This window comes from Gossypium raimondii, chromosome 11 (assembly GCF_025698545.1).
Source record: "Gossypium raimondii isolate GPD5lz chromosome 11, ASM2569854v1, whole genome shotgun sequence".
Lineage (NCBI taxonomy): Eukaryota > Viridiplantae > Streptophyta > Magnoliopsida > Malvales > Malvaceae > Gossypium > Gossypium raimondii.
In genome coordinates, this window is record NC_068575.1 from 62,167,131 (window position 1) to 62,281,523 (window position 114,393).

Consider the following 114,393-nt stretch of genomic DNA (forward strand, 5'->3'; position numbering starts at 1 on the left):
ATAGGAAATAATTTGACAAAAATAGAAATTTTGACTTATGTCAACAAAATCTATTTAGGAAGTATATTACGATATATTAATTTAAGAAAGGACTAAATCAAAAAAGTGAAAAAAATTTGTGGCCCAAGAGTAAATACTCAAAATCGGAGGGGTTGAAGTGTAAATATGGAAACATTGAAGGACCAATAGTGTAAATATTTTAAGAGTGGAAGGGTCTAGAAACTAAGGAAAAATGATGAATTAGGACCAAATTGAATAAGTGGAAAAGTGTGAGGGTTAAATCACAAGTGATGATTCAATGGAGGAATTTTGAAGGATCATAAGGGGCAAAATGATTATTTAGCAAGGAAGATAATTTTGAAGAGTAATGATGATGTTGGTGATATTTAGATTAATTAAATAAATAAATATTAGGTTATTAATATTTTGATTTGACATTTAATTATATATATTTTTATTTTATTTAGTATATAAGGAAAGAAAGATGAAGAATTCTCTTCATCTTTCCATGGTTCCAATGTGAGAAGAATAAAAGAAAGAAAAAAATTTATTTTCTTTACAATTTGGTCATTTTACCAAAAATCCACCATTTTCACTTAGAAATCAAATGAATTTCCATAGCCATCAAGAGAGAAAAATAATAAGGAGTCTTTGGGGAGCTAGAATATCAAGTTAGATTCAAGAAAATAGAAGTTGGAGGAGATAAAAAGTCAAGTTAAAGTTTGGTTTCAAGAGAATAAGGAATGGATGTTAAGGTTTTATGTTATTTTTAAGTTTAGTAGTGATAGAAAAGCATAAAAATGGTGTTGAAGTAAAGATTTCTCATGAGGAGATATTGTGTTTTTGACATGCTAATGAAGAGAGAAGTTGAGTAAGTGAATCAAGTGGTAGGAGAAGAGAAAAACAAGAGATTTCGATAGAAAAGAGGAAAGTACTCATGAACTTTCTTGTTATTTAAGGATTAAAATGTGATTTTTCGTAAAGTAAGTGGTAATTAAGTAAATAATATAAATATAGTGTGAAATAATTTCTTAAGTGAAGGAGGAAATTATAATAAAAGTATAATAGCTGGGTTATGTGTTAGCAAAAATATACAAAGTATTAGATAAGTGAAATTTTGGGAAAATGTGAAATTTTATGGAAACAATGACTAAATTGAAAGACTTGAGAAATATATGTGGTGGAAATAATACAAGTGAAATACATAGAAATTTGATATGGAAAATGAGATAGTGAAATTAATTATGTGAATTAAGTGAGATGTGAAAGAAAATTTATTTAATAATGAATAGAGAACTTTTATGATAAAAGGTGATTAAATTGGAAATTTATAAAGGTTTACAAGAAAATGTTGATAATAAAGTACATAGTGAAATAATAATAATATATGAATTTGTAATCCAAACTACAATTATTTCCTAAGTTGTGGAAATTAATGGTTAAATCGTAAATTTGAGAAAATTTATATTAGAAATAGAGAAGTGAAGTGCATAACACTTAGAATTAGAAACATTGATGTTGTAGTGAATTTTGGAATATTAATGACTAATGAATTATGTTATATGTGTTATTAAAAGTAAAATACACTGCTACATGAAATTTTGTGCTAATGACTAAATTACAAAATATATCAAAGTGATATGTGAAATTCATGATAAGGATTATTAGTGAATTATGGATGAATAATGAATTTAGAAATATATTACATGTATTAAAGATAGTGGAGATATAAGTATATGGATTATTGGTACAAGGATTAAATTGTAAAGTATGTAAAAGCATTACGCGAAAAGTGTAAAAGTGATATGTGTGCATTATATGTAGACGAGATTAGAACTATTAGGATATTAGTGGCATGCCATTAAGGAACCTTAGCGCGCTCTCTGATTATTAGCACGTTAGTGCTCTATGATTATTAGCACATTTGTGCTCTCTGTATAGAACTTTAGTGCTATCTGCTTAATAGTGCATAATAATGCACCTCTGTATCAGTTTCGTATATCCCAAGTGTTCTGTTTAGTCTACTGGGCCTCTGCTAAAAAGGTAAATAATTTTCGTTACAAGGTAAAAGGTTATTTCTGATTCATGTTTGAAATATTGAATTAAAAATAAATTGTGAAATAAATAGTGAGAAAATCATGAAAATTTACACTAAATGGTGAAATATGAGACATGTATAAAAAGTTATAAGTTGATTTGAGGACTTAAGGACTAAATCATGAAGTAAGTAAAAAGTTACAAATGAATATGATAAATAAACAAAGAAACGAGGTATCAGAAATTAAGGATTTTAATAGAATTTAAATATCATGGGTACTTACTAAGTCTTCACCGACTTAACGCATTTATTTTCAATAAAGTGATTTTGAAGAGTCGTAGTTGAGGTCGTGGACATCCATCTCATCTCCAATAGGGTATGTTTCAAATTTTTGAATAAAATGGCATGTACTTAGGAAGATTAAGTGTGTTCCAACTTCCAAGTAGTAGGGACTAAAATATAAGTTATGACAACTTTAATTTTTTTATGTTGAAATATATTAGTGATTAGCTAAAATCACTTTGGCGCCAAATGTAATATTCCTATATCAGGTTCCTTGGGTTGAATCGGATATAGAGGTGTTACAAACTAAAAATCAAATACAACAAAAATAAATTAGTTTAAGTAAATTATGTTTAAAATATCTTAGTAAACATATAAATTTTCTAATAAATATAAGATTGTTATTAAACTTTTATAGTTTTTTGGAGTTAAGTTATTAAATGATACGCCAAATTTTATATAACTAAATTCAAATAAAAATAGAATGCCATTGCATAAATTTTCAAAGTAAAAATTAAAAATAAAGTAAAGTTGAAAAAATCAACGGATGACAAAGCTTTTGTAAAAATTTCAAAACCTTTAAAACTAATATTAAAAAATATATATATGTTTTTACAAAATTCATTTTTTTAATTAGTTCATTTTAAACTATGTCACATATTTAACAGTTAAATTAATGATTTTAGTAAAAAAATGACCTAATTAATATAACGTCAATAGTTTGGAGTAGAGGTGCTCATGGACCGAGTTCTGGCTAGGCCTAAGTATGATATTAACATACTTCATGCTTGCCCAAGTCCGGCTTGACCCAAATTATGGGCTTAAAATTTTGCTCAAACCCACCAATATTTGTAAAAGACTAATCAAATCTCATTTTAGGCTCACCCATATTATTTTTAATTTATATTATTTTAATATTTAATAAATTTATACAATTTTAATTTATTAAAAGTTTTTATATAGTCATCTTAACATTATTTTGATGTTTACATTAGAGTGGTGTTATATATTTAGTGTAAGTTTGTTTTTTAATGTGTTCTAAATAACATAATATGAAGTATTATAAACTTAAAACCTAATATTTTTATGCAAACCCTCCTAAATTTCGGGCGGGTAGCCTGGCCCATGAATAGGTCTAGTTTGTAGATGTAATTAGAATGTTTTAAAGATGAGTCAATTTAAAATGAGGATTATAATTTAAGGACGTTTAGTGAAATTAACTCTTTTTATAATTCAATAAGATTAAGATAAACTACACTTGTGGTCACCCAATTATTAGTGAATTTCTTTTTTTGGTCAACCAAATTATGAAAAGTTACAAAATGGTCACGTAATTATTCAACTTTTTTCTTTTTTGTCACCAATTGGGTTTCTGGGTGTTTCTATTTTTGGTATTTTTAATCAAAATTAGCTAATAATGTTCTTTAGCTTTATAGGTAAAAGGATCATAAAGAAAAACAAAACTACAAAAAAAAAGAAAGAAAAAAAAACCCAAATGACATGATGTGTAAATGTTAATGGTTAAGTTTTTTTAGAATCAATATTAAATTGACATAATGCAAAAATGTTGAATATTAAAGTTACTATTATGTCAACTTTAAAAGTTGCCACATCATTTTCCGGTTAACCATTCAGTGGATGGCAACAAAAAAATTTTGAATAATTGAATAATCATTTTTTAAGTGAGAAATTTAGAAGGAGACGAGCACTATGGTGGAATCTAGTATCCACAGTCACGACCATATAGCTACCGATTGGAGTATTCCTTTTCGATGTGGGAGATGAGAATTCAATGCAAAAGCATTTGATTGGAACTTAAAAGTAATAAAAATTGTGTGAACTTAGATTCAAAACCTTATTTTTCGTACGATCAGATTTATTTCATTTAGACGACAGCATGTGATTCTTTTCCAAAGAATTACGGACATCATTATATTCACATATTTGTATTTTATTTAATTATAATTTCAAAATTTTACAAAATACTTTTCCCTCTAGATAATTCAACGTGAGTGTGCAATACAAACCAATTGACGTGTATAATTACATGCTCTTATTATTGGTCCATAGGCTAAGTAGAGGTGACCCCTACTCATAGCTAAGCCTCCCTCACAACATGTGGTTGTGTATACGCATGACGTTTTTGCATTTAACATGAGTAAAAATATTATAGAGGTTTATATATTAAGAGTTTGATTATATTTTATTTAATTTATTTAAAAATATATAAAATAATTCATGTACATTAGATTAAAGAGTAAATTAGTTATTCTGTTAAAAAATAATAATCTATTTCTATCGTTAAAAAACTTGTTATTGTACATCAATATGAGGTACACGTGACAGCTATTCTAGCAGTCATGTCAATTTTTAACATTGAAATTTGATGAAATTTTTAACAAAAAGAAATAATTTTTTATTTGATCCAACATACAATAACTACTTTACCTTTTTTTTTTTAGTAAAAAAAGTAAAATGTAATCATAAAGTTTCCATAATACTTTTACCCCATAACATGCGTCTTATAAAAAAAAGCAATCATGGTACTCGATGTAGCTGTTACAAGTGCAACTCAAACCCAAACTCTAGCGCTTACACACATTACGATCTCTAGTGCACATACTTAGTTGATCGATAGATGAATTTGAACCCACAACTCGATCATAATGTACATGCTGCAATGCAGTGCATATATGACGCCCTACTTACCCCATCATGATAGTGGAATTAAAAATATGTTTATGAATAGAATTGCGAAAAACCAATTTTTAATGTCAGTTAGGTTGGGGTGCTATGTTGTCTAACATATAGAGTACTTATGATTAAATTGATAAATGCAAAAAGAAAATTTAGAAGTGGACTACCCCATATTTATCTAACTTATAATAGAACATATTTTTGGAATTTTATAGTAGGATTAGATGTTTTAAAAGTAAGTTAACGTGACTCAAAAGGTTCCTTGCTTTGAATTTAACTCATATGGGCAAAGATGATAACCCTTTTGACTAAATTCCCTTGATTTATTACTCTCAATTGTGTTTTGATTTAGATTGATTGAGAAAACCCTATAAACATATTTTATATAAAATTAATCTTATCTAAATTTAGGTGAGAATCATATATATGTACACGAGAATATATACATAAATACCTCTTATTTTAAATTATAATTAATATTATTTTAATAATATTTTATATCATCTTTAAATAAAATATTTAAAACTTATTGAACAAATGTTCAACAGCATTAAAATACAAATTTATTATCAACCACCTATATTAGTTATTAAAAAATTAAAATTTTTAACATATATTTAATACTTTTTAATTTTTAATTTAATAGCATAAAACATTTTCTTTAAATTATTTTTAATTACAACGGTTTAAATACAAACTATTTTTAACAATTAATTAACTCATCTCTAACTAACTAATTAATCACCTAGATTTAGATGAAAATTTACACATTTATATAAAATAAAATTCGAATTTAAAATTTTAAAAATTTATCATTAAACTTAAATTTTATGGACAATAACATTTTATATGTCTATACATTCAAAGTTATATCCAAATAACATAAATCGCAAAAGAAAATGGATAGAAATGTTGCTGACGTGGGTTTGGCAGATGATTATAGCCAGTGACAGGAAAATTAATTGGAAGGAAAAATGGGTTTGGCAGGAAGATTTTTATATTGTCACTATAAAAGATCATAATCTGTATGCAACTCATCCCCCCACTATCACCAGTTTTATATTTTATCCTTTTACTGCTCCCATAATACTTTTTACGCAAAGGATTATATTTATATGATAAAAGTATTATATTAAGAGTTTAATTGTATTTTATTTTAAAATGAGTAAATTAGTTTATATATATTAAATTAAAAAGTAAATTAGTTATTCTGTTCAAAATTTCATCAATCTTTACGGTTAAAATTTTATTTTTATACATTAGCATCTTGTACACGTGATACTTAAAATTGAGTAAATTAATCATTATATTTTAGATCAAAAAGTAAATTGGTCAGTCCTTTAAAAATTTTATTCATTTTTATTGTTAAAAGTTGATCATTGTACTTGAAATGTGATACATGTTGCTTGCAACGTGTAATTATTTGGTTATCCTATCATTTATACTAATTTTTAACAGTAAAATGGATAAATTTTTAAAAGAAATGGTCAATTTGTTTTTATCTAAAACTAATTTATCTATTAATTTTTTGAGTAAAAAATAAAATACAATCTAATTTCTAATACAAAACCTCTATAATATTTTTCTAATTTGATATTTATATAAAACGTATTTAATTTAATTTTTAAAAAATATAAAAAACTTAAAAATGAAATAAAAGTATATCAAAATAGATATAAAATATTATTATCTGAAACTTGATTTTGACATATAGAGCGGAGGGGGGTACCCAAAAAACAAGGAGAAGCCAACAATTTCACCTTGTCCACGTTGTTATCTTTTCTTTTTCTTCTTGACTATGATTACATAACTTTCTGACAAGTTGCTCGATTTCCTTCAACAGGTTGAGCACTATGTTTTTTTTTTGTTTTTTTCTTCTTTAAAGTTTTTTCAAGTGGAAGTTTGAAAAGATGTAGTCACAAATTATATGAATTAATTAAAATAAATTAGAATTTATGTGTTGTATGTTTTAAAATTATATTTTTTAAAATAGCAATTGCAATATATTATAATATAGAACTCGTTTCCGATTTATAAATAAAATGATAATGCACTTTATCAATTAAAAATTTCCATTGAAGAATCACTGCAAAAGCAATTGAAAATGAAGTAAAAATCAAAAGAGAAAAGTTGGGAGAAAAATATGTGAATATATTTTTTTAACCTAAAAAAATTTTTTTTGAACAATTTCATTATAGATTTTGATCTGTTCTTTTTGACATAATATTTAAAACTGTCGATAACTCCTCCTTAACCCATAAATAGGAGAATAATACGCTTCAATGCACACAAACCCATATTTTCCTGCATTGAAAATAATATCCGTACCAATCGAGCAAGACTCAATTGACCCAAAAAATAGGGTTTTAAGTGAATTATTATGTTTGAAATTGTTAATACCGATTAATCTAGATATTATTAAGAATGTAATGATTCTCATTAAAGATATTTATAAGTCGAATTGAATTATAGATAGTTTTTTTTTAAGAATTGATTGTTTTATAGTTTAAATTTTTATTTAATTGATGAATTTTAAAAATTGAATGAAACATTTTTGGCCCTTGTTTGTGCTTTGACCATCATTAAATATAATGGGGGCTTATTTTTTTACTAGAAATGGAATGGCATTACCACTTTGTGGTCACTATGCCTCTCACATCATGTAACCAGAACTTATCTCTCATACTCAGTCAGTACATAATTTTAAAAAATAAAAGCCTATCCATGAAGTAATAATCAAACTTGTTTTAAATAAAATGTATAATAATATTTTAACCTTTTATTTAATTTTTCGTTTTCTTTAACATTTAAATTTATAATTTTATCAAATTACATTAAAATAGATAAAAAATTAATATTTATTAATTTTATTGACGTGACATACACGTGGATTACCACATGATAGCATGGAAGAATTTAATTAGTTTTTTATTTTAATTGTATTAAAATAAATTTTATAAATTTTAATGTTTTTAAGTTTTAAAATAAATTTTATAATTTTTAAACGTTTTAAATTTAAAAATTGAAAAAATCTTGATGTGCCATTTATATGATAATTCATGTGTATGTCATGTTAGTAAAGTTAAAAATGTAAACTTTACATCCATTTTGAGGTGATTTAATAAAAATATAAATTTAAAAATTATAAAAAAGATTAAATAGATGGTTAAAATATTTTTTATAAAATTAAAAGGATAAATAAATTATTATATTTAATTTAATTTATTACAAATATATATTTATATATATACATACTCTACATATATATTTAAATAGAGATTTTAGGTCCCGGGTTTGTGGGCTTTTTATTTTATTTATTTTCCTATTTTTGGATGCTTTGGTGAAATATATATAAATCTGGTTGGGATATCATAATTTCATACTCAGTTTATCTAACATTTCGATAAATGGTAATGTTGTTTGACCCGAATTAGATTGTCGAGATATTTATTTAGAGTATAATATTAAATCAATTGAATAAAAAAATAATACGAAACAATTGAATTTAATTTTTAATATATTTATTTTTAATAATTTAATAATCAAACCAATTAAACTGATAACTTCACCGATACATTTCTAAAACATTGCTTTACCTTATAATTGCTTATTGGTTTACTTTGATGGGTTCGTGACCCATAATATGCTTCACTCTTTGTATAGTACAATAATGGTATAGTTTTATGGAATTTCTACTGAGGGTGATATTTGTAGGTAAAAAATATATAGACGCATTTATATTAGGAGTTAGATCTGTATTTTATTTTTTATTTAATAAATAGATAAATTAGTTAATATACATTAGATTGAAAGGTAAATTATTATTATTTTGTTAAAGAAAAATATTTATTTTATTGTTAAAAACTAGTCCTTATACGTAAACATGAAGCACTCTAGCACATCATGAGTATTAATTTGATTATTCCGTCGATTACACTAATTTTTAGTAATAGAAATGGATGAAGTAATTAATAGAAATGATTAGATTACTCTCGATCTAATATATATGGACTAATTTACTAATTTCTTGAGTAGAGAAAACAAAATATAAAGACCTCCATGATAGTTTTGCCGATATTTATATGATTTTTAATGATTTCTGCATTTTATTTTACTTTGTATGGAGTTTTTTAATGAAGAAAAAGCGCAAGCATTACATAGCAGTTTGAGAAAAAAAATTGTATTAGGGTGTAAAATGAATACATTTTTTGGGAGAATTGCAATTTGACTACTAGAATAATAAATATTGAGGCAGAAAACATGAAAACATTGTCAAATATATATTTTAATAATTTTTAATTTAGTTCTTATATTCCAATTTAGTCGATTTTACTCCCATACTTCTCAATTTTTAAAATTTAATCTTAACACAAGTGATAACAGTTAAATATGTTAGGTCAAATTTTGCTATTACTCTATAATATGCGTATAAGTTGCAAAGTTAGTCCCTGTATCTAAATTGGTCATTTTAGTACATACTCTTTTTTTTTTTTTTTTTGATGTGGGGGGTTTTTAGTACATACTATTTAAATACAAAAATTCCAATTCTAACTCAAACGTAATCTGTTAAATTAATTAACTAAAGTGACGTGGTTTTTTCTTTTTGTGAGTGTTATGTGAAAAATATCAAAGCTAACATGACATGACATTGCACATATGATAAAATATTTGTTGCATAAGATGTTTGAAAAAGCAGAATTTAACTCAAGAGATTCAACGACAATAGCTTGGGTCAGGATTGAAATTTTAAAATTTGAAAAGTACATGAATTCACTGCTTTTAAAATCAGACCAACTGGTTGGACCGAGACCATGATACTGATCTAGAATAAAAAATTGAACCCATATGAGTATAATGTTCAATTTGTGTCACTTTTAGGAGATTTTTCTTTTTTGGTATAACAATAATATGATCTCAGATTATGCTCCTAAAATATGAACGCTCGATCAATAAATTACAACTTAAAGATTTTTTTAAGAGGCTAATATGAAAACCACACATCAAAAGTTAACAATTGAGATTAAAAAGCATATGTACACGTGAAATCCAATTTTAATTGTTTGCAATTGGATCCATGTTAAGTAAATGGGTTCAAACTTGTTTTGGGCTTCCTCATGAAATATACTAGGATCTGTTTTCAGTTTCAATATCAGATTCATGTGCAGGTGCTTTTCTTGAATTTCATCACACTTTCCTTCCATGTACCAATATTCCCATTTCGGAGGAGAATAATTCATTCTATTGAAATATGCTTCAAATACATTTAAATTTTTAATTTTTATTTTTAAGAATTTAAATTTTTTATATTTCAGATTTGAAAATTTTCATCTTGACACCATTATAATTATTTTATTAAATTCACTAGTTTAACATTTTGAAATTATAATAAGAATTTATTTCAGAACTTTATAATAAAAATGACATTGTAATTAACTTAAATTTAACGAGATAATTGCATCAAATATCCAAAATTATGACCTCATTCTATATTGCTCTATAAACTTCAAATCATTATAACTACACCTCTAAACTTTCAATGTTATATCAATCGGGCCTTTTCGTTATTAAATTCGCTAATTTAACTAGTAAATGACACGTTAGATCTTTTGTGACATGATATTTAAAAAAAAGAAAAGAAAGTAGGAATATTGAAAAATAGATGTTTTAAAAATCTTAGTTTGAGGTTTTCAAAACATTTACAAATATTTTATATCATTCACTCTTTTCTTTTCTAGCTTTACTTTATTTTTAGTTTTACTTTTAAAAGTTATATGATAACGTTCTATTTATTTTTTTCATTTAAAAATAAGCTATATAAGATTTGATATATCATTATCGATTGAGTTTTAGTTCGATTTGCATGAGTATTATTGCCAGTACAAGTCTACAGGAGGAGGTGTGTTTGAGTGCGTTTCAACGTGCATTATCTTCCTATTTAAGAGTTAGAGAGGGGCTATGAATAATTCTAGACATTGTGCTAAAAAGAGCAAATATGATCAGAACCTATAATAAGATTATTCAAAAATATTTTGACATATCATTTAACAGTTAAATTAATGGTTTTAATAATAAAAAGACATGATTGATATAACATCAATAGTTTAAGAACGATTTTAAAATAACGATCATAATTTGAGGGTGTTTGATGCAATTAACTAAAATTTGATAAAATTTAAAGAATTAGATTTATATTTTAAATATTAAAAATGAAAAATAAAATAAATTAGAACATAAATTCTAAATATACCGAACTTAAAAGATATTTTAACCTAATTTATCATACTTTGTCCAACATGCCCACCTAAAGTTTATATTGAAACTGATAGATGCTTAAAACAAGCGTCCATTACACAATAGTGAAATTAAATATTTTCTTTTCAGCCTAAACATTAAATGAGATATTTATTTTCATGTAGAAGAAAAAAACAAAACGAAATTAAAAAAACAACACACGAGAGAAAACGAAAAACAATAAAACAAAAGTGAAGCAAAAATATATCTGACCACAAGAAAATGAAAAAGGCACCTAAATTAGTGGGGCAATTTACCAATAAAAGTCCCTTTTTTTTCAAAAATTACTGAAATGGGCTCATTTTTAATTATTTACCTGAATGGTCCTTTTTCCGGAAAATCGCGTCCACGTCATAGCGATGTCAGGATACGAGTCAGGAAATTGCGTCCACATCAATGCGAGATGCTGATGTGGACGCGATTTCGGCCCGCGCGTGAACAGTACCCAACGGTCAAAAAAATAAAATACCGGGCCCATTTCGATAAATTTTAAAAATATAGGGCTTTTTTGGTATTTTGAAAAAATAAATTTTGAATCTTTTTGTACTTGTATTTATTTTTTTAATCAATTAACTCTTCAATATTACATCAATAGCAACAAATACAAAAAAGATTCAAAATTGTTAGCAACAAGATACTAAGGGAAAAGAGCAAGCATCTTAACCAACTAAGCTAAACTAATTAATTGACATATTATAGAAATACTGTTATTATCTTAATTATATTACTTACGTTCTAACGATTTATTGGACCTATTCCATACACGTGTCAAATCAAAAAAATAATACAACAATTCTGTAAAAAAAATCCGGTGTTTACTTCAAATAAATAAGGAAAATAATGATTTGAATGTTTCAAAATTTAATTTTAAACCGAAAAAATCAAAATTTAGGGGCAAAAAAGGATCTTTTTCGATAAAACTGCGGCAAACCGCCTTTGGCTGTTTGTCAGCGCGTACATCTCGAAAAGTTATTCGAAGTCAAAAAAAAATCGTCTCAATCGAACAACCGAGCCAAAAGTTATGGTCTTTCAAAGTTTTTCAAGCTAAAAAACATAAACCGTTCATCCACGTTAACAAATCGCGTCCTCGTAGGTGCGATTTGTGTCCACGTAAGCAAAGCGCGCTGATGTGGACGTGATGTTCTGACACGTCCCCTGACATCGCACTGACGTGGACGCAATTTCGGGGAAAATGGCCCATTCTGATAAATAATAAAATATCAGGTCTATTTCGGTAAATTTTAAAAAAATAAAGCTTTTTTTGATATTTTGCCCAAATTAGTGGACAACTCAAGTAGGGCCCGGTGTTAAATATCTGCTTCATATCATGTGGCTGTAGTTCTGACAACTCAGCACATAACAGTTCATCTAAACCATACATTACCGGTACCTGTTATTCTTTTTCTAGCACGTGTCGTTTTGTGAAATACCTATCCTGTCTCATCACTTGTCCCTTTAACCTTTTGACCGACCCTTTAGGTTCCCCCAACTAGGATTATAAATAGATTAATAAATTTATTATAATATTGTTTAAGTAAAAAAAGAAGAAGTTAGTGTTTGTTTCTTTCAATATTATTATATTTTACGATAATTTATATAATATATAATGTTGATACAAATATGGATGGTTACAAATAATTTGCGTGACAATTCATGCATATTTTATGTTGATGTGATATTATTTTTATTAAAAACAGTAATTTGATTCGTTTTGAAAATATAAATGGTTAAATTCGCTATTTTTAAAAATTGATGGTCAAATTTAATTAAAAATATAATAACTAAATTGATAAAAATATAAACATTGTGAGCTAAATTTATCATTATACTTTATTTGTGGTATTATAAATTTACGATTAGATGTTTTGGATATAAAAACTTGTGATAGGAATGAAGCTATGAGTTCAGTATTAAAAGTCAAAATAAAATTATAAAATTTAGAAAACTAAAAAACAAACTCTGGACATATTTTAACATTTACACAATTGGAACTAAGTTTAAATTGAAATGTTTGTAATAAATTTATTCGTCATCATATTTAAAAAATATAAATATATAAAGATTAATGTGCTTTAACATGAAATTAGTTATCTTTGTAACAAGATTTTAATTTGAAATTTTAATTTTTAATTTAACTCAGATAATTTTACTTGATTCAACTCTACTCAATTTCATTTGACTTGACTAAATTTAAAAAAATTAAAACCAAGTTAGAATGATAAAATAAGACTAACCAACTTGATTAAATTAAAATTTTTACTTAATTTAACCGAATGCTGACGGCTAATAAATTTCTTTACGTATATAAATAAATTAAACAAATTAATAATTAACAACAATCAATTTAACTTCTAAGAAGAAGAATAACCTATTTGAATCTTAAAATATTGTAAAATTTGCTTGTTTAACAAGGGAATGTAAATGTAAAATTAATTGTATTCACTAACTATTTTCGTATTCAATTATTTTGATTTGATGTCGGAACGTTTAGAAAAAAAAAAATTAAGCCATTTAAATGTATTTTATTTAAGAACAAATAAAAAATAGTTTTAAAATAAATTTGACTTCGACCAAACATTTTGTAGACGTGGCAGATTCTTATTCGCTATTTCTAAATCTCAAATGAAAACCACGCAACAGCCAATCCAAATTGCGAGCCCTTTATGTACAAACTCAACCGCCCCTCGGAACGCTATTTTCTTGGTTCTTTAAAAGCTTACCCCCGAAAATAATATCTCCCAAAAAATCTTACATCGTATAAAAAAGGAGTCTGAACCCGGTTCCGTGATTTTACCCGGATCCGACTGTAATGGCGTTACCTGGCCTGGGACCGCTTTCCACGGCGGAAACGGCGGCGTCCACGGTTTCATCTTCCGAGGATCCGAATAAGAAAATCCGAAAGCCCTACACTATAAGCAAGTCTAGAGAGAGCTGGACTGAACCTGAACACGACAAGTTCCTCGAAGCTCTTCAACTGTAACAAGCGTTTTTTTTTTATCTCTATATTCTACGAATTTGCTTTGCTTCCATTTCTAATTAGGGTTTTTAATGACTTTTTTAGGAATTATGTCTTTTATTTTTTTGGCAACTCAGTTTCAAGGTTTTTGAATTGAGTTTGATGTTTAAGATCGTAATTCATATTTCACTAGTAACTAACTGAAACTTCTAGATTGCTTATGTTAAATTTGTGTATTTCCTTCTTATATTCAGTTAGCTGTAGACTTCATATCTAAACACTGTTTGTATATTTGAATATATTGAGAGATTTTAAATAGCGGCGACGACTCGATGTTACGGTCTCTCTCTATATGTATGTATGTCTGTATGGATGGATGTATGTGCGTGTGTGCGAGAGAGAGAAGACTCTGAACACTGTTCATATATTTGAAGACATTGAAAGATTTTAAACAGCGGCAACGACTTGATGTTACGGTCTCTATATGTATGTGTGTGTGTATGTATATGAGAAGACCCTGAACACTGTTTGTATATTTGAAGACATTGAAAGATTTTAAATAGCGGCAACTCAATGTTATGTTCTTCCTCTATATGTGTGTGCGTGTGTGATTATGTTTGCCAAAATGGTTTTCCTGGTCTCACTGTTTTTTGTTGTTTACATTTCTTTGGTTCTATTCAGATTTGACCGTGACTGGAAAAAGATTGAAGCATATGTCGGGTCTAAGACTGTTATTCAGGTAAAACTAAAATGTACCTATATTTTTTCCTTAGCAAATTCTGGCTCTGTATTTTGAAAGGAAAGAGCCTAGAAATCATGATGACGTAAAAGCCTCTGTTCTGTCTATATTTGAGCTTGCTTTTAATGATTCGAATTGAAGTGTGCCTTCTGTTTTTTTCGTAGATTCGTAGCCATGCCCAGAAATACTTTTTAAAGGTTCAAAAGAGTGGAACAAGTGAACATTTACCTCCGCCTCGACCTAAAAGAAAAGCCGCTCATCCATATCCTCAGAAAGCCTCCAAAAATGGTGAGGATATTTGATCTCAAGTATGATTGTAAAATCACGGAACAGACTTGAGTTAATAACCTTGTCACTCTGTTTCACATTTAGCAGTTCTTGGGCAACCACAAGTATCTGAGCCTTTGCAGTCACCTGCTGCTTTACTCGACACTGGATATGTTCTTAGATCCGATCCCTCGTTGATGCTCGCGGACCCTGTTACTAGAGCTGCTGCTTCTCCCCAAACAAACAACGCACAAACCATCAGTTTTGCACAAGATAAAAAAGGTTTCTAACATTGAAATCATCTATGATATATAGCTTTATTCCCTTAAAAGTTTTAAGATTTTGAATATTTGTTGTATATTATTTTTGTAGGTCCTGGGATGGCCAATAACTCATGTAGTAGCACTGAAAGTACCCGAAAGGGGACAGAAGTTGGGGATACAACTGATCAGGGAAATCATGGTCATGCATTGAGAGGTTTTATCTTAAATCTGCTCGAAATTTATAATCTTTTCTGCTAGCTAATATCCTCACTTCCTTTAAACCAGTTTCTTGCTTGGTGCAGTATTGCCCGATTTTGCTCAAGTATACAGTTTTATTGGCAGTGTCTTCGATCCAAACACTAAGGGTCATATGCAGAAACTTAAGAAGATGGATCCGATAGATGTTGAAACAGTACGCACATTTTACAATGACAATTTATAGGAACTTGTTTATCTTGCCTTGTACGTGATTACTTATATATTTTTTCTTCTCCTATTTAGGTTTTGTTGCTGATGAGAAACCTCTCCATCAATCTGACAAGTCCCGATTTTGAGGATCATGTGAGTTTCTGTTAGCTCTTTCTAATGTTTACTTCTTCCTTCCCGGTATATGTGATGCGATTCAACTGCTATTGCTAAAAGTAGATTTTTGTTGGTGGATGAATGCTGAGAAAATTTATGTTCGCAGATTTTGTTCGAATTGCAACATAAATCGGATCTAATCATCCATGTATTTATTTTGTATATTTATAAGATATTGTTTTGTGATGCAGAGAAGGTTGCTTTCTTCCTACGAGATTGACACCGAGACAAATAATATTAACAGTGGTGCCTGTAAAGCTGTTGATAACAGCCAATCTAAACGAATCACTTAATATTGTAGGTAATGAGATTCTTTTCTAATTCCAGCTTGCGCATAGTCTCTTTTATTCTTGTATAATTTGTACGTACTCTATTTCATTCCAGGAAAAAAGGGCTAACATCAAATGAGTTCGGAACCACGATATTCCATCAGTATATATACACTGCTGGTCAGAACGAAAGTAGTAAAGTTGAAAAGAGTGTACAGTGCTACCCTTATCTTTGTTTTGAAGTTGGTATCTATCTTGTACATGCTAGGTTCTTGGCTTCTTGCCTTGTGTATTCAAGTTTTGGTTGCATATTTTTATTGTGATATTATGCCTATTTTCTTATATAAACACAGTATTCTCTATGCTGCTACTATGGAGGTAAATACAAATTTCAGTGTCGGTTTTTTTCCTATGTTGCTCCCGACATTTTTTGTCGGAGAACTTTGTGTTAGATGCGTATACGTACGGAGGACAAGATATTTCAAATGGTTAAATATGCCAAAGTCCTTGTGCTTTTGTAAATTTAGAATTTAGTCCCTATGTTTTTTTTAGGAATTTAATTATTTTACTTTTTAGATTTCAAAATTGAGTTCTAACTCTTAACACTATTAAAAATTATTATTTTTAATTTAAATTTATTATAAAGTCATTTTAGTTACATGACTCACAAGTATTCTTTTAATTTTAAAATATCACAATAACAAATTTAACAACAAAAATTAATAATATTAACAGTTTAATTTGAATTTGAAAATTTTTGAAAATTTTTAAATTTAAAAATAAATTTTAAATCTAATAAAGTATAAAAACTTGTGACATTTTAACCAACACATCATAAGCTTAGCTTAGAATAGTTACGACATTTGACACTCACACATATATTAGCCTAAATTCGATTATTTACGAGTAAATGTAGGGGTTTTTTCGCAAGTTTTTAGTAATATAACTTCCTTTTCATCCTTGTTTACAAAAGCCAAATATCAAATGCTATATCCGTTTTTATCGATCTGTATTTAAACCTACCTAGCGGTTTTTGAGAAGATTGAACAAAAGATGAATCTGGCTAAACAATTGCAAAGTTGAGCAAAAAGCTGAAAATTTGTAGCTGAATACCTCTGCCAAAGGCCTGTTTTCAATTTGTTTTCCAAACTGATTCCACAGTTGGCCAGCCGAAGTACGAAGATCCATCGGCTTCGCTCTCGATTACAATCTCGGAAGGCCTGTAAAAGTTTACCCTGATTAGTATTTCCATTGATAAACTCATCAATTAGTCAAAGTGCGGTTAGAGACTATACAAAATCTGCAACTCATTAGAAAAGTTATGAAGCTGAAGCCTTACCTGGAACTGGCATTTTGAAGAGAGTTATAAAATTGTCGATTAAAATTCAGGGACGAATTAAAAGTTGCGTCTTGGTCGTGTTCATAACAAGCCATTTGATCTGAAGTGTGTTGAGGAAATGCAGCTATTGGCAGCCCATACATTTGTTGGCAAGGGAGATGATAGCCCATACAATGATCAAATCCTGTTGCAGCAGCTCGAAAATATTGGGAGGGTGTGTGATGCACATTTGTATGGAAGTGCTGAAGAGCTTGTAGATTGTAGGCATAGCTTTTTAAATCTCTAGGCTTGATTATGGAACTCCTTCGGCTTGTTTCGTACTCGGAACAACTTACTCGTTCCTTCGTTGATTTCAGCTGAGAATGGCGGAGTTGTGGGTTAGATTGTTGCATGTACGGATTGTTAAAATAAGTTTCCGAGCTTGTAAGATCATGAGAACGGTGAACGAAAGCAGAACTTTCGAAACCGGTTAGATCGAATCTGTTCTCATCGGCTGCCACAAACAAGGACTCTTGTGGAAGTATGTAGTCATCTACGGTTATCAAGCTATCTTCATCTGGCAAACAAATCTCAAGCTCATCATAACTGCACAGAGAACTGTTCTTTGATTCTAGCGCATCTTGAAGATCACTGCTTCTTTTACTTGCACTAGTTTGCACAAGAAAGCTCGAGAATTCGATGCTTTCGACATTTCCAATTGGCCGAGACTTCACTGAATCATCCCATTTGAACCTGCTTGTCAAGTCTTTTTTGGTGCTTGTTGATCTAGAGATAGGTCCATGAAGATTCTTCTTAAATTTGTTTAGCTGGTAGTTGTCAATTTCAGTTTCAGAAACATAGGATTTATCCAAGGACCATGTATTATTTAGCTTTGAGGATTCTACCAGGTCTGTCAAGCCTGCTTCTTTCCGTAACAATGAAAGTATGTTCTGAGATTCTTCATCGTAACAGGAACAATTTGATCTCTGAGTTGAACAATGTCCATTGATCTCTGACAGAATTGGTTCTTCCAAGCTTTCACAAGAAATAACTCCTGGATTACAAGGTCCGTACAATTCCGTAGAGGTTCGCTTTGTGACAGGAATGGGAACAGATTTCATTAGATTGTGACCAGATCCATTTGCTCCAAAAGAAGATTTTGTTGAGTCATGCTCAATGGCCTTTTGATCAACAGCAGTCATTTTCTCTAGAGAATTTCCACCACCCCCCCCCCCAAAAAAAAGCCAATTGATTAAGGAAGCAAGGATATGAAACATAATTTATGGTTAAAGTACCTAGGAGGTCCTTGTATTATAGGGATTGGATCAAATTAGTCCATTATTATTAAATGGATCAATTTAGTTCTTATACTATTAAAAAAAATCTAAATTGTAATACAACATTTACTATGAAAAATTATCTTGAAAATTAATTTTTTTCAATTGCAGTTCAATTTCAAACAAAAATTTCATTTACAGAATCATAAAAGCTTTAAAAATATTGTCTTTGTTAAATAGTAAATACTAAATCTATTCAAGTTTGGCCTTATCTGATTCTTTTCAATAGTATAGTGACTAAATTGATCCATTCAATAGTAGAGGAAATAATTTGATCAAGTCCCTATAATATAGGGACCTCTAAGGGACATTCACCCATAATCTAAAATCCCACTTTTAAGAAAGTTTTGAAGAGCTGAAGGAACATGAATAATATTTTTGTTGTGTTTCTTTCTTTTTTTAGTATACCTCCTTCAGCAAGCAGATGAGTTAAGTCAGAGGAACAGACCAAAGGGTTCTCAGATTGACCTTCTTTAACATCACGAGACTGGTCAAACAATAAAAAAATGTTATCAGAGGTTATACCTAATCAACAATCATTAACCACAGATAGGAATTTCTTAAAAATAGAAATTTGAAATACCTCAGATCCCTTGGACTCAAAATCACCTTCAGAATCCTCCAATGCTATAGCAATATATGGTTTCAAATTCTCTGTATGATCATCACAGATGAACTTTTGCTTTTCTTGAGTAACCATTTCTTGTTCCTTCCTCATCAATTCAAATGAATCTAAGCATACAAGGTTGTTCAACGAACACAGGGAAAGTTACATATCTTTAAGCTTTACCTGGTTGAAACCTTGAAATTCATAAGCAATAACAACATAAACCACCAGAAAACTGGATTCTACCTCTTCTTATTTTTTCCTCCTCTGCTCTGTCTTGACTCAGATTATCAGGGGAACCAAAGGTTTCATCATTGTAATGGTCCTTACTTTCTCTTTCTGAATAATATTTTGCCTGAAATAAGCACAAAATGTGATATGAAACTAAATATAATGTTTGCTGATAGAATACAAGTACCACAGACAGAGATTAAAGACACAAAGAGAATCAATTGAAAATCCTTGATACTAGCACTAGATGAATCAGATAGTATTATCTGCATGTACCTTGCATAGATGTGGAGGCCGATAAGGTTCAATACTCCTGTTGAGTAGGTGGAAGCCACTGCCTTGAACTACTGGAATAATAGTCTCTGCTATATCTCTATGAACTCTTGCACCACTTCCCAAAATTCCTTGCTCAGGATTTCGCCTTGAACAATGAGATAGACTGCTTTGAAATCTGCTAGCATCTATACAGTAACACATATGGTTCAACAAGCAAGAAATTGAAGAGCAGCTTCAACTATATGAGTACCTCAAACTCTGGTTTTTAAAAGGAACTGAAGACAAATTTTCATCACTAATTTTAAAAAATTGTAATTAGATAGCTTTTTTACTCAATTAAACAAAATTAAATGATCGTTATGATGTCTCTGTCATGCTCAATTGAAATCACATACTGTAATGTATGTCGAAGTCTATATAAGAACAATGATAAACAGGCACAGTAATAATGGGGTTGAAACAACATAAAACAGCTCATATCATAATGACTCAACCCACTACTGCCATCTCTAACTTGATTTTTAAAATGGCTCACACAATCAATCAATACCATTTTTACCATAGGACTAGGAATTGCTAATCATCTTTAAATTGAAGTACGAGTGGGGGAAAACAAGGAGAAACTTCTAACCTGAATCATGATACGAGTGCAACACACTAGTTGATTGATCATTAAGTTCTCTGTTAAAAAACACAAAAACACAAAAATTATCTTGAGAACATTGATGCAACAAAATGCAAAAGATAAAATGTGATATATTACCTTAGTGTTGAACTGTCAAATCCAGTAGGTAACTTTTTACATGTATCAAGTTTAGCAAAGGAAAAGAGAAATTCTCTAGAATATGAACGTTTTGATTTTCTGCGCCAAAAAGAAAAAGTGAAAAAGAAATAAATTATAAGTACCGAGTATCCATGCTTTACTTGTTTGCTGAATAGTAATAAAATCGTTGGTTTTTTGCACTACTACGGTCCGCTGTTTGCACCATTGGAATTTAAAAACGAAATCCTCTTGAAACTTTTCCATCAAGTAAAATAGGGAAATAGTTGCATGGAGTTCATAAACATATCACTCATTCACTCCATTTCTTTTTCTCCTTACGTTTTTCTCGCAACCAAACAACGTTCTTCACCGTATTGCTACTAACATTTTCTAAACGTATATAACGAAAAAAAGTCAGACAAATCATTACTGCTTATAGACTTTACGGTCCTCTGTTTGCACCATTGGAATTTAAAAACGAAATCCTCTAAAACCTTGCCATCAAGTAAAACAGGGAAGTAGTTGCATGGAGTTCATAAACATCACTCATTCACTCATTTTCTTTTTCTCCTTACGTTTTTCTCGGCAACCAAACAACGTTCTTAACCGTATTGCTACTAACATTTTCAAATCGTATATAACTAAAAAAAGTGCAAAAAAAAAGAGTCAGACAAATCATTACTGTATATAGACATTAAACAAGAGCTGAGAGATCGAGATTAAAAATTACTTGTGAAAATCACGAGTTGTATCCTCCGATTTTGATCGTAGCACTAAACATTGATCTTCATTTTCCGATCTCATCTTCATCTCTAAAAGAAAAAAAGTGTACGGTTCAATAATCCTATGTCAAAATTTTGAAATAATATACCAAAAGAACGCAGTTATAGTGTTATACACACTTACAAGTTTGTATAATTTCTAATCCTATACGATGAAAACAAAAACAGATACGAAAATTTGAGTCAAGAGAGGACAAACTGCATTTTTGCATGAGAATTTTTGTTTCCTGGAGAAAGTTGGCGAGAAAATTATGTTCGTACGTGGAATGTGTGCTGTTTGGAAGCAAAGAAAACATGAAGAAATTGATAACAAATTTGGAAATAAAAAAAAATTGGTGTTTTTTTTAAAAATTTATATATAGCTAGTGCCTAGAAGAGAGTATAGAGTACAGGGCGAGTGAGAACTTGCGTGCAAGGACCTTTTTGTTTTATGCGTCACATGATTATGGAGACTAACAGTATCAGTACGAGGCCGAAATTGGCAGGCAGGCAGCCCATTTGGAGGGAGGTACGGTACTAAAAATTAGGGAAAATTATACCAATGTCACTAAACTATTAGTAAGTTTACATTTTGGCCACTCAACTTCGAAAAGTGACAAAATGGTCATTGATCTATTCGAAAGTTGTCATTTAAGTCATTGGGCTGTTAAAATCATTGATATATGGCATTTTTTATTCACACTGCCTGCATCAATTGAAAGCTCTCCTTCCCCGTCTCTTTTATGGTTAAGTTTTTTTCTTTTATGAAATAATTTTGAATGTCATGAATTTAATAATCAAAATTCAAACAACCTTCTTTTTTGATTTTCGACATTGATCGTCAAATTGACTTAGATCTAAGGTATGTTCTTCTACTCGTTGATGGGTATTGATTTATGATATTGATCATCGAATCGTCGCTTAGATCTCATTAGCCAGACTTAAAAAAATAACTTTCAAATAGTTCAGTGACCATTTTGTAACTTTTTGAAGTTGAGTGATAAAAATGTAAAGTTACCAATAGTTTAATTACCTTAGGTATAGTTTACCCTAAAAATTTTATAAGGGTTAATGTAATATTTGAGTAAAAGTAGCATAAAAGCTATTGTACTAGGAGTCAGATTACATTTTACTCTCTCTACTGGAATAATGTGCAAATTAGTCATTGTATTTTAGATAAAAGAGCAAATTGGTTCTCTTGTTAAAATTTTATCCATTTTTATTGTTAAAAACTGCTCCATGTACATCAACATGAGGTAACGTCTACTTATTCCATCAATCACGTTTAGTTTTAACAGTAAAAATGGATGAAATCTTTAATAGAAAGGGCTAATTTGATTTTTGATGTAATGTACAAATTTTCAGTAAAAAGGTAAAATGTAATTTGACTCATATCACAAGAGCCTCTGTGATACTTTTACCATAACATTTAGTATCTAAGTTTGCCTCAAAGGATAAAATTGGTAACTAAAGATTTTTTTTTCCCAATTTAGTACTTGAGTTTGCCTTCAAGATTCAACTTAATACCTAGACTAAATTACATCACGTGGCCTAATGAATGTTTGACATGTATGCTTTAGTAAAAAAAAAAAGGTACTTAATTGGGATAAAGAAAAAAAAAAGGTACCAAATTGGAACAAAAAAAACCTCAAGTATCAAATTAAAATTTTAAGTACCAAAGTGAGCATCGAAGCTAAACTCATGTACCAAACTGGGACAAAAAAGAAACTAAAATACCAAATTAAATATTGAAGCCAAAATTAAATATCAAATAATATATTAACCTAAATTATAATGGAATCCACTATATACAGCAGGAAAATTCGATATTTTTGGATTTTTATTTTTGTTTTTCTAATTTTTTTACTTTATGAATTTGGATTAGGTTTTTGTTGAGGGGATCGACTTTCTGGCCGATCTCACATCCTCAATGGAGGTACCAGCGAAGTGGTAGTGTTTTCTTAAATTTTTACTTTATGATTTTGGGTTACATTATTGTTGAGGGGATTAATTATTTGACCGATTTTGGACCCTCAACGGAAGTACTAATGAAGTGATAGTATTTTTATTCACTAATGTCATTGAAGAGCACGGGTTTAAACCCCGTTAAGATAAAAAAATGTTAAAAATGTTTCTTAGTGGATTAAGTGTTTTTGTCAAATTCTGTACATCTATTTGAATTCTTTTTAAAGTAGAGAGACAAAATTCGAGAATAAAATTGAGTTTAAATACTCTAACAACAATATCTCCATTAAAGTTATGAGATGGGCCCAAAAAGTTTATGCCCAATTTGCGAATAGTTGCAAGTGAAACCCTAAAATAAGGATTTAACCCAAGAAAAAGTGAAAAGAGGAAAAATTGAAAAGGAAACGGGATATGCTACGGGCGAAGATTGGCAACACCTGGTTGTTGGCAGGACATAACTGTTCATCCACAAAAGGATCTTAGTCAACGAACCTTTGTTGACCAAACAGCCAATTCTGCGGACCACAATGCGCAACTTTAACCATGTTCCCCCCATAGCTAAGGTGTAGCCTCCGTCGTATGCCGCCTACAAGAAATTCCTCCGCCACCCTATTTATCAAATTCCAAAACCCGCGATATTCGGATTTCAAAGGCTCGCGCCAATGAGCTTTCATGGCGTCCAAATCGTCTAAGAAGAAGCCTAACAGCAAGCGGTCAAGCTCCAAGCCCGCCTCCTCCCCGATGGCATCTCCGAAGCATTTTCATCTCAAAAGATTCTTCATTTTAATTTCGATTTTGTTGCCTGTTTGTGTAATTGTTGTTTTGGGAGTTTCGTCAAACACGTCGTATAAGATATCGTCGGATCATTACTCCGTTAAGATTTACGGATTTGAATTAGTCAATGAATTCCCCCACGATCCCCGTGCTTTCACTCAGGTAAATCCCTAAAGCAATGGGTAGATGAAATTTTAAGGGTTTTTTTTTCCGGTGTCACTGTTTTCCTTAATTCGCTTTTGCCTATATTTTTGAATTGAAATTGTTTGGTTTTTTTTGCTTCTTTCAGGGCCTTGTTTATGCTGGAAATGAATCCTTGTATGAGTCAACTGGACTTTACAAGCAGGTTAGTTGTTTGCTATCTCATTGTAGGTCGAGTTGATCTATTTGCAGTTCCAAAATTAGGTTGCATTGTCTTGTGTCTTTATCAGTTCTGTTTAGGGTTGAATTTTAATGATACGTAACCATTTCTTAACCTCCTAATTTATCTTTGGTTTCAGTCAACTGTTCGCAGAGTAGCTATTCAGACGGGAAAGGTACACAGTTCCTGTCTTTTGATTTCCATTCGAGCTTGTTGGTTCTTGGTTGTCATCCATTTGTATGATAGGATCAACACATATTAGTATTATTTAGAAGTACAATTTTGTCTACACGTAACACTAAGATTTATTGAGATTTCTTAATGAATTAATGAAAACATAGTTAAATTTACTTGAAAGTTAGCTAGTAGGAATGCAGTATGCTACTATGGGATCAGTATATGTGCTATATTCTGTTAACTAAGGTTGGTTAAGAACTTAAAATCGCTTTTGATTTAATCCAAGTGACAAATCAGTTAATAGGTCCTTGGTTGTAAACTGAAGCAAACTATTTTTTGGAATTCTAAGTTTGTTTACTGATGGTTTTCTATACATACAGGTTGAGGTTCTTCACAAGATGCCTGATTCATTTTTTGGAGAGGGTTTAACCCTTCTCGGTGAAAGGTTAGTTAGAAGTAATTCAGCTGTTAGAATTTGGCTCCTGTGTTTCTCTAAAACAGTGATCTCCTTTCTTCTTTTTCTTCCTCTTCTTCCTGCCATGGTTTCTCCCCTTTCTACTTCCATCAAGGCCTTTGAAATGTGCTGCTTTTTTGGATTTTTTGAAGTTTAAACAGGGGACAAAGCCAAAAAAATTTTTAGCGAGGGTCGGAATAAATTTTCGAGAGATCAAAATATAAGTTTATCATGTATTCGTTTACGATCTCATCATTTTTGAAATGACCAACATGAAAATTTTCATTTATAGGGGGGCAAAGTGCAATTTTACCATACATTAATTTATAATTTCTTTATTTATAAGGAGATTGAAATGAAATTTTTTCATTTGGGTGGGGCCTGCCTGCCACCCCTCAGATTTGCCTCTGAGTTTAAAGTACTTAGAGAGATCATTTTTCAGTCGGTGGAAATTCTATTCATATTTGGTAAATTGCTTTGTATTTATATGCTTTCAATTGATGTTTATGCTCTTCATCTACTTCGGTTTTCTGCTTTGTCATTTGGATGGCTTCTGTTAATAAGGTTCTGTATTTGTGAATTTTACATGGCATGACCTTTTGCGTGCTATTAAGACTAATGTAATAGTTCTTATGTTCTTTTGTAGGCTGTTCCAAGTAACTTGGTTGACGAAAATTGGTTTCATATATGACACAAAAAATTTGCAGAAAGTTTGTGCTTCCAGTCTCTACATTATTATACCATTTGGCTGTTTAATTTGCATTACCATTTTGTATATTCATTTATTGAGCATTCTGAGCATGCATGGTTGAGTTTAATATAAACTTTTGATAAATTTCCATTATTCTATTTCTGTACAATTTCATTGCTGGGAAGCTAGTCAGCTCAATGCTATACTGATATTGCAGAGTTCTTAACCTATTTGATTCATGCTGTCATGAGCTTAATCTGGCTCACTGGCTTCCCCATCCACCCGCACTGACTAAAATTATCATCATGTTTATATCTCACTACAAAATCTTACTGCTTTCTTAAACATCTAATTGTCAAATCACGTTTTACTTCTTTTCAATTGAAGTGTATTCAATGCTTGTTGTATGGATTTGTGTGTGTCCATGATGGTTTTACTTTGTCATATTCACTGCAGTTAGATCGATTTACACATCAGATGGAAGATGGTTGGGGCCTAGCAACTGATGGCAAAATCTTATATGGAAGTGATGGGACTTCGACACTGTATCAGATAGATCCTCAAACATTAAAAGGTTGCCCTTGCACAAACGTTCTGATGATTATATGTTCCCCCTTCATTTAGGGGTTTCAACTTTGTTATTGCTCCCAACTTTATTCATGGTGCATTTCACTGTGTAATTGAGTGTCGTTTACTAGTACTAAATATATCCTCCGTTTTCACCATCCTTTTTCTAATTATACTCTCTTTTACAACATCTTACAGCCACAAGAAAGCAAGTCATCCAATTTAATGGCCGTGAAGTACGCTATCTGAATGAATTGGAATATATAAATGGTGAAATATGGGCAAATGTTTGGCAGGTATGCCTTTGTACCTCTAGAATTTTATTTTTGTGGTTCTTGTGGCATGGTTATTGTGATTCATTGCTTAAAACTCGAAACTGGCTTTATAACAACTTGTCCACTTTATGGAATGAATGCAATGTTCTGTTCTTTGATGACAGCATAGCATAAAGAAAATAAGAAGGCAACTATTTGACTGGCTTGCAGTTCTTTACATTCTAAACAAAGTCTTCTGACAAAGGTTATTATATTAATGTCTTGCACAGAAAGCTATTTCCTAATGATCCTTCCATCCAAATATATATTATATATGTATGAACTTTAAATCCTTTTCCCTTGCACTTGCATGTGGTGCAACGTATCAACTTGTTGTTCTAGACGTGTCTTATCTCAAAGTTGTCTTCATGAGAACCAATTTGTTTTATCATATGTCCTATTTCCTCGGTATAAAATTTATTTAATTTTATGATGATTCATAAAATTACTTCCTGAAGTCTACTTTCTTTCTGTGTAGACTGACTGCATTGCTAGAATCTCACCTAAGGATGGTAGAATGCTTGGATGGATTCTTCTCCCGACTTTAAGGTTTATTTTTTTATGCTTATTTGGAAATCCTGATCAATGTCTCCATTTAAGGTATACTTGAAGTTTGTTGATGATTTAACAATTAAATCCATCGTGCTGTTCGTTTTGTTTTACAGACAAGGACTCATAGCAGCTGGATATAACGTAAGAACTTAATTAGAAATTGCATGATGATAGATACTCTTTAGGTTGCTTTTACTTATCTTAATCTCATTGCTAAATACTTGCATCAATTCATCAATGTTTACGCCGAGTGGCCAGCCTAACTCATGAATGCCAAAATTTCACTATGTTTCAGGGAATTGATGTTTTAAATGGCATTGCTTGGGATAGCAACAAAAATCGCATTTTTGGTAAGTTCTAAGATCGATTTGGCTTTCAGAATCATCATTTACTTCCCTATTTTTATAGTGTCAGACATGAGTACAGGGTATAATATTTCAAATATATCAAAAAATAATTAAAAAAATTGAGTATACCCATTTCCTGTACATACCTGCATTTGAAATTTACACCGATTCCGAGTAACATTGGCGTGGATAAAATGACCAAAATATATTGAGTTCTTTTTTTTTGGTTTCCTTCTAGTTACTGGAAAACTCTGGCCAAAGCTTTATGAGATCAAGCTACATCCAGTAAGGAGACAAATCGACAATAAAGACATTGAGCAGCTTTGCGTGCCATGAAAAGCTATATCCTTATGTACCCACGAAGGTCTGTATGCTGCATATAAGGCTTTATTAATTTGTATACGAATTCAGGAATGAAAATTTTCCATTGGAGATTTTTAATTTAGATACCTGATTCCTAGTCTTTACTGAATCTTTTAAAATTTGTTTGTACTATCGGGTGTCATTACATTGGGTTTCTGCATTCTCTACCATTATTAACATGAATAGATGAATGTGTAGTAAAGATGGTAGGATATAAAGGGCATTATATTATATATAAAAAACTTATATAAAATGTAACATTAATCAGGTGCTAAACATAGATGACATAAGTTGACAAAACATCTCTCTTTTTATTTTCTCTCAGATGCTAAAGTAGGTGTGGTACTGTGGTTCATTATAAGCAGTAGTATAATTTAACATCAGAAGTTGCCGCTGATCGAACAAGTCTTCAACTTGACATTGTCGATAGGCAGCCTGTCCTCAGGGAAGGGGCAATCAATCTCCTTCTCAGGCAACAAGTTGCATGGTTCCGGTGTCACTTGGTTAGTAACTCCCTGAATATGAGTGCAGTTCCATTGCAACTCCTTTGGCTTTGAAGTTAGTTTGATATTGACATTAGAAATGCAAATATCCGTAAAAGGATCGTTTTCGATCCCATCCAGTCTTGCTGAATATGTAACATTATCAGCCACAACGTCTCTGTAATTGATCCCTTTGATTACCGGTAATGCTTTTGGGTCAAAACCGGGGTCTGGATGTGAGCCATAAGAGCCAGTCATCCAGAACACATACTTCATTGTATTCAATGTGATCCTCCTAACATAAATGTCTTTCACATAAGCTCCTCTTCCCACAGCTGTTTTAATCCTCACACCAGATTGAGTGTTGATTGCCGTGATGTCTTCGGCTCTTACATCTTCGATCCCACCTGACATCTCGCTCCCGAGAGCAATGGTGGCACTGTCAGGAGATATGCAGGTGAATCTTCTAATCACTAAGTTCTTGGTTGGCATGTTGAACTTGATTCCATATTGATCCCAACCACTTTTGACTGCTATGCAGTCATCCCCCGAGACTACAAAACTGTCCTCAATTTTAGTGTTTGTGCATGAATCTGGAAAATAAAAAGGTAATAAATTAATAAATTAGTAATTAAATGAGTTAAAAAAAACTTCAAACTATGAAAGCAAGCAAACCTGGATCTATTCCATCTGTATTAGGAGAATCAACTGGTGCAAGAATGGTCAAGTGTTGGATAATTATATCACTGCAATTACGATTTCGAGTCAAAAAATGGTCAATTAAAATTTAAAATTGTCGATAAACCGGATTAACCTGCTGTATATGGGATGAACGTTCCATGATGGAGAGTTAACCAATGTGAGATTCGAAATTTGCACCTGACTAGAATACATTATCTCGATCAAGTAAGGCCTGGTTACATTTAATTTCTCCTCTTTGAACTTTTTCCACCAGTAAGCTCCTTGGCCATCGATGGTACCGTTGTTACCTTAAGTTACAAACCACCACATATGTTCAATAAATACGTTAGGTCCGGCTCATAAACACCATAAATTTACCCTTGCATTTAATTGTTATAAGATTGTATTTGATAGGTATTAGTGTTGAATTTACCTGTAATGACGACATCTGTGAGGTTGGTGCCAAAAATAAGACTGCTGAACCTTCCATTAGGGGCGTCTCTTCCCCTCCCGTAAGATGGCAGAACAGGAAGATGAGGCCACTCTGATTCATCCTGTTTGTTTTTTTCCAAAGATTTAGTTTAACATTAACCTCCAACAATATTAATGGTACATTCTGGTTCTAATGTATTCGATAGTTGGTCAAAAAAGTTAGTTCTCCCACTCCACACTATTGTTTACAATGTTAGGTAACAATGGCTTATATTTTTTTGGAATAAAAGCTTGGTCTAGGTTTTTGTTGGTCAAATCAATTTATTTTCCTTTTTTTTTACTAAAAAAAGTAAATCAGTTTTTTATGTTATATTAAATAGTAAATTGGTTCTTACTGTTAAAAATTTAATTCATTTTACAGTTAAAAATTAGTATAGTTGATGAAATAACTAAATAGTTACATGGCGTGTCACATGTATCTTATCTTGACATATATAAGTCATTTTTAACAGTAAAATTAGATAGAATTTTTAACAAAATATCAATTTACTCTTAAATAGATAAAATGCTATCCTATTCATAACATAAACTTCCATAATACTTTTATAACTATAAAACAAATTGAAAATTATTAATATTCCAAACAACACATAATAAAACATGATTTTGATATTATAAAATCAATTGATAATAAATAAACATGTGAATTTGATTTGAACATAAAAATACCACATGCATGAACCTAAACAAATTGGTCTTACATTCAAAAGGTAGATATTCTAGTACCTGAAACATCCAAACTTTTCAAAGTGGGTTGAAAACTCAGTCAATAAAAAGGAAAGTTAGGGAGTGAAATGTCAGCTATTGGTGATCTAAATTATACTGAAACAAATGTTTATATATATATATATATATATATATATATTTATTATTTAAAGAATTGAATGAGTGTATGATTTAATTGTAAAATTCATTATTTTATTAAATATCAAGTAATTTTGTTGAGAAAATTTTATATAATAAAATTTAAATTTAAAATATTACAGTGTAATTTTATTATTTTAACTAAAATTTATTTATTTTTTGTTGATTAAGTTTTAATTCTATTAGCATGAACGTTATTGTCAATATATGAAAACGTAGGTTTGAGTGTGTTAAAGTGCATTATCCTCCTTTAATGAGATTGTTAAAAAATTATATTTTTACGTTAATTTTCTAAAATATATTTGTTCTATAATCGTTTTTATAATTAATAAGATTTATATCTATTCAGCGACTGAAAATCAACCGTCTTTATTTTTTCTGTCATCGGTTTCAACTAAAACTTATTTATTTCTTACGTTAATTTTTTATAAATATATTTATTAAATAAAAGTATCCATAATTTTTTTATAAATAACAAGATTTATATCTATTCATCAACCAAAATCAATTTTTCTATTACCAACCAAAAACTCATTTATTTCTTGAAATTTTTATGAATATATTTATTAAATAAAAATTTATTCATAATTTTTAATAATTAATAAGATTTACATCTATTTATCCACCGAAAATCAACAGTAATGTGGTTTTATTTTTTCTATCATCGATATGGAATTGAAGTGTAAAAATATAGTAGTACCTGAGTTCCAAGAATAACAGCATCTTTATGGATAAAAAGAGTAAAATGACTGGTGAGATTAAAACTCCCAGTTAACCATTTCCCCGGCGGGACAACAAGTTGTGCACCACCACCATCTGCCGCGAGCTGGCTGAGATTTGCTATCGCAGCTTTAAACGCCTCCGTGTTGGATGTTTTGCCGTCACCAACACCACCAAATTCCGTCAGAACCGCACTGTGTTTCCGACAGTTTAACGCCGGAAACTCGATCGTCGTACTCGTCGTCGCATGTCCGGCGACTCGAAACTCCGCTACACTCCAACTCGATAATCCCAATAGAAATATTGCTGAGATCAACGTCTTGATCACCTAAAAAAAGAAACAATCAAGCTTAGCTTCTCGTCACATTTTTTACTCCCATTTTCATCGATAAAAAAAAAAAGAAAAGAAATACGACATGGGATTTTTTCGAGAAACAACAAGAATAGAAAAGAAAAGAAAAACTGAAATAGAAGGGATGTGCAAATGGCATGGAGATAGATTACAAGGGATTTTCTCGAGAACTCCATAAGTGAAAACTAGTGAGGTACACCTGTGTTTTCTTTGCCAAAGAGAAACTTACATATAGAGAATGGTTTAATGTGCAACAATTTATATATAGTAACTATAATTATGAGCAAATCCTTGATCAGGTGGCGTTACAGTAAAAATTAATTAAATAAAATAAAGCAAGATTTAAAGCTTTCTAAATATAACCCAATTGGATGTTGTTTTGTTTATTTATTCTTAAATAATTTTAAAATATATCTGTTTTTTATACAATGTTTAGAGTTAGTCATAGTACCTCTTTAATTCATAAATAAAAAGATAATGCGATTTAACACATTCGAACACACATATTTCTATATTGACAACAATACTATGTCAATAGAACTATGATTCAATTGAAAAGTGATTTTTTTAGTGCATGTTATCGGAAAATATAATTAAATTTTTATGAAAAATAGCATACGCTTGAAGAGAATACATGGAAAAGTATCTTGCAAGTTTTAGTATTAGGAGCTGCATTTCATTTTGTTTTCTATTAAAAAATGAATAAATTAATTATTATATGTTAGATCAAATAGCAAATTGGTCCTTTCTGCTTAAAACTTTATCAATTTATACTATTAAAAATTAGTGTGGTTGATGAAATAATAAGATGGTGACACGTGATGTGTCATGTATATTGCATGTTGACAAACAAACATTAGTTTTTAACAATAGGATTAAATGAAATTTTTAACCGAAGAATCAATTTGCTTTTAAATCTAATATATATACAAAAATCTTTGTATATTAAATCTGAATTTGAATTATATTAAACTTTTAAAAAGAACAAACTCTTTTAAATTTTAATATTATTTTTTTATTCGCAAAATTTAAACTAAAACCTAATTAAAGCATACAGAGCTATTGGCATAAATTATTTTACGTAGACGGAAACTACAATATGGCGTAATTTGCATTTTTTCTGATCAACGGTGATATCATGCTCGTATGGCTAAAAGGTTCCACTTTTTCGTCCTCTTCACACCGTTTGATCTAAAAGCATTCTGACGTGGCATGCATCAACTGACTAGCTGATTAACCAATAACTTTGTCTGGGAACCACCGAATCTATTCGGTCCGAAATTCAAAAAAGTAAGGGAAATTTTTTTTGTCATAATTCGTAAAAAGTAAAAGGATAAAATATCCTTAAAAAAAGTTAAAATATGACATAATTCATTTTTCTCAAAATACTTTTAAAATTTTAATTTTTCTATTTTATATTTTAAAATTAAATTAAAATTTTAATATTGTTAAAATTTTCTCGTTAAATTTATTAGTTCGACATTTTAAAATAAAAAGGTAAACTCACTCAATAACAATGCATCTAAAAGTTAAAATTATATTAAGCTTAACTTTAATAAAATAATTTAATATTTTTAACAATTAAACTTAAATTTTAAAATTTTAAAAATAAAACATTGAATTATAGGGGCTAAAATGACTTATGTCATGTGTTTAACCATTTATTTGCAATTTATTTAAAGTAATGTATGTTACTTGTATGCATATAAATGTCTGAAATAGACATATGCCAAATAATTATTTTCTTAATAATTTGAATAATTTATTTCGTATAAATAGAATATATAAAGTCAGTTGAAGCTAAAATATGAATAAATATCTGAAATCAAATTCAAACTTAAATTGAATATTAATTTTCAACATTTTAATAAATTCAACTTTATTACATCTAAATTCAACCTTATTCGATTACAGCCTCGTTGATATATATAATTATAATGACTACCACGTAACTCAAACCTCTGTTCTGCCCACTGGAATTCAATTCCCATAACCAATTTCTTTTCCTAAATTTTCACTTTAAATCAATTAGTTTCATCACTTCCATTCTTTCGTGCATTGTAGAGCCGTGTAAGTTAGGCAAAATATGTACTACAAGTTTCCATCATCTATAATTGTTCAAATTTAATTCAATCTAAAATATAAATTTTAAATTTCTTTAATTTTTTTTAAAAGGTTTATATAAAAGATTAGTGAGGATCGAGATTAGGTTATTAATAAAAGAATAAATATTAATTTTATATATGAGTTTTAGTTCAATGTGTAATTTGAAATATTAACTTTGATTTGTGATTTATGGATATATACATGAATTTTTTTTTTTTTTTGTGAAATACAAGAGGAGGCAAAGCCCTAACAGCAATGCGGCTAGTGCGACTCAAACCCAAACCACACCTAAGACAATAAACACATTGGCCATCAAATCAACACACGGGGTTTTGATTTTGATTCATTGTACATATTTAAAGAAATAAATACATACATTTATTTTCGTATCGGATTAATATAATTATTTGTGTATGCAATATATCAACGTAAATGGTCCTAATTCGATAATGTTGTTAATATTTTGTGAAAATTGAATCAAATAAAATTTTATTTATAAAATCATACAAAATCATAATTCATGTATAACACTGAATATTGAATTAAAGTTTATGTATAGTTTTAATATTTTTATTAATACAATTAAATTTTATCATAATAAAAACTAAAATACTAATAAAAAGTTTCTTCAAATATATATAAAATATTCAAAATAAATTTTCAACATGATAAAAGTATCATGAAAGCCCTCAGATTAGGAGTTAGATTGAATTTTGTCTTATTTACTAAAATAATACGTAAATTAGTCATTGTACATTAGATTAAAAAGTAAATATTTCTTTTCTTTTAAAATTTTCATCATTAGAAGATGAAACATGACATACTACGTGTATCTCATCCCGGTGTACAATAACTTTTTATTAACAATAAAAATAGATGAAACTTTTAATAAAATGATTAGCTTATTCATCGACATAACTAATATTTTAAAAACCAAATCGATAATCAAACCGATAATTTTCAATCTATCTGATTCATCCAGTTGAAAATCAGTTCAACAATATATATTAATTTTTATATTTTTTTTCCATTTTTCGGCCTGAAATATTATGGATTAGGTTTAGAAAATATAGAGCTTGGGCCATGATTTGGGTCAAAAGTGTTTCTTTCTTTTGGGTCAGGATATTTGGCCCCAATGTTATGAATACCGGTTGAACTGGTTTATTCGGTTTAAGATTCGTGTTCAACCATAATTTAACCATTCACGAGTTAATCATTTTTTTCTTTTATTTTGGATCAGTGTAGTAGCTGATTTACGATCTAATGAGTCAATCCGGCCCAATTTCAATAACATTGGATATAACTAATTTACTTTTTTTTTCATTTTTTTCATTTTTATCGTAGAGGCGAAACGCATCCAAGGCTTCAATGACACTTTTAGCTATCAAGTACACCGAATTTAAACCATTTCCCTCATCCGCCACTTTCACGGCAGAAAATCAATGCAGTACTAAAAACATGAGCACATCTCCCTCGACGTCGGTGTCCGATTCGCGCTATTTTCAGCCGAATTTTCTCGAGAAAGTCAAAATAAAAGTCCACTTAACTGGTTTACGCTACAAAAACACAGTGTTGGAGAAATGCATCTTAGCTTCGAAAAAGAATCGTCGTATCTCACTTCTAAAAACTCGTGCAACCAAAAGGGAACAACACTGCAACATAGAACATCTAAAGGATCGAAATCAACAAAACTGGGTTCATTTCGTAGGTGTTGGAGGTTGTGGGCTGTCGGCTTTAGCTTTGATTGCTGTTAAACAAGTAAGCTTTTGCAGAGTTCTTGAACTAACAGTGTGATGTTCACGAGAAAGAAAAAATGATTTTTTTTTGTTTGATTTGGTCTTTAGGGTTTTGAGGTTAGTGGTTCAGATATACAATGGAGCAGTTTCATGGATGGGCTTCAACAAGCTGGTGTACGCTTGCACATCGGTCATTCTACGTTAAATATTCAAAGCGAAAATGGGTCCAGATTCCCCAATTGCATTGTTGTTTCTAGTGCTATCAGTGAAGATAATGCTGAGGTTTTACATGCCAAATCAATTGGAATACCTGTGTGAGTATTAAGCTTTATTTAGCTCACTTTAATTCCCTAAATTCTTCCAATTTACAATTACTGGTTCGTTTTGATTGATGGCGGAGAGTATTTGGTGCTTATTGTGTTCTTTATATCTCAGTTACAAACGAGATTATTGGTTGGCAAAGCTCACCGAGAATCACACATTGATTGCTGTCTCTGGAACTCATGGTATAAAGGCTTGCATTATTATGCTATTGCAATGCTATGCTTCATCTTTATATTGGGTAAAAGTATGGTGTATGCCCTTGCACTGGAAGTTAGATTGCATTTTGCCCTTCTTCTAAAAAATGTGTAAATTGATCCCCGTATGTAGAAATGGATAGAATTTTTAATAGAAAGGGCCAGCTTGCTCTTTTAATCTAATGTACATGGATTAATTTTCCCATTTTTTGAATAAAGGGGTCAAAATGCTCTTTGTTCAGGAGCCTCCACGGCACTTTTACCCTATATACTGCCTAACATTCAATTTTCATTGTAGCTTAGATTTTACATTTGAAATTTCATTAGATGTATAATGGATATGTTTTGGAAGCATAGTGAAGATAGCTTTATTTAATTCATATTCATCCTTTTTTCCATAAACATATAGTTTCTGTTACACGTTTCAGGGAAGAGTACAACTTCTGCTTTACTTGCTTATGTTTTGAAAGCAATGGGAGATGATCTCATGGCTGTAGTAGGCGCTTCCATGCCGCAGGCAAACATTTCGAAACTGCAACTTGTACAAAAGCTAGCTTAGCTATGCATTTTGCCTCATCTTTAACATTATTCCGAATGGATTCCTTTTTGCAGTTTCCTGGTGGAAATGTAATCTGGGGTGATGGTCCGCACTTTGTGCTTGAGGTATACTTTGATTGGTTGTCGTTTCTATGACCGATTAAACCTGTGTTATGAACATGATGAACATTTGCAGTACATATAAGGATGGTTTTGCTTCCAATTAATAGTTGATTTCATTATAAAAACTTTGTAAAATCGAGGTAGTAATTCAGTACTTGAATATCTTTCTTGTGGAATAATGGTTATTTTGATTTTCTTTCAAATTGATCAAAATGATTGATGTTTGTTCATATAACTTTTTCCTCGTCCTTTTCTCTGGGCTATAAGGCATTAGGATGTCGGGTTTCCTTGGATATGTGATTAAACTTGTATGGTAACATTTCCATTTAATGTATGAGGCAGGCTGATGAATATGATGGCTGCTTCTTAGGGTTGTCACCTTACATAGCTGTTGTAACAAATGTGGAGTGGGAGCATGTGGATTTTTTTCAAGACGAGGTTTGTCCTTCATTGTCAAATAGTTATGGCTATCAATAATTTTGCTGTAAAACCTTTGGCAACTCGGGTTAGTTTGAGCTGAAATTATCTTTTCTTGTCTTTTAGGAAGCAGTTAAAACATTTTTCAGGAGGTTCCTCAAAAGAATCAGAGTGGGTGGACATCTCATCATATGTGGGGATGAGTATGCTTTGCTGAACTATGTTGTCGCATATCCCATTCTGTGACATCTTTGAATGTTCTTTTTAAAACCCTGAAGTTCGGTAAAAGTACCATGGAGGCACTTGTACGAGGAGTTGAATTGCATTTTACCCCTTTTACTAAAAAATTGGTAAATGAGTCCTTATATGTTAGATCAAAGAGTAAATTGCTCATTTTGTTAAAAATTCCATCCATTTTTACAGTTAAAAATTAGTCCATGTACATTAGAATGAGGTAACTGTTTGGTTATTCTGTCAATTACACCAATTTTTAATAATAAAAATAGATAAAAATTTCAACAGGAAGATCTAGTTTGCTTTTTTATCTAAAGTAAAAGGACTAATTTGTCCCTTTTTTGAGTAAAAGTGATAAAATGCAATCTGACTCCTAATACAGGGGTTTCCATGGTACTTTTACCTCCAAAGTTCCTTTCAGCATATTGTCATTGACCGGTGATTACATATCGGTCTCTTTTATTAGTAAGGGTGTTTGAAACTCATGCTAAGTCTGCTGACATATCCTAAAAGAATTTCCGCATGCATTTGCATAGCACATCCAGAAGTCAATAAAATTTGTTATTCTAATAGAGGGAGTTCCTTTGGAGGGGAACCGACAGTGTTGGTGCACGTTCCTTGTTAGATTACACAAGTGAAGGAAGTAAACCAGAGCGTGCAAGTGGAACTATGTCGGTTACAAGTTCAGATGTAGATGGTTATAACATAATAACTTACGGAATTTCAAGTACTAACGAATGGCATGCTTCATCAATTTGTCCCAACTCAAAGGGTGGCACTGACTATGTACTTGTAAGTGCCCTAAATTTCTTTGTTCTCGCTGTTTTATTGCTTTGACAACCTAATCGGAGAAAGCTATCAAATTTTATTCGATTGCTTTTTGAGATGATGTAAAACGTATGTAACAGGATTTTTAAAATATCTACAAGTCCTTTAAGAAACATTGATTGCATATGTTTTTTGAGCCGTGGTTCTTCTAGAACTTGAACTGGTTTGTTTTACCTAGTAAGATAAGCACTTCAGGAACCAAGTACAAAACTAGGTCATTTTATTCAGCATTTTGTAGTTTGCTACTTATCCGTATTGTTCTAGAATATAGTGAATATAGAGAGGTACTTATCATCTCACATAGTTTTAAACTTATGTTTCCTGGCTTACAAATGCAAATTAGCTGTGACCCTCCATGTGTGTAATTATGTCTTTTTACTTTTTAAATTGTTTTTCACTCTATGGAATTCTTTTTATAACTTTCAGTATCATAAAGGACAGCCACTGGCAAATATTAGCTTACAGATTCCAGGAGCTCATAATGTCCTCAACTCTCTAGCTGTGAGTAAAAAGGCGCTGATTTTAAATTTAGTTTCTTCTAGTGATCATGTTCTCTGTGTTGTCAGAAGGATTATATAAGCTTGTATGTTTATATCGGTGTATTTTTCAACCTGTATCTTGAGCTTTTCATCTCTGGCTGAAATTTGAGAGGTTTATTGACTAGTTTTAGTATAATTTACCATTACATATTGTGCAGGTTATTGCCACAGTGACGGTACTCTTACAAGGCCGAAGACAAGTACATGAACTAATAAACTCTTTAAAGTTACATTTGCTCGATTTCATTGGTCTTTCTAGACGCTTTGAGAGGATTGGAAAAATACACGGATGTGATATATATGATGATTATGCACACCATCCAACCGAAGTATATTTTGTTCTTCAAGCAGCACGACAGAGATTCCCATCAATGAGACTAGTGGTGGTATTCCAGCCTCATACATACAGGCATTCACTTAAAACAATACATGAATTGTTGACATAATAATATTTGTACAATTTAGATGACTTAAAGTTTTGGGTCGGTTTTGCAGTCGGTTAGCTGTTTTAAAGGATGATTTTGCTGTTGCATTAAGTCACGCAGATCACGTTGTGGTTACAGCGGTACAAATACATCAGTCACCTTGGTTGAACTTTCTATCTCCGGGAACAGTACTCACATTACCGGTTTGTGATGTCAGGTTTATTCGGTCCGAGAAGCAGGTCCACGGAATGTTTGTGGAAAGGATTTAGCTACTTCAATCATCAGTTCTACATCCGAATACATCCCCTCTCTGGTAGTACCAAACTTTAAGCCTTTACGGATGACCTTAAATTTGGTCCTTATTCGTACGTGTTCAATTTTTATTTTTATAAGTTCTGATTCTCAAGTCCCTCACCGTTTCCAGGATGACGTGGTTGATAAACTAGCACTTGAGATATGCAAGGACCCTCTTCGTGAAATCGTTATATTGACCCTTGGTGCAGGTGAGGTGATCGATCGTTAAGATGATAGATCTCATTATGATAGGTTTTAAACGGAAAATTAATCTGATCGAGCCGCTTTTTTGTTATTGAAACGAACAGGTGATATCAATACAGTGGGTCCTAAATTGCTGCACGAATTGCAAAAGAGATTATGCATTGCATAATGTAAAGCACAAGCAGCCATTACTGGCATAAAGCAAAGAGAGATTCTCTAGTAGGACAAAAGCAAATAAAAAATTGTACTCTGCTTCTTAAGAGGGCAGTATTGGAACATAGCATTTTAATTTCTTAATTTTTTTTGTTATTTTTCATAGTTAAATTTGAAAGATAAAAGATGATGATTAAATTATAAATAAATATATGAAAAAGATATTGATAAACTATAAATTGTATTTTTAATTTGAGTCACTCACCATGTAATTGAAATAATTTTTTGAATAAAATTTTAAGTAAAAATAGAAATTAATTAGATGTTAGTTTAAAGAGCGGTAGTTTTGAAAATAAAAACTTAAAGTCAAATCACTTAAATAAAAATAAACTTTTGTCTCATTGTTTTTTTCTCTCACGTTTTTCAGTTTCTTTTTTATTTTTCTCGAGAACCAAACACACACCTTTAGTACCCAGTCACTTACTTTTGGCTTTTAACTTTTGTTAACACTAAAAGGAGTGGCGGAGACATTGTCACAGCTTGACTGTGAAATTTTAATGGAGATTGATGATTGAAAGATTAAGAAGAGAATAGAGATGGAGAGAGAGATTGAGAAAAAGAGAAGTTCCGATTTTTCATTCATGAAGAAGAAACAAGCCGTTATATTCAAATATAAATATATATATTTGTTTGTTACAAGTACTGTCTAATTATTTATGAATACCTATCAGCAGCTCATAGCAGGCTGTGCTGTAAATTCCTTGGTTAGATTCTCTGTTTTTACTCAGCTGATTCACCCTCTCCTCTTGGGCTCGTCATCTTCATATCTCTGTCTGGCCCATCAACCTTGTTTACTGTTCCTTCATCGTTGTAGAGCCCGTTCTCTATCACTCCTGTAAGCCCATCTTTCATTTTTGTTCCTTCCTTAGTTGATTCCTAATTATTATTGTATGCTAAAGACTAGAAGGCTAAAGCAGTGAGAGGAGGCGCAGCAATCGATAGTCAAATAGAACATTGCAGAGAAGAACAGAGAGGAAAGAGAAGGAAATGGCTTTAAATGGAAATGGTTGCTGTTGGGTTCAGGAGCGTATCTTAAGTGGAAATGGATGTGGCGTGTTCCTCACTCCAAGGAGTAGGTCCTCTACTGCCATTTTGCCCCTTAAGTCAACGGCTCTCTCCTTTTCCTCTTCCTTTCAATTCCAAGGTTATCTTTCTTTATTATTTTCTTGAATCTCATGTCCTACTGGTGCTTCAATTAAAACTTGAATCTCAGCTTTGTTTAAGATTGTTTTGGAAATTTATAAGGTTGTCATCCTTCGATTCGATTCACGAGGCTGGGAATTGCTCTTGGGTTGTTTTCGCTTTCATCCTGGGAATTCATAGAATTCGTTTTCAAACATCTGCAGTTTTAATTGAGATTAAAACTTCAATTAAAGCAAGACACTTATTTTCACGTTTTCAAACATCTTCAGTTTTGTTTTCGTGGACTTGCAATTGGTATTTGAATTTACAGGAAACGGTGTAAATAATTGGCTCCAAAATTTATTAATTATCTTCTCTGGAACTCGTTATATTACAGCGAAAAGTGAAGAGAACATTTGCTTTGGATTATTGGATATAATTACTAATATATATTGATAAAATCAGGATTTGTGGTGGATAGGAAGCAGAGCTCCTCCTCTATACAAACGGCTGCAGTCCGCCATTTGGTGGGATCTGTTACCAAAACTCAAGGCCTTCGCTTTGCTGTGGTCAGTTTTTTCTTTAATCGTCATTTGCAACTACAATGTCAAAGATCGACTTTGCCTTCTTTTTTTTGTGTGTTCGATTGTTTTCATACTATTATGTTATTACTATGGTAATTGTTTTCTTCAATTTTTTATTACATTGTCAAAGGTTGTCGCCCGTTTCAATGAGATTGTGACAAAGCCGCTCTTGGAGGGAGCTCTGGACACTTTCAGAAAGTATTCAGTTAATGAAGAAGACATCGATGTGTGTAACAACCACTAACCACCCTTCTACTTAATTTACTAAAATAAAAGTCTTCTTTAATATCATGCTATCTCATATCTCTATCTCGGGTTAGATCTCTGCTTTTTCTTTGTATCTATCTACACGTCTGAGCTTTCTCTGCTACTATGGCTGCAAATGCTAAGATTATTTAGACAATTGCAGTTCAAAAGACTGGGATATAGGAGCAGGGTATCTCTGCCTCTCTCATTTGATGGCAATGCTACCAGAGACTTTTTCTTCTATGATTCATGATTTGCTATGTATATCATCTTATTTATTACAAGCCCTTTTTCAGCATATGAATCTTTCGACCAAATCTTTCAATTAATATTTAGACAATTTTTAGCCAACTTTTTGGATGGCTTGATCGATTCTTCACTTTCTTATCAGGTTGTTTGGGTCCCGGGTAGTTTTGAAATAGGTATTGTTGCAGAAAGACTGGGCAAGTCTCGAAATTATCATGCAATTTTATGCATTGGAGCTGTGGTATGGTTTCTTTCGTATTTGTTGGAGATCTTCTCATATTACTTTTTATCTGCTCATGGTGGGTCCCTTTCTGAGTACATTTTGCTGAAATCTGTTAATTCTGCCAACAGATAAGAGGAGATACTACTCACTATGACGCCGTGGCTAGTTCTGTAGCATCTGGGGTGCTTTCAGCTGGCCTAAACTCAGGTCAGTCTTCATGCTTAATGTTATTTTGTATTAACCCATTTCGTGTAAAATGCTACCATGGCTTCAAGAGTAAATTGCTGTTGGCATCTCAACTATAAATTAAGACAATATTTGGATTTCCATTAATCAAAGGCATATGCAGTTAAATGTTTTTCATGCCGTTAATATTCTAAGCTTTGTTGAAGTTATAAAGAACTTTGTTTGATATGCTTACAGTTCGTTTTTAGACTGAAGAATACCATCTTCAGTATGTGCACTTTTCAAGGTGACTCCCTACTTTTCACCCTATATTCATAATGTTTGAGAATTTTAATCTTGCAAATTTTGTTTATTTTCTCCTAATTGTTTCAATTAGAAAGCGCAAGAGACCACATTGCAAGATACTTTTCTTTTTAAAAGTTGAAAATTACCCTCCTTTCAAACTGGGAGGACAAATTTTCATGTGGCAGTTGTTAATTAAGATCTGTATCAATCTCATGCCCTAAAGATTAAAAAATAATATTCTGTAGGAAATGGTTTTATGGAAGTTTTCATGTATTAAAATGGAGTTGCCCATTGATTACTTGGCTATTGGTCTCTTCCCTCTATTTTTCATTTTTTATTATTCCTTGTGATTTGAACCTGCAATTTATCAACTTTGCAGGTGTTCCTTGCATATTTGGGGTTTTGACTTGCGAGAACATGGACCAGGTATGATACAGGAGTTGGATAAAAGATCATTTTACACTAAGAACTATAGGTTTTTTTGTTAAGTGAGATAGGTTGTTCACTGAAGCTACACAAACAGCTATAGTGGGGTACCCTCTCTAGTTTCCTTCACATTGAATTTTGGAATGTCAGAGGGAGGGGAAATCTGGTCAACTTGTAGGTTGTGTGCATACCAACAAGTGACTGTGAGGGCAGTCTGATGTTATCTGATGTGTCATTTCCTTTACAGTAGTTTTGAGATGATATATTTGAATGTAAGAGGGGTTGACGTCTTTTATTCTTGGATGCAATTGAAGAAAAAAAATGATTTCAAGAGTGGAATTTTATGTAATTATTTCACATGACAATTGTAGGCGTTAAATCGAGCTGGTGGTAAATCTGGGAACAAAGGTGCAGAGTGTGCTTTAACGGCGGTGAGTTGATTGTACAGTAATGGAGTATTCTTTAGCGGAAGCAGTTACTGCTTGAATGTTTATTATTTATTATTGGTATTATTGGAATTTGATTTTCAGTTTCTTTGTAATTCCAATTTAGCGGAAGAGTGTGCTTTCTTATTGGTATATGAAGCTCCATGATTTCTCCTTAATTCTCCATTCATTTTTCTTTTTCCGTAATTTGCTTGTTTTTGTTGACGTGTTCTATTTCTAATAAAGGATTTAAGAAAGTGATAAAATATAATATCACTGCATCGCTTGCTTGCATTGCACATATTAAAGTTGATTCACGTAGTCATTCTTAAGAGGTGGTATTCAAGTTTAGGATTTGAATCCCGGCATCTGCTTGCTTCTGCTTCTCTGTTATTGAATAAATTGGCAGATAAATTGTTCCTTTTGTCTCATACAAGTTGCTAACTCACGGTAATGAGGAAAAAGTGCTTATTGTTGGTTCCTCTCTAGATTTCTAAACAGCTCAATTTCTTTTGGATTGTATTGCAGATTGAGATGGCTTCCTTGTTTGATCACCATCTTAAGTAGTGGCAGCATTATCCATTACATGATGAACTTCTGTTGCTGTAGGATCATTCTATCTGGGGAGTTTACAGAAGCAAATGGTAAACATAGATAGTGTGGTTGATGGAATAAATTGTTCATTTAAAGAGTAAATTGTTTTTTTAGTTTCATTCATTTGTATTGTTAAAAATTAGTGTGGTTGATGGAATAATTAGATAGTGGCATATGATGTGCACATGTACATTATGTTGATGAACAAGGAATTTTACCAGAAAAAATGGATGAAAATTTTAAGAACAAATATCAACTGATCTAACTTATAATAATTAATTTACTTTTTTTTAATAATGAAAATAAAATGTACAAGTCACTCTACTTTTTTCCTATACAAGCACTTAAAAGCGGTTTCTAGTACCTTGGCGAGTGTACCCTTTTTCTATCATAATTTGTTTCAGATCTATAATCACATCCGTTGAAACGGCAGTAATCTAATGGACGATTATTATTGTTATCCCATCTAATCGAGCCCACAACAATTAGGTACGACCCATCACGAATTGATGGTCAAGTTGCTGACAGCACGGACACCATAAACCAAAAACCAACCAAAATAAAAACAGTCAAATGTTCTAGATTTACCCTCAAAACACTATTTATGCGCCACGTGTTCCACTACCATTGGCAAAAGACAACCATAACCTTTCGCATCTTCTCTACCTCTGAACTCATATATGTCCGGTTAGATGTTGGTTTTTTCCCTTCTCCTTTTTCAGTTTCTTTTTTATTTTTCTCGAGAACCAAACACGCACCTTTAGTAACCAGTTACTTTTGGCTTTGGCTTTTATCTTTTGTTAATACTAAAAAGGAGTGGTGGAGGCTCTTTTTTTTTTTTTTCCATTGACATTCTTGATAAGGTTAGATTCATCTAAATCTTCTCTCTTGGTGATTTTGTTTTCTTTTTCTTTTTTCAGTTTTGATTCTCGATTTGTATGGTTTTGATTTTCGGATATTCGGATCCGATGCTGATTCATGTTTAAATCGATTTGTATGAATGTATCACTTTCTTTCTATAATTGTACTGTGCAAATTCGATCTGAATTTGGGATTTCATTTCGGTAATAGGATAGAATATAGATCCAGATGCTGCTTCTCTTTGGTTTTCTAGAATATTAGGGAAAAGAAAAGGAAAACTGATATTGAGATTTGATATATATCATGGTAAAAAAATAAGAAGTTAACTAAAGCTATCTTATTTTAGCTAGTGCGATTTTACTTTACATATTCCTTTCTTGAAGAATTAAGTCAGATTTAGTCCATTTACAAAGATTTACTAAGTAAACGATAGGATTGGTTAGAATTTCCAGAATTGGCTTGGTGTCACTTGGGTATATTATCTTTTCGATGATGTTGGCCTTACTTTTCCACCTTACTTTTCCATTTTAATTTCGCCGTGTATCTTTTTTCTGCCCAAATTTACTCTCTGTTTACGTATTTAGGTTCCCTTGTTAACTGTGTGGAGAAAGCTGTGTGCGCATACTCTTTATATGCTTTTGATAATTTGTGTCTCACCAATACCATAAACGTTGATTTATAGGAGGTTTTTTACATTGAAGTCATCTTTATATGCTTTAATATTTTGTCTCACTCACAACGATACCATGAACATTGAATTGTTGCTTATCCTAGAGTTCCAGAACTTTTTAAATTTAAATTGCAATAAGTCCATGACCTGATTAACTAGGTTATGAAAAGGCTGGATGGTTTTATATAAGTACAATCTGTTGAATCCTTCTATGAATTTCTATGGTTGAACTTTTAACTATCGTAGACAGCAGCTTATAGCTATCTTTGTATTTTTATCCATATTATCTGCATCTTTTCCTGTGAATGTTTGTCAAGTGCTTTTGCAATGAATTTTTTGTTTCATGGTTTAATTACTCAAATGTTGTCTACCAGTAGGGAAGGCCATGTGAATTGTTTGAACTGGACTACGATTATCGACTTTCTTGACGGGGTAAACGTATCAGTTATTCTCAGTATTGGTACAAAATGGGTAAATGCAAAGGTTGTGGGAAATTAGGAAGGATGCTAACGGGTGACGGACCTGCAAAAGCTTACCATTATGCTCTTCTTTGTTCCCCTGTTGTTTCTGTTTGGGATTGCATTGTCCGTAAGATGAGGTACTCATACATACCTGAATGGGTGTAGTCTTTGGTGTTATATAATTATATAGGTAGCATCGGAAGCTTTTTTTTAGAATACAATTATAGAAGAAGGAAAAAAAGACAGCTACATAGGGAAAAATATACAATTTAGGGGAACCTTTTTAAAGTTTCATGGATAACAAGGCTTGTAATAAAGTGCGACCGGGTGTGAGAAAAGCGAAAAAGAAGCAAGTGAAGGATGAGTTGGATCGTATTAAACAGGCCGAGAAGAAAAAAAGGCGCTTAGAGAAAGCCCTTGCTACTTCCGCCGCCATACGTTCTGAACTAGAGAAAAAGAAACAGCAGAAAAAGGAAGAACAACAAAGGCTTGATGAAGAAGGTGCTGCAATTGCTGAGGCTGTTGCTTTGCATGTCCTACTTGGTGAAGACACTGATGATGTCGGCAATTTCGATCTATTTATCAATGGAGGAAGTGGTCCTTGCCTTCCCCATCAAGTTCATTCAAAAGGTTTGGTCACTAATGCATCATATCGAGCTGGATGTGAGTGGGCAATGTTCGGAAACAGTGACTGGTCTTTCTCATGTGGAGACTACGGAAGGGATATGATTGAACCATGTTTTGAGGATAGTGTTTGGGGAACTGCAGGACTTTCAGCTGGTCTTATCGCCGCGCAAGCTGTTTCGGCACTTCAGATTACAGAGAATTCAGAGGTAAACACGGTCGTCCTCAACGGGATGTTGAGAGGATATGATTGAACTATGTTTTGAGGATAGTGTTTGTTGCTACGTCAAACCTTTGCTCTCAAAGTCTGAATAATGGCTCTGTATGTATATATATATATCTTTGATGACTCTGTTAGTCGAGCTGCTTTACTTCTGTAATCAACCTTTGTTGCACCATCATGCTGTTGTTGACCATTTCATCATGTGTTTTTTTCTTCCCAACATGAATGGTTTTGAAGATACTTTGTGAGGCATGCATCAATGACTTGCTCTCACCATCTCAGTTCATTGATGCTTAATTGTATTAGACACGTGATTGAGATTTCGAAGTAGTTGGCTTAAGTTCAATTATCTAGTAAAAAATAAGCGTGCGATGTCTAATTTGATTATTTTATGCTCAAAAATGAGTTTGAATTGAAATTTTCGGTATTAATTAAAAATAATAAAAACTCAGTTCATGGGATATTCAAATAAAGTATTAAAATATTAGAATTCGATTACTTTAAAGTTATGGTTTGATTGGATAATAATCTAGTCAAATTAGAGTTTTTTTTAAAACTGAACTTATAATTTATAAAATTATGGGTACTATTAATGAGATTAGTTTTGATATAATATGTATTTCTATTTATAATCCTTTTCATCCCTTAAAGCGACGTCCTTTTGGTTGCTATAATAGCAACGGTACCAATTGATCAAAGGTTAAATTGGCAATATCAATGAGACTGATATTATATAGATACAAAGTTTTTCTTATTTCTAGATTATGACATACTTATGATACGAGTGAATAAATGTAATAAATATATTAATTAAAAGTATATTAAGATTTAAAATTCATTGTGTCCTTTGAAGCAATGTTGTTGGCGAGACAATTATAAACCCTAAAAATTGATCATAAAACAAATATAAAGATTACCTAAAAATTCATTATCCTAAGTTCAAATCTAATTTATATAAAATACAAACAGACAAAAATAACTTGTAATAATATAACTTATTTTATATAAAAATTATTTTAATAATTTCTTAACTAAGTTGATGAGTCATAATAATAACAATTTAGCTAACGGTTTAAATAGAGTAAAAAGGTAAAAGTATAGAGTCCCTTGTATTGGGAGTTAAATTGTTTTTTTCTCATTCTACTAAAAACGAGTAATTTAGTCCATGTATATTAGACCAATGAGTAAATTGGTCATTTCTGTTAAAAAATTCATTTATTTGTATTGTTAAAAACTGACGTGACTGATAGAATAATCAGACAGTGACGTTTGGCGTACCACGTATACCTCATGCTAGTGTACAAGGACCAATTTATACTTTGATCTATTGTACAAAGATTAATTTACTCATTTTTTGAGTAAAAGGACTAAAATATAATCTGAATTCTAAAATAGAGGACTCGATGGTACTTTTACAATAGCAAAGATGTTATATTATGTAAAACGGCGTCGTTACGTGCGGATGGTAACATTTACAATGGCGTCGCATTAACGCGGACGGCTTTATTTATTTATTGACCTGTTTTTCTCTGGTTGTTGGGATAATATACCGACGAATCTCTGTAATTGGCGTACCAAAGAGAAAGAACAAGCAGTTGTACCTCTTTATACTCAGTATCATAGAGCTCCCTTCTCAATTCTCATCGATCCTGTAAGTTATGGACTAATCATCCACTATTTGCTTTTCTTTTTGTTACAATTTTTACCGATAAATTTCTCTGCTTTAACATCTTTCGTATTGAAATCAGTTAGGGCTTTCCATTCATTACTTCAATCGTTAATACATGATCTTGCCTGAAAAATTTCTGTTTGTGTTAGTGTAATTTCAGTTTTATCTTATCTAGGTAATATAATTTATGTTTTTTTTTTGTTGAAGTTGACGAAGAAAAAATTAGGTTTTTACTTTTTGAAAATTTTGTTATGGCTAGTTGAAAAAACTTAGTCCGAATGAAAAAATAACAATAAAAAAAAAACATTTTGCCTGTATAATTGTTTAGTTAGGACTTAGAACCCTAGTTTCAGGGGCGAATTTAAGGGGGCAGGCGCAAAATGGAAAAATTGCTATGCAGCCCTTTATATTATAAATTAATATATGGTCAAATTGCAAATTCTGTTAAGTCCCTTCAAAACCAAGGTATAATCCTCCAAGACTCCCCAAATACATGGAAGCTTGGAAAAGAAATTGAAATTAGCCATGTTGGACGAAGGCTCGTATTCGACACTCACATCCAAGTCCGAGTAACATAGCTTCCAAAAATTTCACAAGTTCTGTGAAAAGCATTAAATCTTGAATGCAATGATCTTTCTTTCACCTTTGCATGTTTCTAAAGCCTAAGTGATTTGTTTGTTTTGTCTTCTTTTAATGAGTTCCTTTTGAAAATTTTTGATATTTAAAATAATTATCTGTATTTTCTTCAACATTTAAATATAGAGTAATTGACTTCTTATTGGCTTTTCTTCATCCAGGGAGTTTCCCTGTTAGGCTGTTAGATGTTAACTTGCATACAGCTTTACTTATCTGTGAGGTCTAAGGGTGAGGGCTCAGGCCTTTTCAGTTTTTATAACTATTTCTAACTCGATGCGTGTATATTTGTTGCAATTTGTCATGTAGGTTTCTTTCTGTTTTTGTATGTAACATGAAATTAATGAATAGTATGGTATTTTATTCATGTTTACTTTTTATTCTACCGCAAAAGGAATTATAAATTCTATTCTTGTTTATGTGACGTTTTGTCCTCTTAGAATTTGCAGGATTTTGATGCTCTGAATCTCTGGAAGTGTTTTATGCGTGTGCCTACCTCGTTAATCGTCATCTAATACACTTTGCATTCTATGGTAAATTCGCTATCCTAAGCTTTGATATGTAAGGTTTTTTGGTATATGTTAAAGTTGAAATGCATCTCGGAATCCTACCTGCTAAATAGTTTGCCACTATTGTGCCGATTCTTGTCATAGTTTCCTGTGTTCCTTGGCTTGGATTTTACTGTTCAAGAAACACGATACAAAAGGATCTTTGTTTCTTAATCTCAAGGGACCTTGTTCTACATTGGGTATCTCACATTCATCGATTGCCATGTTTTGATTTTTCTCGAGCATCAAGATGAAAATCAGCTCTCCACACTTCCCGATAGATTGTCATCATATAAATTAATCTAGTTCTTTTTTATTTTCTTGTTTTCCTTTTCCCTCCTTTTTCTTTGTTATTGATGTTGGTTCTGTTTTTGTGCCCAAAATGTGTTTGTCTTGTCTCGAATCAAGATGTTTTGAACTTGTTGGGGTGACCATTATTTTTTTTGTCTGTTCTAAATTGGATGATGTCCCAATAAGATTGGTTCGCTATTAGAACTTTTTTATGATTATGAATTAGGTGTAATGGCTGACTTGCAGGATCCTAGGAGTTTCGCTGATGAAAGGAGTGAGAGCAGACTATATGTCGGAAACCTTGATCTAAGAATAACTGAGTGAGCATAAATTATTTTAAGCTGAAGCTTTTATTGCAAAATACCTGTAGGAACTAAAATTATGCTGTTCTTTTCCAGAGCTGCTCTGATTAAGATGTTTTCTCCATATGGAAAGATTATATCTGAAGATTTCTTATGGCACACTCGTGGCCCCAAACGTGGAGAACCACGAGGGTTTGCCTTTATCCAATACAGCACAAAAGAGGTAAGTTGTCTGTTTTTTCTTTCTCTTTGTTCTCTTTTTGGGCAAGTCTTGATTTCCACGTTTAAAGTGAGTATGCAGGAAGCTAAATTGGCCAAGGAGAAGATGCATGGGAGATTAGCCTGTGGTCGACCATTAATGGTTCGTCTAGCCAGCGAGAAATACTTGGAGGAAGCAGCAGCACAGAATTCTTCCAAAGCTGGATGCAATACAATTAAAAGCGGCACCACTAGTACCATCTCGGGACAAGTGAGTCGCAGTGCCAAAATAGCTGCGATTAAGAACAAATTGAAAGCCTTGGATGAAGAGAGGGATGGCGCGAAGAAGCCTAAAGCCAGCTAACAAAGCAAGTTTTTAAGATCCAGAAGACATTACTGATGCCTTTTTAAGATTTTATTTGGATTTATGATCCTGTCTGAATCAAACCAAATGCGGATTTCACTACTAAAGACTGCGAGGGAAACACAAAAATCCGAATTGTCCCGAACACGATATCTAGATGTTTATTGACATGATAAGAATTTAATTATCATTGTTAACGGGACCGACTTGGATTGATCCAGTCAGACTGTGATCTCTAAGCTCTTTATTTCGGATTTAATCTTTTACCAAAAAGGCAGAAACTGGTTTCTAATGGGACAAATTTTATATTTGTATATAGTTAGATGTAGAATTTATATCTAGGTTACTATCAGATCACTAAATTTTTAGAAATACAAGAATTCTAAACTTATGAAGAATCATGTTTTAATTTTTTATTAAATTAATTTTAGTTCTATAATTTATGTCATACTTGAAACTCATAAATCATAATTGCAGCTATAATCATATAGCTATAAACTCTTAAAACCATATCTATCCCTGCCGGCCAACAGCATGTAGACAAAGTCACCGTCCTGCGAACGAACTGACATATAAATTAACACTAATACAACCTCAATGACTGAAAAATGGTCTCTGGAGTCTCAAATCATCAGCCATTAATGGCGTCTTTCATCTTATCCTCATCCCTTATATCCTTCCCAACCTCCCTCCGCCTTTCACCTCTCTCTTCCCGCCATAACCTTATACCCGCCTCAACATGCCGCCCGCTCTATCACCAAAACACAACCTCGTTATGCAAACCATCTTTAATATCAAAGACCCGAAATTTAAAGGTCCATTCACAGCTTAGATGCCCAATCATTTCTCCTGAAGACCGTTGGGGCACTTGGGCTTCTCTCTTCGCCATCGGTGCTTTTGGTCTATGGTAATACTAATACCCCTTACCACTCTGGGTCTTCTTTTTTCATTAATGAGGGTTCTTTTTTCCTAGCGTGTCACTGAAAATGAGTAACTGTATAATTTTATGGGATATTTATCAAGGTCCGAGAAAACAAAGATTGGAAGCATGGTGAGTGCGGCATTGGTGAGCACATTGGTGGGGCTGGCAGCAAGCAATCTGGGCATAATCCCCTTTGAAGCACCGGCATATTCGGCTTACATGCGGTTTTTGCTTCCATTGGCTGTTCCTTTACTCTTGTTTAGAGCAGATTTGCGGCGTGTATTGCGCTCAACCGGCACATTGTTACTTGCTTTCTTGCTTGGATCAGGCCAGTAATTTATATACCTTAATTAGTGAGTGTGCCATTGTTTAAGTACGGAAATTGATAAAGGGTTAAATTACAATTTGGGGTTTGACAATTATGCTTATTTTGGGGTTTGAAACAGCCAATTGTTCTGATATTGAGTTTTAAACCTTTTTTATGCAAATTAATCCCGAACTTGAAAAAAAATGTATGACCTAATGTGAAAATAATTACTAAGTTCAAATCTCAAAAAGTAATTTAACACATTAATAAACAAGTTTGAGCTTGAGCTTGCTAATATTGAGGCTCGGCTTAGTAGTAACCCTTGTTTATGCTTTTGGATGACAGTTTCAACTATAATTGGGACTCTAGTGGCATTTTTAATGGTGCCTATGCGATCTCTCGGTTCAGATAATTGGAAAATAGCTTCTGCACTCATGGGTAGTTATATTGGTGGATGTAAGTTTCCTCGGTTCAGATAATCGACATATATTCGATTCAAAGTAAAGTTTAATAATTAAGCACTTTCTGTTGGATCACTGTAGCTGTTAACTACATTGCAATTTCAGAGGCACTCGGTGTTTCTCCGTCTGTTTTGGCTGCCGGAGTCACTGCGGACAATGTCATTTGTGCTATTTACTTCATGGTATTGTTTGCATTAGCCTCGAAAGTAGCTCCCGAGTCTTCAACCTCGACCGATGGTAAATAGCCTGACTCGTATAGATTCAATTTTTATATTGCTGATATTTAAGAACCTTCCGATGTTTTGGGCAGATGTCGAAACAAATTCAGATTCTAAAATGGAGAGCAAAATCCCCGTTCTCCAATCTGCTACAGCTCTTGCCGTATCGTTTTCGATATGTAAGGTGGCCTCATATGTTACGAATTTATACAACATTGAAGGGGGCATCCTTCCTGGAGTAACAGCTATTGTTGTAATACTAGCAACTTTATTCCCTAAACAATTTGGTGAGCTTGCACCAGCTGGTGATGCACTTGCTCTGGTTCTCATGCAGGTTCGGGTTTACGTGTTTGACACGGCATGTGTCCAACACAAGTATATTCAATTCCTTTCCGAGATTCTCATATATACGGGGCGTCGGAATTAGTTCTACATCATGTTTGTTCATGGCAGGTATTTTTTGGCGTGGTGGGTGCTAGTGGGAGCGTACGGAATGTTATCGAAACAGCACCAAGTATTTTCTTGTTTGCCATGATTCAAGTGGCTGTACATCTTGCGGTGATGCTCGGGCTCGGAAAGCTACTCGGTTTTGACTTGAAGCTATTGCTTCTGGCATCGAATGCCAATATTGGCGGCCCAACGACAGCGTGTGGGATGGCCACAGCTAAAGGATGGGGATCTTTGGTTGTCCCAGGGATTCTAGCAGGCATTTTTGGAATAGCCATTGCAACTTTTTTAGGCATTGGCTTTGGAACAATGGTCCTTAGGAACTTGTAATGTATTTTCAAGGGGGATCCAAACATAATGGTAGAATTGGTAAACTTTGTATTTTTTACATGAACATGTCATTTTGTTGCAACATCGTGAAAGAAAATTTTAAGCTACAATTTGATTATAGATCAATGGGTTCTTTTTTCTTTTTCTTTTATAGGCCTTGAAAAACCTGCATATTGTAAATTGGCCTTGGGTAAAAGTACCATAAAAGTCCCTATAGTAAAAGTTAAATTGCATCCTATCCCTTTTATTAAAAAAAAACTTGGCCTTTGTAGATTAGATTAAAGAGCAGATTTGTCCTTTTTATTAAAAATTTCATCCATTTTTACTGTTAAAAACTAGTATAGCTGACAGAATAACCAGAAAATTACATGTCACGTGCCGCATATGCTTCATGCTGATGTATAGGGATCAATTTTTAATAATAGATATGAACGAAATTTTTACTAAAAAAACCAGTTTGCTCTTTAATCTAATAAGGACTAATTTAACTATTTTTTAATTAGAGATGACAAAATACAATCTCATTCCTGAATACAAACGCATCCTAGTTTTACCAAAAAAATCACTAAGGGCCATGGAGGATTTCAAATCAAGGAAGCAATTATACGGCTTAGAGAAGGGGTAGTGGGGATTGGGCAATGCCATGGCTCACAAGCAGCACAGACCTTATTCTTGTTCCAAGTCATGCGATTGCACCCTCTTTTCGTACTTCATATAAACGAAAAAATTATTGGAATTAAGTAACATTATTAAATTTTATTGTTATATCTTAATATAAAAATGAGTACTTCAACCATTTATATTTAAAGAATTATAAAAAAATTAATAAATATCAATAATTTATATAATTAAAAGTAAAAAATTATTCAAGTTTATGAATTTACCGATAATCAAACTCGTTTTAATTTCATAAAAATATGAAAACGAAATTCATACAAGTTAAAAATAAAAAAATTAGTTTTAAAATGATAAAATTCAATTCCTCAATTGATTCTCCTTCTTGGCGAGTTGAAAAGTGGTATTTTCCGAGTAATATAGAGAGCATTGAAAGATAAAATTTAAGTTTTAATCGAATTATTTTAATAAATCTAAATTCGATTAATAAATAAATCAAATAAATTCTGATTGAATTAATAGAAAATTTTAATTATCTATTAATTCCACTAATTGTGTATCGAACATCATTTTTAAATAATTCTACTTGTAAACTTAAAAAGTATTATAAAATATTATAGGTGAAAGAGTCAAATTTACCACTAAAAAAATAAATGATTAGTTTATTTTAGACATGTTTGTGGGTCGAGTCACCTGTCCTAACTGGAAGGTTAATCCAAAATATGAAAAAATTTAGATAAAAAATAGGTTTGGACAAGATTTAGGACCCATTTTTCTAGTTGGGCCTGGCTTTGAGCAAATTTTTTTAAATCTAAACCCAACCCGAATATATTATATTATAAATATATTAAATAATAATTTTAAACTTATTGCCCCAAACGCAAACATGCATATCCGAGTCCAACCCAAGTAATAAGTTAGTCCAAAATGTAAAATGTAACAGCCGAAATGTCAATACATCGAAAGGAATTCGGATACTAAAACAGAGAGCAAAATCCCCGCACTCCGGTCTGCTATGGCTCTTGCCATATCATTTTCGATATGGAAAGCGGACTTGTACGCTACGAATTTATAAAACTTTGAAGGGGGCATCCTTCCTGGAGTAATAGCTATTGTTGCAATACTAGCTCATGCAGGTTCGGGCTTATGTGTTTGACACAAGTATATTCTATTCTTTTCCGATATTTTCATATATACAGGGTATCGGAATTAGTTGTACATCATGCGTTGTTGTTCATGGCAGTTATTTTTCGGCGTGGTGGGTGCCAATGGGAGCGTGCAGAATGTTATCAAAACGGCACCGAGTATTTTCTTGTTGGCCGTGATTCAAGTGTCTGTACATCTTGCAGTGATGCTCAGACTCGGAAAGCTACTCGGTTTGATTTGAAGTTGTTGCTTTTGGCTCGAATGCCAACATCGGCAGCCCGACGACTGCGTGTGGGATGGCCACAGGCAAAGGATGGGGATCTTTGGTTGTCCCAGGGATTCTAGCAGGCACTTTTGGAATCGCCACTGCAACTTTTTTAGGCATTGGCTTTGGAACAATGGTCCTTAGAAACTTGTAATGTATTTTTAATGGGGATCCAAACATACTTTTACATGAACACGTAATTTGTTGTAAGATGGTCAAAAAAAATTTTAAGCTACAATTTGTTATTTGATTATAGATTAATTGGTATTTTTACATTCATATTTTTTATAGGCTTTAAAGAAAATGCATGTTGGAAATTTGCCCACTTTCGTAAAATTACCATGGAAGTTTTTGTACTAAGAGTCAAATTGCATTTTGTCATTTTTACTCGAAAATACAATAAAATGAGTTTTCGTAGATTAGATTAAAAGCAAATTGGTCATTTCTATTAAAAAGTTCATCTATTTTTACTATTGAAAATTAGTGTAATAGTTACATGTGGCGTACCACGTGTACACGATGCTAATGTATAGGGATAAGTTTTAATAATAGAAATTGATGGAAATTTTACCAAAAGGATCGGTTTACTCTTTGATTAATGTATAGGGATTAATTTACCAATTTTAATAGAGAAGATAAAATAAAATCGACTCTAATATAAGAACCTCAATAATATTTTTATCATTTGTTATAATTACTTTAAAACTTTACATGAAGATGAACGACAGACAAGACAAAAAAAGAAAATAAATATCTAAACAATATAAATGTGAATTTTATCCACCTATTTTTATTAAAAAATCATCCCTCTAATTTTTTTTATCTCTCTAATTTTGTACATTATATAAACTGAGAAATTAGTCGAATTAAATAACACTATTAAATTTTATTATTAAGGTCTGTTTGATTGTCGTAAAATATTTTCCGTAAAATGATTTCGGAAAATGTTTTACTTTTCTCGTAAAATGATTTATTGGAAAATATTTTCGGTGTTTGATTGAATCATGTAAAATATTTTCTGCTTGCTATGATTTTTGAAAATATTTTTCGAAAAGTTTTTTACATATATTAATATATATTAATAAATTTTTATATTTTAAATTATTTTTACATATATTGCAAAATTTATTTATAATAATACTCAATTATTAAGCTATAATATTAATCGTTATAAATTGAAAAAAAACTAATATCAAATAAATTATTTGTAATTGTGTTAAAAAAACAAGTATTGAATAATTAAAAAAACAAGTTACTGGAAAATCGATAAACAGAAGCATTTTTCTACCGGAAATGAAGGAAGGAATGAAGGAGGCGATAGAGAGGAGAGCACGGAAAATGTCTTACGGAAATTGAAAGGGTAAGACATTTTCCCTAAAACGTAACCCATTTTCTCTTGTTTTGGAGTTCATTTTCCAAATGGAAAATATTTTCCGCCAATCAAACGCTGGAAAAGTTAGAAATGATTTTCCGGAAAATCAATTCCGTCAATCAAACAGACCCTAAATCTCAAATATGAAAATAAATTACAAGACATTGGTAAAAATTAACAGTTCACTTATTTAAATGTTACAAATTAGCAAAAAGCAGCAATCTAAAATTATGAATTTATCTAAAGCCAGATTAATTTATCAGTTTTCATAAATTACAAGGATTAAATTCAGTAAATACTAATTTTTTTAATTTTAAAATGATAAAATTCAATTGATTCCTCTTGGCAGTGTTGGAAAGTGGTATTTTCCAAGTAATATAGAGAGCCTTAATTGAAAAATAAAATTCGATTTTTAATCAAATTATTTTAATAAATTGTATTTTGATTAGATAAAATAAGTTAATCAAATAAATTTCGGTTTTAATAATATAAAATTTCCAACTATCTATTAATTTAATTTGATTAAATGAAGAATTAACTAAATTAAGTGAAAAATATATAACATTTTAAATCGTTTGGAAAAATAGCATCATCATTATGTCTTTTTACGAAATTGTGAGTCCCATTTAGAATGTTGCATCCTATTTTTTAATTGTTATTTATTTGATAAAAATATTGAAACGTGAAACAATAGTTTCCTTTAAACGCAAAGAAAGAAAGATGCTTATGGCTTCAAAATTAAGGAAACCATTATTTTTGTAACACCGAGGCTTCTGTGTTTACTTTATGCTTTGTATTATTTATTTTTCCCCAAAAAAAAGTAAATAAATAAAGCATAATAGATTTTTTTGGGTGGATTCATAATGGGCAATAAGTCAAATTTACCACTCAAAATAAATAAATGATTGGTTTTCCATGTTTTTCTATTTAGACTTTTTTATCTTTGATTTAAATTTAAAAATTTATATATATATATAATTTCAAGTCGAATAGACACTAATTCAATTAAAAATTACTAAAACCTATTATTTTTACAAAATAATAAAAATTAATATGATAATATCTTTACTTTTTATATACAAATATCTGAATTGTTTTCAAATCTTTTACTTAACCGTTTCAATCAAGTCTCTTTAATTTATATATATTTAAAATGTTTTTTTTATATTTTCACTCCCGTAAGTATGTCGTAATCTAATGTATATATACAATTAAAACCATAATAAACTACCATATTATTTTTGGCCGAAAAACTCCCGCAATATTATTACTTTTTTAATATTAAAAAATATTTGATGGAATAACAAGATATATTATGTTTGTAAAATGAAAATTTTAATTCAATTTTGGAGAAAGAAGAATAGCAAACTTAAAAAATTATTTTCATAAACAGTAAAATAAAATAATAGATAAAATAGTGATAAATAAAATATCATTATCAATTTTTTGGCAACGTCGGTTGGGGTTGTAAGCTAAAGTTAAAGTTAAAAGGTGGTTATACCTAAGCACCTTCTAACTTAGCTTGTCTAATTATTTAATATTTTATTTTCAATTATAAGTGGCAAGAAACCTTTTACGAAACTTTATTTTAATTATTTTTACGAAAGTTGGGTGTAATTTTTTGTTATACTAAATTCTTGTATAAATCTTAAATCAAACGGTAAGAATCAAATTTCACCTCGCGAATTTTGCTTCTACTTGTTATGAATTATGAATGACAATTTTTAAAGAATATATATTAAATTATGGTGTGTGTATATAATGCAGGTAGAAAAAATTATGTAATAAATATATTTATTGAAAATTTATATAAAATTAAGTAAAATTTTGATTCATTTAAGTGAGAAAATTAAAATTTTAAATTACATATCGTGTCATGGAGTTCAAATCGAATTTTGATTATTTTAAATAAAATATAAAAATAAAAATACATTTATAATAATATAATTTATTTTATATATAAAAGAGTATTTTAGTAATGAAAGTATCTTATCCCTTGAAGTATTGCATATATTAGTTTTATAATTTTAATAATTTAATATTATATTATATATAGAATAATATTCTAGTATTATATCTATACTTCAATATTATATAAAATTACGATCATAAATAATTCACTAATTTTTTTAATTCTACGTTAAATGGAAGCAGTTATGGGTGCAACCGAAGTTCATAAAAGCAAATTATTTCTTTTTCAACATTCATGTAATAATAAAACTGAAATAAATAAATGATTCATCAATAGCAAAGCTAGAAATTTTTTTATGGAATCGAAATTAAATTTTAATTTTTATGATAGTAAAATGTAATTTCATCATTTTAATAGTTTATGTCTTTATAATTTTTAGAGGATTAAATCAATTTTTATTATTTTTAGAGGGAAAAATATAATTTTATCTTTACTAATTTAAAATTTTAAAAATAGATTTATTTATACACAAAAACAAATAAAAATATAATAAAAATTAAAATGAAAGAACAATGAATGATCAAAAGTGAAATAAAATTATCACTAAAAGGAACTCGAAGAATAGTTACATGTATGTATATGCTTATATATATATATATAATTGATTGTTTGTAACTTTTACGAAATTAAAAAGTTACAAAAAGTAACTTCAAAAAATAAAATAAAAACATAATATTAATTAAAATATAACAACAATATTAATACATATAAATAGTATGTAACCTCTATGAAGTTTAATGTCATAAAATATAAACCTAATTAGTTTTAAATCAAAATGATCTTGATTTTTTTCTTTCTCTTATACATAATTAATTAAAAATTAAAATTTTAATTATATACAAATAGATTTATTTATACATAAAAAATTAAAATTAAAATAAATTATTATTTTTGCTTGCATTATATGACCAAGATGGCCTATACATAATTCAAAAATATATATTTATCTATAAATTAAATAATAAATAAAATAACTAAAATATAATAAAAATTTAAAATTTATAGATAAACTAATTAACTTTTTTAAAAATTTTAAATAGTTTTTATTAAGTGCCAATGTCTAAATTATACCTATTGATTTTTGTACTATCTAAAATACCTCTATTAACTCCTATGACTCCCTTAGGAGTTTATTTTAGATTTTATGTTTTTTGTGTTTATTTATGTTTAAAAATATATATCATATTTATTATTTTAAATAAAATTATTTATATTTATTTTAAAATCCTTTAATTTTTTTCTTAAACAAATGATAATATATCATCTTGTTATTAACGGATGATGCATGAGACATATACATTATCGGTGTATCAAATATTTTCTTATAAATAAATGCCAACCCACACTCGATAATACATTATTGATTATTATAATATAATTTGTCAGTGAAAATAAATAGGATTAAAATGATGATGGGTTTAATTTGTTTATTATTTAAAATTTCAATATGTTACAAGAGACAAGTCATTATTTTAAACTTTTGCAATTTTTTTGCTTTAAGAATATACTAAATGATAATATATGAGTTACATATTTGTAACTAATTTGAGAGTATTATAAGTGCCCAATGTAGAGATGAACTAATCATGACCAATGTATGTGAAGCAAACAATGACCAAAGCAAATCCAAAATCTTAAATAAATAAAAAATAAATACTTATTTTGCCAATGATAATCTTTAGGATACTTTGATAATTCCTATGAAAGCAATACCATTTATCAATTTGTACATAAAAAAAAATAGTGAGAGTCACCTTTCAAATTTCAGTGAACCTTTTTTTTTTAAGGAAACAAATATAATGGAATAAAATTGAATAAGCAAATAATTATTATTTTTCAGTAAAATACCCATTCCACAAAAAATTAAAAAAAAATCTATCTTCATAAATAGTGAGACAAGAGAAGTGGCAAATGGCTTTAAAAATTGTTGAAAACTATTTATTTGAAAAACGGAAAGTTATTATTCTCTTTTCCTATTGCTTGTTTCCATCATTCCTTTTTATTACGATAGTAGATAGGTGTATTTATTATGTGTATCAAACAAGGTTATAAAACATTATTATTATTTATTATAAATTTTGATTATATCAGTTCTTTTTTATATAATGCTTAGAATTATACTTAAAATTATCCATAATCCCTCTCAACCTATAAATAGAAAGATAATATATTTCAACGCACTCGAATCTACGTCCTCCTGCATTAACAACAATGCCCATGTCAATCGAATTAAAACTCAATAGATTAAAATATTATTATTTTTAAAATGCAATATATAATCTTATAAAACACAATATATAATAATTATTTCGTACAATAGTGATAATTTCTTTTATTTCATAAGTGGATTAAGCGGTCATATATTTTAAATAATAATTTAAAAATATATTTTTGAAAAAACTCTATCTGTATTGTTTGCGCAACTTAGAACAAAATTAATAACACATGTTACAAAATTTTACTAAGAAAGTGTTGATTAATTTAATTTTATGATTTAATTACTCAAACATATATATATATATATATGTAAATCTTTTAAAAATTAATATTTAATGTCTTGAAAAGTAAAGATAATAGAATGTTTCAAATTACAAAAAGGAAAAAAGTTAAATCCGAATCTTTGCTAGTTAAAGTATCATAGAGGTTCATATATTAAACGTCGAATTACATTTTGTTTTCTACAAAAAATGGACAAATTAATTTATATACGTCAAATGAAATAGCAAATTGATCATTTTGATTAAAAATTCATTCTTTTATACTATTCAAAACTTATTAGTTGATGATTAATCAAATAGTGACACATGTACATAGATTAAAGTAGATGACACTTTTAACATTTAATAAAATAATTAATTTACTTAATAAAATGAAATAGAAACCTCTCTACGGTACTTTTTGCTATAAAACCAAATGATAACCATAATTTAAAGAAAAAACCAATTTGAAATTTTAATAAAAAAAGTTGGCAACCAGAATTACATTGTTAAGAAAGTATTATGCGGTTTACAAGGAAGCTCCAATTAGATTCCAACACGTAACATTCAAACAGCTAGAATTAATTTAACTAAGCATAAAAAATGCGAAAAATAATAATGATAAAAATCCAGAAAATAAAATCCATGAATTGTTGGTAATTATATAACGAGAGAGCAAACCACAAATCATGCCATATCCACAAGTCAGCATTATACCGAACACTTCATTTCACACACAAAAATGTAAAAAAAAAAAAAAAAAAAAACCATTAATGAGACGCAGAAATTTCTTCCAATCCAAACACTCCTTTTTATTATTTGGGTTTGGTGGGATTTTTTTTTCTCTCGCTTTTTCATATTCTTTTTCTTCTAAGGAAAACGTTAAAAATATAATAACAATTAATAATAATATAATAATTTTATTATTAGAGAGAGAAATGAGGGAAAGCCAAGTTTAACGCCAAGCAGATGCGACGGTGAGTGTTCGGCCCAGCCAACCGAAGTTAACACCTCCGTTTTCTTCTTTAACGGTGAATCCTGGGTTGACTCGGTTGCCTGAGTTGAGTTTGGCGCGCATCGTTTCGGCAACGGTTTGGCTCAGTGGCTTTAACTCGAACCCCGCCATGCTCATCCGGGCCCGCCACTTCCCGAAAACCTCGCATCTTTCAACGCGGTCCCTACCTTCACAAGCAACTGAGTTGGCGATTTTGCGTAACAGCCCTTCCTCTAGCTTCGCTCGGTCCGGGTTATCCCTCAACACGGTCGACTCAACCGAGTCGAATAAAGCTCCGTAATATCCGCATGCTTCTCCCACCCTTGACGCGAACGGCGCCGTATTCGTGTTCATTTCTTGTTCCACTAATGTCACCACGCGCGGTGCTAATCCTTTCACGCGGCGCAAGAGCTCGTCTCTTGGATTCTCGATGGAGACGCTTTCGTCCGGCATCCGGTAAAGCTTGAACGCGAAATTAACGGCCAATGGTTCGTCTTGTTCAATACCCAGTGAGTCGCGACTCAGATCGCTGAGTTTGAGTCCGGATATCACATTAAATTTCAAACTCACTCCGTAACTTTCTGCAAATTGACTCAACCTATCGCCAACCGTCTTCAACCTTTCATCTCCACCGTTATCAGCAATGGCAGTGATCTTTACTGTTGCAGGCTTCCCATTCCCACGCTCAGAAAGCGCGTGGAGAAGATTCATGTACTGCCCCCCTAACCCAAAATCAAAATCAACAACATGAAACTTATTACAGCTTGGTTTGTCTAAAGTGGCATCGAGGATAGCCTGATTAGCAGCCAAGAACCCGAGTTTAAAACAAGGAGACAGATCATAAAGCAACTGAGTTGAAGCAGCGTGTTCTTTGCTGAACAACTCGGCCACCGGTGGTGGGTTTTCAACCGAGTTAACCCTCGATTTAAGAGCTGATAGCATGCACTCCATCAACCTCTGTTCTGAGCTACCTTTTGAGTTAGCAGCTTGAGCTAATCGGGTCAGGATCTCGTTAACGACGTCGTTTTTGCCCTCGGAAATAGCGGCTGCGGCATCCAATATTGTCTGCTTTGAACAAGGTGAAGCTGGAGAAGCCGTCGATGACGTGGACGAGCACGATGAAGTGGTTGATGTAGGTGATGGGGCAATCGGGTTGTTAGGGCTGCCGGTTGAACCAATCAAGTTTTGTATCGTTTCAGACCACTCACTGTTGATATTGGTAATAACAGAAACAGCGTCTCCTTCGTCGTTATCGTCGTCCAACAGCTGTTTCTCCAGATCTTGAAGTTGATTCATCATTTTCTTTTCCGGGTCGTGCGGCTGAACAACCCGCGTCGAAACCTGGTTCATGTACGGACCACCTGATAACCCAGTGCTCACGGCCTGGATTGTAGCCCCGGTGTTGATACCAAGAGGAACCTGTTGCGGCCTCAGTTGCTGTAAAAGCGGCAAACCATACCGCTGCGACATGCAAGAAGAAGGAGACGAGAAATTACTCATAACATCAGGCGACAAGTTGGACGGTAAATCGATTGGAGATAACGGAGAAATCGGAGAAGTATGCTGGTAAGTTCTGGGCTTAACCGAACGGAGAAAAAGACGACCGGGATTATTGTTTAGTGCTTGTTGCGTTTGAAAATCCGCTAGTGTTCGCTTCCCGATGAAACCAGGCGTTGCTCGGTTCACGATCTGAGACGACGTGTCCATGAACATTCCGGGGACCTGTGTCCGGTACGGTGCAGTCGTTTGGTTGTTGTTGATGGTACCAGTGTTAACCACCGATCTACCGGCTAACCCACCGTAAAAATCTGGGCCACCCCCAGAGAATCCCGACGCCATTTCACCTCCCACTCTCTCTTCAGGTAAACAGTTTAAAAAGAAAAGAAAAAAAAGAAGCAGAGGGTTCAAAGAATCAAACTTCCTAAGAAACGCATGACAAAAGCGAAAGAGAGAGTTTCGCTAATGGCGAATAAATGATTATCTGAATGTAACGGAGAAAAGGTTAATGAAGAGAGAGAGAGAGCTTCCAAAATCCATCTGGTTTTTATTTAGTGGTTTTCGGTTTTCTATTTAAATTAATGTGAACAGACTTGATCAAATACAAGGATTAGATCATGGCCGTTAATTCTTCGTGATTTGGCAGCGTGCGGTGATTACATATTATTTTTTCAAAATTAAAACCATAAGACCAACTCTTCTTTTACATTGGATATAGGTTCTTTTGCCAGCAGTTTGAAACAAGCACCACTTGTCTTACCCGAGCTTTGACCACACGCAAATGAGAACGCAATTAAAAAACAAAGGAAAGTGGTTACCACGCGATGAGCAAAGTGATCGTCGGACTTGAATTTCAAATTGTGTGAAATTCAAATAGGGGGAAAGGGTGTTTGGTTGGGAATTTGATCACCTGACAGGACAGTTACCAACTGTTTAAAAAGGCGAGCGACAATAACCCAAGAAATGCAATCCAGAACAACAACGAAAGCGATTTATGGACTACGTGGAGCAATGAGGTTGAGCTTTGATGGAACTCGCGGTAACCGCCCCGTGAATTTGTAAACTTCTCGTGGCTTGTTTCGCTGATTCGAAATTCCAGTACCTCGGTTTGTCCTAACCTTAACCGACGATTCCCGGTTGATTCTCTTACATTCTTACCGACACGTGTTCGTTTCGGGCAGAGAATTTCAAAATCCATTAAAAGGTTTAGCCCCGACCTTAAAATATTCATTTTCCACACCTAAAAAATTATATAATTTTATAATTTAAATATTTTATGCATTAAAACCAAAAACAGAATTTATTAAAGCTTCAGCTAAGAAACAGCTATTCTACTCGTTTTCTATATGATAATTTTGAGTGCATAAGATTTATTCATTCGTTAAAATAACACAAGTATGGTTTGAATACGAAAGTCATTATGGTTTTTATTTTTATTTTCTTTAAATTAAAGTAAAGTTGGTAAACGGCTGTAATTTAACCGAATTTGACAAGATATTTGGTGTGAAAATGACCGTTTTCGCACTAGAACAAGTAATTTGGATTTTACCTGGCCACCCGTCAGTGAACCAAAATTGGACCGATCAAAATAGTAGTCAAACACTAGAATTTCATACGTGAACAAAAATTCCCTTAAAATCGATTTAACCGATTCCATTTTACATTAATTGATTATTTTTATTAAATCGAAAATTATTGAAATTTATAATCGAATTCATTATTTTAGTCTCACTTAATATTCTTTTTTCTTCTAGCCGAGTTGAATTTGAGGGGCAGATAGGAGTTTTAAAATTTAGTTATTTTATAAATACAATACCTATAAAATTATATTTTATCCCTTAAAATTAAAAAAATAATGCATAATATATTTATATTTTGACCTATAAAAAATTACAATTAAATTTCAGCCCTTATTAAAAAATTCTACACTCGTCACTGTTTTTACCTTCCACCTTAATTTTTAAAATATTTTAATTAATTAAATTTTATAAAAATATTTAAAACTATTTCATTGAAAGTTTGGTGATCTATTTTTTATCTATAATAATTTTTAACAAACAAAAATTAAACTAAAAACTATTTAGTGGGATGAAAAGAAAATAATTTTAATTTATATTAAATAAGAATAGTTAACCAACTTATTATTAAGATTTGCATGATGATAATATTAAATCTTTACAATATGTACATTTCATACTTGCAATACTGTAATTTTAGATTCTATATAACATTTTAATACATGATTTTTAATGCCATATAAAATCAATAAGTTACTATATTTATACTAGCATTTTATTTTGATTAATTTTTATATTCCATATTTTTATTTTGTTTTAAAGTATTACCTCTAATAATAGGAAGGTCAACCCCAAGATTCTTTAATATATACTGGAGTTTTTAAAGTTGACACACATGATCTTAATTAATATTTTAAAATAACAATATATATATATATATATATATCAAATAATAATTTATAATTAAATATCTTTAAAGTATACTATATTACACGACACTTAAGTTGGGAGAGGCAGTTGGCAACCTTAAATATAGTAAAATATCAAAATAAATGGGAAAGAATTGCATCCAAAGGATATTAAAAATTTTTATTTAACCCTTCATCCATTTTCTTAAAATTTACAATTGAACCACTCATTCAAATTGTAATTTCTTTTGAATTTCCTCTAAACATAAAAGTTTAATCTATTCAATTCTTAAAATATCTAAAATTATTGTAAAACTTCACTTTACATGTGATACCAATTCAATCAATAACTTTAGTCGTTTAATTCATGTAATACAACAATATCTTGTAATGGGATTATTGAAATGTAAGATTATTACTAAGTATATTCATATTATCTTATTTGATTCATTAGATTGAAAGTTAGTATTTTTATTTGGTTGACAAAATATAAAATTACTTAAAAATAAAATTTACTAAAATTAGCAGTATTATCAATTTGATTTAGAGACACGGTATAAAAATATAATTATAAAAACTTTAGAAAAATTATTTGTATAATTTATAATTATTAGCTAAATTTATCGGTTCCAGGTATAATATGTGTCGTTATGTTAAACATAATTCGAACAGAATAATATTTATTCGAAAAATAAATAAAATTTATTTTGAGTTGGAATAAGTAAAAGATGGCTAAATTGCAGCTTTCCACCGTTGTAGGATTTTAGCCCTTTCATATAATATATATTTAATATATTTAATATTTGAGATGATACGTAGCATCAACGTGTCATTAAAAATATTTAATAGCAAATATAAAATATATATTTTAAAATGGCTCTTTCTATTGCTTATAGAGAAATAATAATTTTAACATTTGGAACTCTTGTAAGTTTTCAATTTTTTAGTTACAGTTGATTGAATATTTGTGATTTATATTATTATAAATAAATTATTTTAATTATTAAATATTTATTACTTGTAATTTATATTAAATTTATATTATTCCGTGCAATAAAGAAGGCAAAAGAATGAAAAATTTGACAATTTGCAATAGGTTGCGTGTTAGGCAAAATCTTATGGAAAAAATTGGTTACGAAAAAGTAAAACTAAAACTACTTTCCGTTTATTTAACTATATGTTTTTTCTTCTCATCAAACAGAATCAAAACATCCCACGTCGACACGTGTCAAATGGTATCACATCTCCCACTTATCAGCTTCCATTTTTCGGTTTTTTATTTTTTCCGTTTATCCATGTTTTAATTTTATTATAATTTAAAAAATTTTAATTTATTTGAATATTAAAATACTTTATCCCAAAGTTTTTTAGAGGTAACGTGATTCACCATCATCAAGTATTTTGCTTAATAACATTATAATCATATGTGTGTATAAATTATAATATACACGTTTTTGTTATTTATATGAGTGAGATAAACAAAATATCAATTCGTTTTACATGTATTTTGTTATTGATTTGAGCTTTTAATTTATTTGTTAAATTATTATTTCACCCGAAGAAAAAAATTAAAATTTAAATAAATTAAAAAAGCAAGTAATTATCAACCTATTTAAATCGAGCAAAGAGTTTGAAATCACAATTCTATCATATTAAGAACACATGCCTCAATAAATTTATCCTTTATGCACTCCTACACAATAAATAACATCAAGATAGGTATATTTATTTTCATAGGTGTTTTTACTAATACTATCATTACTTTGCTAAATACATATATTCAACTTGTTTTTTCTTTCCCTATTAATTTAAGCATCATAAAGCATCTCAAAACACAAAATTTAAGTCCTCCGAATAATCTCCACTCTTTTCTTAACCTCTTTTTCTTTTTGAAAGTTCACGAAGTATAATACAATCAAAATATAAGTACAAATACATGTCTGATTAACTATTTGGCGTTGAATCAAATTGTTACCATACAAGCAAACTAAAACAAGAACAAATAATCAAACTATTAGAACACAAACTGATAACTAAATCAATCTGACTAACTAACTAAACTAAAATCCACAAATAAATGAAAAAAATTAAAACCCGCCTATTTTAATTTAACATAATATCTTTAATACTTAAAACCCAAGTCTCCATCTTTTTAAACATTTTCTTCTTTCTCTGGTTAGTTAATTACTTAATTTAATTTGAAAAAAATAAAACCTTAATAACATAAGATTAAAAGGGGGGCAGCAACGTCATTTAATTAAATAACCATTGTTGTGGGGCCCCGTTTGGTTTTAAGCGGTATTCTTTTAACCGGGGATAGCCGGTTCACAAAAGGAATCGAATTGCCGCCGACTCTTCGGGTTTGGACACGCTAAACCCACACGCCATCCATGACACACGAAATCCACGCTCCCATAAACCCCGAAAATAATGTGGGAGATTACTTAATTTAAAGACGGATTTTTAATTTAATGTTTTAATACTTGAAATATATATATGTATGCATGAAAAGCGGTCCACATTTAGTGAGAAACACAGGAATTCAATGAAAAAGATTGGTCCCATGCATGCCTAGGAATTATAGACGCGAAAATCCCAAAAAGCCGACGAAATAAAAAATTCGTAATATAAATAATTTTAGTTATAAATTTTATTTCACATATTGTCTTATAAAAGTGTTATTACTTAATAAACACTGACCTTTACTTTCTTTAATAAAAAAATACTGCTAATACTATTAGTAGCCTAAATTTCAGAGAAGCAAATAATAAAATATTATTCATTTTATACTAAAGGTATTATATTCAATGAAAAAAAGTATTATATTCTGTAATGTTTGACGGATTCACGTAATTATGAGATATAAGTTTATGTTATTCTAATATTCTTTAAATTGGATGATTATTTAATACTTTAATAATTCACATTTTTGAATTTCATAAGATATTTTGGTATTTAAATTTTTTAAACATATACGACTTTTTAATCTTATTTGCAAAATTAAAAAATTCATTAATACCAAATAATAATTACTTTAAATTAATTACATTAATCAAGTTATGTGAATAAGGGTAAAATACTTAAAAAATAATAAAAGTTGAAATATTTGGTTTTTATAAAGGGAAATGGGGGGGGGGGGGGGTCCAAAATTTAGTCCCCACTGAAAGCCAATTTGAGAGAAATGATTAAATCAAGTTGGCTTTAAAAGGGATTCATGTGAATCATCCAACCTTGTAATAAACAGTTAAAAATGCATTTGTTCTCCAGAGATTTTTCAAAGATCTTCCATAATCTCATAAAGATTCTATCTTCTTGTGTGTTATAACTTCATTAAAAAAAAAAACCTTTTGATGGTTGGATTAGATGGTTGAATAGAAAAATCATGTTTTGATGAGTTTGATTAGTGGAGTGTAATCGGAAATACAATAAATTATTGTAAATTGATAACAAATCGAGAATGGAACAAAAAAACCAATGGTTTAACCTCTTATAATTTTTTATTTAATTATTATTAAGTTAACAGTTTGACCGATTAAATAAAAATCTGTTGATGTAATAAATTTGATCACCATTTTATTTTTACATATTGATGTCCAAATTCAGATTCTATTCTTTGTTTAAATTTGTTTTGACTTAAATCTCGTTGAAGTGTGAGTCATGGATACACCTATCAATAAGTTGAGTCGAGGCCGCAACCTAGCTCCAACAAGATTTCAAGCCTAAACTCATTCAGATCAAAAAGTTGATTTCACTGTTCAAAAATTAATAAGGTATAAAAAGTATTTTATATTTAACAATTAAATTTAATTTAAAATATTTTATTATTTAAATTTAATTCAGATTGATAAGAGACATGAAAAATCTTATCTAAACCTAACCCGATGATCTAGATTATCTCCGATTTGTAATTTGTTATTCTATCATATCACCTTTATAATTTGTAATAATTGATTTTTATCTATTAATTTTAATTGAATATATGATTAAATATTTTAAATTATTTAAAACTGTATATATATATATATTAAATATTTTTTTTTTAATTTCTTTGCTTAAAATCAAGCGACAATGAAGGATTCTCCCCTGGGCATGTGAAGAACGGCTGGTCGCTAAAAGTTTGGCACCATGTTATTAACATGATGTGTAATTGTTTTAATGATTTTTTTTCCAAATAAATTTGTGAGAATTTTGTCCTCTTCAGCAAAATTTTGTTTGCAATTAAGAATTTATGAAAAAAATACACCGACGAAAATTTTTATCATTATTAAATTAGTTTTATAAAAAAATTGAAATTGTTTTACATACATTTGCATAAAATTTTAAAAAATTTAAGTTTGAAAAATGATTTACATGCATTACATTTTGCTAACAAGATCAAGCTTTTGATATTTTGATGGTTTAAGTTTGAGTTTCATTGTATTTAAATCGGGGTGGATCTTTTCAGATTTATTTCAGTTTAAATCTTTTTACTCGTGAGTTTTGTTGATATTTAATTTAGTCTAAGTTTGAAAATATAAACTATTCAAATTATCACTTCATTATGTTTTGTAATACATTGTTCTAATTAAAACAATGGGTGAACTACTCTAGTAGTCACCCAACTATTAGTATTTTTTTGGGTCACTTAACTGTGAAAAATTACAAAATAATCACTCTACTATTCAGTTTTGTCTGTTTTGGTCACCGGTTGACTAACGGTGATAACTTTTAAATTTTACATAATAGCATAACAGCAACTTTAACCTTGAACATTTATAAATTGTGTCAACGATAAGCACTCATATTTTATATATTTCGAACCCCTGTTGCTTTACTTCTTATTGTTCCATGAGCGAAATATTGTGTTTTAGCTTCGTTTCTGCATTTAGTATTGTTTATGCATGCTTTGCTATTTTTCTCTATTTTTAGTTTGATTTTATGTTAGTTGGTTACAAGTGAGTGTTTTTGTAACTTGAATTAGGTGGATATCAGCTTAGAAGGCAGTGTTGCGAGTCACAGTGAATGGAAGGAGTGTGTCTTAAAAAGGCCCAAACAAGGACGATCGAGCTGTGGCCTTACAACCCAACCCAGTATCTAGTGCCCCGAGCCTCGACTGTAGCACCGTTTCACCAAGCCACGACGCTACTTTTTATGCCTTATGGGTCTGTTCACTGTTTTAAAACTGAGATGCAAGGCTACTTCTGTCTTTTTAAGTATTTTAGTCTAAATCAAGTTTGTAACCCTAGTTTGAAATCATTTAAAACCCATAAACTCTATATATAGGATCGTAGAAAAGAGATGAATTATCTCCACTTTCAATTTTACTTCAATTTGGGTTTTATTTTCTTATGGATTGCTAAACTTTTCTTTTCTAGTTGAAGTAATATTTGAAGTTTGATTCCAAAAGTTTGTGAGAATTAAATGCTCTTAATCTATTATTTGTTATCTGGTATTTGCATGTTTTCTGGTTTAATTACAATTGTTTAGGTTTGTTAAATATGTGGCTAGTATTTAATAACTTAGAGTAATTACTTTGTCAATTAGGTAATTAGTCAATTGATTGATTTCTAATAATTGTGACAACTGCATGATAATTTGTGTAGCATGGGCATGCGATTTAACTTAAATAAATCTTGATTGTGCGTTTGGTGGTTAGAATTACGTCTCTTTCGTTCTTAAGATTATTTATAAATTAAATTTCTAAGCGATTATTATAGGGTTGTTTGTTAATAAAGGAAGTAATTAATGATGATTGTCTTGATTATTGATAATGTAAGAAGAGTTTAAATTACTTGGCAATTGTCAGTAACTATGACCAATTTATAAAAGAACATTGAAATTTATCTTTCCATCAATGATAAAACCTTTGAATCTAATGAAGAATTTACTTTGACTAGAAGTTTCATCTCATTGAATTTTCCCAAAACTTTGATTATTACTCTCTTTATTTTTTTCTAAACCCTAATTTTAATTTTTAGTTTTCTTTAAACAAACCCTTTTTTATTTTATTTGTTTTAGTCGAAAGAATAAAATTTATACCAAATTTTGTGGATCCGATCCTACTTTCTACTAATTATTTTCCTTTAAGTAAGTTTTATTTTTGGCGCTTTACGACATTCAGTATAGTATTGATTCTAAAAATTTAACCTCAACATTTATATATTTACACATTGTGTAATTTAATCTTTTTAGCATTTCATTGTATTTGAAAATTATTAAAATTAAAAATAACTAAATTAAAAAATACAATTTATTTAATTTTAATTACATGTTATTTTCTTTGCAATCAGTTTAGTTTATAAAATAAATAAAATTACAAACCAACCAAATAAACACCATAAAATCCAATTATTTGACTTGTTCCAATTGGTGTACTTATAATCAGTACAAAACTAGGTGAAATTTTCCATTGAAAAAAAAAATCAAATCTATGTATTTTACCATCAGTGTTAGAATATAGAATAAAATTTCTTGTCAATTAATTCCCTTTTGTTTTATTGTTTTGTTTGAGATTCTTTGCAATACAGAATGAAAGAACCCTTAAAAGCTTATCTAAATAATTATTCTATTTTTAAAAAATATTATTCTCTTGCTCTTTTGTATATTAATCAAATTTATTAAATAATCCTTAAGCTAGCAACATCAACTTTTTATGAACTTTATGCATGTTCTAATTCATTATATTCTGCTTTGCTTTCATGATTGCAAATTTATTAATTAATGTTTTAACTTTTCAGATTTAATAATAATAATAATAATAATAATAATTTTCCTATATTTCATATCCAAACATTAATTATTTAACAATTATTAATTTAATTTTAGATTCTGTTTGATTTTTTATTTTAGATTTTTAAAATTGAGTGTTCTTAATTTTTTTTTGTAAATTGCATCAATATCATTATAATAAAAACTTATTTTAACTTATTTTAAGTGTAATAAAGAACAGAGGTGAGTGTAAAAATTTTTAAACTTATTTTAAGTGTTTTTCAGAGATTTTAGCTTTTTCAGCCCAAAAGTGTTTTTGACTGATATTTTACTTTTTGACATTACTATTTCTTCTTCCAAATATAGTTTATATATTCTAATTAAATTTAATAAGTAATTAATATTAATTACTTAGAAATATTTAAAATTAATATTATATATTAAAATATTAACAATAAGTCATAATAAATTATTTTTTATGTTTTTGCTAAAATATCATAATATTAACTAATTTGAACATTATTTAAATACATATTTGTTACTTTATAATATCATGTGTAAAATGGACATTTTATTTCTCAAAAGCACTTTTTAAGAGCAATACTAAACACTCAAATTTTTCAAAAGCACTTTTCAAAAGTATTGTCAAACTAGCCCTTAATCTCCACCTATAAACATTTACAACCCCAACATTATTTCAATATCATTGTAATGAAAAAATTATTTTGAGTTCATGTCAAGTTTCTTTTCAAAGTTTTTTTTTTTCATTTTTCTTAGAACAATTTTATTATAAATTCTAATCATATCTGTTTTTTTTTTCAGAATATTTAGAACTATCAATAGCCCCTCCCCAACTCTTAAATAAGAGGATAATGCGTTTCAACACACTCGAATCTGCGTTCTCCTGTACTGGCAATAATGTTCATATTAATCGAAGTATGTTATAATTATAGAATTAATGATGCTCTAAAATGTTTCTTTTAAAAATTCTATGTGTGAAGGAACATAATTAAAATCTCAACAATTTTATACAAATTGCTGCTCTTATGCTCTATTTTAAAAATAAAAATGTCACCTTAATTATGCAAAGTGCATTCATTGCATGTTTTATATTTATATATTTTCATATAATTCTTAATTCTAAGATATAGGTATAACAACAATATCAATAGAATAAAAATTAATTGTCATGTAACAAAAATATATATCAAAATTAATTAAAAAGTTTGAGTTTCTTGCACACCTAATTGATTTTTTTTCATTTTAGTTAAAAGTTTCGATCCAAACTTTATTAAGTCTATTTATTTATTTATAAATATCAAAATTATACATGAACTTTGATTTAATGTATAATTTTATGTATGAACTTTGCTTTTGTATAATTTTATAAAAATTTGACATGATTTAATTTTCATAAATCAGTAGCAACATTATTGGATTGTCATCGTTTTATATATTGATGTATTGCATACATAAATAATTATATTAATCCAACGTGAAAATAAATTTACGTATTCATTTCTTTTAATTTGTAGAATTGAATCAAAATCAACATTTCATGTATACATAAACCATAATTCAAATTTCATGTATACGATTGCACCAAATTAAAATTCATATATCAAAATTAGTGTATATATATATAATATTTATCTCTTTTAATGAGAAAAAACATCACAAAGTCTTTTATATATTATGCAGTGTTATTTCGTATTTCCATATTTGTTTTAGAATAATATTCGTCTAAAAATATTAAATTCATTTTTTATTTCTATTTACATATATTCACTGTTAGGAATAGTAGTTCAGCCAACTTAATGGGGCGTTATGAATGTTACGAAAAATATATTTATTTTTGGATAAATTACACAAATCATCATTTAGCTATAAAAAATTCATTTTAAGCATCCAAAAAAAATATTTACAATTTAGGCATGCATATTACATATTTCATTAAAATCCCAAACAGAAATGGAATAATAATAATATTTTAAAAATTACACATTTGATTTCTTTGTTTCATCGCCATGCTGTTCATCATCACCATCGTCAGAACCCACTCCAATAATTTCAATAGCGAGACATAAGAGTGGCAATTAATCCAATTAGTAATTCAACAAAGAAAGCTAGTGACTATTTCAAGAATATATATATATAAGCTGATTATTCATAATCCATGCTTTCTATATGGGACACAGTGGCTCCAACCAAGGCTAATGGATTGGTAGAAAGGGTTTTGTTTCTCTTCAAAAAGGGTCCATTTAGAGAAGAATTACTTTCGAGGTCTTTTTCTTCCACATCAGCTTCAGCTTCCGTGGTGTTGGAAGTTTTTGGTTCTGACAAATGGTGATGGGAGAGGTAATGCCGAAGGAACCAGAGGTATAATTTTTAAAATAATAATATTATTTACAGAAAATTTCATTTTCATTTAAGATTTTAACGGGTAATCAAAATATTTAATCATGCAACATGAATATTTAAATTGCAATAACTTCCTTTTAAAATACTTAAAATAAAAAAAAATTAAAGTTAAATAACTATCAATATAGTTTATCCAATAATTTGGTAAATTAAAAACTACATATTTTGAGTTTTTTTTAAAACTTGACAGCCAGCCACAGAGGAAAATAAAAGAGTTTGTTACCGTTTACCGGGTGTATCCGGTGAGAGATATTGGGCGGAAATAGCTAAGAGTTGTCAAATCAAAACAGGTTGTAGCAGGTAACGTCAGTAGAGTAGAGACAGTTGCACAATCTGAACTACTTTTTTGCCCTTCTTAATTTATTCTCAACAGTGAGCACCGTAGACGACGGCGCTTTTTTTTTCAATTGGTTGTGGAGTGTTCGCCGTTGGATTATGTGGGTTCACTTAACACTTACATTGGTGAGGATTTTATTTCGAATACGTACGAAACCGTCAGCGTGCAGGCCACGTGATCGTACAATTTCTCAGAGAATGGAATGGGCTGCTGCAGGCTTTGCATTTATTGGCTGCCCTTCGCTTTTTCTCCCTCCTTTTTAACCTTTTCTTTTTCGGCCTTTCTTCTTTAGATTGGCCGGAAGAAAGAGTTCGAGTCGCCGGATCTACCGCCTCCTTGATGGTTCAACTTACATGAAAAATATAACGTTTTCACAGAAACGGATTAAAGTCATGCCGATTTTGGTTTCTCTGAAATAAAATATCAAATTTTGTATTCCTTTGTATTTAGGGTAAATGCACCATCAGTATTATTTAATTAAAAAAGTTATAATTTAGTTATAATGTTTTTATTTAAATGATTAATGAATGATGACACTTATTTTATTGGTATGATAACCATTTTAGAATTTGATTTTTATCACCCATTTATCATTTAATTTTTGAAAAATATATGATATAGTGTAAATTATACAAGGAAGTATTTTATATGGTATGATAAAATATTTAAAATAAATGAGACATATAACAATTTTTAAGTCTGCACATGAAATTTATAATTTGGGGAGGTAGGGCCTTGCCCTTGTATCAAGTCCGTAGTTGTTAGTTTGATTTTAATTAAATAAATTATTAAAATATTTTAAAAATCGATTACATCGATCTAATTTTAGTTGAATACATTTTTATTCCGATTTAACATATTCAAACGATTCATGTTTGGAAATGTCTTTGGAAGGAATATTTACTTTTATTTCCCATAAGGGTTGTTATAATCAATAAATATTTGATTTCAACATCCCAACAGACTCTATTTAATTTTGCTTCACAAGTTTGTAAGATTAGCATACAAAATTTATGAGCTTTGTGGCCAAAAATAAGTTGCATTGATTATGTTGTTTCAACAAATATTAACTGTATGCACCCCATTTATTAAACACAAATTGACCTTTATTTACACTTTGATTGTATTTTTACTCTTTAAACACTTATTTTTAAATTAAGTTTCATTTTTATTTTGTTTTTCAAAAATGTATGTTATTTTCATTGCTTTTAACTTTTTAATAAATATATCCAAAGGACAGGTTTTGGATGAAAGAATTTTAAATTCCAGACTCAACTTAACTCGAATTATTGTTTAAGAATAAATATTTTATTTTAAATTAATTATGATATATAAAATATTTTTAACTAATATAAAATGGGATAGTGTGTTGACAACTAATATAATATTTTATTTACTTATATATTATTTTAATCTAATTTTAAAAATCATCAGCATCCTTTTCTGTGTAAAGTTTAAGTCAAGATTGGAGTTAGAAATTTGTTTGGGGGTCAGAAATAAATTGTATGATTTTATCAGAATTGAAATGCAATTTAAGCATTTAATAGTTTATATTTTTGTAATTTTTAAAAGACTAGATTGAAATTTTTATCGTCTTGAGACAAAAATATAATTTTATCATGGACTAATTTAAAATTTTATAAATTTTAAAGAGTCAAAAGACGAATTTCTCATTTTAAAGGTAGAGTCCACTGCCAGCCCCCTTGTCACTGCCTCTAGTTTAAGTGACCCAGGTTCGAAAAATAATGTTAGGAGAGTTTATTTTCCGTTTAAGATTTAATTCGATATAATTATCAAAAATAAAAATGTATAAAATTTGATAAGTTAAGCTTTTTTTACTAGATTGAGTTTCAATAATTTGAGTTGAGATCTGATATTGTGTTCAACTGCTTGGTCGGTCGGTTTAGTTGATGGCCAAGAAAAATAATATTAATAATATTGATAACTCATGTAATTATTTTGAACTAAAAAATCAAAATAAAATAAAAGGACAATGAGGGCCATTATTTTGTACTTATTTTAGAGATAAGGAATAAAGATGGAATCATAAAGTAGGAATATGAATAAACAAATTTCACCTTCTTTTGCTTCATTCTTTTCCCAAATGCCTTTTTTTTATTTTCTTGAAATTTGTGGATCACATCTATTTTAAGTGATAAACTTTTTATATATTTAAATACAGTTGAAATATTATATTTTTATAATTAAATTATTTTAAAATGAATTGGGAATTTTGTATTTAAGAAAATTAGGATAAATCTTAAATTACACATAAAATTTGATTTAATGTGCAATTGTATACGTAAACTTTAATTTGGTGCAATTATACACATGAAATTTTATGTATAAAATTACACAAAATTAAAGTTTATGCATATAATTGCACATTAAACCACAATACTCACGAATAATTTTGGGATTTATCCCTAAGAAAATATTACTAACCAAGTATATCTATTAAATTCAAGTATTATTATTCAAAACTTCTTTTGAAAGTGATACGAAACAAACTTTCAAAAAATAAAATAAGGTATAAATATCAAAATTATACATAAACATTGGCCCGATGTGCAATGTCATACATAAAGTTTGATTTTGTTCCATTTAATGAATGAAATTTTGATTTGATTCAATTTTACAAATCACTAACAACATTATCGAATTAGCGTGCATTTTATGTTGATATATTGTATCTACAAACAATTATATTAACCCAATATCAAATAAATGTATGTATTCATTTATTTAAATGTGTATAATTGAATCAAAATCAAAGTTTCATGTATACTTATAAACCACAATTTAAATTTCATGTATATAATTACACCAAATCAAAATTCATGTATCAAATTACACTGGACCATGTATAAATTTAGTATTTATCTCAAAGAAGTAAAACACATAAGTATTTTCATGCACATATAACATTAAGTATTGATGTACAAAATGATGTGAGTAAGATTTTGTGATATTTAATGGTTAAATTAACAATTTCAACAATGAAAGGATATGATTGATTAATATAATATCCATAATTTGAGGATGTAACTAAAACGTTTTAAAGTTTGAAGACCAATTTAAAATGACGATCATAATTTAGGAATGTTGGGTGAAATTAAATCAAAATTAAATCATGTATAAAAAATAAAAAATAAAAAATATCTTAGCTTATGATAATGGCATTGGCAGGATAAAATGATAAAAATACATGAGGTGTCCGATTTCAAAGTGCAATCGACCCAATCCCATGTTTAAATATGGGGGTGGAGACTGATATCAACATATGATATTTTCATTATTTCAAGAAAAAAATGGAATGTATAATTCATCAAAAATTTAAATGTAGAGAAAATAGTGGTTGTTTTTTAAGCATTTGAATTCACCAAATATATTTAAAATTGACAAAATTCACGTTATTTTGTTTGGGATTATTAATGCAAAATTTTGTTGTAAAATATATTAAAAATCATATGGAATCCAAATTAAATTGACCCTCACTTGGAAATTAAACCTATATTAAAATGCTTCAGAAAGAAAACTATTTTATAAAAAATAAATAATCCCTATTATAGATAGAGATGGAAGCACTAATTAAAAAGAAAAAGAGTTCACTAATTATATTTCTATCATTTATGTGTATGACATGTGGCATGAATGTAATCATTTTATCAATCTACACATTTTATACATGCGTAAAGATCCTTTTATACAAATTATTTAAGGATGGACCATTCAAAACCTAAAAGCTGTCTTCTTTTTGAAAAGAAAACCATGTTAAAAATAAAATGTGGTTAATTAAAATAACTTGATTTATTAATATAAAATTGAAGTGAATTTATAAAAGATTAAATTGCTTTAATTTAGACTTTAATCCAAATCAATTGAATTTAACAACCACTCTCACAAAACATATTTCTTTAAAAATCCATGCAAAAACATTAATCAAATTCAAAGACTCAATTCCTAATGAAACCATATCAAGTACCAATCTAAACAAGAGAAATCTCCACACCCCAATAGTAATTATTGTCAAATGAGTGAACCCCCTCTAAAAATAAGAGACATGATACTTGTGCTTTCTTTGTCTAATTAAGAGCCCTTTCTCCTCAGTAGAAATAAATTTGATTTTTAGTACAAAAAAGAAAGATGTTTGATCCCAAAACATGTTCATCACTTTTAATCCAAAGCCACGAAACTTAGGGCTTAAAAACAAGACTACAAAAACATTATGTTGCAGCTTTCTGTTTCTTCGGCATCCGGTAACCACCAACAACGCAAGCATGGTCGCGCTCAAATGGTTCGAGCGTCACTTGTTCAAAAGGTTTGAATTGCTCCTGTTGCAGTTTCTTAACTTCACTCTGGAACACTGCCTCGGCTGGAACCGTTGAGTCAATGCAGTTAGCCTGCAAACAAAATGTTCCGTCATGTTATGGCCAAAAAGCTTTTAATTGAGAAATGTAACCAAAACATGATTTCGGAACACTCACCTTGATTGAAATAACAAAATGACCACCAGCTTTTAGGAAATATGATGCATTCAAAGCTAGAATCCTCGCCTGCAAATGTATTAAAGCACATTGAGACATGATAAAGAAATGCGGCAAGACTTCATCCTTTGTTTTCATTCAGATGCAAGTATTGAAAACGGATGTGTTAGCTTATGAGAAATAAAAAAGGATTGCAAGAACTAGCACAAACATGGATGACGAGTATTGATAACGGATGTGTTAGCTTATCAAGAAATAAAAAAGGATTGCAAGAACTAGCACAAACATGAGAAGTCAAGCATCAGAAACTCGGTATTGCATCACCCGTGATGTCTTGAAGGGGAATCCGAGTACTTCATCATTTGCATAATGATAATGTTTAATAAAACAAGAAAAGAAAAGAAAAAACACATCAGAAACTTGTATTGTTATTAGAGGATTGAAGAATGAATGAAGAAACACATTTTTTATACTTCCATACAAACCAAATTTGTGAACTATGTAAAATTGATCACTTAATGTTTCCACCAGAAACTCAAGTTAGCATCACCCATGATGTCTTGAAGAGGAATCCAAGTAGAGTTCATTGTATGCGTATAATAGGAAGGAAAAACAACCAAAACCAATGCAAATAGGAAGGCAAATCAACAAACCAAATTAAAGAAAGAATGAAGAAACACATTTTTTATACTTTCATACAAACCAAATTTGTGAACTACGTAAAATTTATCACTTAATGTTTGCATCAGAAACTCGAGTTAGCATCACCCATGAAGTCTTGAAGGGGAATCCGAGTAGAGTTCATCATATGCAAATAATAGGAAGCAAAAACAACCAAAACCAATGCAAATAGGAAGGCAAATCAACCAAAAGCAATGCAGGCAAGCAACTAAAAGCACAAGAGAAACTCGGATGTAACTTCAAGCACACAATAAGCTAATCCTCCTGATTACTAATCCATTCACCATTCTATACGCGTCTCAAATAAAGTAACAAATACTCGAAGGCGCAAACCTGATCAGGTTGTGCAACATCAGAAAATATGACATCCACCATTCCAACTAGCATCCTGTATTTGGCTGGATGTCTAGCATCTTCGATGATGGGTATAACATTTGTTCGTTTTTTAGCCATGTTAACCAAATCTCGACCACTCCGGTGAGAAAATTCCACTGCATAAACCACACCAGTCTGCCAAAAAGGAAACCTGATAAGCAAAATCCTACAGGTATAAACATATACAAGATACTCAAACATTGGGGGGTTAACAATATACTTACGGGACCAACAACATCGGATACATGAGAAACAGTAGTGCCAGAAGCAGCTCCAAGGTAAAGAACTTTAGCACCAGGTTTCTAAATTGAACAATAATAACAAGTGTTTACAGAGGGTCAGTTATATACACTATGTAACCTTCTATGAAGAACAACAAAATGAGAACTGGTAGCTTACAATCCAAATATTATCAACACCACCGAGAATGGCGGCCGCCAACTTAGATCGAAACGGATTCCATACCCTGTATTCAATTTTAGTCCCATCTTCATTCTGTTTAAGGCAAAAGTCATAAAATAGGCTCAATTTCTCACGGAAAATGTAATCATATAATGTTGTGAACAAGACCAATGGAAGATTAAAAAAAGTAATTAGCTAAATACAAGAGCATAATCAATCAAGCAAATGACCTGAACGGCAATTCTTTTTTCATTGTAGACAGCTTCACCAGGGACCATGTTTTTAGTAACAAGGGCATCTTCTTTTCCCTTGGCGACAAAAACTCCTTCGTGTCTATGAGGCTCAACTATAACCTTACTACCACCTTTCATTCCTCCACGGCCCCTTCCACCGCCGCGGCCTCCACCACGGCCACCGCCGCGGGATTTCATGGCACTACCACCTCTATCACCACCTCTTCCGCCACCTCCTCTTCCTCTCCCTCTTCCACCATCTCCTCTGCCCCTAAACCCACCACCACCACCACCACGGCCTGAAACAGGATTAAACCATTAGAAATGCCATAACGAGAGTCTGTAACTAAAAATGATAGGAAACGTAAGAGACATTGGTTACTTACCTCTTGGAGGTCTCATCGCTGCGAGAGTTTCAAGTAATGAAAGTGAAGAATCAGAAACTAAGTGAAAACAGAGAGTGAGAGGCGATGAAAATGTTTTAAGGCAAATGCTAGGGTTTATACTTCACTTATATAGAACAAGAAGACGACTAGGGTTTATGGCATTTTTAAAATTTTTTTATGGGGTTTAAGCCCAAATTTGTATTAAAAAAAAAAACCCAACACATCAAAGCCCAACGTCTTATACAATGGATTTGTTATTATTATCAACTTCAAAATAGAGTTTCATCCCTTTTATCATTTTTCTAAAAATTGTTTTAGTATTATAAATACAATTAAATATAATTATAAACTAGATTTTTACCGTGGATCGAATACATATATTCTTAAATTATTATAGTATAAAATATAAATAGATTAAAAATTGCATCGCATATTATATGCACAAAATATAAAAAGATAAATTTTATAATGTTTTTATATTATGTGATTCTTATGTATTATAAAATTTATAATACATAAAATTAAATTTATAATAATATTATATATTACTACAATGTGAACATTAAAAATTTTAATATAATTGTATATAAAATTTTAATAAATAAAAATATATAGGATATTAAATTAAAATTAAAAATAATATAAATATATATTGAATATGGGTGACCTTAAAATGGGTTTAGGTTAAGTGATTTATAAATATGAATATGTTTAGATAAAATTTTAGACTTATATATTGAATCGAGTTAGACTTGGATAAAAATAAAATATATTAATATTATACTTAAGCATAACTTAACTTGATCTATGAACACTTTTAATCGATATTATTTCTTTCTTTTCTTATAAAAATCTCATATATATGAAAATAAAAAAAATAAAAGAGAAATACTAACTTTTGATCGAGGTTGATTGGTTTAAACCATAGGTATAACCATGGAAAAAGTCACTTGTAAAGAAGTTTAATACATTTTTAATGAAGGAAGAGATTTGTATAGACAAGGTTAGATAGCTCTTTCCTTTCAATCTTGACATGTGTTCGTGTAGGTCTTGCTCTAGACTTCTCTATAGGGGCATGATAGCTTTTTAGCTTTGTGACGACAACATTTGATGTACCTAACGATCAGGTTGCTATTAGACTTCGTGCAGATTTGATGAAGCTTCGTGTGCATTAGGGTGACTCGACACCTATCTTAACGAGGTAGACTAAATGTCTGTTTGATTGCCAGTAAAATATTTTCTGTAAAATGATTTCGGGAAAATATTTTACTTTTCTGTAAAATGATTTACTGGAAAATATTTTCTGGTGTTTGATTGAATCTGAGTAAAATATTTTCGGCTGTTTGACAGATTTCCTGAAAATATTTTTCGAAAAAATTGTTTTTACATATATTGATATATATTAATAAATTTTTATATTTTAAATTATTTTTACATATATTGCAATGATTTATTTATAATAATACTCAATTATTAAGCCACATATTAATCGTTATAAATTGAAAAAAATTAATATCAAATAAATTATTTGTAATTGTGTTAAAAAAATAAGTATTGAATAATTAAAAAAACAAGTTACTGGAAAATCGATAAATAGAAGCAATTTTCTACCGGAAATGAAGGAATGAATGAAGAAGGCGATAGAAAGGAGAGAACGGAAAATGTCTTACGGAAATTGAAAGGGTAAGACATTTTCCTTAAAATGTAACCCATTTTCCCTTGTTTTGGAGTTCATTTTACAAATGGAAAATGTTTTCCGCCAATCAAACGCTGGAAAAGTTGGAAATGATTTTCCGGAAAATCAATTCCTTCAATCAAACAGAACTTAAATGATAGCAAGGTTCACAATCAACAAGATGGGTTTTTTTTACGGTAATTATTTGAATGCACTGTTCGTTATTTAGTATAGGCCTGATTCTTTCGATATAATTTTATGTATTTTTATTCGTTTTACGTTATGAAATTAATATTATTCAATTAAGAGATGATATTTATATAAAAATCTCACAATAATATCATCTCTAAAATTACATAATTTTAATTAGTTAATTATAATATAATTATTTTACACTATATGCTCCATTAATTTAACCATTAAGCAATATAGCATTAATTCTCGCTTTTCTGTTATCTTTATTAGTATGATTTTTCTATGTCTCGCATTAGGTTAAATATTTATTTATTTTAATTATAGATAAAAAATTTGAAGGTTGCAATATACTTTAAATTATTGTACTGTTCAGATATTTAGAATTTAATATTCATACTTTTACTTTTAGTAATTTAGTCCTTCTACTTTTTGAGTTTAGAATTAATATTTGTTAACACTGTTAAAATTGTTTGTGTGACAATTTGAAATTTAAAAATAAATACTCACTTGGTATTCATATAACAAAATGATATTATAATGAACTTGAATTTTAACCGTGTTAACAAATTTTAAAATTCACATAAACATTTTAATTAAAATAAAGCATTTAGACTAACTAGCGGCATTATAAGAGTTGAGGTATCAAATTATTTCAAAATTAAAATATAGAAATTAAATATTAAATTTGAGCAAGTAAAGAGATGAAAACTGAAAATTAACTACTTTTTATATAATTTTAAAAAATAAAAGGTTAGAATTAAAATTTAACTATTATATTGTTATGTAAAAAAAACAAAACAAAAGAAATGAAAATACACAAGTCTCAAGTAAGGAAGGACTTAGGGCCTTCTTTTTATATATAGATATCAATATCCATAATTAGAGTTTTCCACTAAATTACCCAAATACCCTCATTTGAATGCAACATGATCGCACATAGCTTCTCCATTCAAGACGGTTAATATCGTAATTACATCTCATAGGAACCTGTAAATACCCTAAACTCGCCTCATCAAATTTCCCCTTCCTCATCAAATTTCCCCATTTTTACGTCACCAAGGATTTAACAATGGCCGGTCGCCAAGAAATACACGTAACCATAGTCTCCGGCGAAGGTCTTAAAAACGTCAATTGACGTCACAGTCCGGTCAAGCCATACGACCCAAACAACAAATTATCCACTAAAGTCAGCGAAAAAGTTGATAGTCGTCCCACTAGGAATTCAACCCTAGTCATCCCTCTTCCCGATCCAATCAACGACGAGACCAACCTCTATGTCGACGTCGTCCACTCCGGCAACGAGGACCGGGCCAAATCGTTCACCGGTTTGACTATCTCGTGGACGTCTTAAAGGAGAACAATGGCTATGGAGAATACAAGAAATCGCTCAAGCTAAAACGACTTAATGGGGGGGAGACCCCATAGAAGAGTTGAGGTCAAAGTATTAATAAGAGGACCGGGCTATCACGTGCCACGCGCCTCCTTACGGGGCTGCTCCATACGGTGCTCCTCCACCGAGTTCATATGCACCTCCTTCATCGGCACCGTATGGGGCTGCTCCACCAAGTTCAGGCAGGCAGCTCCCCCGCCTTATGGTTACCCATACCCTCACCATTAGTTACAAAATATAATCCCATAATTTACAAACAAGTTATAATGTAATCGAACATGGTGTAAATGTTCGTCATTATTATGAATTTTGAAATAGAGATTAATTTTGCTTTCAATGTTTTTTGTTCTTTTTTTTTCTTCACATAATCTTTAACTTTTTTTAGAGACATTAAAAATCTTTGTATTGCTTTATATTTTCTTTATTGCATCAGCCGGGGAAAAAATTAAGTCCCTAGTTTTCAACTATAGTCATAAACCAATTGGAGCTTGAATGTCAATTCATTTATTTATTTTTCTTTGTTTAATTCTGTTTTATATCAATCTATTTTAATTTGGATGTTTTTGTGTTCTTAAATAATACATTAAAAGTTTAAAAGCATATAAATACAAATATTGTATTGGTATATTTGGTTTTCTTAGAATACAAATAATTAGCTTGTATTATTTATTTTATTATACAATTCTTACTAATACCCTTGAAATAAGAGAAATATATGCGTTGAAGTGTGTATAAATCTACCTCATTCTAATTATTAATACTATCAATTTTTTCATTAAAGAAATAAATTATTTGAAGTTCACTATTTAAAAATGCAAGCTCTATCAATTAATAAATCATGGCGAATCATTGTGGAGATACATTAACTTTTTAGTGATATCATATATTATAAAAAAAATGCGACCTCTAAATTTTTAACAGATGTTACATAATTAATTAGAATACATACAGTATATGCTCCAGTAATTTAGGCATTACTCTCGTTTCTTTAATTACCCTACATCAATATCCATGAGTTTTATTTCCCTACACACCTATATTTACCTAACTATCCCCATTAAATCCAACATTATCCTACAAAATTTATCTGGTCTAGATGGTCAATATTGTAATTATATTCATGGGAACCTATAAATACTCTCAGCCCATAGCCTTGTCTTCTTAAAAAACATTCTCATTTTTTCATATCACCAAAGGAATACAAAATGGCCGCTCCTCAAGAAATACAGGTAACTTTCGTCTCCGGCAAAGATCTTCAAAACGTGAACTGGCGACACGGTCCGATCAAGCCGTACGCCGTCGTGTGGGTGGACCCGAGCAGCAAATTGGCCACTAAAGTCGACGAAAAGGGCGACACATATCCTACATGGAACTCGACCCTAGTCATCCCTCTTTTTTGTCCCATCAATGACGACACTAACCTTTACGTCGATGTCATCCATGCCGGCAACGAGGAGAAGACCAAGCCTCTTATCGGTTCAGCTAAACTGAATCTCCGAGATGTCTTAAAAGACAGCGGCCGCTATGGGGAATACGAGAAATCACTCAAGTTGAAGCGACCTTCCGGTAGACCACAAGGTAAAGTTGACGTCAAAGTTTTAATAAGAGGGCCGGGGTATCATGTGCCTGATCAAAGCCGCGCAATACCTTCATACGGGCATCCTCAATCGGCTCCTTACGGAGCCCCTCAACCGGCACCTTACGGGGCTCATCCATCGACTCCGTATGGAGCCTATCCACCAGCTTCATACGGAGCTCTACCGGGTTATGGTTACCCGTATGCTCAACAACCATTGCAACAACCGCAAAATCCGTATTATCCTTTTGCCCAACAAGGCGGCTACTCATATAATGCGTACAATTATAATGCTCAACCTCAACCAGCTTCATACGGAGCTCCAACGGGTCATGGTTATGGCCATGGTCAGACTCAGGCTCCATTCGGTGCAACCGCAACCACCGTTGGTAGGTGCTATGAAGATAATAATAATAATAAGAAAAAGTTTGGCGGGATGGGGGCGGGAATGGCGATGGGTGCAGCTATGGGTGTGGGTGTAGGGGCTTTGGGTGGACTTGCAATAGCGGAGGGTTTGGATGCACCGAGAGGTGATGATGATGGAGATAAAAAAGTTAGTGGTAGTGAATGAAGATTAAATAATCAATTAACGTAAATGGTGTCTTGTTATATATTGTCGTTTTTATTGTTATTTTTTTATTTATTTGTTGTTTTGATTATTTTTTTATCGAATAAAGCAAAAATTAGGCATCCAAAATGCCTTCCTTTTTGTTTTTTTGACGTAGATTGATAAACGCTTTTACGTGAAATCTCAAAAATTTTGGATGTGAGAATTCGTTCAGTAGCGGTGATAAAATAAAATAAAATTGAAGTAGGAGTGTCGAGTTATTTATTAATTAGTTACGAGAGAAGATATTGATAAATCGAATTTAAATAGTATAATAATCCGATTTGTTTTCTGATTGAAAAAACCGATTTTTGAGCCTGAATTTTTTTAAACCGGGAGAGCTCGCTTACTAAACCGGAGATAGTTATTATTTGAACATTGAATTAGTAATCAGAAGTATAAAGTGATTGGTTTGAATAATTAAAGGAAACAGTACAGGGATTAAATTGTTTGGTGACCAAAACTAGAGGAATTTGATTTGGAATTTTTGTAGGTCTCTAAGTAGCAAATGATTAATTAGCCTAGTGGGTTGACATGAATTCCACCAAATTTGTTGATAAATGATCATGGCCATAGATTAATTGTCTTTAATAATTAATTAAGGTTAAATTAATACAAACATTAGTGTGGTAGTGGAAGGAAAGAGAAAACACATTTCTCTTTTTCTTGTTAATCTACAATCGGCTATGGAAGAAAGAAAAATATGGGTTGAGCTTCTTCCATATTCGGCCAAATTAACTTGAGGTAAGTGAACGCATTTTACAAATTGTTCATGGAATTTTGGTTAAGAAAACATGATATGCTTAACCCAATTTTTAGTTTGTGCTATATATTATGAAGTTTTTCTCAAATTGCCATTATTGAATTTATAAAGTATTGAAGATTGAAAACATGAAATTGAATATAACTAAGCTTGGTTGTGCTAAAATCATGCTTGAAAGATAGTGGAAATTGTTGGTATAAGCTTGAATCAAGTTTAGATTATAGAATTAATTATGTGTTAGTAAAGAACTAATTGTAAGGGATAAAACTTTGAGGTTTGATAGTGAATAATAGTATTATGAGGTCATTGTACTATATTTATAAGGTTGGATTTAGATTTGATCAGGTAAATTGTGAGATATATGTATTGCGGACATTAGTGATTTGAGGGATCAAATTGAAATAAATGCATTTATGTTTAAATTGTTGTAACGAAATGTTTGACTAATAGATTTTCGTAATTAAACTTATCGAACGTAGCTAATAACAAGAATGGAACGTTGAGGGACAAATGTGAATCAAAAGACGGGCAACAATTTTGATTTGTTTAATTACTAAGTAATTAAGACATTGAATTAATTAGGTTGAAATCATATTTGAAAGATTGAACAATGTTGAGTTTAAATGACTATATTAGTTTTTATTGAAATATGGTGTTATATGATTTATTATTTAAGTTGATTTGCGTTGAATACTAAGACTGATTTATGTTTAAATTGGTTAATTGAAAGGTAAAGTTGTGCACTCATAACTTGACCTCAATTTATGCTTTAATAGGCAGTTAACATAATCAAATAATATTTTCATCAGACACAATTCGAGGTATGTATGTACTTAATTACCAATAAGCTCAAGATATGCTTGAAATATGTAAATAAGAGATAGCATTGTGATGCTATGTATATGGTGAAAATGGTTTGGTATATTTTCGATTGTGTACTTTTGGTAATGATGACATCAAAAGGTTATCTATGTTATATGGTTGAAAGTGATATTGGGATGTTATTTTCCTATGTAACATGATTTGATATATTATACATGATAAAGGAAAATGTCCTATTAACAGTTTCGGATAAAGTTACGGGTATAGCTGACATATATAAGGTCTGTTTTGATAGGTGAGAGATCTAGTGCTGGGCACATATTATATTATGATAGTTCTCTAAATTTTGGGAGTCGAGAATGTATCACCAGCTCAAATACCCTAGGGCACGAGTGTATTCTGGTGTGGTTGGTGGGATCGGTGCATTTATGCTCGACTAGTACTTTGGTGCGTATGCGGGTGTGTTGGTGGATTGACCCGTGTATCCGTCCTCAAATTTGAGTCAATAGGAGTCGTATCAATAATTAAATGCATGTGTAATGTAATGGTTAATGGTTACTGAGTAAACATGAATATGGAGATTTAATTGAATTATGCAAAATGAGGTGCTAATACCCTGATGGTCCATCGATATACTAGACAATCAAATGTGTTAAATGAATATGTCAGGGGTGATTTACAAGTCGGTTAACATGAAAACTTATATGATTTACAGTTTTGATAGCTTACTAGTTATTATGTAATAAGATGATTTCTAAACATGTTATTAAACTTGATTTCATAGTTTTATCAGGGTTTTTTTTTCTTCAAATTATGTTAACATCATTGAGTATATATTACTTAGTGTACGATTTGTTCATTTTTGTGCGTAGGTCTGATATAGGTTCAATAGATTAAAGTTGGAAGTATCCAAAACTCAACGACTCAGCTTAGACCAAGTTTGTGCTCGTTTTGTATGTATACAATTTATGGCATTATCTAAGTTAGGTCTTGTGATTTATGGTTTAATTTGATGGTTTTGGTAACTTTACTTATAATGCTTTTAAATGATGGATTTTGATGCTTGAATTAATAATTGGTATGCATGATTATAAGTGATCTTTTATAAATTTAACTTTGTTGGATTGTGGTTTCGAGTGACATTTCATGATTAGGTTGTTATTGAGATGTATTGGGCGTTTGAAATAAGCAGGTACAAGTTTGGTTTGTAATAAATGGTAAAAATGCATGCTTGGAATGTTCATTTTAGGTACTTCAACATTAGTGTCTTGAGACAGCAACAACATGTCTCGAGACCACCAGTGGAAATTGAATAAATGAGTTTGGATTCGAATTCTAATCCCATTTATAACCCCGTACAACATTTAAAAACTTTAAACATGGTTCATTAGCATTCATTGATTATACTCATGTGTTTTAATTGAGCTTTTATGCGATTTTATTTATTTGAATGGATGTTGCTTGTTAAATATGACATTGAGCTAGTTTGAGTTGCTTCATCAACGTAATGTGATGTCACGCATTTGAATCCGATGATCAGGTCGAGAGTGGGGTGTCACACTTTACTTAATCAATTGAGTCTTAGTTTAATTAGCACAAGTGCTATTACAATAATTAGAAGGATATAAATTCAAATGCGCTCAAGTGCCAATTTTTATATACATTACCTAAACTATTTATAATTTTTAAACTCCTAAAATGAAAAATACTACGTGTATAAGCGCATTTAAATTCATGTATTCCAAATTACTGTACTAGGATGATTTTAGCTTTTATTATCAATTAAATTATAATTTTATTTATTATTTATGTATTGGGAGATCAAAATGAAAATTCCATATATATACTCTTTTATTTTTATTTTCTAACTTCAATATTTATTTTAATAATCAAGAATACGAGAATTCTATTGAAATTAAAGAAAAGTTTAAACATATATATATTTAAAATTTTAATTACATTACTATAAAATTATACTTTAATTTAATTATGCGATGTTATAATTATATCAAATCACTCTTAATTTAGACTAATATTTTATGATAGTAAATAAACATATTTAATTAATCTTAATTCATATTATCCAACTATATAAACATTTATGGTTATCTATACATTAGTTATTATTTTATGTTCTATTTATTCTGTTACTATATTCTATTTAGTATATTATATAATTTAGTATAATATTGTTTTTTAAGGAGTATGTTATCAAAAAGGGCGTTTTTAAGAGTAGAAATTTCACGACTAAATTGGTGCTTGAGTTGGTGGGCTCTCTTCCGGACACTAAATAAAGAACAACAAACACATAAGATACAACGAGATGATTACACAATTTAGTTCCTCTATGTTTATGAAGCCTAGTTCAGTGAGAAACATGCATTCTCTTCGACAATTACAAAGTGAACTTACTCAATCACACACCCCGGGATCGTTTCCTTCACTCTTGCACTTCGAAGATGCAATACTCTCACCGCTATGATCACCCTTTGTGATCACAAGAAGTAAAATCACCATAAATGATTTTACTATAAAAGTAACACTCTTACAAAATTATTTTTCTAATACATTTATCTAGGCAAGTCTCTCAAATATATAAACATTGATTTCGAGATTTGCTTACAATAAAAGATCTAAACAATCTCAATGATTTTTTTTGAAAATAATAATCTATCAATAAAGTAATAAAAATGTAAAAAATTTTAAGTAATTTAATAATTTTTGAATTGATGCTAATGATATAAATTAAGTAAAAATATTAAATAATAGTATAAATAGTTGAATATTATTTTAATAAATCTTTTATCTAACAAAACTCAAAACTAATTACGAGCCCTGAAATTTTATCCAAGATACGTTACATTTTTCACATATTTAATTTTTTTACTTAATTTTATGTTTTAACCATTAAAAATATGTAATAAATTTAAATATTAAACTTAGCAAATATATTATTATCTAAATGTAAATATGGATAATAAACTATAAATTAAACATATTAAAAATTATAGATATCTCTATTCATTATGTTTATTTTTCCAAGTTCATTTTCAATATAGGATGATATAATTTTGACTCTTGAATTTGGTAAGTAAATCTACTTTGGTATCTATTATTATTATTATTTAGTTTGGTATCTAACTTTGAAACTAGATCAATTTTAGTTTTATACTTGAAAAGTATAAAATTTTGATGACGTAATATTGAGTTTGTACTATATCATCACTTGAAAATTTAAAAAATTATATAAAATATTGAATAATTACGTAGTACAATCTTAGAGTGTAATATATAATGTTTTAATAATTGGACTAATAATTTGGTCAAACCACTAATTTTTAATTTAATCAATTTAATTAAACCAATAATTCAACCCATTCAACTATTAACTTTTATCTCAAATTTTAATTTATACTTACTTGGAGAATAGATTCAAACCCTCTACTTGTACTAATATATCCGGCTATCCATATATTACAATCTTTTGCTGCTCAAAGAGCACAAATTTTTAGGCTTTTTATTTATTCATTCAATGTTGACATTTATTTTTGGCCATACCAGAGTGAGCTACCACATTTTCACCCCACGCTGCTTCCCCATATTAACCAGTGGGGGACTAATCAGTCCTATTAATGGATCACAGGCACAGCTGCTCTCATGAATACCATTAATGGCAAACCCAACTACATCAAGCGTGTGTCTTTATGTTTCTTCTTCTATTTGTAGCCACAATCTTTGTATCTCAGCACCAAATAAAGATCATAAAGGAAATGGCAGGCGTAGAAGCAGGGAAGGAGGAGGAGGCGACCGCTGTGAGAATCACCGGAAAAAGCCACGTCAAGCCGGGAAAGTTGATAGGAAGAAAAGAGTGTCAGTTGGTCACCTTTGATCTCCCCTACCTGGCTTTCTATTATAACCAGAAGCTGTTGTTTTACAAGAACGACGGTTGTGGTGAGTTCGAGGACAAGGTTGAAAAGCTCAAGGAAGGGCTGAGGGTGGTGTTAGAGGAGTTTTATCAGCTAGGAGGTAAGCTCGGGAAAGATGACGATGAGGTTCTTAGAGTTGATTATGACGATGATATGGATGGTGTTGAAGTGGTGGAAGCCGTGGCAGAGGGGATTACCGTCGATGAATTGACGGGTGATGATGGTACGAGCTCATTTAAGGAATTGATACCTTTTAATGGCGTCTTGAACTTGGAGGGTCTTCACAGGCCTCTTTTGTCCATACAGTTGACGAAGTTGAAAGATGGTATCGCAATGGGGTGTGCTTTCAACCATGCCGTCCTCGACGGAACCTCCACTTGGCATTTTATGAGCTCTTGGGCTCAAATCTGTAACGGTACTTCGAGCTCCGTCGTTGTGCCGCCGTTTCTTGATCGGACCAAAGCTCGAAACACCCGCGTGAAGCTCGACCTCAGTCCGGTCGTTTCTTGCAACGGCGACGACGCCACCAAACAAGGCCCGCCGGCGCCGCAGATGAGGGAGAAACTCTTCCGTTTTTCCGAAGCCGCCGTCGATAAGATCAAATCGAGAGCTAATTCAACCCCACCACCGTCCGATGGCTCTAAACCGTTCTCGACTTTCCAATCTCTAGCTGTCCACATTTGGCGACACGTATCCCAAGCACGTAACCTCAAACCCGAAGACTACACGGTTTTTACTGTCTTCGCCGATTGTCGTAAAAGGGTTGATCCACCGATGCCCGACAGTTACTTCGGAAACTTGATTCAAGCCATCTTCACCGCCACAGCGGCCGGGTTGTTATTGGAAAACCCACCGTCATTCGGAGCTTTAGTGATACAAAAAGCTATAGAATCCCACGACGCTAAAGCCATCGATGAACGTAACAAGGCATGGGAAGCAGCGCCGAAGATTTTCCAGTTCAAAGACGCCGGTGTCAACTGTGTAGCGGTCGGAAGCTCACCGAGGTTTAAAGTTTACGAAGTGGATTTCGGGTGGGGAAAGCCGGTAGGGGTGAGGAGTGGATCCAACAACAGGTTCGATGGAATGGTGTATTTGTATCAAGGGAAGAGCGGTGGCCGGAGCATTGACGTTGAAATCACCATGGAAGCTCAAGCTATGGAGAAATTGGAGAAGGATAAAGAGTTTTTAATGGAAGTATAGTATTTTGCATGGAAGTAGGGTACTATGAAAATTGAAATTGTGCTAATTACCGTTTTAGGATTTATTTTGGTGTTTGTAATAGTTTAATAATTCGTATTTTTAATGTTTTGTCTTTGGTCTGTGTTATTAATGGCAGTGCTGCATGGTTTTGTCTTGTATCGGTGAACATCATAAAACAGTGGTGTTCTATGCAATAATTTAATAAAATTTAAGAGCAAAATTTGCAGAAAAAAGATGCGAACAGCGCAAAAATTGACTTGGACTGAACTATGGCCCGGCTCAGTCTCGGCCCATGACAACTAACGTTTGAAGTTTGAACTAAGGTTGAGCGAAAAAATTCGAAAAATTAAAAATTGGCCCAAACTAAAGCATTTAGACCGTCGTGGAATATGAGTTAAAAAATCGCGTTACTTAAATTGAGTGAAATTTTATTTATATTTAATTTTAATTTGTTTGTGATGTATAAATAATTTTTATATTTAAATAATGAAAATAAATTAAAAATATTATAAAATATTTTTAAACAATATCATGTAAGAGTTATGGTTTATTTTATTTTATTTGAAAATATTGCTTTTAAAATAATATCCAAAAGTCACAAAATAAAATTTATTTTATCAAAATAGTTCAAAATTTAAAATAAAAATTAATATGAAAATCAAAACTAAATTGACACAATGTATAAATGTTTAAGGTTGTTGAATAAAAAAATATTGAGGGTTAAAGTTGCTATTATGCCAATTTTAAAATTCTGCCGTTATTCAACTGGTTATTAAAAATAAAATTGAATAAATAAATAATATTTTATAATTTTTCATATTTGGATGATTAAAAGAAAATTTATTAATAGTTGAGTGTTAGTATAGTTTACCTATTATTTTTGTATTTACTTAACTCATAAATTTATATATATACATTGTATCTTATCTACCATTATCAAAGGTAATCCCTACCCTACTTTAATCAAGTCAAACTGAGGTGACCAGATTATGCGTCCATGCCACATCATCCAAATATTTTTCCCTCGCTTTAACATAGTAATTTAAAAAATAAAAGGAAAGAATATATTATTTCAACCTAAATATTATATATTTTTATCCTAATTATTTACATATATTATATTGAATCTTCTTTAAATAAAATAAACCATTGAGATCTTCATTCCTTTTTTTTTCTTTCACTTAGCTTCTTATATATACAAAAATTTCCCTCGAAAACACAACCCTCAAAGAAAGTGAAAGAAAAAAATAGTAGCTACTATCTTTGCTTGTTTGTTATTTTCAATTCGAATTCTTCACTAATAAAGAAAGAAAGCCAAAGCGGAGGAAATTTCGATTCAATAATGTGATTTTTTTTTTTTTACAATTTACTTTGCATGATTTTTAAACTGTTTTTGATTCAATTGATTTTGATTTTTTTTTTCTTATGATTTTTTAGTTGTTTTTGAATTGAAGGAAGAGAAAAAGGGATGGATCAAGAGGAATTGGATCGGAAACGATCGGAATCGGTTCGTTTGGAAAGGTTAAAGTTGCTGAACATGTATTGACTGGTCATAAAGTTGCTATTAATTAAGAATCTTGATCTCACAAAAATTAAGACTAAGGCGATGGAGGAAAAAGGTATATATAATTTTTTTATTCAAATTGTTTGAATGAATGATTGACTATTTTCGTCACTTTTTGTGTTGATAATTAGTTCATTAATTAGGTTGCTCATGTGATTTATAAACTTCTAAATATATCTTTTAAAGTTTGCTTTAGTGTTATTTTCGAAGCTTGAATTTAAGTTTTTCGTCGTTTCATTGCATGTATTATTGACTGAGAGAGTGCTTAATTTATGTTTTGTTGTAGTAAGAAGAGAGATTAACATATCGAGATTATTTATGCATCCTCACATTATACGACTCTATGAGGTCATCGAGACAACAACAGACATTTTCATGGTCACAGAATATGCAGAATCTGGTGAATTATTTGATTATATTGTACTGAAAAGAAGGCTTCATGAGGACGAGGCTCGCAAGCTTTTTCAACAGGTCTTGTTGGATATTCTTATATATAAATGAATATTATTTGTCTACCTTTTTTTTTCTGAGAAATTACAGGCATGGAATCTTTGTTTGGAAACAGATAATTTCTGGGGTGGAGTACTGCCATAAGAATATGGTGGTTCATCGAGACCTTAAGCCCGAAAATTTGCTTCTGGATTCCAATTATAATGTGAAGATTGCTGATTTTGGTTTGAGCAACGTAATGCAAAAGGGCCATTTACTAAAAACATGTTGTGGCAGCCCAAACTATGCAGCCCCAGAGGTAGGAGTTTTGTGTATGGTTAGAAAATCATGTGTTTAATATGATGTCAAGCAAGGTTACTTAAAGAAAAATGAAGAGTCGAATCAACATGAAGTTCTAATGTTGTTATGATGGGATTTTCTAATGTATGCGGATCTCCAATGTTACAGATTCTTTCTGGCAAACCATACACCGGGCCTGAAGTGGATATATGCAGCTGTGGTCTTATTTGTATGCCCTTCTTTGTGGCACCCTTCCTTTCGAGGATGATAACTTTCCTAACCTATATAAGAAAATCAAGGCAAGTGACGTCAAATTTATATTTTTTTCTTAGTCCACGATACATGTTTCATAGATTTCTTTAACGAATAGGGTCTTGATTGGATATTTTTATGCTCATATATGATCTTTCTCTTTGTTGTTTCTCTCTATCCTGTCTACAATTTCCACATTGGATTTTACATTCTTTTTTGTCCTTCAGGCCGGAGTTTACACTATTCCAAGTCATTTATCTCCCGGTGCTAGAGACTTGATCGCACGGATTCTTATAGTTGATCCAACGAAGAGACTGACCATTCCTGGAATCCGCCAGCACCCATGGTTTCAACCATATCTGCCGAGATATTTAGCTGTTTCCCCAACAGATACAACACAACAAGCCCAAAACGTTGGTTACTATTTCCCCTCATGAGCTCAACAAAAGTTGTGGAAACAGGGCTCACGTACATACTATATAGTTACTGATTGATAAACATAAATTTCAGATTGATGATGATATCTTTCAGCACGTAGTTAGGGTGGGATTTGAAAGGAACCATTTGGTTGAATCTCTTTGCAACAGAGTTCAAAACGAGGTTTCAACTTTTTCCTTTTCCTTTTTCAGTTTTCCTTCATGGGTTTTAGGAATTGTTTCTTATTTCATTATCTTCCAGGGAACTGTTGTTTACCACTTGCTATTGGACAACCGTTTGGGCGTCTCCAGTGACTATCTTGGTGGAGCTGAGTTTCAAGTATGTAGCGATGTATTATTATGAGTACCAGTAATGGAACCAGCTTCTTTCATGCACCAAAGTTTGACATTGCACTGTTTTTTTTTTACAGTGTCGAGGCCTTTCTATTCCAAATCATGATGGAAGTACTTCTCAAAGCTCTGCGAGCAATCCATGTCCACTGGGAGAATATAAGGAATTATAACATCAAGTGGGAAACAACAATGGTTACTTTGAGGTTGAATCATCGATCACCATCGTAAACGGCGTCGCCGAATGTCATCATGTTCGAAGTGCAGGTAATGTCTAACCGATTATCTTGATGGCGAATGTAGAATTTATTTATAGGAGGAAGTATTTGTGTAAATAGTGCATTATTAAAGTAGTTTCATAGTGATATTGGTTTATTTATAGGAGGAAGTATTATGTAAATAGTGCATTATTAACGTAGTTTTATTAACTGGAACTAAAAGCGAAGGTTTGGTTAACAAGTCTCTTTAAAGATTATTTAGTATATTATTTATAATAATGAGAGTGTTTTTTTTGACAATTTTTGTAAGTGTAATAAATATAGTATAATTAAAATATAAATAATGTACATGTACGAATTGAGTTGAGGCCTCGTTGGCATAATGATGGTATTAAATGTAATATTGATAACTTTATTTTCTATGCATTAGTAGATAATTTTACCATACATAACAGTCTTTTTTTTTTTTTTTTTACATTAACAAACTCCCAAAATGGGAGAAGTGCAAGCAGACAAGCTCCCTATGCAGTGTCAGAACAGCAAAATTTATTAAATAATCTATAACTGCTATAATATTATATCCTATAGGAACCCGCGACCTAAATTGCTAAATCACACTCGTGATAAATAAAAAAACATAATTATATAATTAATATATTTATAAAATATATCAATAATAAATGAGGAGTTCATGGGCATGTTTTGAAAAGTCATGCCTTGCCTTGCATCAATGTCCTATATCTGCATATCTCAAGATCAATTCGGGCCTGCGTCCTACAATACATCACTTCTCGGCTGAACTTCATATTGGACCATTCTAACATTTGAATGTCTCCTAGAGGTGTAAGCATCTTGGGCTGATAAGATTGGTTTGATTTTTTAGCACCTATATTAGTTACCTTATTTGAATTTTTAGCTCGGATTTTCCTATGAATAATCATTTTCATTTTTACTTCCGGTGTTCATATTAATCCTCATTTTACACCCAAAGATATCGTATATCTAAATCAAATTCGTACAAGTATGAAATTTGGTAAAAATACCATGGAGATTCCTAAACAATTTGTCTCATTTACTTAAAAATAAAAAAATTAGTTCTCGTACCTTAGAATAAAGAGTAATTTGGTTTTTTTGTTAAAATTTTCATCTATTTTTTTGTTAAAACTTGCATGGATGATAAAATAACTACTGAAGTCGCACGTGTACTTCATTTTGACGAACATTGATTAATTTTAAAAGTAAAATAGATAAAATTTTAACAGGAAGATCAATTTGTTCTTTAATCGATATATAAGGAATAATTTACCTATTTTTTAGTAAAGAGGGCAAAATGAACCTATCTCATTATGTTCTAAAATTATCGATATCTAAGTTAAAAAAACAAAAAAACACATAATATTTTATGAAATAACAAAATTAAAAGAAAAAAACAATATTTGAGGAAAAATTACCTACTAAAAAGAAGAAGAAAAATAGCCGTTGCCGCTCTCCAAGAAGAAGAAAAATAAACCCTAGATATTTCAAGAAGTAGCCGTTGCGCCTTCTATAAGAAAATCTAGATTAAAAAATTACTCGAAATACGAAGACCTTCGCTTATTATCATTTAGGCATTCACTATATAAACTCCATTGATTCCTCCATTAATCTTCAATCAATTCTCGCTCCAACATCTCCATCTCCATCTACTCTCGCATCGCATAGCATCTCTCTAATCTTTTTTTTTCTCTGTCTGTAACGTTTTCCATTTGATTTTGTTTTTGTTGATTGTTTTCTTTTTCTTTTAATTTTGGAGATTGAACTTTGCAGGTTCTGGGTTATTATATATATTGGATTTTGCTTAACTATTTTTTTTGCAGGATCTTAAATAGTTTATCACTTTCTGTTTCTCTTTTATTATATATATTTGGATACTTGATATTATGGATGCAGGATCTTTAAATTCTTTTTCAAACTTGAAGGGTCAATCTAGATGCCCACTTCAAGAACAACTTCTCCAGAGAAAGAATTCCAAGGAAAATGTATATATTTCAACTTATTTTATTTAATTTCAATGATTGCAAATCTGGGTTTTTTTTTTTTGATTTATTGCAAAAGAACAACTTTGAATTAATCGATAAATTAGAGTTTGTAATGCATTGAAATTGAATGCGCTTTTATTGTTATTGTTTAGATGGATAGATTCATACCAAACCGTTCAGCAATGGACTTTGATTATGCGCATTACATGCTGACCGAAGGAAGGAAGATCAAAGAGAACCAAACAGCATGCTCACCTGCCAGGGAGGCCTACAGGAAGCAGCTGGCTGAGACCTTGAACATGAACCGCACCCGAATCTTGGCTTTCAAGAACAAGCCACCAGCACCCGTCGAACTCTTCCCTTCCGAGCACTCAACGGCTTCAGCTCATCCGACCAAATCCGCAAAGCCTAGAAGACATATTCCCCAGGTAAGTACAGCACGATATGGATACTTCGGTTAGTTCAGAAAATTTTGGTTCAACAGACTCTAATATGATGCGATTTTCAATTCTTCAGAGCTCTGAGAGAACATTGGATGCTCCTGATCTCGTCGACGATTTTTACCTGAATTTATTGGACTGGGGCAGCAGCAATGTACTAGCAATAGCACTCGGAAACACTGTGTATCTGTGGGATGCTTCAGATAGTTCTACTTCAGAACTTGTCACTATTGATGACGAAAACGGACCAGTAACAAGTGTGAATTGGGCTCCTGATGGTCGGCATATTGCCATTGGCTTGAACAATTCCGAAGTACAACTATGGGATTCGACTGCCAACCGGCAGGTTCAATATTAAAGTCTTTGCCGAACATTTTGCAGCTTCTTCTTATTGTTCCTCCATTGTTTAATTTTCCCCTTTGTTGCTGCAGCTGCGTACTCTGAGAGGTTGTCACAGATCAAGAGTGGGTTCAATGGCATGGAACAATCACATTCTCACAACAGGAGGAATGGATGGTCAGATTGTTAACAACGATGTGAGAATTAGATCCCATGTTGTCGAAACGTACAGAGGCCACCAGCAAGAGGTTTGCGGGCTGAAATGGTCGGCTTCCGGGCAACAACTAGCCAGCGGAGGCAATGATAATGTTGTTCACATATGGGATAGGTCCATGGCATCTTCAAATTCACCAACTCAATGGCTACACAGGTTGGAGGAGCATACCTCAGCTGTCAAAGCCCTTGCCTGGTGCCCTTTCCAGAGCAATTTGCTGGCCACAGGTGGAGGTGGCGGCGATCGCACCATAAAATTTTGGAACACACATACTGGTGCATGCTTGAATTCAGTTGATACCGGCTCCCAGGTTTGCTCATTGCTATGGAGCAAGAATGAGAGGGAGCTATTGAGTTCCCATGGGTTTACTCAGAATCAATTAACTCTTTGGAAATATCCATCGATGGTGAAGATGGCAGAGCTAACGGGTCATACATCTAGAGTACTTTACATGGCTCAAAGCCCTGATGGGTGCACAGTGGCATCAGCAGCAGGGGATGAGACTCTAAGATTCTGGAATGTTTTTGGGGTCCCAGAAGTGGCTAAAACTGCTCCGAAAGTGAACCGTGAGCCATTCTCTCAGTTGAACCGTATCCGTTGATGGAGAAAGAGACTAGGAGTGGTGGCGGTGCCGTTGGATTCTTTGTTTTGTAAAGGTTTTCCTCTGATGGCATGTGTAGAGTAAAGTTAGGGATAGTGCGATAAATTGTTCATCCCCGTCTACATTATATTTTCAACTCCTTATTGAAAGAAAGTCTTTGGTTAAATTATGGATTTTAGTCTCTATATATTTGGTTTTTATATTTTTCGAATTGATCAATTTTGATAAAAATATTATAGAGGCTTATGTACTAGATGTTATATTGTATTTTAACCCCTATACTAAAAATAGACAAATTAATTTATCTATATTAGATCAAAGAGCAAATTACCCTTCATTAAAAATCCTATGTTACTTTTACTCTTACAAACTAACATGGTTAACAAAAATAACCAAATAGTAGTAAGTAGTGACATGTGATATGTACCTAATTTGAAAATGACTAATTTGGAAATGACTTTTGTAAGAACTGAAATTTTAGAATTTGAAAAGTATAAAGACTAAAATTGACTGAATTTTACAGAGACTAAATCCATATTTTTGCAAAATATAGGCACTTAATAATAAAATTTAACCAAAATATTATTAGTTGAGATTTATATATATTAAAATAATGTAACATCCGCGTTTTAACTCGGGGTTAAGTACAGATGATGGATCGGGTTAAGAATTAGTATAAAATTTTTAAAATATAATAAATAGGAATTTTGAGTATTAAATTAGGAAGTATATAGTCTAATAAGAAATTAGAAAAAAATAAAAAAATACTCTTTAGATAGGAAATTTTAAAATAGATACATTGATTTAGTTGAAAGAATAAAAAATTGTTGTGGCCAAAGTAGAAAAATATTAAGTTAGGAGATATATTATAGTAAAGGAATGAAGGACTAAAAGAAATTTAACCAAAGTGTTGTATAAGTCATATTAGGAAATATGAAAGATGAGGAAGGACAAAGTGGTAATTAGCCAAGTAAATATTTATTAGGTGTAATTATGATGGGTAAAAGTAAAAAGATGGATGGCTTAAGGACTTAGTAGCAATTTGACCATTTTAATTAAAAATGTGAGATATTTTAGTAGAATGGTGTAGAAAGTGGGAGAAAAGATGAAAATATATATCATCTTTTCACAAGCCAAACCGTCACTTCTTTCCCCCCAAGTTTCATCCAACTTTTCTTTTAATTCCCTTCATGTCCTTCCATCATAGTTGAACCATCCAAGCTTCAAACCTTCATTTTTCTTTGAAATTTCCTTGGTAAAAATCAAAGAGCTAAGGTAAGAAATGATGAAATTATCATATAAATGTTATATGTTTTATATGAAATTGAAGAGAAAGAAAAGAAAGGAGATGGTCTAATTGAAGAAAAAGGGAAAGAGAAGGCTAAGGAGTGAAGGAAGAAGAAAATACATCATCTCAACTTTTTTGTTGTAAGTACTACAAGATTTTAAATTATTTTTATTTAAATGCTTATATTTTAGTATGGAATTACTTAGAATAGAAATGTAAAATATATATTTAAATTTGTAAATAGATAAAAAAATTAGATTATGAAATTATGAAATTTGTAAAGAAAATTATATGGTGAAGAATATGAAATGGTATATTGTTTGAACACTAAGTAATGATGTTGTGGTAAAAGTATATGTGTGAAAAAGGTGTGATATTTGTTATTTGTGAAATCGGGACTAAATTGTAGATGATGGAGAAATGAGAAATCTTTTCCGAAATATTTATCTAAAGTATTTACGTGTATGAAATTTAGCTTTAATGCCAAAATAGATGGAATTTAGAACTACTAGGATATTAGTGGCATGCCATTAAGGGACCGTAGCATGCTCTTCGATTATTAGCATATTAGTGCTCTCCGTTTAGCACATTTGTGCTCTCTGTATAGCACTTTAGTGCTCTCTGTTCAATAGTGCATAATAATGCACCTCTGTATTTATTCCGTATATCTGGTGTGTTCTATAAAGTCTACTTTGGGCTAAAAATATGAGTTGTGAACAAAAGTGAATCACCAATGTGTTGAGGTAAGTTTGATAACTTACAATGTAATAGCCTGAATTTTTAGTGGTGTCGGAATGGTGATTCGAGATCACTAAATCTGACAAACGAGTAGAAAATATTATAAATTTAGTAAGTATAAGTTAAATGTGAAGTTAGGAAAATTTTTGAAATAGTGAATAGTGTACTAGGAATAAATATTAAAATAATTAAAATAAAAAAACGAGGTATCGAGACCTCGAAGATTTTAAACCGAGCCATAAATATTTTTAGAAATATTTATAGAGTGTCATTGAGTTGGTATTAAAGTTTCAGTTAGAAAATTTTAACGTTTGGATAGTTAATTAACTAAAAGGACTAAATTGGGAATAGTGTAAAATTTGTTAAATTGTGATTAAATAGCTTAAGTGACTAAAGTGGAGGGATTTAAAAGGCTATTAGGCCCAAATTATATGGGCTGGACGGTTGGGTAAGAAAAATCAGCAGAATGTAAGGAGAAACAGGGGCAAAATTGGAAACTTAACAAATTAAACATTTAAAACAAAGACAAAAGTGAAAAATCTAGAGATCTCTTCACAATTAATCAGCAAAAACGCCATAGGAGGTCTGGAATAAGCTGGTTTTTCATATTTTTGAATCATGTAAGTTTAATTCTTGATTATTTCTTCTAATTTTGTGATTTTGATACTTTTACAATTAGGTCCAACTAATTATTTCATTAGTTTTTGATTCCATGGCTGATTTTGAAAGTTACCATTGATTAGTGTTGGATTTTATGATGAATAAACATGAAATTGAAGCTTTAATTTTGTTATATGATGATTTTATTAAGTAATTTTGATAGAAATTGATTTTAGGGACCTAATTGTGAAAAAGTTGGGAATTAAGGTTTGGTGTTGCGGTTTTGAGTATGAAAGGCTATGTAGTAGTCTAAAATAGTTGGAAAAGGTGTTAATTGAGAAAAATTAGATCAATTGAGGGTTAATTGAGTAGGGATCAAATTGTAAAACCTGTAAAGTTTGGGGTAAAAGTGTAATTTCGAAAATTAAAGGGCATAAATTGTGAAATGAATTAGAATTGAATTAAATGCTGATGAATGAATAAATTTGCATTTTAGATCGAGAACTTGAAACAAGTCGAGGAAAAGAAAAAGTAGTCGATTAGTCCCTGAACTTTTACAAATTCTGCAAATCGATCCAGGTAAGTTCATATGGCTGAAATTTAATGATTAAATGTTAATTTCATGAATTATACAATGTATGGTGAAATGTATTTATTGTTGAAATGAGAATAAAATAAAAATGTGAAAATCGAATAAATGATCAAATTAAGTGGAACGTCGGATTTGAGTACTTCTGATCAAGTGACAAAGTGATAAGTGGTAGTTTTAGCTACACTTATCTGATCAAGAAACAAAGTGATAAGTGGTTACACTTATCTGATCAAGAAACAAAGTGATAAGTGGTTACACTTATCTGATCAAGAAACAAAGTGATAAGTGGCTACACTTATCTGATCAAGTGATAAAGTGATAAGTGGTAGCTTCACTACACTTATCGATCAAGTGGTAAAGTGATAAGTGGTAGCCTAGCTACACTTATCGATCAAGGACAAGTGATAAGAGGTCATATGGCAAAGTGAAAGTGAAGTACTCAAATTTCCATAACTGTTCCTTAATTTTGATCAAGGATGGTAAGTGGCAAATGGGCCCAAAGGAATTATGGTAAAAGAATAAGTAGTAGTGAGTTTATACCAAGGAACTCACCAAAGATTGTGGTTGATGTAAATTTAGTAATGGTGTATATTGTATAAGTGTACAAGTGTTTGGTAAGATTTATGTTTTATGCCTATGAACTTACTAAGCTTTTCTATAAGCTTACATGTGTGTGTTTATTGTTTTGTAGATTAACGATTTATACATTCGGAGGATCGGATCTACATCAAGAATCACACTACCCAGATATACTCCGTAGTTTATGTTAAGCAACTTTTGGATTTATATGGCATGTATAGGAATTGAAGTAAAAGTAAATTTGAATGTTACGGTTATGTTAGATATCGAAATATATACATGTTTTAGTTTGAAATGGTTGATTGGTTGAACTTCATTAGTATTTAAATGAAGTAGATGAAATCTGGAATTGGTTGTGATTTGAAATTTGCAGGGAAGGTTAGACAATTATAAAGGGGTTATATTGAATTTTTTTAAAAATTGCAATGGAGCAGTTCTTGGACAGCAGCATTGATGTAACTTTTAAAAATCACCAAAAATAGTGGAAATAGAATTAGAAGTTGAGTGAGATATGAAATTAAAGCTGAAAGAGTCTACTTTCATAGGAAAGAAGTGGAGTAAGCAAAAGAATTATATACTTTTAGATATTTGAATTTTAGTGAAACAGGGCAAGAATGTTTTTGAAGTCCCCTGTTCTGACTTTAGAAATTCATTAAAAATTGTACAAAAGGAATTTTGAGTTATAATTTATATGTAAAGACTCATTAATGAGTCTATTTTCAGTAGAAATAATTTTAATCACCATATGAAGCCTTTAATAAGAGATAATTAAATTTTAGTGATGAGTGGTTAGGATAGTCGATTAGTGAAACAGGGGATACTTCAACTAATAAACTGTACTAATTGGCTAAAGCAAAAATTCTGAAAAATTTATGGTGAATAGATATATGAGTCTAGTTTTATGGAAAATTTACGGATCTAAATTTTGAGTTTCGTAGCTTGAATTATAATTATTTTAGTGACTGCTGTACAGGAGGACAGCTTTATTATGAATGATGAAATTAAATTTGAAAGTAAATTTTATGCCCGAACTTTTAAGTTAAGTCAAGTAACGCCTCATGCTCGACTCCGCCATGGTCTCGGGTAAGAGGTGTTACATTTAGTGGTATCGAGCCGGTTTAGCCGGTCCTCGAATATGTGTGAAGTGTAAAGTGTTTAGAAATACATGCCATATAAATCGTGATAGTGTGATGTGTATGATCCGATCTAATCTTTGTTATTTTATAGATACTCTCGATTATAAAGATGTCAAATTTACTGAACGTCTTGATCAAGAAGAAGTTAACGAGAGACATGATTCGAACAAAGAGCAAGCAAGGATGTTCGATTTCCCAAATGCGAGAGCATGAATTAAAGAATATGATTTATGGGATTATGAATCAGTGGTATACTGAAATGAGGCAAGAAAGAAATCAGGCTGAACCACCTCCTCCCCCTATTGCTCCATCGATGGTACCCCCGGTTGCTCCTCCACCTCCTACAACGACTGAATCTAGTAAGCGTTCTCCATTGGAAAGGCTTAGAAAACTTGGAGCCGAAGAATTTCGGGGAAGGACTGATGATGATCCCGTCAAAGCTGAATATTGGTTACAGAGTTTGATAAGAATTTTTAAAGAAATGGCTTGCTCACCAGATGACTATTTGAGATGTGCTGTGTCTCTGTTGAAAGAAGAAGCTTATAGTTGGTGGGAGACGATCGAGGCTGTGGTTCCGGCAGAGAAAATTTCTTGGGAATTTTTCCAAAATGAATTTAAGAAGAAATATGTAAGGCATCGGTATTTGGATAAAAAGAAAAGGGAATTTCTCGACCTCTGACGAGGAAATAAATCGGTAGTGAATATGAAAGAGAATTTGTCTACCTCAAAAAATATGCCCGAGACATTGTACCCATCAAGAAGAAATGTGTATCGGTTTGAAGAAGGGTTAAATGATGAAATTAGAATGATGATTGGGGTAATGAAATACGAGAGTTCGTTGTTCATCGACCGTGCTCAAAAGCTTGAAGAAGTATACAATGAAAAAATGCAATGGGATCGAAAAAGTAAAGAGCCATTCAAAAGAGGTGCTTCTAAGTCATTTTCAGATTTTCCTGAAGAAATCTAGAGAAGAAATTAATCGAACTACATCGATTATCGGGGAGATCGGCGAGATAGACCAAGACAATCGATTTCGTGGTATTCGATAGACCAGTAGCAAGTGTGAGCAAAGTTCGTAATGCTTCACGACCTAAGTGTCAATATTGTGGAAGATATCATTTGAGAATGCGGGACTAAGATGGGGCTTGTTATAAATGTGGGCTCTGATCATCTTATTCGAGATTGTCCCCGGCTGCAAAAAGATGAAGTGGAACAGAAAGAGATACAGAGAACCATTCCTCAAAGAAGTAGACGTTCGGGCCAGAGCAGTGCTACAGGGACTACCCGTTCGGGTACGAGGGAATCAGTTGGTCGATCAGAGAATAGAGCACCAGCACGTACCTACGCCATTCGAGCAAGGGAAGAAGCTACGGCTCCTGATGTAATTGCTGGTACTTTCTATCTTTATGATGTTATTGTTTATGCATTGATAGACCCTGGATCTACTCATTCATATATTTGCACTATGTTAGCATCTGAAAAGAATTTATCTGTTGAGTCCACTGAATTTGATATACAAGTTACAAATCCATTAGGTCATAGTGTGATGGTTAATTTAATATGTCGTAATTGTCCACTGAAAGTGAAAGGCTATGAATTCCCCGCTGATTTGATGTTGTTACCCTTTCGGGAATTTGACATTATTCTGGGGATGGACTGGTTAATGAGGCACGATGCGGTGGTGAATTGTCGTGATAAGCAAATCAGTTTGAAATGTCAAACAGGAGATGTAATCTCAGTTGGGTCAGAAAATATGGGCGATCTGATCGAAATTATTTCAACTCTCTCGCTTTCGAGATTATTACGCAAAGGCAATGAAGCATTCTTGGCCTATATCCTTGATACTCGGGTTCGATTTAAAGCTCGAACAAGTGCCGATGGTGAATGAATTTCTGATGTGTTCCTCAAGAGTTACCGGTCTACCACCGATAGAAGTTGAATTTGTAATTGATGTGATTCCGGAACAACTCCTATATCAATGACACCGCATGAAATGGCTCCAATGAATTAAAAGAGTTGAAGGCGCGATTCAGGAGTTATTAGATAAAGGGTTCATCGATCGAGTATGTCGCCTGGGTGCACTGTCTTGTTTGTGAAAAAGAAGGACGGTTCTTTAAGACGTGTATAGATTACGAGCGGTTGAATAAGGTAACAGTAAAGAATAAATATCCTTTGCCTCGTATTGATGATCTGTTTGATCGGTTGAAAGGTCTTCGCAAGATTTTCCAAGATAGACCTTCGATCCGGTATTATCGTTGAAAGTTAAAGAGTGTGATGTGCAAAGCGCCTTTCGAACTCGATATGGTCATTATGAATTTTTGGTGGTGCCATTTGGTTTAACCAATGCTCCTGCTTTGCTTTATGGATTTGATGAATAGAATTTTTCAGTCATATTTGGATAGATTTGTGGTTGTGTTCATTGACGATGTATTGATTTATTCAAAGACGAGTCCGAACATGCACAACATCTAAGGATTGTATTACGACTTTGCGAGAAAGCAGTTATATGCGAAATTCAAAGAAATGTGAATTTTGGCTTGAGAAGTTGCGTTTTTGGGTCATATGGTATCGGTGATGGAATAAGAGTGGATCCAAGTAAGATAGCGGCGGTGGTAAATTGGAAAGTTCCAAAGAATGTTATCAAGTACAGAGCTTTCTAGGATTGGCGAGTTATTATCGCCGATTTGTCAAAGATTTCTCAATGATTACCTTACCGCTGACTCGATTACTACAAAAGAATGTTGAATTTATATGGTCGATTTAATGTCGTGAGTTTCGATCGCTTGAAAAGATGTTGACAGAGGCTCCAGTGTTGACTCAACCGAATCCAGGCGTCTGCTTTGTAGTATATAGTGATGCGTCTCGAGTGGTTTGGGTTGTGTACTTATGCAGTCAGGAAAAGTGGTGGCATATGCTTCCCGACAACTTGAAACCGCACGAGAAGAATTATCCTACACATGATTTGGAATTGGCAGCGATCGTGTTTGCTTTGAAAATATGGAGACACTACTTATATGGTGAGAAATGTTACGTGTATACTGATCATAAAAGCTTGAAGTATTTAATGACTCAGAAAGAGTTAAATTTGAGACAGAGACGATGGTTAGAGTTGCTGAAAGATTATGATCTTGTCATTGACTATCACCCAGGGAAAGCAAATGTCGTAGCAGATGCACTTAGTCGGAAATCATCATTATTTGCATTACGGGCATTGAGTGCTCATTTATCTATTAATGAGGATGGTTCTATACTAGCGGAATTAAAAGCTAAACCTGTGTTCTTTCAACGGATTCGGGAATTACAAGATGAAGACCCAAAATTGATGCTAAAACGACAGATGGTTCAAAATGAGTTAAGCTCAGAATACTCCATTGATGAAAATGGTATGTTATATTATCGTAATAGAATATGTGTTCCAAATAATTTAGACTTGAAAAATGATATTTTATCGAGGCTCACAAGAGTATGTGTTCTATTCACCCGGGGAGTACAAAAATGTATTGTGATTTGAAGAAAATGTATTGGTGGCCTGGAATGAAACGAGAAATCTGTGAATATGTAGCAAGATGTTTGATTTGTCAACAGGTGAAAGCTGAGCATCAAGTGCCGACAGGGTTGTTACAGCCCATTATGATTCCAGAGTGGAAATGGGAACATGTCACGATGGATTTTGTATCTGGATTACCAGTAACTCCGAAGAAGAAAGATTCGATATGGGTGATTGTTGATCGGTTAACTAAGTCGGCACATTTTATTCCAATGAAGCATTATCGACTTGAAAAGTTAGCGGAGTTATATGTGTCTGAGATAGTGAGGTTACATGGGGTACCGATATCTATTATTTCGGATCGAGATCCGAGATTTACCTCGAGATTTTGGAGTAAATTACAGGAGGCTCTGGGCACCAAATTAAATTTCAGCACAGCTTTTCATCCCCAGACAGATGGGCAGTCAGAGCGAGTGATTCAGATTTTAGAAGATATGTTAAGGTGTTGTATACTTGAGTTCGGCGGCAGCTGGGAAAGGTATTTACCTTTAGCCGAATTTGCTTATAATAATAGTTATCAAACTAGTATTAAAATGGCACCGTTTGAAGCTCTGTATGGAAGAAAGTGTAGAACTCCATTATATTGGACTGAATTAAGTGAATCGAAACTGGTGGGAGTGGACTTGATTCGGGAAACTGAAGAAAAAGTTCGTATTATTCGAGATTGTTTAAAAGCTGCCTCCGATCGGCAAAAATCATATGCAGATTTGAAGAGAAGGGATATAGAGTTTAGTGTGGGTGATCGTGTATTTTTGAAAGTGTCACCGTGGAAGAAAGTTTTACGGTTCGGCAGAAAGGGAAAACTCATTACGATTTATCGGTAGTATGAAATCATTGAAAGAATCGGTCCAGAGCTTATAGATTGGCTTTGCCGGGAACTTGAAAATATTCATAATGTGTTTCATGTGTCTATGTTGAGACGGTATAGATCAGATCCATCACATGTAATTCCTCATACGGAAATAGAGCTCCAACCTGACATGACTTATTCAGAGGAACCGGTGAAAATTTTAGCTCGGGAGGTTAAAGAGTTGAGGAATAAACGTGTACCACTAGTTAAGGTGTTATGGAATCGACATGGATCTGAGGAGGCAACCTGGGAAACGGAGGAATTGATGAGATTTCAGATCCTAATTTATTTCAGTCACGAAATTTGGGACGAAATTTCCTAAAAGGGGAGAGTTGTAATAGCTTTGAATTTTTAGTGGTGTCGAATGGTGATTCGAGATCACTAAATCGACAAACAGTAGAAAATATTATAAATTTAGTAAGTATAAGTTAAATGTGAAGTTAGGAAAATTTTTGAAATAGTGAATAGTGTACTAGGAATAAATATTAAAATAATTAAAATAAAAAACGAGGTATCGAGACCTCAAGATTTTAAACCGAGCCATAAATATTTTTAGAAATATTTATAGAGTGTCATTGAGTTGGTATTAAAGTTTCATTAGAAAATTTTAACGTTTGGATAGTTAATTAACTAAAAGGACTAAATTGGGAATAGTGTAAAATTTGTTAAATTGTGATTAAATAGCTTAAGTGACTAAAGTGGAGGGATTTAAAAGGCTATTAGGCCCAAATTATATGGGCTGGACGGTTGGGTAAGAAAATCAGCAGAATGTAAGGAGAAACAGGGCAAAATTGGAAACTTAACAAATTAAACATTTAAAACAAAGACAAAAGTGAAAATCTAGAGATCTCTTCACAATTAATCAGCAAAAACGCCATAGGAGGTCTGGAATAAGCTGGTTTTTCATATTTTTGAATCATGTAAGTTTAATTCTTGATTATTTCTTCTAATTTTGTGATTTTGATACTTTTACAATTAGGTCCAACTAATTATTTCATTAGTTTTTGATTCCATGGCTGATTTTGAAAGTTACCATTGATTAGTGTTGGATTTTTATGATGAATAAACATGAAATTGAAGCTTTAATTTTGTTATATGATGATTTTATTAAGTAATTTTGATAGAAATTGATTTTAGGGACCTAATTGTGAAAAAGTTGGGAATTAAGGTTTGGTGTTGCGGTTTTGAGTATGAAAGGCTATGTAGTAGTCTAAAATAGTTGGAAAAGGTGTTAATTGAGAAAAATTAGATCAATTGAGGGGTTAATTGAGTAGGGATCAAATTGTAAAACCTGTAAAGTTTGGGGTAAAAGTGTAATTTCGAAAATTAAAGGGCATAAATTGTGAAATGAATTAGAATTGAATTAAATGCTGATGAATGAATAAATTTGCATTTTAGATCGAGAACTTGAAACAAGTCGAGGAAAAGAAAAAGTAGTCGATTAGTCCCTGAACTTTTACAAATTCTGCAAATCGATCCAGGTAAGTTCATATGGCTGAAATTTAATGATTAAATGTTAATTTCATGAATTATACAATGTATGGTGAAATGTATTTATTGTTGAAATGAGAATAAAATAAAATGTGAAAATCGAATAAATGATCAAATTAAGTGGAACGTCGGATTTGAGTACTTCGATCAAGTGACAAAGTGATAAGTGGTAGTTTTAGCTACACTTATCTGATCAAGAAACAAAGTGATAAGTGGTTACACTTATCGATCAAGAAACAAAGTGATAAGTGGTTACACTTATCGATCAAGAAACAAAGTGATAAGTGGCTACACTTATCGATCAAGTGATAAAGTGATAAGTGGTAGCTTCACTACACTTATCGATCAAGTGGTAAAGTGATAAGTGGTAGCCTAGCTACACTTATCGATCAAGGACAAGTGATAAGAGGTCATATGGCAAAGTGAAAGTGAAGTACTCAAATTTCCATAACTGTTCCTTAATTTTGATCAAGGATGGTAAGTGGCAAATGGGCCCAAAGGAATTATGGTAAAAGAATAAGTAGTAGTGAGTTTATACCAAGGAACTCACCAAAGATTGTGGTTGATAGTAAATTTAGTAATGGTGTATATTGTATAAGTGTACAAGTGTTTGGTAAGATTTATGTTTTATGCCTATGAACTTACTAAGCTTTTCTATAAGCTTACATGTGTGTGTTTATTGTTTTGTAGATTAACGATTTATACATTCGGAGGATCGGATCTACATCAAGAATCACACTACCCAGATATACTCCGTAGTTTATGTTAAGCAACTTTTGGATTTATATGGCATGTATAGGGAATTGAAGTAAAAGTAAATTTGAATGTTACGGTTATGTTAGATATCGAAATATATACATGTTTTTAGTTTGAAATGGTTGATTGGTTGAACTTCATTAGTATTTAAATGAAGTAGATGAAATACTGGAATTGGTTGTGATTTGAAATTTGCAGGGAAGGTTAGACAATTATAAAGGGGTTATATTGAATTTTTTTTAAAAATTGCAATGGAGCAGTTCTTGGACAGCAGCATTGATGTAACTTTTAAAAATCACCAAAAATAGTGGAAATAGAATTAGAAGTTGAGTGAGATATGAAATTAAAGCTGAAAGAGTCTACTTTCATAGGAAAGAAGTGGAGTAAGCAAAAGAATTATATACTTTTAGATATTTGAATTTTAGTGAAACAGGGCAAGAATGTTTTTGAAGTCCCCTGTTCTGACTTTAGAAATTCATTAAAAATTGTACAAAAGGAATTTTGAGTTATAATTTATATGTATAGACTCATTAATGAGTCTATTTTCAGTAGAAATAATTTTAATCACCATATGAAGCCTTTAATAAGAGATAATTAAATTTTAGTGATGAGTGGTTAGGATAGTCGATTAGTGAAACAGGGGAGACTTCAACTAATAAACTGTACTAATTGGCTAAAGCAAAAATTCTGAAAAATTTATGGTGAATAGATATATGAGTCTAGTTTTATGGAAAATTTACGGATCTAAATTTTGAGTTTCGTAGCTTGAATTATAATTATTTTAGTGACTGCTGTACAGGAGGACAGCTTTATTATGAATGATGAAATTAAATTTGAAAGTAAATTTTTATGCCCCGAACTTTTAAGTTAAGTCA

At 31.1% G+C, this 114,393-nt stretch overlaps 14 protein-coding genes, 1 long non-coding RNA gene, 3 other non-coding genes and 1 pseudogene across 27 annotated transcripts; 12 read left to right on the top strand and 7 right to left on the bottom strand.

The window, feature by feature from the left end:
* The first annotated feature begins 13,998 nt into the window (after positions 1 to 13,998).
* Positions 13,999 to 16,794, top strand: LOC105801809 (protein REVEILLE 6). Of its 7 annotated transcripts, none has more exons than XR_001136064.2 (9): positions 13,999 to 14,284; positions 14,946 to 15,003; positions 15,168 to 15,291; positions 15,376 to 15,552; positions 15,643 to 15,747; positions 15,836 to 15,945; positions 16,035 to 16,094; positions 16,312 to 16,412; positions 16,500 to 16,794. XR_001136064.2 is itself a non-coding variant. In XM_012633105.2 (9 exons), exons 1-8 carry the CDS (start codon positions 14,118 to 14,120, stop codon positions 16,406 to 16,408), a joined length of 903 nt encoding a protein of 300 aa, XP_012488559.1. In that variant the 5' UTR covers positions 14,000 to 14,117; the 3' UTR covers positions 16,409 to 16,412; positions 16,500 to 16,794. The 7 variants fall into 7 exon arrangements, 4 of the variants coding, with proteins under 4 accessions (XP_012488562.1, XP_012488559.1, XP_052480470.1 ...); XM_012633105.2 differs by having other exon boundaries at positions 14,000 to 14,284; positions 16,307 to 16,412; XR_001136066.2 differs by lacking the exon at positions 16,500 to 16,794 and having other exon boundaries at positions 15,819 to 15,945; positions 16,307 to 16,413.
* On the bottom strand, positions 16,696 to 21,999 carry LOC105801808 (uncharacterized). The gene is made up of 10 exons (XM_012633104.2): positions 21,823 to 21,999; positions 21,647 to 21,728; positions 20,917 to 21,015; positions 20,785 to 20,834; positions 20,154 to 20,338; positions 19,893 to 20,001; positions 19,623 to 19,771; positions 19,448 to 19,526; positions 17,724 to 18,909; positions 16,696 to 17,604 (listed from the first exon to the last, which is right to left on the bottom strand). Exons 2-10 carry the CDS (start codon positions 21,724 to 21,726, stop codon positions 17,517 to 17,519), a joined length of 2,025 nt encoding a protein of 674 aa, XP_012488558.1. The 5' UTR covers positions 21,727 to 21,728; positions 21,823 to 21,999; the 3' UTR covers positions 16,696 to 17,516.
* A 2,016-nt stretch (positions 22,000 to 24,015) lies between these two features.
* Positions 24,016 to 29,043, top strand: LOC105801807 (glutaminyl-peptide cyclotransferase). 2 transcript variants are annotated; one of them, XM_012633102.2, is made up of 12 exons: positions 24,019 to 24,578; positions 24,706 to 24,762; positions 24,917 to 24,952; positions 25,335 to 25,399; positions 26,055 to 26,118; positions 26,556 to 26,673; positions 26,865 to 26,962; positions 27,459 to 27,529; positions 27,646 to 27,673; positions 27,828 to 27,882; positions 28,118 to 28,243; positions 28,568 to 29,043. In XM_012633102.2, the coding sequence occupies exons 1-11, from the start codon at positions 24,315 to 24,317 to the stop codon at positions 28,213 to 28,215; spliced, it is 954 nt and encodes a 317-aa protein (XP_012488556.1). In that variant the 5' UTR covers positions 24,019 to 24,314; the 3' UTR covers positions 28,216 to 28,243; positions 28,568 to 29,043. The 2 variants fall into 2 exon arrangements, 1 of the variants encoding a protein (XP_012488556.1); XR_001136063.2 differs by lacking the exons at positions 28,118 to 28,243; positions 28,568 to 29,043 and adding an exon at positions 27,106 to 27,185 and having other exon boundaries at positions 24,016 to 24,578; positions 27,828 to 27,864.
* On the bottom strand, positions 28,450 to 32,060 carry LOC105801806 (probable polygalacturonase). Its single transcript, XM_012633101.2, has 6 exons — positions 31,986 to 32,060; positions 31,462 to 31,809; positions 29,839 to 29,959; positions 29,539 to 29,713; positions 29,400 to 29,470; positions 28,450 to 29,317 (listed from the first exon to the last, which is right to left on the bottom strand). Exons 1-6 carry the CDS (start codon positions 32,007 to 32,009, stop codon positions 28,623 to 28,625), a joined length of 1,434 nt encoding a protein of 477 aa, XP_012488555.1. The 5' UTR covers positions 32,010 to 32,060; the 3' UTR covers positions 28,450 to 28,622.
* A 3,218-nt stretch (positions 32,061 to 35,278) lies between these two features.
* LOC105801805 (uncharacterized) lies at positions 35,279 to 40,186 on the top strand. Its single transcript, XM_012633100.2, has 14 exons — positions 35,279 to 35,697; positions 35,784 to 35,989; positions 36,111 to 36,181; positions 36,622 to 36,710; positions 36,806 to 36,856; positions 37,196 to 37,291; positions 37,397 to 37,473; positions 38,107 to 38,296; positions 38,759 to 38,833; positions 39,030 to 39,280; positions 39,367 to 39,436; positions 39,514 to 39,609; positions 39,721 to 39,799; positions 39,899 to 40,186. The coding sequence occupies exons 1-14, from the start codon at positions 35,308 to 35,310 to the stop codon at positions 39,961 to 39,963; spliced, it is 1,806 nt and encodes a 601-aa protein (XP_012488554.1). The 5' UTR covers positions 35,279 to 35,307; the 3' UTR covers positions 39,964 to 40,186.
* A 322-nt stretch (positions 40,187 to 40,508) lies between these two features.
* LOC105801802 (6,7-dimethyl-8-ribityllumazine synthase, chloroplastic) lies at positions 40,509 to 44,594 on the top strand. Of its 2 annotated transcripts, XR_008190775.1 has the most exons (10): positions 40,509 to 40,842; positions 40,925 to 41,151; positions 41,595 to 41,698; positions 41,844 to 41,939; positions 42,351 to 42,446; positions 42,557 to 42,635; positions 42,852 to 42,900; positions 43,279 to 43,325; positions 43,697 to 43,756; positions 44,279 to 44,321. XR_008190775.1 is itself a non-coding variant. In XM_012633096.2 (9 exons), exons 2-9 carry the CDS (start codon positions 40,995 to 40,997, stop codon positions 44,315 to 44,317), a joined length of 678 nt encoding a protein of 225 aa, XP_012488550.1. In that variant the 5' UTR covers positions 40,533 to 40,842; positions 40,925 to 40,994; the 3' UTR covers positions 44,318 to 44,594. The 2 variants fall into 2 exon arrangements, 1 of the variants encoding a protein (XP_012488550.1); XM_012633096.2 differs by lacking the exon at positions 42,852 to 42,900 and having other exon boundaries at positions 40,533 to 40,842; positions 44,279 to 44,594.
* Positions 44,595 to 45,020: 426 nt separating this feature from the next.
* On the top strand, positions 45,021 to 47,358 carry LOC105801803 (uncharacterized). Its single transcript, XM_012633097.2, has 2 exons — positions 45,021 to 45,207; positions 46,250 to 47,358. Exon 2 carries the CDS (start codon positions 46,630 to 46,632, stop codon positions 47,212 to 47,214), a length of 585 nt encoding a protein of 194 aa, XP_012488551.1. The 5' UTR covers positions 45,021 to 45,207; positions 46,250 to 46,629; the 3' UTR covers positions 47,215 to 47,358.
* Positions 47,359 to 48,665: 1,307 nt separating this feature from the next.
* On the top strand, positions 48,666 to 51,586 carry LOC105801800 (uncharacterized). 2 transcript variants are annotated; one of them, XM_012633095.2, is made up of 5 exons: positions 48,666 to 48,834; positions 49,935 to 50,018; positions 50,571 to 50,644; positions 50,723 to 50,849; positions 50,928 to 51,586. In XM_012633095.2, exons 2-5 carry the CDS (start codon positions 50,016 to 50,018, stop codon positions 51,186 to 51,188), a joined length of 465 nt encoding a protein of 154 aa, XP_012488549.1. In that variant the 5' UTR covers positions 48,666 to 48,834; positions 49,935 to 50,015; the 3' UTR covers positions 51,189 to 51,586. The 2 variants fall into 2 exon arrangements, with proteins under 2 accessions (XP_012488549.1, XP_052480312.1); XM_052624352.1 differs by having other exon boundaries at positions 48,690 to 48,834; positions 49,926 to 50,018.
* Positions 51,587 to 51,707: 121 nt separating this feature from the next.
* Positions 51,708 to 53,993, top strand: LOC105801799 (uncharacterized). Its single transcript, XM_012633089.2, has 6 exons — positions 51,708 to 52,095; positions 52,212 to 52,438; positions 52,763 to 52,873; positions 52,960 to 53,115; positions 53,189 to 53,430; positions 53,550 to 53,993. Exons 1-6 carry the CDS (start codon positions 51,797 to 51,799, stop codon positions 53,871 to 53,873), a joined length of 1,359 nt encoding a protein of 452 aa, XP_012488543.1. The 5' UTR covers positions 51,708 to 51,796; the 3' UTR covers positions 53,874 to 53,993.
* An 8,514-nt stretch (positions 53,994 to 62,507) lies between these two features.
* On the bottom strand, positions 62,508 to 64,760 carry LOC105801798 (scarecrow-like protein 8). The gene has a single exon (XM_012633088.2). It carries the CDS (start codon positions 64,551 to 64,553, stop codon positions 62,676 to 62,678), a length of 1,878 nt encoding a protein of 625 aa, XP_012488542.1. The 5' UTR covers positions 64,554 to 64,760; the 3' UTR covers positions 62,508 to 62,675.
* Positions 64,761 to 79,967: 15,207 nt separating this feature from the next.
* On the bottom strand, positions 79,968 to 82,791 carry LOC105801796 (rRNA 2'-O-methyltransferase fibrillarin 2). The gene is made up of 7 exons (XM_012633086.2): positions 82,646 to 82,791; positions 82,257 to 82,558; positions 82,024 to 82,119; positions 81,849 to 81,926; positions 81,583 to 81,759; positions 80,569 to 80,637; positions 79,968 to 80,484 (listed from the first exon to the last, which is right to left on the bottom strand). Exons 1-7 carry the CDS (start codon positions 82,659 to 82,661, stop codon positions 80,308 to 80,310), a joined length of 915 nt encoding a protein of 304 aa, XP_012488540.1. The 5' UTR covers positions 82,662 to 82,791; the 3' UTR covers positions 79,968 to 80,307.
* LOC128035171 (small nucleolar RNA snoR60) lies at positions 80,866 to 80,936 on the bottom strand. The gene has a single exon (XR_008191572.1). It is a non-coding gene; the product is annotated as a small nucleolar RNA snoR60 (small nucleolar RNA).
* LOC128035172 (small nucleolar RNA snoR60) lies at positions 81,092 to 81,164 on the bottom strand. The gene has a single exon (XR_008191573.1). It is a non-coding gene; the product is annotated as a small nucleolar RNA snoR60 (small nucleolar RNA).
* LOC128035170 (small nucleolar RNA snoR60) lies at positions 81,310 to 81,382 on the bottom strand. The gene has a single exon (XR_008191571.1). It is a non-coding gene; the product is annotated as a small nucleolar RNA snoR60 (small nucleolar RNA).
* A 4,319-nt stretch (positions 82,792 to 87,110) lies between the features above and the next one.
* LOC105801794 (protein SRC2) lies at positions 87,111 to 88,052 on the top strand. Its single transcript, XM_012633085.2, has one exon. The coding sequence runs from the start codon at positions 87,111 to 87,113 to the stop codon at positions 88,050 to 88,052; it is 942 nt and encodes a 313-aa protein (XP_012488539.1).
* Positions 88,053 to 88,731: 679 nt separating this feature from the next.
* Positions 88,732 to 90,460, top strand: LOC105801795 (uncharacterized). Its single transcript, XR_008190591.1, has 2 exons — positions 88,732 to 88,832; positions 89,969 to 90,460. It is a non-coding gene; the product is annotated as an uncharacterized LOC105801795 (long non-coding RNA).
* A 2,859-nt stretch (positions 90,461 to 93,319) lies between these two features.
* LOC105801793 (BAHD acyltransferase DCR) lies at positions 93,320 to 95,032 on the top strand. The gene has a single exon (XM_012633084.2). The coding sequence runs from the start codon at positions 93,378 to 93,380 to the stop codon at positions 94,797 to 94,799; it is 1,422 nt and encodes a 473-aa protein (XP_012488538.1). The 5' UTR covers positions 93,320 to 93,377; the 3' UTR covers positions 94,800 to 95,032.
* On the top strand, positions 94,929 to 98,511 carry LOC105800881 (SNF1-related protein kinase catalytic subunit alpha KIN10-like; annotated as a pseudogene).
* A 1,403-nt stretch (positions 98,512 to 99,914) lies between these two features.
* On the top strand, positions 99,915 to 102,107 carry LOC105801792 (cell division cycle 20.2, cofactor of APC complex). The gene is made up of 4 exons (XM_012633083.2): positions 99,915 to 100,347; positions 100,500 to 100,775; positions 100,864 to 101,133; positions 101,219 to 102,107. Exons 1-4 carry the CDS (start codon positions 100,249 to 100,251, stop codon positions 101,939 to 101,941), a joined length of 1,368 nt encoding a protein of 455 aa, XP_012488537.1. The 5' UTR covers positions 99,915 to 100,248; the 3' UTR covers positions 101,942 to 102,107.
* Positions 102,108 to 114,393: the final 12,286 nt, after the last annotated feature.

Bases quoted from the DNA above. Each gene is read 5' to 3' on its own strand.
- LOC105801808 (XM_012633104.2), bottom strand. From the start codon at position 21,726: ATGAAGATGAGATCGGAAAATGAAGATCAATGTTTAGTGCTACGATCA. The intron at 20,339-20,784 runs GTTAGAAGTTTC...GTTACTGTATAG, and splicing joins GCACTCGTATCATGATTCAG to ATGCTAGCAGATTTCAAAGC. The intron at 19,772-19,892 runs GTAGAATCCAGT...TTGTATGCTTAG, and splicing joins GGAGGAAAAAATAAGAAGAG to ATTCATTTGAATTGATGAGG.
- LOC105801800 (XM_012633095.2), top strand. The intron at 50,645-50,722 runs GTGAGCATAAAT...GTTCTTTTCCAG, and splicing joins CTTGATCTAAGAATAACTGA to AGCTGCTCTGATTAAGATGT. The intron at 50,850-50,927 runs GTAAGTTGTCTG...GTGAGTATGCAG, and splicing joins TCCAATACAGCACAAAAGAG to GAAGCTAAATTGGCCAAGGA.
- LOC105801798 (XM_012633088.2), bottom strand. From the start codon at position 64,553: ATGGCGTCGGGATTCTCTGGGGGTGGCCCAGATTTTTACGGTGGGTTA.
- LOC105801793 (XM_012633084.2), top strand. From the start codon at position 93,378: ATGTTTCTTCTTCTATTTGTAGCCACAATCTTTGTATCTCAGCACCAA.
- LOC105801792 (XM_012633083.2), top strand. From the start codon at position 100,249: ATGGATGCAGGATCTTTAAATTCTTTTTCAAACTTGAAGGGTCAATCT. The intron at 100,348-100,499 runs GTATATATTTCA...GTTATTGTTTAG, and splicing joins GAAAGAATTCCAAGGAAAAT to ATGGATAGATTCATACCAAA. The intron at 101,134-101,218 runs GTTCAATATTAA...TTGTTGCTGCAG, and splicing joins ATTCGACTGCCAACCGGCAG to CTGCGTACTCTGAGAGGTTG.
- LOC105801805 (XM_012633100.2), top strand. From the start codon at position 35,308: ATGACACTTTTAGCTATCAAGTACACCGAATTTAAACCATTTCCCTCA. The intron at 38,297-38,758 runs GTAAGTGCCCTA...TATAACTTTCAG, and splicing joins GTGGCACTGACTATGTACTT to TATCATAAAGGACAGCCACT. The intron at 39,800-39,898 runs GTGAGGTGATCG...TGAAACGAACAG, and splicing joins TATATTGACCCTTGGTGCAG to GTGATATCAATACAGTGGGT.
- LOC105801806 (XM_012633101.2), bottom strand. From the start codon at position 32,009: ATGGAGTTCTCGAGAAAATCCCTT. The intron at 29,960-31,461 runs GTACTACTATAT...AAAAACAAACAG, and splicing joins CTGTTATTCTTGGAACTCAG to GATGAATCAGAGTGGCCTCA. The intron at 29,318-29,399 runs GTTTGCTTGCTT...TTTATTTTCCAG, and splicing joins TACAGATGGAATAGATCCAG to ATTCATGCACAAACACTAAA.
- LOC105801799 (XM_012633089.2), top strand. From the start codon at position 51,797: ATGGTCTCTGGAGTCTCAAATCATCAGCCATTAATGGCGTCTTTCATC. The intron at 52,439-52,762 runs GCCAGTAATTTA...TTTGGATGACAG, and splicing joins TGCTTTCTTGCTTGGATCAG to TTTCAACTATAATTGGGACT. The intron at 53,116-53,188 runs GTAAATAGCCTG...TGTTTTGGGCAG, and splicing joins GTCTTCAACCTCGACCGATG to ATGTCGAAACAAATTCAGAT.
- LOC105801794 (XM_012633085.2), top strand. From the start codon at position 87,111: ATGGCCGCTCCTCAAGAAATACAGGTAACTTTCGTCTCCGGCAAAGAT.
- LOC105801809 (XM_012633105.2), top strand. From the start codon at position 14,118: ATGGCGTTACCTGGCCTGGGACCGCTTTCCACGGCGGAAACGGCGGCG. The intron at 15,004-15,167 runs GTAAAACTAAAA...TTTTTTTCGTAG, and splicing joins GGTCTAAGACTGTTATTCAG to ATTCGTAGCCATGCCCAGAA. The intron at 16,095-16,306 runs GTGAGTTTCTGT...TTTGTGATGCAG, and splicing joins GTCCCGATTTTGAGGATCAT to AGAAGGTTGCTTTCTTCCTA.
- LOC105801802 (XM_012633096.2), top strand. From the start codon at position 40,995: ATGGCTTTAAATGGAAATGGTTGCTGTTGGGTTCAGGAGCGTATCTTA. The intron at 41,699-41,843 runs GTCAGTTTTTTC...ACATTGTCAAAG, and splicing joins AAGGCCTTCGCTTTGCTGTG to GTTGTCGCCCGTTTCAATGA. The intron at 43,757-44,278 runs GTGAGTTGATTG...ATTGTATTGCAG, and splicing joins CAGAGTGTGCTTTAACGGCG to ATTGAGATGGCTTCCTTGTT.
- LOC105801796 (XM_012633086.2), bottom strand. The intron at 81,927-82,023 runs GTAAGCTACCAG...TGTTCAATTTAG, and splicing joins GTGTTGATAATATTTGGATT to AAACCTGGTGCTAAAGTTCT. The intron at 81,760-81,848 runs GTAAGTATATTG...CCTTTTTGGCAG, and splicing joins TATCCGATGTTGTTGGTCCC to ACTGGTGTGGTTTATGCAGT.
- LOC105801803 (XM_012633097.2), top strand. From the start codon at position 46,630: ATGGATAACAAGGCTTGTAATAAAGTGCGACCGGGTGTGAGAAAAGCG.
- LOC105801807 (XM_012633102.2), top strand. From the start codon at position 24,315: ATGGCGTCCAAATCGTCTAAGAAGAAGCCTAACAGCAAGCGGTCAAGC. The intron at 24,953-25,334 runs GTACACAGTTCC...CTATACATACAG, and splicing joins TAGCTATTCAGACGGGAAAG to GTTGAGGTTCTTCACAAGAT. The intron at 25,400-26,054 runs GTTAGTTAGAAG...GTTCTTTTGTAG, and splicing joins TTAACCCTTCTCGGTGAAAG to GCTGTTCCAAGTAACTTGGT.